The sequence below is a fragment of the Hippopotamus amphibius genome, chromosome 5, assembly GCF_030028045.1.
Source record: "Hippopotamus amphibius kiboko isolate mHipAmp2 chromosome 5, mHipAmp2.hap2, whole genome shotgun sequence".
In the NCBI taxonomy this organism is placed as follows: Eukaryota; Metazoa; Chordata; class Mammalia; order Artiodactyla; family Hippopotamidae; genus Hippopotamus; species Hippopotamus amphibius.
In genome coordinates this window covers 122,712,228-122,856,406 of record NC_080190.1, presented here as the reverse complement: position 1 = coordinate 122,856,406, position 144,179 = coordinate 122,712,228, and the positions used below count along the sequence as shown (strand labels likewise).

The 144,179-nt window shown below is 40.2% G+C and overlaps 1 protein-coding gene and 1 pseudogene across 2 annotated transcripts; one reads left to right on the top strand and one right to left on the bottom strand.

The window, feature by feature from the left end:
- Positions 1–24,935: 24,935 nt before the first annotated feature.
- Positions 24,936–26,454, bottom strand: LOC130854020 (BTB/POZ domain-containing protein 10-like; annotated as a pseudogene).
- Positions 26,455–60,244: 33,790 nt separating this feature from the next.
- On the top strand, positions 60,245–142,723 carry RAB2A (RAB2A, member RAS oncogene family). 2 transcript variants are annotated; one of them, XM_057734494.1, is made up of 9 exons: positions 60,245–60,580; positions 87,957–88,028; positions 93,242–93,298; positions 98,089–98,156; positions 106,951–107,033; positions 107,466–107,558; positions 113,321–113,432; positions 136,025–136,093; positions 138,228–142,723. In XM_057734494.1, exons 4-9 carry the CDS (start codon positions 98,109–98,111, stop codon positions 138,321–138,323), a joined length of 501 nt encoding a protein of 166 aa, XP_057590477.1. In that variant the 5' UTR covers positions 60,245–60,580; positions 87,957–88,028; positions 93,242–93,298; positions 98,089–98,108; the 3' UTR covers positions 138,324–142,723. The 2 variants fall into 2 exon arrangements, with proteins under 2 accessions (XP_057590477.1, XP_057590476.1); XM_057734493.1 differs by lacking the exon at positions 93,242–93,298 and having other exon boundaries at positions 60,246–60,580.
- Positions 142,724–144,179: the final 1,456 nt, after the last annotated feature.

Below are 144,179 nucleotides of genomic sequence, written 5' to 3'. Positions count from 1 at the left end.
ACGGCGAGGGGGCATAAGTGAGTATCTCTCCCTCCTGACTTTATCTTGGCTGATTCTGCCTAATTAGATGCTGCTTGGCTGTAAGTACCCACAGAGCCAGTCAAAACCAAGGGCTCTGCCTCCCCCAACCTCGCAAGATCACTTCTCTTGTTTGTAACTCCGGGCCTTTGCATGTACCTGAAATGCAATCTTTCCTCTCATTTACACAGCGAACTCCTACACGTATTGCAAGATCCTAACTAAATGTTCCTACTCCATGTAAATTTCCTGACTTAGTCCTTCGTCTATACCCCGACAACATCCCATCAATGACCCCTTTATGGTTCCTACCACACCACACTGTAATTACTCTTTGCAGTGCCTGCCCCACCGAATGGACTGAGGTTTTCCTTTTTCTACCACTGCATCCCTGGGGCCTAGGTTGGAAGTGGGGACGTGCTGAATAAATAGATAACGAAGGGATGGGTGCAGGGATGCATGGGTACTGAAAGTGCTTTGTAATGTGCAAACTGTTCTATTTCCATTTGTTCCATAACTAGCACACAGATGGCTCTTTGGGACTCACACTTCCCTTTTTATATAGACTCCCATCCTTTCTTTCCACCTTTTAAGTAAACAGCCAATGCTTTCCCATTTCAACAACCGCTAGAAACCCTACACCTTCCCTGTGTCGTTAGCAAAGTGTAATCTTTCTCTTTAGCATCACTATTCTGACTCACCTCCAAAGTCTAACGTTCTGATGGGCCTTTTACCTCTTTCTTTTACCCCAAAAGGAGCAAGTAGAGCCCTTGGAACTAACATGTAGAAAGTGTGCCTGAGAACCACCACCCAGGAAACAACGGCATTGCGGCCACTCCTTGTCTACACTGCCATTCAGCCGGTGGTTCCGCTCCTGCCAGGTTTGTGTACACAGCAAGTGATTTCTTGGGAAGAATAAACCACCGGCAGCCCAGCAGCAGTGGTAAGCTGAGAGCCCTGGGGTGGTGCTTTTCCACAGGAGCTGGTCGTTTCCTGGACGGAGGAAATGTTTGGGAATTACAGTCCTAGCAACTGACACATTTCCACATTCCAAGAGCAGTCACATTGCAGAAGCATGCTCAAAGTAAGGCATTTGAGGATGTGAAGAAAATGGAATGAAAACTGTAAGGGTTAGAGGAAGAGAGAATTGAATGGGTGGAGATAAGTGATGTTAATTAGAATATTCCTTTCTGGGGGGGGACGTCAGCGTGTGAACATGTAAAGAAAGCATGTAAATAGCACCATGAACAGTGCATCACAATTTCAAAGTATGAGAAGAATTCCACAGCCAGACGGAATACTAGAGGCCGTAGAAATCAAACCCATAATCTTATGGATGAAGCAACTGATTTATTAAGACCAAAAGTGAACAACTTTTTTTTTTTTTTTTTTTAATTTTATTTTATTTTTTTGGGGGGTACACCAGGTTCAATCATCTGTTTTTATACACATATCCCCATATTCCCTCCTTTCCTTGACGCCCCCACCTCGATTCCCCCCCACCCTCCCTGCCCCAGTCCTCTAAGGCATCTTCCATCCTCGAGTTGGACTCCCTTTGTTATACAACAACTTCCCACTGACTATTTTACAGTTGGTAGTATATATATGTCTGTACTACTCTCCCGCTTCTTCTCAGTTTCCCCTTCACCCCCCGCCCCCTCCCATACCTCGAGTTCTCCAGTCCATTCCCTGTATCTGCTTCCCTGTTCTTGTCACTGAGTTCATCAGTACCATTTTTAGATTCCGTATATGTGAGTTAGCATGCAATATTTGTCTTTCTCTTTCTGACTTACTTCACTCTGTATGACAGATTGTAGTTCTATCCACCTCATTACATATAGCTCCATCTCATCCCTTTTTATAGCTGAGTAATATTCCATTGTATATATATGCCACATCTTCTGTATCCATTCATTTGTTGATGGGCATTTAGGTTGCTTCCACGTCCTGGCTATTGTAAAGAGTGCTGCAATAAACATTATGGTACAAGTTTCTTTTGGGATTATGGTTTTCTTTGGGTATATGCCCAGGAGTGGGATTACTGGATCATATGGTAGTTCTATTTGTAGTTTTTGAAGGAACCTCCAAATTGTTTTCCATAGTGGCTGTACCAACTTACAGTCCCACCAACAGTGCAGGAGAGTTCCCTTTTCTCCACACCCTCTCCAACATTTGTTGTTTCCAGACTAGTGAACAACTTTTGTACCAGGGTCAGCCATGATATCCACCAATGTATTTTGATGTAAGGGTTATCAGAAGATCCACCCACCTCAAAATATTCCCACCTGGTGTCTGTTACAATATCTCATATATTTCCACTATTTTTTCATTTCTTTAGGTAAATTTTCTGTGTTTCCAGAAAGTGTACATTAAAAATAAATCTATTTTCAAATTGAGGGGTCATCTTCAAAATAAAGGAGCCTGTGCACTGAAAGTGTCAAGGTCATGAAAGGCAAAAAATGAATTTTTTTTAAAAGCTGAGGAATCGATCCAGATGAAAAAAGACTAAAGAGACACAACAACTAAATAAAACGTAGGTGGGACCCTGGTTTGGATCCTGGAACAGAAAAGAATGACTTAATTTTCCTATAAAGTACATAAGTAAAACACTTGGGAAATTTTGAATAAGGTCTAGAGATAAAATGTTATTAATCAAATACACACTGACGTATTTAGGGGAAAAGGAGCACATATTAAGATCACCCTTGTGTGTATCCCAGCAGGAATAAGGTCACAAGGATAGTGCCTGCAAAGGATAGTGCCACCAAATGGGAGGCACTGGAGACCCGGAGCAATGTGCCTACCTGGACTTGCCCTTCACAGTGGTACCCGAGGTGCTGAGCAAAGCACTTCACATCTCTACTGTCCTTTGTTTCCTCATCTGGGGACCTTAAGACAAACACCAGGGCTTCCCTGGTGGTGCAGTGGTTAAGAATCCGCCTGCCAATGCAGGGGACACGGGTTCAATCCCTGGTCCGGGAAGATCCCACATGCCAAGGAGCAACTAAGTCTGCACGCCACAACTACTGAGCCCACGCACCACAACTACTGAAGCCTGTGTGCCTGGAGCCCGTACGTTGCAACAAGAGAAGCCACTACAATGAGCAGCCCGCATGCAGCAACAAAGACCCAGTGCAGCCAATAAAAGTAAATAAATACAAAACTATTTTTTTAAAAAATTTTTTGCAAAGAAAGAAAAACACCAGCAGCCTACACGTACTGAAACCTTTCTCTGTGCCAGAGGCTACCGCAGGCACTTTGTGCATTAACAACAACCTTTTGAAATGAGAAGCCTGAGTCACAGAGAGTAAAGTAATTTGCTCAGGATCACGAGGCTGAGCAGTAGCAGGGACCAGGCTTGAACAGCTACCTTACACCATGTCTTATCCACTCGAGTTTCTGTGAAACCTAAGAGACCTGTTTCAAGCGCTTGCTTTAGTGCCTTTGCCATGAGAAACACTCCGTAGAAACTATCTCATCACCAATGTCAAGCTTGTGGCCACAGTAGTGAAACCAGGCAGAACACCTGTGTTCACTGGAATCCAAGTCTTGGGTGATTAGGTTCCTTTTTTTTTATTTTTTTAAACTAAATATTTTGTAGAGTTTCATCGAATAATGTAACCTATAAGCTAAACACCAGATATCTCAGAGGAGCTTAAAGAAAAATTAGGGGTCGTGTAGGTGAATATTTCTTTTCTCATATTAATTGATAACTTTGTAGCTTGGTTCCGTAAAACTCAGCCGTACGATTCACTTAGACCTGAGGGCATTTCTTGTACTATTTAGATTCCTTCCACAGGACACCATAGATCCAGGAGAAAAAAGATTTATATTCAATCATGACTGTGGTGTACATACTTGGGGCATGTATTTGGGCTTTTCTCCAGAAATCATGCGAATATATCTTGTCTAATAAAAGATGCCATTCAAACCAGATGTTATTTCACAAGTCACTTTCCTGTTTTTCGAGATGTTTCGGTTCCTTCCAGGGTGGCTTTGATGGTTTTCACTTGGTTGGGGTTGCTGCTGACTGGGTGGGCCGTCCCATCACGCTCCCTAAACTCAGAAGGAGCCTGTTTCAACTGCTTGTGCTGCCGCAACAGAGTACCATGGACCGGCTGGCTTAGACAGCTTTCATTTACTTCCTCACAGTTGCGGATGCCGGAGGTCTGAAATCAGGGTGTCAGCAGGGTAGGTTTCTCCAGAAGTCTTTCTCCTTGGCTTGTAGGTGACTGTCTTCTCCCTGTGTCCTCACGTGGTCTTCCCTCGGTGCGTGTCCGTGTCCTAATTTCCTCTTCTTCTAAGGACAGCAGTCACACTGGATGAGGGCCACCCTAATGACCTCGTTTTAACTTAGTTACCTCTTTAAAGGCCCTTTCTCCATAGAAGGTCACATTCTCAGATACCGGGGTTAGGACTTCAACATAGGAATTTTGGAGGAACACAACTCAGCCCATAACTGACACTTAGAGAAGAGAAGGGAGAATCCCATATAGAGGTGACTTCGATTCCAGGAACGAACATTCCTTGGAGCCCAGTGCCTGTAAAACGCTGTAAGTCTAGCTGCTGACGCTGCCCGTCTCTTGTGTGTCAGTCTCCGGGAAATAGTCCCAGGCAGGTGGCATCCCAGCAACGTTTCCAGAACCTTCTCTTGCATCTTGAACCCTGCTGACCACACCTGGATACCCTGCCCAGCAGCATCTGCACCACCACCGTCAGCAGGTGACCAGGAACACACACTTCTGATGTGTAGTGTGTTGGCACCAGTGCCGAATCCAACACTCAGCCAGTGTGGCCAAGCAACCTGGAAAGAACCCATCCTCTCAATAGCTGGTATAATTTTAGTGCTTATTTGCTACAGACATTGCATTTTGCATTCAGGCTTCATAGAGAACAGCCCTGACAACTTCCAGAAACATATTTCAAATGCCTAACATAGCATACACAGAGGACTAGAAACACTCCCAGTGCGAGTGACAGGAATGAGCAGAAGTGGAGGGGGTGAGGCCACGAATCCAAAAGGAAAGTTCTCTAGGTCTGCCCTGATCACCCCGCCCCACCTCTGACCTTTGGTTTTTCTTTAATACTTATTTATTTATTTATTTATTTATTTATTTATTTACTTACTTACTTACTTACTTACTTATCTGGCTGTGCCAGGTCTTAGTGGCGGCATGCGGGATCTTTGTTGTAGTTGTAGCATGCATGAGGGATCTAGTTACCTGACCAGGGATTGATCTGGGACCCCAGGCATTGGGCGTGAGGAGTCTTAACCACTGGACCACCAGGGAAATCCCCACTTCTGATTTGGGACCCTGAGACCTGTAACCCTGACTCTGCAGAGACTTTAGGCCCCTGTCTCTGCTTCCATGTCAGTGAAACAGGGATTAAAACTATATTGTTCTCTTCCCCCCAAACTATTGTAAAACTGTAAAAATGAGATGGAACTCGAAAACACACTTGGTAAAAGTCAAAATAGACTAAATAATATAATTTTTATTTTTAACCATCAAAACCAGTTTAAGTCCATTAAATGTGTCAGGTTTTTTTATTGGAATATAATTGCTTTACACTCTTGTACCAGTTTTTGAGGTACACCAAAGTCAATCAGCTGTATTTATACACATATCCCCATATTTCCTCCCTCCCTCAACTCCCCCCCACCCTCCCCGCCCCAGCCCTCTAAGGCATCATCCATCATCGAGTTGATCTCCCTTTGTTCTACAGCAACTTCCCACTGGCTATCTATTTTACAGTTGGTAGTATATATATGTCTATGCTACTCTCTCACTTTGTCCCCTTCACCCCCACCCCCCCAACCTCCAGTCCTCCAGTCCATTCTCTGCATCTGCATCCTTATTCTTGTCTTGTCACTGGGTTCATCAGTACCATTTTTTTTTTAGATTCCATATATATGAGTTAGCATACAATATTTGTTTTTCTCTTTCTGACTTACTTCACTCTGTATGACAGACTCTAGGTCTATCCACCTCATTACATAAAGCTCCATCTCATTCCTTTTTATAGCTGAGTAATATTCCATTGTACATATATGCCACAACTTCTTTATGCATTTATTTGTTGATGGGCATTTAGGTTGCTTCCATGTCCTGGCTATTGTAAATAGTGCTGCAATAAACATTATGGTACATTTTTCTTTTTAAAATAAATTTACTTATTTAAAATTGGGTCTTCGTTGGGTCTTTGTTGCTGCGCACGGGCTTTCTCTAGTTGCAAGGAGGGCTACTCTTCATTGCAGTGCACAGGCTTCTCATTACAGTGGCTTCTCTTATTGAGGAGCACGGGCTCAAGGGCAGGCTCAGCAGTCGTGGCCCACGGGCTTAGTTAGTTGCTTAGCTGCTCTTTGGCATGTGGGATCTTCCCAGACCAGGGATTGAACCCATGTCCCCTGCATTGGCAGGCGGATTCTTAACCACTGTGCCACCAGGGAAGTCCCAAATGTGTCATTTTTATTCTGGACTTGTTTACTAGTTTATACACGTTACCAGGTAAAGACTAAATGGCTCTTACAGTAAAAGTTCTGTCCTCAGTCCCATGAGAAGGTTTAGATCTATGTTTTCATTGCCCTTAGGCTATCTTGACTGACTCCTCACGGCTCTAGGCTTCCATACTGCAGGATAGAAGACAGAAGAGTAATTGTAATTTTACAGCGACTCTGTGAACTGCCTGTAGTACAACATAAGACCACCAGGGGGCAGCATAGACCTGATGCTGCTTTAGACTTCACTAGGTTTTTGCCATTTGCTTTCTCTAGTGTCAAAGTGCCCTCCCTTCCCCCAGGAAAAGCTCTCTGTGCTGCAGGATCTGGAAGTGCCCCGGGCGCAGCGGCCCACAACCCCAGGGAGCAGGCCCTTGCCCAGAGCAGGACCTTGCCCGGAGCAGGAGTGACCCCTCCTCCTGCCCTATGCAGGGCGGGGGACTCCCCTGCTGGGCAAGGTGGCATTGAGAGATGTTGAGAGGTGGTCCCAAAGAACAAGCGTGGGTAAAGATGTCAGGCACCCGCAATCAATGCACCCGCATCAGAACCGACCAGACTTAGGTTGGCACTGAACTCACAGCTTGTCAGGCCCCGGCTCTTTCCGAAGCGTCAGGAAGCAGGAAACAGCTTTCGGGGGAAGAGGCCTCCTGAGCCACTTGCATCATCAAGACCTCAGACCCCCGGTAGAGGATATTAGTAAGGAGCAAACGAGGATGTCATACTTAAGGTTATCTTATATTTTCAAAATGTTTGGACCTCGCTCTTACTCATTATTAGCTAATAATTCTGAACCATCACCTTCATATTACAGATGAAAGAATGAAACATGACAAATCAGGGCTTTAAGCAGAAAACAGCAAGGACAAAAGTAAAAGCCCAGTCTCCCTCGTAGCATTTGTTGTTAAAGATGTCTATTCCCTTCCTCCTCCCCCTCCCCCGACGCACCCCGGCAAGCACAGAACCACTAACGGTACCAAGAAAACCCCAACCGGGACGCAAGACGCATTTGGAACCAGGTAGAGAGGTCATGATACAGCAGAAACAGAAACTTCACCTGTCCCCGTCCTATGGTGTATTCTGCACCTCTGAGTCTGTGTGGAAAAGAGCACGACCTGTCTGTCAAGCACAGACGTGGCCAGAGGGGAAGCGAGGAAGCATCAGAGCATCGCGCGGGCACATCTGCGGCGACTGGGTCGCAGGGACCACTGCTCGCTCTGCGCCCGGCTCCTCCCGCGGTTCCCACGCACCGACCTCCCATTCATCCCTGTGATTGATGCTCCCGGACCCCGCCTGGAAATTCTGTCTGTGAGCTAATTATGGGGAATGACCTGCGTCCGCTGGGCAGGAGTGAGTAAGCGGATCGGTAGGTGAGAGCTGGCTATTCAGGACACGGCAGCCTTTGATGCGAGCGGAGCAGAAAGTTTGGCCGAAACTCAACACCTCTTAGAAGTAGAGATTAGTCAAGAGGAAGAAAGGAGAACGCATTGTGGAAGTTTTCAAGAAGGAGACAAAGATGCCTGTGTTTTGTATCGCTCAGCTGCCTCAAGAAAATGTCCATTTGTTTTCTTTACACTCCTTTTACATTTTAAGTGGAATCTAGTGAATGTGTCTTTTCAGGGTTCCCAATTTCACCGTTTTCTCTACACCTCATGTTGCCATTTTAATGAAGCATCATTTTTCCAGAGGGTGTGGGAACAAAACTTATTTAATGACCTCTCAAAGCAAACACTGAGTTCTTCAAATATCTCCCTGAATGAAAACCCCCGCCCCACAATTCACTTCCTTTTTAAAATGCCAACTACTGCAAACCCATAAACAGGGCTTTCCTTTACTCTCAAGCCACAGGGTTCCTGTCGGATTTCACAGCCTGGGGGATCCATGAGAAATCCCGGACCCCCAGCCCTCAGCTGTGCCCTTGGAGGGCTCGGTGACACAGCAGCGCTCCCCTTGGAAGCATGACACTACATGCCTTTACTCCTACAGCACACAGGTTTAGGGGACTCAGCAGAGACCTGGGCTGACCTTGGAGATTATTCGGTCCAACCTTTCACTTTACAAATGAGGAAACCGAGGCTGGTGGGGAGAGGCACACAGAGGCTACCTAGGTGCCACAAATGGGTGGGGGGAGGCAGGGAGGATAACCAGGGTTGGCCCCATGCAATTCTCACACCCCCTGCCTCAGCATCCCTTAAGGCAGATGTGCAAATTGCCTACTCCTGAGCCCCTTCCCAAACCTACTGAACTGTAATGCCTGGGGGTGGTGACTAGGAATTTGTATTTCAACCATACTGTACCACCGCAGTTCTGATACACACTAACTTTTGGGAAGCACTTGTAGTAGTAGAAAGAACAAGGTTGGAGTCAGAAAAGATCTGGTTTGAATCCCATCTCTGCTACTTACCAGCTTTGCACCTTTGGTGAGCTAATGTCTCCGAACTCTGTGTCCTCATCTGTAACTGGGAAGATGCTGTGAGTGCTACACAGGATGGTGTGTATAGGCACACTCAGGTCCCAAGACCTGACACTGGAATGCACTCAATCAGTGTCACCTGTCATCTGGAGGTCGCTGGGTTTGAGCCCCAGGGCTCCCGTTTATGGACTATATGAGGCTGGACACATCATTTGTCTCTTTCAAGCCTCAATTTCTTTAACTGCAATGGAGATGATAGTATTCCCTCCTCCCTGGAATGTTGTAAAAGTTAGATGTAATATCATGTTGTAGCTGCATGGACTGGTCATGAAACAAAACTACCCCAGGTCTTTCAAGTAGATGGAATTCAAGGCAGGGATTTGGTTCCACAGAGGATGGAAAAGCTAAGAGGAGCCAAACAGAATAAAGAGGTCATACTGAGATTGGCTGCTGGCAGGTCAAAGGAAGGTGGTGGTTGCACAGAGCCCAGGACCTCAGGACCATGGTGGGGCAGGAGAGCTAATCCACAGAGAAGAGCTAGCTGTAGCTGGAGACAGAGAGCACACGCAAGGCAGGTGGGAACAGGGAGAAAGGCCTCTGCCACCCTGTAGTCTCCTTGCTTGGAGGAGGGAGAGGTCAGAAGACAGAGTAGCCTGGGAAGGGTAGTTCCTGGAGATTCAGAGCAGAGAAAAAAGGTGACACTGGATCTGAGAGCAAACAAGCAATGCCCAGCACACACACGTAAAAACACTGACATGGTCTCAGACATAGAGGAGGTGTTCTATTAGTGCTTGTCATTGTAATTGTTAACCATGAAATGTGACAGCCTGATGAAAAGGCTCTTGGCAGGAAAAACACATGTTTGTGAGAAGTCTGCCTTTCATTAGTCACATACGGGCATCATTTCTCCAGAGCTGGTCACAATGTGGAGGAAAAGTCCTGAAATTAGAATCCTAGATGGGATTCTAATAAAAATAAATTGAGGCTAAATTGCTTTATGTATGAAAATATAAATAACACACTATTTCATAAGGTATCATAAGGATGTAATGAGATCATAGATATGAAAGTACTTTATACAGTTAAAGTCCTACGCAAATTCAGGATTTGTTTGTATTTTCAAAAAGGGGACATTTTCAAACAACAGCTGTCAGATTCACCATGACCTACATTCAATCTAATTACTTTTTTTTTCCTACTTATTTTCCAAGTTCATCATTTTCTTTTCAGGAATTCGGAGAGAACACAATTGGAACAAATACTATGAAATATATAGTTCAGTACACCAAAGTGGTGTCCCAGCCAAAAGCTTTCACAAGAACCACCAAGCTAATGTGATGACAGCCTGTTCTATAAAAAGAGAGTTCTTACACTTCATCCAGTTTTGCTCTCTCCACTGATTAGGTTGATGCCACAGTGACTACGTGATGTAATGCATATATATGTAATAAAAGCTATTATTTGACTAATCTCCTTGTATGCTTTATGTGCATTATTACCATTTAATTTATTACATGGTAATAATTCTCATTATTTATCATTCTTTTTTTTATTGCTGAAAGGTTTTTTTTAATTAATTTATTTATTTATTGGCTGCATAGGGTCTTCCTTGCTGTGTGGGCTTTCTGTAGCCGTGGACAATGGGAGCTACTTTTGGTTACAGTGTGCGGGCTGTTGATTGCGGTGGCTTCTCTTGCTGCAGAGCACGGGCTCTAGGCACGTGGGCTTCAGTAGTTATGGCACATGGGCTCAATAGTTGAGGCTCACAGACTCTAGAGGGCAGGCTCAGTAGTTGTGGTGCGTGAGCTTAGTTGCTCTGCAGCACGTGGGATCTTCCCAGACCAGGGCTCAAACCCGCGTCCCCTGCATTGGCAGGCAGATTCTTAACCACTGCGCCACCAGGGACACCCCTATTTGTTATTAATCTTATTTCAACTTCTCAGCTGGAAAATCATTGATACTCAGAGAGGTGAATTAACTTACTCAAGGTCCCTCAGCTTGGCACCAGCGGAGCCAGGATTGGATCCGATGCCAGGCTGAGTCCTCAGCCAACGGCTCCCCTCTGCCTCCCTGCACATTTGCCTTTGGGTGCTGGTCACTGAAGGAAATGATTCTGTCATCAACTGTAATGGAAAGAGCCTTAAACTCAGAACAAGAAGATCTGAATTCTGAAAAACTGGCTCCAGCCAGTGCTGTGTTCTCGCCCACAAAATGATAGAGTCAGTTTGAAGATGAACTTTATAGCTACAACATTTGATAAGTTTTACAAATTCCTGATTAATTAACAGAGTTCTGATAACAAAAATGCTATTATTTTGGCATGGTGTTTATGCACTGTTAACTACATTTGATATATCTTTACAATGAAAAACATTTCACATCTGCTCTTTTGTTTCTTTCTTTGTTTTATTAGCCCAAGCCATTGTACTGGGCATTGTGAAATGTTGTGCGATTTACTATTCTTAACATACCTTTAAATATCTTAAAATTTTTCCCCAAAGTAGTACATTATCTATTCAGGCACATTTTATTTTATGAGTTTGAGCAAAGACTGTCCTGGGATGTGGCCAAACTGCCAGCATGTCCTCGAGTGTCATCCATCACAGAGCAGCTGGTGGAGCTTGTCTGGTGTTGGTGAGTCAGGCATGAGGCCAGGAACCAGGACCAGGTGAGAGAACAGGCAGGGTGGCCCGGGAGAGGCGAGCAGCGGAGGGCGGGTGTGACGACCGTCAGGAAACCCAGCTGCGATGGAGCCGTTGGAGGCCCCGCAGATCAGTCTGGGCCTTACGTGTTAGCTCAGGAGGGCTCACAAGTAACTTCTGAAGAAAGAAAACCAAGCCCCAGATTTACATGGCCTGACATTTGCCAAGAAAAGTGAAGGCCAAATGTCTGGATGAGGAAAATTCCCAAAAGGGGCGAAAAGATGCCAGGGATTGAAGTCCAAAGGGAGCAAAACCCCTCTTTCCCTGGACCACAATGTAGAGAGCCAAAGCGGGTAACGTGGAAGGACCACCCCCAAGAACTTGGAAAAAAAATGTCCCCAAAGAGGTAAGCTGAGTCTAAGTTTCATGTAAAAGGTTAGTCATCCGATTAATCCAAGAGACTGTTGAAATGCAATCAGAAACAACCCAAACGCCAACCCAAGCAGACTCAAGAACTTCCACAGGAAGGCCAACTTGCAGTGTGATGGTACAATAATCAGGTGATCAGGAGAATTAGTCAAGTATATTGAACCCTATCAGGAGAAAGAGTGAGCTTGAAAGCATAGCTGGCCTCACACACAGAATAAGGAAATGTGATGATCCACCAGGGGGTGGTGCCCACACAAGTTCTGATGAGGGGAGCAGGTAGGGTGACCCACAGACCCCAGCACTACAATTGGTGGACTTGAAACCCAATGTGATTAATGATCTAAATCAGACAACTCCTTCTCTTTGCTCTGATTCTATATTCACCAGGGAATCTCCTGAGTATAATTTTCCTCCCCAAAGACAGCTGCCAGGAGAAGAGAATATGTTGGTCATACTGGCCTAAATATCTCAGTCAAAGGGATTCTCAGGGTTCCCATTGCAAAATAATATCGACGCTTTGAGGTATACATCAGTCTTTTGTCACCTGAGCTAATGGGAGTCTGCCCCTGATGGCTGGATTCATACCCAGTGTGCTTAAAATTTTAAATGTTTGAAGCTTTAAAGCTGAGAACCTGTTCTGTGAGAGTGTGGAATCTACAGATGGTAAATGCCAGTTTAGGAGACACGTGGGCATTGATACAACCACCTTCCTTAATAATGTCCCAACACTGTCACCTGCCATTGTATAAATCTAGACAAATTAACAGTATTAGATGCACATGTGCCAGTTCACCTCAAATGCTCCACCAAACAGCTTTGTAAAATAGCTTTGTAGCCTGTACAACTGGAGGAATTACTGTCTTGGACCTTATCTGTGTTGCAGGAAAGGATTCCAAGTCTTTGAACTGTAAATAACTTCAGTAGCAGTGGGCATTAAATTGTGAACTGCTACAGCATGGTTCAGATGTGGTGAGGAAGAGACCTATCTGCACAGTTTTCTATGTCACTTCAACTATCCTTCAGAGCCCTGCTTAGACACTTCCAGGACTTTTACTCATTCTTAGCAATTTAATCGAGGTGTACCAAAAATCAAATAGCCCCCGGCCATAAACAAATAACCCACAACATTTGTATTAGAATGCTGACATTCTAAAAGTCAGGAAACAGAAGATAGTATAACTGAAGAGACAAACCATTTTGACTCATATAAAGTTATCTTTCTGTGAAGATAGCTATCAAAATTAAATCGTAAAGAAACAATAGATTAGAAAGATATTTGCAGCCAATACAGCAGTTAAAAAGGGAAAGAAATATTTTATTCAAAAGTATCCAAACTTCATAATAAATAAGTGAAAATGAAAAAAGAAATTCTACTATATACATTTTCTTTCTTTTTTTTTTTACTTTTTATGGCCTTACCTTGTGACTTGTGGGGTCTCAGTTCCCCAACCAGGGATTGAACCTGGGCCATGGCCGTGAAAGCCCAGAATCCTAACACTAGGCCACCATGGAACTCATACTATATACCTATTTAAAAGTGAGCAACAATACCTAGCAAAAATTAAGTACAGTGGGAAGAAAACAAGATTCTCATTCTATAACAGTACATATTTACACAGCTTTTCTTGATTTCATTACACATCAAAAGTGGTGGAATCATTTCCGTTTTTTTACAACTAGTCTGATATTAAGGTTTTTATCCTAAGGAAAAAAATTTAAAGAAAGAATAGCCTACACACATTAACACGATCATTCCAGTATTACATGTGACAGAAAAACTTGAAAACAACCTAAATATCCAAAGAGAGACACTCATAATGATTGTGATGTGAGTTATGACTCAGTAGAATGTGATACGGTCACTTAAAATTGTAACATTTAGGTCTGTGTAATATTTGGGGGAAAATGTTTAGAATATGCTAATAAACAAAAGCCTGAGTATCTGATTTTAAGCATATTACAACCACAGTTATGGAAATATGTGAGCATGTGAACAAAGTCTGGGAGAGAACAGCAAACAAGAAAGTTCTTGTAATGTATTTGAATCCATCACTTAAACCACCTGCAAGACCCTGGGCATGTTATTTACTTAATCTTTCTGTGCCTCAGTTTCCCAGTCTGTAAAATGGGAAGAAGAATAATACCTACCTAGTAAGGTTACTATACAGATTAAATGAATTATTGTATGTAAAAATGCTTTAAAAACTGTGTACTTTGGGACTTCCATGTTGGCCCAGTGATTAAGACTCCATGGTCCCAATGCAGGGGGCACAGGTTTGATTCCTGGTCAGGAAACTAAGATCCTTCATGCCACAGGGTGTGGCCAAAAACAAAAACAAAAAAAAAACAACTTGTGTATTTTGTGTATAGCACAAAATAATTGCTAAACGTATTGCTTTATTTATCAGTACTTCACAATGTGATACCAACAACAGTAACAGAAAAGGACTTTTTAAAACATAAACCACAATATCATTATCTCAAATAATAAAATCAATGCTAAAGTCTCAATATCATTTAATACTCAAACTGTGTTGTTTTTCCCTAAACACCTCCAAACTTTTTTCACACACTTGCTTTGTTCAAATCAGGATCCAATAAAAGGTGCACACGTTACATTCAATTGATGTCTTTTATGTTTCTTCATACCATCAAAATTTTCTTACTCTTTTTGTTGTGCTATTTTTATCGCCATTTATTTGTTGGAGAAACCTACAGAATTTCTTATTTTCTGGATTCTGCTAATTGCATCCATATAGTATCACTTAACATATTCCTCTAACTCTTGAATTTCCTGTAAACTATAGTTGGACCTAAAGATTTTATCAGATTTAGATTAAATGTTTTCTTTTTTTTTTTTTTTTTTGCAACAATTGTTCATAGGTCATCCTGTATAGTTCCCATTTTATCTCATCAAAAGCACATAATATATGATTTCCTATTTTTAAAGAAGTGAAGATGGATCAATTAGGAGCTACTATAAATTGGATATGGTACCCATGGACTGTGAGAAAGAAAGAGGCATTGAGGATGTTTGAGTGATGATGTAGAGCCAAAGTAAGGGAAGAAAGTGACAGGACGGGAGAAGGAGGGGGTGAAAGGTGGAAAGGAGGGAAAAAGAGGGGAAAGGGGGGAAGGAGGTGGTAGACACCAGAAGAAGAATGCTTTGAGACTCCAGTAAGCAAATAATTAATTCAATCTTCAAAGGGTCCAATTTGAAGTACTATATAGGATGCCCAGAGGGAGAAGAAATAGTTGGAAAGATAAATTTATCGACAGAGTTAAGCAGAAGACTCATACTCTTCTGTTTACAAAAAGAAAGAGGGAGTATTTTCATACTGTATGTTTGCTTCTTAGACAATGTTTTAAGAAGACAGTGATCCTGAACAGGCATCTCAGGTAAAAGAAGAAGCCCCAGACAAGAAGGAAGGCTGCCCAATGACAAGACTCCGGAGGGAAGGGACCCAAACACACAATCTCAAGTGCGGACTGAGAGAACAAATGTGGACTAACAAGAACTGGAAAAGGATGATTGGAAGGGAAGCGCCTTTCTGTGCAAGCCCAGAAGAGGAGGACTCAGACAAGGACCACAGGGAAGACTTCGCTGGACACTGTCCTTGGCTGTGTACCGAAGACAAACTTGATCAAAGAAGAACCAGGAAACAGGATTTCAAAACAAAGTTCGGCTGCATGGTCTTCCTTCTCTCAGTACCAAGTTGTCTGGAGGCTCTTCACCACTGATCCTGCCTGTTAATGGATCCATGCATGTCTGGACCTCCCTAGCCTTTGTCTCTTGGTCAGTAAGTAAAGGATAACATTATTTACCATAGAGGAGTGTCGTGGGGATTAAATGTGATTACAGATGTGAAGGACTTAATAGGAGGGTTTCATTTTTTTTTTTTTTTAATTTTTATTTGAGTGTAGTTGATTTTGAATGTTGTATATTCAGGGGGTGTTTCTGATATGTGGTATTCAGGAAATGCTTGTTCTTTCCCCAGACTTCTGTATTTCTTTTCTTTAATACAGATACATTATATTTTTACAAAGAATTTTTGTGGTTATGAAACTCTCCAGATGTCTAACCCACCAAAATGGATGCCATAATAGTCTTTCTTTTTTCTATATATATTTTTAAATTTTGTAATGTAATTTTTATTGGATACAATTGACATAAAACATTATATTAGTTTCAAGCGTACAACATGATACAATATTTGTATCTGTTGCTAAATGATCACCACAACAAGTCTAGTTAACATCCATCATCACTCATAGTTACAAATGTTTTTTTCTTGTGATGAGAATTTTTAAGATCTTCTCTCATCAATTTCTAAATATAAATATAATATCATTAACTATTATCACCAAGCTGTACATCTCCTGGATTTATTTAGTTTATAACTGAAAGTTTGTACCTTTGGATCACTTTCACCAATTTCACCCACTCCCTATCCTCTGCTTCTAGCAACTCCCGTTTCCCTAGACATTTATATTTTTTAATACTGATTTATTTATTTATTTATTTATTTATTTGGCTGCTCCAGGTCTTAGTTGTGGCATGTGGGATCTCTAGTTGCTGCCTGTGGGCTGTTGGTTGCACCATGAGGGATCTTGTTCCCTGACAAGGGATCTAACCCAGGCCCCCTGCATTGGGAGCACGGAGTCTTAACCACTGGACCACCAGGGAAGTCCCTAGACTTCCATATTTTTAATTAACCCCATCCGACAGAAAAGGAATTTGATGCTGCTAAGTCACTGGTAGATGTTGGAGCCAAAATGCAAACACCAGTTTTCTGATTATAAATCTCACTAAACTGTGAAAATCTTGCATTTCAATCCCATAAACACTTAAAAGCAGAGAGCTATGGGAATGTGTGAAGCATTCTGCATCACAGTTCACATATAACATTTTGGAAAAGTTTAATTGGAGTGGTTCTGAGTTATCCATTTGGAGGTAGGAAGGGAGAGAGATACTAATGCAGAAATTTGTACATGTGGTCTCCAAATATATTACATTTGTCCAGATTTTGGTTGTTTTACTGAGGAGCAAGGAATAAGTAAAAACAGCAATTCTTCACATTCACAGACGAACACTCAAGCAATATGCAATTAATCACAGCTTTTTCTTATGCAAATATTATTTCAATGCGAAATCATTTCCATAAGTGCAACTGTGAAATCCTTTAGGAAACTGAAACAGAACACAGTTCAACTGTTGCAAATGTGCCTTATTCTCTAGCTGTAGTTGTGTATATTGCTAAACGATCTCTGAAAAGAGAACTGAGTTTTCAAATATCTTTTCTCAATGAGTTTCATTACAGATTTGACATATTTTCAGTCACAGTCTGTGTTACAGTATGAATGGCACTATTAACCACTATACACAAAGGCACCCACCTGACCCCTTTTGTAATGAAAGCCAAGAAACATGGAAAGGGGCTTTGTAACAGTGACCATGCTATTATAATGTTCAATGTATGGCTTCAAGACCGGCTGTCATCACCCTTTGCTAGCTGAATGACTTTAAGTTACTTAAACTCTCTAAGCCTTAATTTCCTTAAGTGTAAAATGGCGATAAAACCTACTTAATGGCATTGTTGTGATTATGAGATGAAATGACATGTAAGGTGCTTCATCCAATAAGTACTCGAGGGACTTCCCTTGCGGAGCAGTGATTGAGAATTCGCCTACCAATGCAGGGGACACAGGTTCGATCCCTGCTCCAGGAAGATCCCACATGCCGCGCAGCAACTAAGCCTGTGTGCCACAACTATTGAGCCTGTGCTTTAGAGCCCGTGCGCCACAGCTATCAAGCCCATGTGCTGCAACTACTGAAGCTTGAGCATCTAGAGCCCGTGCTCCGCAACAAGAGAAGCCACGGCAATGAGGAGCCTGCACACCACAATGAAGAGTAGCCCCCACTCACCGCAACTAAAAAGAAAGCCTGCGCACAGCAAAAAAGACCCAACACAGCCAATAAAATAAATTAAAAAAAAAAAGTACTCGATAAGGAACAGTAGAAACAGGAGGAGGAAGAGTTGTAGTTGTGGTAATTGTAGTAGTGATATAGCGGTAGTAGCAGTAACAGAAGTAATGTATGTAAATTGGTAGCTTATATTACAATCATAACTATGCTTGAGAATATCTATGGAATGGTTCCGGGAGAACAAAAAAATTCATGACTTAGTGTTTCTTCTCTGTAGTCAGTCTTTGTGCTTGGATTTCCCACCATCAGAGTCAAGGGGTTTTGTTTTCAGGAAACCACTGGTAAAAGGTAACACCCTGAGCACAGGAACAATGAGGGGAGGTGGTAAGGAGAAATGAAAGCGGAAAGAAAAGAGGAGAATAAGAACAGGGTGCAGGATTGGGGCATTCAAGGGTGAAAAAGAAGTGAGGACGTCCCTGAGGTCCTGTAAGTAAAGGACATTTCAAAACAAAATTTCTAATTTCTTTTTCTGCTTAACTTGGAAAAGTAGTGTGACCCCGAAATGCTGAGGAAAGCTAAGTTCACGACTAACTTCTTTGTGTGTGTAGATTTTCGTAGCAATTAAGGAAAGGGCAGAGTTTGACAGGGATAAGAGGCGCAGATCCAGCCTCAGAGACCTTGAGGCCGACTTTGAACTTCAGTAGAATTCCAGGTGGGCACTGGAGTCCACCCTAACCGATCTTAGCGAGGGAAGACGAGACTGACATCTGTTACATGTTTGCGGCATATACCCTTGTTACTTTCCGTTCATCACCATCACCACCAAACTTAAATTTCCCCAATAACTCCTATTCACTGTTCAGATCTCAATTTTAAAGTTACTGAAGCTGGGGCTTCCCTGGTGGTGCAGTGGTTAAGAATCCGCCTGCCAACGCAGGGGACACAGTTTCCATCTCTGGTCTGGGAAGATCCCACATGCCGCAGAGCAGCTAGGCCTGTGCTCCACAACTGCTGAGCCTGCCCTCTAGAGCCTGCAAGCCACAGCTACTGAGCCCACATGCTGCAACTACTGAAGCCCACGTGCCTAGAGCTCATGACCCACAATAAGAGAAGCCACCGCAATGAGAAGCCTATGCACTGCAACGAAGAATAGCGCCTGCTCTCTGCAACTAGAGAAAGCCCGTGCAACAATGAAGACCAAACACAACCACAAAATAAATTAAAAAAAAAAATAAATTAAAAAAATAATAACTAAAGTGACTGAAGGGCTTCCCTGACCCTCCCATGTCAAGATTAGGCATCCCTGCTCCACTCTACGATAGCGCCCTACACACCTCCCCATCACAGCCCTTTTCACAATGATAAGACATGATGTGTTGACTCTCCCCACACTGGACTGAACAGTGACTGTCTGTGTTCACCATTCTATTCCCAGCACAGACCTCTGCACTCAGCACATGATACATCTTTAAAAGAGAAAGCAAGTTGAAGACGGAAGGCGGGAGGAATAAGGAAGGAGAAAGACAGTGACCAATGCATGACACACCCGCCCTTTGTCAAAAGGACAGCCCAGTTAGGTTGGTGTGGTAGGGAGGACCCGAGAGCCAAGTCCTGACCCGAAACGAAGTTTGTTCATGCCGCTCTCATCCCCTGCCCAGGACTCATCTTCCAGAGCCCTGGCTGTTGGGAGGAATAGTTTCAGGGGGCTGTGCGCTGTTCCCACAGAATGTGCTTTTTTCTCACCTTTCTCTTCAGACTATTTAGTTGTTCCAGGAACAAAGACACTAGAAAATGTAGAGACAAAGAAGGCAAAGACAATTTCCCCCACTGTGTGTTTTCCCTCCGAGCCTGGGGATGATCAGGATCTCTGGGGTTACAGGGCTAGAGTGAGATCAGAGGTCATGGGGAAGGGACCAAGATTGGAGCAACAGACAAACATGAAAACCCTAGAAGTGCCGCAGTTCAAACTGCCAAGAAGGGAGCCCAGGGTTCCAGGGGGACAAAGGATGAATTCTAACTCTAGGGCTAAGAGTTCAGCAGAGAAGACTAGAGAGTGCGTGAGCAGACTTTTGGGAGGAGGAAAGGAGCACATGATTTAAATACTATTAAACAATATTTAATGGTAGATACAGTTTAGAATGTGCAACTACTTCCACCAGTACCATGCGTGGCTTGATTTTGAAAGCCAGCCCACATGTAGTGTGTGGGGAGTCTGTCCAGTTTCAAGGGCTAGGGAATGGGGTGAATGAATAATCACTGCTCTCTGCTCAACTCTTCATTCCCAAGATCTGGATAGACTCTCCCAAGACAGCCTTTGAGCAGGAGGGATTAGACCAAAGTCTCTCCTGGCAGACACAGGTGATGGTGCTCGCAGTGGAGGCCGGGGGAACATTCCAGGGCAGATTAAGAAGAAAACATCTCTCCAGTTGAAAGCCAGGGGCAAGGGAGAGCGTGCCCTGCCCCCATGCTAAGAAACAGACGCACAGGATTTCTGGCAGTGGTTATGAGCAAATGGAGTCCCCGGAATTTAAAATAATGATTTAAAGGAGTTGCATTACCAGAAACAGGAAAAAAAAAAAAAAAAAAGCCCAAAAAACTCAGACCTAGTGAAGGAGGGCCCACAATTTCTTGGTTTCTAAAGCAATCCCAAAGCCCAAGTATTTGCACCAACAGAAAGTGAGCTACTTTGAACACACCCCACATCATCCCATGTGCCGCTCTCCAATGGCCCTGAAAGGCACAGGGCAAGAGCACGCAGCAGTCAGAACCTGAGACCACCAGATCTGCTAGCCAGAGAACTCACGCCACTGCCAGCAGTGAGGTGACACGGATATCCTGGGACTCTGGGATCAGCAATAGAAGGCATGTGCTCTGGGGTTATCACAAACAATGGCTCTTCTTTTTCTATGTTCTAAGCCAGAGGTTTTTATTGAGGTTATTCCAATCTTCCCTCCACCATTTTGTACCAGATACGTGCACGCTTTGGCGAGGCTCCCTCCTGAACGGAGAAAACAAAACACCAGGATTTGACTGTGGCCATGCTTTCCAATACGGAGAATGAGAAGCAGCAGAAACCGGTCGACAGAGTGAGGAATGAGCAAACATGCAAAGACCAGCGAGGGCCAGCACAGACTGACCTGCGACAGACTCCATTCCCTGGCCCCATCCAAGCCATAGGCTGCATCCCTGCTCTAGGACTTCCCTCACCTTTAAAGCAAACTCCCAAGCTAGCTCAAATCAGTTTTTGTTATTTGTAAGTAAGCAGTGGAGTCGTAGGTAATAAAGAGATTCATTCCAGGATTTGAGATGTTCCTTTTCCTGCAGAGACAATCTCCATTTGGAGACTCTCTTGTCTGCAAGAATGATTGGAAACACAGACTCACTGAAGAATGGACGGAGCACGTGGATCATGAATTAGGTCATGATGTCATTCCGGCCATCTTTATCCCAATCTATTTCTGTTGCGGAATCATAATTTCCTCACTTCGTCACACTGTAAAAGCAGCTGTCAATTTTCCCCACAACTACCTTCCTCAGTGCTGACATAAGGAAAAGGTGGGATTGTGGTGGCCAAGAATAGACAGCATGGGTCCCACACAGCCATGAGCTTCGTGCAGCTCTCCATCGACGTCCTGAGCAAGTCTGCCTGCTTCAGAATTGGATTTCAGGGGCTCCACTTCTCACGGGAGGAAGCAGTGAGGGAAATTCATCCTGGGAAGACTGAAAATGTCCTCTGTGAGGCAGCATGGAACGCAGGGACCCACCGTGGCTGTGAGACGACACAGGGAGAAGGAAAAACCAGATGCCTCTGAAGAGAGGCAGAGAGATGCTCTGATTAGAAGGTGTTCCATTTACCGTTTACCAGGCTCGGAAGCAAAAGGAGACATTTGAACAGGTAAATTATGGGGAGTTAGGAGGAGGAAGGGTAGGATTGCACGGGACCAGGGAAGCAGCCCAAGGAAAACTGGGAGGACTCCTGACTATAGGAAGGATTCAGTCTCTCAGTGTATCCCAAGGAGCACCCAGAGAGGGATTCATTCTCGTGCATAACGTGTCATTCTTTTCGCATCCTTAGAGCTCAGAGACCAATTCAAACAAGAAAAATGTGCGGAATTCCTGTGCCCCATCTGATAAGGTCAGCATCTGTGTACTGCCTAACTTGGCAGAAAACCTGCTTGATCTTTATTAAGTGATGGGATAAACATTAGGATAGATTGCATATGTTTCCTTTTAAATAATTTAAATTTAGTAATTGTGTACTTAAGGAACTAGTGAAGTTGAATTATTGAAGTAGAGAGGGCTCCCCGCCCCCAATAATCTTAATTAGTTTATCATGCATTTGAGGAATTGATGGAGTGTAGATGCTGAGGTGTCAAGTGATAACCCTTCTTTGGTTCAAAGTAAAAGTGAATTAAATCAATAGGAGTCACAATTCATCTAGAGAATTAAAATTAGCTCTGTTTTTAAACATCGCCTATACATATTACAATACTGAAATTTAAATACAAGTGTAAATGAACCTTCAAACTTATTTCCATCTATTTACCTGATAAATACCAACTCAAGATATTGCTGTGCTGAATTCAATCAATTCTCTTCAGGTCATCCAGTGACAGTTTAATTATCCTTGTGTAGCTTTGGCTTTTAAGTGCAAACACTCTACTCATTTTCCCCCACACAGTATATTACTAGCATATGGTACAGAATGTGACTTATTAGAAAGCTGCTTGCAAAGGAGGTCTGTAGAGTGAAAATTTCTCAGACGTCTGTGAGGATTCTTCTGCTCCTGCTGTTAAAACATATTTTGTAGATTTCAAATATATTCATAGAACCAAGACTTCTGAGTTTTCATCTTCTATGACTGGATTTCTCAGGATGCCAAGTATTTTTTCATGTTGCTCATTTTAGTAAACCTCTTTGTCACCCCTGTGTTCCCTGAGGAATGACACCTGCCCATCTGTTCTTCTGTCTATCTCCTCCATAAGTCCCCTGCTATGTTGCCAAGGCAACACTACCTGCGATGACATCACAAGGAATGGTTATCCCTTCGCTGGACTTCTGATATCAAATGCAACACTTGGCTTTCAAAACCATGGCTTTTCATCCTTACAGTTAAGATTTCTTCCATAGGAGGTGAGGCAGCAGGCTTTCTCAGGGGTCACCTCCCCACTGTTTCCTTAGCCAAGATCTCCTTCCACATTCAGGAAGCCAAGAGCTCTAAGCCCATACCATCCCATCTTCCACCCGACCAGGCTCTGTGTCTCACAAAAGCACCTAGAAGTGCTGAGCATAGGATACCTCTGGCAGGAAGACAAACACCAGTGGTTTTCAAAATTCAGAATGATTCAGAATATACCCCAGGCCTGCACATTAACAACACAGCGTCTGGGAACTTCCCTAGTGGTCCAGCGGTTAAGACTCTGTGCTCCCAATGCTGGGTGTCTGGGTTCCTGGTCAGGGAACTAGATCCGGCATGCATGCCACAACTAAGAGCCTGTATGCTACAACTAAAGATCCCACATGCTGCAACTAAGACCGGGTGCAGCCAAATAAACAAATAAATATTAAAAAACCAAAAATACAGTGTCCGGACTCAACCCTTCCTTGCTTCTGACTCAGTAGCTATGGAGTGGAATCCAGGCCTCTTCTCAACAAACTCCTGGGGAGATGTACAACAGAGTTTGAGGAACAGTGACCTAGATTTTCTAATTCGGGGACCAAGTTAGACAGTGTTTTCGTACACGTGGGACTTGGACTACCTGCATCAGCTCTGCTGGGATATTTGATTGAAAAGGCAGATTCCTGGGCCCCACCTCCTAACTGAGAATCTAAGCCTGGGATCCTGATGTCTGCAGTTTAACCAGCATGCGGGGGCGGCTGTGACGACACTACAGACCAAACAGACCTGACTCCAGACCCAGCTCTGCCGCCTCAGCGACGTGAGCACATTTAAAAACAGCTTCTCTGTATCTGTCTCATCTGTGAAGATGAGGCAGACGCTACCTGCCTCATGAAGGGACTCGGGATCCACGCACTGGGGCTGTTTCTGACTTAGCCAGGGTGCCTGAAGCTGGAGGCAATCGCCAACAGCATTCGGTGAAGAACACCATCCAGTCTGGCCGTCATTTCTGAGTCACGATGGAGTCTTTTAAGAACAGATAAGCAGAGGGTAACTTCTTCCAACCAAAAGTCCAACACACTTTTTTTTTTTAAAAAAAACAATGGAATTTTATTTTGATGAAAAACGAGTTTACAATCATTTAGTAAATGAAGAGCAGACACTTCATTTTCCTATCCCATAACTCCAAAAAAATCATTAGTAAATAAATATCTGTGAACAGATCAAGGGTAAGGCAGACTGGATAATACACCACCTGATGTTTACACTCCCCGCATGTGACTCACTTGAGAAGGATGGAAACGGCACTGGAGATAACTGTTGAGGATGGGCACTGAATCCCATCCTAATCACTCAAATAAGCCCAGTGACACTCATTTTCTGCTCATTGTGGGCAGCAAACTACACACATTTACGGAAGGAATACTTTGACAGAGGCACTTATTTAAATTATATTGTGCATCACAACTATAAAAATGGCTTGAACAGTTCCACTTAACCACCATATATAAAGTGCAACTAGATAATATTCTACCTTTTATCTGGGGTATGATTAATATCCATCTAGACTGAAAGTACCCCAGCTGCCAATTTCCACCACCTCTGAAAAGATCTAGATGTATGAAAAAGGGCTGTCCCCCATACAAAGAACCCATTTCACAAACCTACTGGTAAACAAATACATTTATATAACTGGAACCTCAAGATGCTAGAGTAGTATTCATTTAAAAAACCATTCAGCTACCTTTGGTCTTTGAAAAAGCCTACACTGCAATATCCTAAGCGTTGTTCTGCGCGTCTCACAATGAAGAGTGTGGCCTTGCAGTGCAGGATGAGGAGAGTGCAGCGTCGCTGTGGAGAGTAGCATGCTATGGCTTCAAGAGACGTCACGATCACAGCATCGGATTCTGTGCGTCAGGGTGGAGGTCATTGCTGCCGGAAGGGGGGTGGATGGGGAGAATATCCAGCTCATCCACTTGCGGAGTTGGGTGCGTGCCTCCCAGCTGGTCCTGGGGAATGTCTGCGGCGGCTGCTGCAAGGTTGGTGATAGGTTTACTCTTTACACACTGAAAGTCTACATGCCGACTCTTTCCTTCTTCCTTCTCCCAAGACATTCGAATAAAGGGCCTTTGGACATAGTTGTAAATCACTTCTGGGCGGCCCCCAGGCCTTTTCTTTACTTTTTCTTTGTTGGTAGGATAACCTTCTATTCCCAGTCTAATCTTCTTAAGACCCCCGCTCCTTCAAAACTGATTTGGCCACATCTCTGTTTTCAGTGTACTTGAAAAATGTATATAATTCTGTGCTATAGATAATTTGTGAATATTCTTCTCCCATCTGTGGTGGATACTCTTCATCCCAATCAACCACATCATCGTCTGTAAGCACCAGTATGTGGCATTCATGCTCCCCACTCTGGGCACCAGCTACCCTGAGAGGCAGGATCATTTCTTCCAGGTAAAATTCAAACTGTCTATGAGCACCATCATTTGATAACTCATGCATTAGGGCACTGAGATCTCTACATTTAATAGTACTATATTCAAAAGAGATACAAAGATAGTCGCATGGTTCTCTCAGTTCAGGAATAGATATGCCATCAGGACAACGGATTATTCCTGTTTTAGAGTAATCCAGAATAGCTCGAAACACAGTAGAGCCAGTCCCCTCTGCCACCTCATACTCTCCCTTCTCATTGGGACTTGTAAAGTTATGTTCTCTGCCAGATCCCAACATCCTGCCCAACATTGTATTCGGCTGTGCAGTAAAAATGGATGGATCTACAACAAATCTAGTGTTATCCACTATTAGTGTCACTCGTTCTGAAGTTCTTACATTCCGAGCTCCTTCTTTTGCATTTTCATACACAAACACCATTTCCCCAGATGTCTTACAGCTACCATCTGTACTTGACTGACTACTGTTTCTGCTGCTGTTTCCAGCACTGCTACTGGAACCATTTGGAGATGCTTTTGAGGACGAGGACTGCTAGGACGAGAGGAACTGTGATCTTTTTCACGTTCAACATGGTGCTGTCGTGTTGGAGAAGTAACATTTCCAGTACAAGGAGTGAGCTGAGATTCTGTTCTTTCGTGAGATGAATCTCGTGATCTGTCACTTGACCTTGGTCTATCTCTTGATCTCTCGTGACCCCCACTAGCACCATGTAGACTCATTTTGGTGTGGCCGACAACTCCTTTAACAACACGTGAGGGAGTACTTGAATGTTTATAAAGTTTACAAGGTCTACTATGCAATTTCCGATCCCAATTCTCTGGATCACTGGAGTTACTGTCATAAGGATGAGGCCGTCCTACCATCCCACTTCAAGCTTCCTCACACTACTGCTCTGAAAGCACACATGTAGCACCCATAACCTGTAGTCCCCCTCAAGTGTCCAGGCACAGGCCGGGGCCAGCTACCTCCACTTCCTTCCCAACTGGATCCCTCCAGAGGCTTCTGTGGCGGCGGCCGCTCTGGCGGCTGTGGCTACAAGAGCCGCCCCAGCAGGTTGCAGCTCCAACACACTTTTGAGAGACAGAGCAGAAAGCCCCAGAAGTGAAGATATGATTTCAATCATTTCAAAAATCGATTGATCCACAAAATATTTCTGTATTCCATAAAAAATCTGGATACTAGGGAATGGGTTGCATGCATATAATTCCAGAAGGGAGAAAGGTGAGGAACTACTGCCTTAGAGAATGGTGCTTAGACACCCGAGTTATTCCACACGCAGGATATTTCCTGGACGTGAGAGGGACAACACTTCTCTCTACCGGCCTCTTGTTTCTTGAGCTTAGTCAAGTTAAAAATCTGTCTCCAGCTCTTATGGACCTTCCAGGCTTTCAAGACACTTCCAAAATGCTGTTCTAGTGATGCATCCCTCATCAAGAGTGAAATTACTCCCTGGAGATTTGCACTGACCATCTCACAGATTTGGGGTGAAAGTCAAGGCGATGGTCCAGTGTATCTGGAGTTAGGGTGGAAGTAAAGCACAACAGTCTGATTCCTCTGTTTCCAATTTCAGCGTGGCAGTTGAGGGCTGCTGTTCATTTCTGAGTGGCCCTCTGAAAACAAACAACTCGCAGAAAAAAAGACTCCTCAAAAGTGGCAGCCGTAACCTTCAGCACTCATAACCCTTCACACTGATCAGCCCCTCCACTTGAGGTATATGGAGAACAAAAAGCCTGATGTTGCAAGTAACACTAGGAAGACAAATAATTGGAAAGTAAAACCTTTGGGGAAGGGCTAAGGGAAATAAGATATTTAGCCTGGAGAAGAGAAGGCTGAGGAATGACCTAATTATAGGCTTCAAGTACATGAAGAATTAATCTACAGCAGATGGTGACCAGCTGTTTTCAATTCCCATTGAATACAGTACAACAGAAAATTGGCTTAGAGGGTAATATAAAGGATTTGGGATAGATAAAAGAAGGAATTTACTGGTTTTTGAGGGTCACAAAGGTTAAGAGGAGATAGGCTCTATTACTTAGGGAGATGACAGCCACTCTGTCCCTGAGTTTGGATCGGTTTGTCAAAGTGCATCGAGGGGGAAAGAGAGCTTTGTTCTGTTGTGAAGGCCGGCCCCGCTCTGCGGCTGTTCATCACACCTGTGCCTTTGATTCACACAGCTTCTCATGGTTGTATTTTTGTTTTCCATAAGTCACCACGATCACACCCAGTGATTTATCAAGTGCCAAGTGTGTGCCGAATGTGGTGAAAGAAAACTACGTAGATTCCACCTTTTAACCTTTGAAGCTTTGCCATTTGACAGTTATAAGCATTTATTGGGTACCCCCGAGTGCCAGGGACTGTTTCAGGAATAGGGGGCTTTCCAGATGGATAAGATATGGTTTTTCTCAACAACAGAGGGGTTAGAGAGAGAGAGAGAGAGAGAGAGAGTGTGTGCTGGGGAAGTAGCAAGGAAAGTGTGTTATAATCAGGAACTTTAAAAACACATATGCCAAACAACAAGGTCCTACTGTACAGGACAAAGAACTACATTCAATATCCTGTGATAAAGCATAATGGAAAAGACTATAAAAAAGAATGTATATATTTGTATACCTGAATCACTTTGCTGTACAGCAGAAATTAACACAACATTGTAAATCAACTATACTAAATAAAATGAAATAACATAAAATAATAAAAACACACACACCTACCCCACTCCTTCCAGAGACTGATATGCCCTTAATGTTCTGATACGTTTTACCAAATCAAAATCATCACCTGCAAGTTGAGAACCCCTATTTTATTTTACTATAAAATGTAATAAGAAATACAATTTGAACTGTGATGCAGGATACACTCACACACACATATTCATACACACAGACACATACACAACTGAAAAAAAAAGACTTCACAGAACAGAGCTTCACGACCACTTTTATACTTTAAATTTTATTCTAGTTTATTCATTTTTAAAAATGCTAGCCAACTGTAATAAGTTGACTTTACAACTGTCAAATTGGTCATGACCCAGAGTTTAAAAAACACTGCTGTGCGGAAAGGGGGCCACTTTGTTCAGGCCTGAAGGACAAGAGCTCATGTTTTTGCGCCTCAGTTCAAGGGCAAAAAGAAGGGCGTGGGTCTAGACTAAGAAAAGTGGCCAAGGGTCTCCCAAGCCTCTCCAAACTTTAAACTCAAAGGATTTGTATATGTTCCAGCCCCAGTCACCAAGGTAAAAGATTATGGGGACAAAAGCCCTAAAGCCCTCGTAACAGAGCACACGGGACTGTCTCTGTGCTCCATGCAGCCATCAGGATGCCTGGGGCCAGAGGAGTTGACAATTGAAGGTGATGGAGATTCAGGGTCATAACAGACAAGGCACATTTGAAGCCAAGAAGACAGCAAGCACACAGGGAGCCTGGTGAGATGAAGAAGTGAATATGAATTCCAGCCCCAGCTGCAACACTCAGGTCAGTGGATCCAAGCAGGTCACTTCACGTCTCATGAGACCAAGCAGCAGAATCAGCTGCAAGTGACTGCCAGCTGCAGCGGCTACTCCAACTCGAAGGTCACTCCCAAGGTCACTCAGCAGAAGCTGAGGGCACAACTGCAGGTCTATCAGCCTGAAATAATGACACTACCATCAGCATCTTCTCTTCTGACCTAGGCAGCCTTCTCTATAAAATCATGACTTAAGGCTGAGGAGGAGATTTTCAGAATGGAGGCAAGAGCAGAGTTTGGGCTACAAGGACCAATTGGTTATCAATCAATGAGTTGCAGGTAAAGAAGATGAGCCTCAATTTCCTCACCTGTAAAATGGAGATGATCATACCCACACTGACAAGAGCCAATTTGGGCTCACGGCTGGGCCAAGCGGTCCCACAAGGGCCAGTGTGTGTCGTGTCAGAGTCCCTACTGTATCTTACTCTATCTGCCGAGTGATGCCTGGTGGTCAGAGGCTGGGGAAAAGAACTGGGTTGTGGAGGCTGGGCACCCCAACAGGGAAAAGATATAAATACAAATATATGCGTGCACACACACACACGTACATATACATTCGTGTATTCAAATGGGGCAATACACTCAGACAAATCATGATTCTGCCCTCAGGGAGCTCACAGATTAGTAGAGGGAGACCGAGGTGGAAATGAATGAACTGTGATGGAAACATGAGCAATAAAAAAACAAGAGTGGGACTTCCCTGGTGGCACAGTGGTAAAGAATCCGCCTGCCAATGCAGGGCACACGGGTTCGAGCCCTGGCCCAGGAAGATCCCACATGCCGTGGAGCAAATAAGCTCGTGTGCCACAACTACTGAGCCTGTGCTCTAGAGGCCGTGAGTCACAACTACTGAGCCCACGTGCCACAGCTACTGAAGCCTGCATGCCTAGAGCCCGTTTTCTGCAACAAGAGAAGCCACCTCAGTGAGAAACTGGCGCACCGCAAGGAAGAGAAGCCCCTGCTCACAGCAAGGGGAGAAAGCCCGTGCACAGCGAGAAAGACCCAACACAGCCAAAAATAAATAAATAAATAAATTTATGAAAACAAAACAAAGCAAGAGCATCTAACTCTCTGATCACAGCCTCCTGTGCCTCTGGTCACTTCCTCTACCACTGGTACTCAGTCAGGGGCTGCCCTGCACCTTCCCTCCAAGGGGAAATCTAGACATGTGTTACATAATTTTGGTTGTGGATGTCTTAGTCCATTCGGGCTGCCGTGACAAAACACCACAGACCTGGTAGCTTACAAACAACAAACATTCGTTTCTCACAGTTCTGGAAGCTGGGAGTCCAAGGTGACAGCATGGCCGAGTGGGGGCTCTCTCCTTGTTGCAGACTTTTTGCTGTGTCCTCATGTGGCCAGAGGGGCCAGGGAGCTCTGTGGGGTCTCTTTTGTAAAGGCACTAATCCTACACATGAGGACTCCACCTTCACGACATAATCACCTCCCGAAGGCCCCAGCTTCTAACACAATCAGGAACTCAACTCAATACTCTGTAATGGCCTATGTGGGAAAAGAATCTAAAAAAAGAGTAGATATATGTATACGTATAACTGATTCACTTTGCTGTAGACCTGAAACTAACACAACATTGTAAATCAACTATACTCCAAACGAATTTTTTAAGAAGTTGGGTGTTTGGATTCCAACATGTGAATTTAGAAAGGATGGATATTCAGACCATAGCATCAGGTGACACGGTCTGCTGCTGGCATGTCACGGCTAAGGGCACAGAATGCTGAATGTCCTGCCACATGTGGAGCAGTGCCACTCAAAATGCCAACAGCTTCCTTGTGAGAAAGTCTCTTAAAATCCACTGCAGCAATTCCGTGAGCCCACTGAGACTTCCAAGCGCTTGACTGTACTTTGTTTTCAGTCAACAAATACTTACCTACCATATACTAGGCTAGATACAGATATGCTGTATCCTGGCCATCAGGGTGTTTGCATTCTGATGGGAAAGGTACAAAATAGACCAGTAAACAAATATGTAAACGATATAACATCAGATGGTGGGAGGTGCTTTGAAGAAAAATAAAGTAGGGTAAGGTCTCAGAGATGGACTTGGGAAGCGAGTATTTTAGACAGGAGGCATCGTAGAAAACCTCTCTGTAAGCATTTGAATAAAAACCTGCTTTAAGAGCGTGAGCCACGGGGACTTCCCTAGTGGTCCAGTGGGTAAGACTCTGAGCTCCCACTGCAGAGGGCCTGAGTTCGATCCCTGGCCGGGGAACTAGATCCCACACGCCACAACTAAGAGTTCACATGCCACAATTAAAAGGCCCGGCACAGCCAAATAAATGAATATTTTTAAAAAAGAGAGAGTGAACCATGTAAAAATCAGTGAGAAGGGCCTTTGAGCCAGAGGGACAGCCAGTACCAAGTGTGTGCTCAAGTTGTAGGAAACAGCAAGAATGCTGGAGCAGACGGGCCCGGGGGAGAGTTAATAGGACGTGAACACGGAGAATCAGCCAGTAGTCGATTGTGGAGGACCTCGGCAGTCGCAATAAAGACTTTGAATTTGGTATCACACATGATGGAAAGGCATTAGACGATTTTGAGCAAGGAGTGACATGATCTGACATATTTCTAAATAATTCGTCTACAGAAAAGAAATTGAAGGGCCAAGAGTGGAATAGGAAACCAAATTGAAATGCCAAAAAAAAAAAAAAATGCCAAAGAAAGCATCCAATTAGCCAACTGCCTGTCATGTGCCTGCACCAGAGCTGCCAGGCATGGAAAGAGAGAGAGCCTGGCTTCCAAAGCAGAGGGCAGAGTCCTGACTCCACCAAATCCCACACGATGCAGAATTCCCCCAAACGGAAATGGAAGTCAGAGCCTGAACCATCAAGAAAATGACGAATGTGGGGAAGGGGATTAAGAGGTCCAAACTACTATGTATAAAATAAATAAGCTGCAAGGATATATTGTACAGTACTGGGAATATAGCCAATGTTTTATAATAACTTTAAATGGAGTATAACTTTTTAAAACTGTGACTCTCTATGTTGTACACCTGAAATTTACCTAGTATTGTACATCAATCGTGCCACGTGCAGCAACATGGATAGACCTAAAGCTCATCATACTAAGTGAAGTAAGCCAGACAGAGACGAACATCATACGATACCGCTTACATGTGGAATCTAAAAAAAAAATGATATGAATGAACTTATACACCAAACAGAAATAGACCCACAGACATAGACAACGAACTTACGGTTACCAAAGGGACAGCGGGGAGGAGGGATAAATTAGCAGTTTGGGGTTAACAGATACACGGTACTATGCATAAGTTATATATATACCAACAAGGACCTACTCCGTAGCACAGGGAACTATACTCAATGTTTCATAATAAGCTTTAAGGGAAAAGAATCTGAAAAAGAATATAAGTGTATGTATAACTGAATCACTTTGCTGTACACCTGAAACTAACACATCATTGTAAATCACCTACACTCCAATAAAATAAACAGGATGATAACATGAAATATGACATAATAGATAGGAGATAATGAAGTGTCTAATTCAATGTCTAGCAGGTAACAAAAGCCCAATAAACTGTACTCCGAGTGGGGTTTACCATGCAGCTAATAAAATATATGTTTCTGGTCACTTCATTTACATGGGATATCTCCTAAGATTCTGGAAGAATCTCTAGCAAAGTATAACTTTGTGGTGTACGTCAACTTTTAATATATAAAAACAAAATTTTAAAGATTAAAAAATATACTATACATCCATTATACCTCAATTTTAAAAAAGAATCAAATTTTCTTCATATAAAAAATTTTTTAAAAACGTTTTAAAATGGCAAGTGTCCACGATACAGTCACTCAAAAGGATGCAGTGACTGGATGAGGCAGTAAAGAGAGGGGATACATATGGTGACGGCCAGGGCTCTGTCGTCTGGGCCGGATGGATGGTGATGCTATTTATTCATCAAGGGAAGAAAGACAGGAGGTAGAGCAGTTTTGAGGGGAGGGGTGTGAGGTTCCAGAGCTGTGAGCTCTAGCTGCCCTTCAGAGCAGAAACCAGGAGGGGTGGGGGAATCTGTCTTCACACCCGCCATCCTTCAGTCACTAGACGCCTGCCACGATGGGTAGGGCAGCTCTCCTCAGCTGAGGTGATTCCTGAAGACAGCATGGACACTCATGAAACTCTTCTTCCTGCAGGGGGACTGGGGCAGCGTTCAGAGTCCACTACGGGGACACACAAGCAATGGCAGGGTGGCAAAGCTTGGTCCCAGGCCCCCTAAATGTAGAGGGGACCCTACTTAAACGATGATTTTATAAATGTTAGCACCTAATCAGTAAGAATGACCGTGTAGAATTACAAAGCTGACCTGTGGAACGTTTTGTCCTCTTGGCCCCAAGTGCCTAGACTGCGAGCTAGGACTCTGCCTGGGGCAATTTTGATGGTTGTGTCCTGTGGGGATGCCGGGTCCATCGTGTAGGGCAGCAGTATGGAGCCTGGCAACTGACTTTCAAGGGGAAAGTGATGAGTGAAGAGTGTATGCAGCCTGGAGGTGCTGATGATCCCCAAGGCTGGGGAGGAACAGCCTTGGGGCTGGCGGATGTAGTCAGGTCTTTCTGGCTGAATCATCTGTATCTGGATTGATGCAGTGTTTAGACAGGGAATGAGTTTAATCTTTCCCTGTAACTCATGGATCTTACAATTTCAACAGCAAACAATCAGGTATCCTCAGAGCATGGGGGTGTAGGTGGGAGGGATGACCCGGAAGGCAGTGTTGGAATAGCCACACGAAGGTAAAAATAAGAATGTCTTTCCTTCACCTTCCAGGCTTGTCCTCACCATGAATCATAGCAGTTAGCAGTGAAAGACTATTAATCACAAGAACAATTTTTTAAAGATGCACTCGGTGGGAGACAGAGCTCAGAAGAAATGGACTTGCATGAGGAGGGAATGGACAACACGATCACTGGAAATAGAACATATTTGAAGCAGTGATTGGTCAGAACTATAGGTGGGGAAAATATTCAGCTGACGAGTAAGTAAGATGTATAGTAAATAATTCTCAAGACTTTCAGAGTTCATGCATTAATCTCTCACTGATAAAGTGTTTGGGAAGGGATTGCACTTTAGAGGTGAAAAATGATTCACGAGGTGACACACAAATCCATGAATCTGTGGCTTTGTCAGTATTTAGAATGCCATTTTATTTTAGGGCAAAGTCTCTAACATAAGAGGTTTTTGTTGGTTGATGGGTTTTGGAGGGTTTTTTGTTGGTTGGTTGCTTGGTTGGTTTTTGGTTTTTTGGTTTTTTTAATCAGAAAAATCCAAGGACCGGGAATTCGCTGGTGGTGCAGTGGTTAAGAATCCACCTGCCAATGCAGGGGACATGGGTTCAAGCCCTGGTCTGGGAAGATCCCACATGCCTTGGAGCAACAAAGCTCATGTGCCACAACTACTAAGCCTGAGCTCTAGAGCCCACGAGCCACAACTAATGAGTCCACGTGTTGCAACTACTGAAGCCCACGCATCTGGAGCCCGTGCTCCGCAACAAGAGAAGCCACTGCAATGAGAAGCCTACGCACTTGCAACGAAGAGTGGCCTCCACTCGCCGCAACTAGAGAAAGCCTGTATGCAGCAACGAAGACACAATGCAGCCTAAATAATAATAATAAACATAATAATAATAATAATTAATTAATTAATTAAAAAAGAAAAATCCAAGGACCTAGATTTTCAAGTTGTCATAAGTTTTCTTATACGTCATGTACATGTCTGTACATATAACTGCTCAATCAATTCAAAGACTTGAATTCAAGGAATGCAGAATCATCAATATCAATTTTTGAGTGTATGCTATAGAATTAGGATAGTTTAGGAGAAGGCTCTGTAGTTAGGAGGAATTTGAAATCAGACAGACCTGGGTTGTTTCTTGGCTCTGCGTCTTAATTAGCTGTGTGGCTTTAGGCAGTTTTCCTTAACCTGTCTGAGCCTATTTATTCACCTGTAAAGGGAGATGACAGGTGTCCGCATCACATAAGGCTGGCACAGAGGTTAAATGAGGCAGTGTGTGCCAAATGGTTAGCACAGAGCCTGGAAAAATGTATCTGTCTCCCAAACAGTAGCTGCTACTGCTATTTTGTTGTGTTGTTGTGTTGTTGTTATGGTAACATCTAAGCCTAAACCGTAAGACCTTCCTCCAACCCCCGCCCCTCCAAAGAAAGGGGGACATTCTTACCCATGCTTCAAGAAGAAAGTGTTTTTTAACCTTTCAGAGGGATTGTGCCCTCAAGGAAAAGGAATCAAAACAAAGATTAGTTGAAAATCCTACCTGTTCTTATTTGCTTTCGCCCAGTGGTTGAGTGAAAGGAAGCTTGAGCACAGGGTTCTCCTCAAACAACAGAGCTACGAGAAACCTAGGATAGAATCGGAAAACCCAATTGCCATCCAGGGTTTCTGATTCATTATCAGTGATGGGGTGGCCTCGCGGTCCTGTGTGCTGTGTAGGAGGAAAGGGAAGCCCCCTCCCAGTGGTACACCAGTTGCACATTGTGTGGTACAGAGGACTTTCAGCTCACCCGCTGGCTGGACGCCCCCCTGACTTCTGGACATGCTGGGGACTCTGCTTTCATACCCTCCGGATTGACAGGAAGGAGATCTGCATTACTTCTACACCATGAGTTACTCTTTGCCCCAATTCTTTCAGGACTTCAAACTTTATGACATCAACACAACATGGATTATTGGTTCGTAAACTGAGTACTGATAATTTTTAGAGGGCATGAGACCGTCAGAGGAGGATCTGTATGACAATTCTGTCATCGTTTGCTGTTTTTACCACTTCCTTTCCAGAGAATCCCAAAGCTACCTGTACTGCGTGAGGGTTAATGATGTGTCCCAGTTACGTTCATTAGTGGTTAAGCCGGGAGTAGACTCATGTAATTGAACTTCTAGAACAATGTTCTTTCTTTTTTTCCTCCAGTTTTATTGAGGTATAATTGACAAAGAAGACTGTAAGACAAAGTGTACATCGTGATGATTTGATACACCTATACATTGTGAAAAGATTCACATCCATCACCTCACATACATATTTACATATTTTTTCTTTTGGGGGTGGGGGATGAGAACATTTAAAGTCTACTCTCTTAGCAAGTTTCAGTTATACAATATGGTGTTATCAACCATAGTCACGATGTTATGTAAGATCCTCAGACTTTATCCAGAACAATGTTCTTTCCACTATAATTAATTCATGTACTTATTCAACAGGCAGACACACATATTTATACTATATGTCACACTCTCTGCTAAGTACTTAGGATATAACAGTGAACAATGAATTCCTAATCTAGTAGGGAATTATTCGCCGTTTAGTTACTGCTACACATGTAAATAAGTAAGTACAATAAAGTATTCCAGATGCTATGATCAAAGTAAGACTGGGGAAATTTGATTTTACCTAGAAACATCGGAAAAGGCTTGACAGCAAAGATGATTCTTGAGTCTTGAAGGATGAGCAAAAGGATATTTTGCGTGAAGGTGGCAGAGGGCACATTCTCGGGAGACAGGTCATGCATATACCAGAAACAGACTTGTGTGTCTGTGTAGCTACAAATAGCTGGTCGTAGCACAAGCCTATCTGGGAAGGGAGGCATTACGCTAAAGTAGAGCAGCGCTAGATATGGAGGAGGGCTTTTACGTCATCCTGGGAATTGAGACTTTGTCCTGTGGGCAGCAGAAGCAATTAAAGGGTTTAACTATGATCAAATGTGATTTTAGAAAATGGATCTAGCAAAGCAGAGGAGATGGAGATTAGATTGGAAGGGCAGGGGACAAGAGATGGCGGGGGTGGAGGGAGGGAATTAACTATGACCGCAGAGGCTCCAGATGGTGGGGGGTTCAGACCATGGCAATGGCAGTGGGGTGGAAAGGTAGAGAAGATACGAAAGATACTGAGGACATGGAGAAGTGCGAGGAAGGGGTTCAGTAGGACTCCCAGCTTCCTCCTTTGGGTGAATGGGTACAAGTTGGTATCATTCACTGAAATGGGGAATAAAAACTGTTATAGGGGAAATAGTGAGATTAGTTGCTTAAGGAACAAGTAGTTGAGATGTTTAACAGACAGTCATAAGGCTCTAGAGATCAGCAGAGTTCTGGCCGAGAGCTATAGATTTGGGAATAATCTTCTTATAGACCAGAGTTGGAGCCAGAGAACTGAGAAGATTATCAGAAAGTGTATGCAGACCAGTGTTTCTCAATGTGTAAATCTCTCACCACTGCATGAGACTGTGAAAATGCAAATTCTCAGGCCCAGTTCCAGACTTACTAAAGCCAAACTATAAGAAAAGGATTCATTGCGCCTTCTGCGTTATGAGCAAGGCAAGTGATTCGAATGCAACTGGAGTTTGAGACCCCATGGTGTATTTGTTCAGGTTGTCCAGAGAAAATGGAACCAGTAGCATTTGTACGCGCGTGTGTGTGTGTGTAGATAGATAGATAGATAGATAGATAGATAGATAGATGATAGATAGATAGATAGATAGATAGATAGATAGATAGATAGATATAGATAGATTATCTACAGATATATAGAGACAGTAATATATAGATGTATCAGAAGTGAGGGATTCAGACACAGAGATTCCAGCCTGTTCTGATGGGCTTGGCCATTTAGGGAGAAAGTTATTAGAAAGAGATTCAGTTCAAGGACAGGGTTTTTTGGTTTATTTATTTTGCTTTTTATTTTAAAATGAGTCTTTTCCACCAGGGAAGAGTGAGAACAAGACGCCCATGCAATTGAGCGCTGATGTGAGACTCCATGGGAGAGAGTCACATAACAGGGCTGGGAGGGAGCCCCAGTTATGTGCAAAAGCCCTGATGACTCAGCTCTCTCTGAAGGGGGCTTTCCACGATGCCACCCCAGTTTTGTTCAGTCGTTTTCCTTGGTACCCACCCCCATACGCTCTGTGCTCTAGCCAAGGCTTTCATCATCCCAAGCACAGCCTGAACTCCTGCTCCCCTCCCTCTCCCATGGAAGGAGGGCACATCACCCTCCTGACACAGCAATGTGCTCACTAGCCAGTAAGATCCTCCAAGTGTCCATGTCCAGAGGTTTTATTGGGGTTTCATTACTTAGGCGTGAATGAGTAAATCTTTGACCATGTCATTGAACTCAATCCCAGGTCCCCTCCCTAGAGGCAGCTGAATAGCTTAACCCCCTAATCCTGCGGTTACTCTTTCTGGTAATGAGACTCCATCCTGAAGCTATCTGTGGAGCCCATTATTAGTTATTTCATTAGCATAAGAAACACATTCCTAACCCACAGGAAATTCCAAGGATTGTGAAGCTCTATGTTAGGAACGTGGAGTAAAAACCAGACAAATTCTTTTTTTTTTAATATTTATTTTATTATGTATTTATTTGGTTGAGCTGGGTCTTAGTTTCTGCAGGCAGGCTCCTTAGTTGCAGTACGCTAACTCTTAGTTGCTGCATGCAGGTGAGATCTAGCTACCTGACCAGGGATCGAACTCGGGCCCCCTGCCTTGGGAGCAAGTAGTCTTAACCACTGCGCCACCAGGGAAGTCCCAAAAAGACAGACAAATTCTTTATTGTACCATACATAGCAATAGATAACTAGAACTGAGGTCAAGTAAATTGAGAACTGAACCATATTCACTGAATTTGCAATGGTTACATTAAACAGAACTATAGGTTAAGGGGGGTAGAGACAATAGAGAGGCTAGACTTATTTTTTTGTTACTTAACACAATGCAATGATGAACCACGTGTATATTATGCAATCATACACATGCATATATATATATAAATCAAGAATACTTAGAAGCTACGTAGTAAGAAAACACAAGGATATAGCAAACAAAATTGCCAAGAGAGTCAAATAATATTTACATTTTGCCTTGAAGGGGAGCAGTAATATTTCATTAGGCAGAGAAGTCAGGGAAGCATAATGCAGACAATCTAGGACGCGCGAAGAGTAAGTAGATAAAGAAGGTGGAATATTTGGGCCTAGGTGAAAAAAAGAGTATCGCTGAAGCGTTGTCCAGAAGCAGGGGCAGTCAGGGATGCGAGGCTCAGAATGGACCAGGACTGATCGGTAGTAGAAGCTTATAAATATAGTTTAAGATCTGACTCTCATAGGTTTCATGGACCACGATAAGGAATTTAGACTCTCACATAGGTAACGTGTAGGAGTCATAGATTTTTTTATTGTTGTAAACTATACATAACATGAAATTTCCCATTTTAACCAGCAGTCAGATTTTACATATAGGAGTCACATGCTCAAACCTGAAAAGCCATTAAATGAATCTCAAGAGAAGAATATTATGAAAACATAAATAATAACATAGTATAATTTTTAAGTCAAAAAATAAATACCAAAAGAAAAATGAAAATGAATTGCTCAGAGGCGCAGCAGACGTGGGGCTGTGCTGTGAAGAGCAGAAGGACGTGCTGCCCGGCTGCGGGGCGTGCAGTTAGCAGGGAACCCCCAGCTGTCAGCCACTTTGGGGCTGGTCTCAGCTGCAGAGAGCCTCCCTGCCTGAGGACAGGGGCTTCCTGGGGGTATTAGTGAGAATTCCCCAGAGAAACAGAATCAATTGGAGGTAGATAGACAGAGACAGACATAGTACAAAGAAAGAGAGATTGACTTATTACAAGACGTTGGCTCACATGGTTATGGAGGCTGAAAAACCCTGTGATCTGCCATCTGCAAGCTGGGGGGCCCAGGAAAAACAGTGGTGTCTATTACAGTCCAAATCACAAGGCCTGGGAACCAGAGGAGCTAATGATGTAAGTCCCAGTCCAAGTGCACGAGACCAACATCCAGCTCAACAGTCAGGCAGAGAGAGTGAGTTCTCCCTTCCCACACACTTTTGTTCTATTCAGGTCCTCAACTGATGGGCTGATGGCCACTCACATTGGGAAGGCAATCTGCTCCACTTACTCTACCAGTTCAAACACTAATGTCATCCAGAAACACCCCCACAGACACATCCAGAAATAATGTTTAGCCGAGTATCCGAGCACCCCATGTCCCAGTCAAGCTGACACAAAATTAACACGGGGGCAACGTGTATCTCCTGCCTGAGCGAGGCAGGGGTGGAAGGTCCAGCCTTCCACTTGAAGGGGTTCCACGCGAATGGACACAGTGTGTTCCAGAGCTTCTGCAGGGTCGCCGAAGCCTGCATCGCAACTTCTCCATCTGCCCAACGCTGCTTCCACCCCCTTCCTTTTATAGGCGTTGACCCCTATCAAATATCTTATACCCCAAACTTGGTCTCCATGTGTGCCTCTGAAGACACGTGTCTTCTTCATGTCTGCCTGAGCTGTGACAGTGGGGCGCTAGTGGAAGGACACAAATTTTGAAGACAGACAGACCTATGATCAAAACACGGCTCTGTTACTTGTTAGCTACGTGATAAGCAATTCAACCTCACTTGGTTTTCTCATCGGTAAAATGTGACTGAAAGCTACATACCTTGCAGGGTTGTCATACAAATTAGAAAAAATATATATGACATCCCTGGTATATGAGAGAAACTCAGCAAATGCAGCTCACGTTGTTTGGTAGAAAACATCCTTGGGTATCTGTCCAGGACATGTACAGATGCCTTCATTCAGAGGGACTGCCTGGCAGGACATTCCTGAGACAATCCCCTTGCAGGGTCTGATGCCCACAAATAACCCTGGTGCCTACAAACAAAGGGAGGTCAGCAGGGAGGGTGCATTAAAATTCAAGGATCCCATGTTACATTCTCCAAATGATTTTTGAAAGTCCTCTCTCACGGCTTGAGATGAGAGGGAACACCTACAACTCTCCTCAAAACAGGTGGAGGTAGGTGATCAACTAACAGTGGGCAGGCCATTTGGGGACCAATCTCTTTTGCAAGACCTGCCTGATGGCACCTGGTGTTAGTTTCTAAGTCCCTTGGGCTTCTTCAAAAATCTTAAATTGCATTTAAGCTTCTCTTCCACAAAAATTAGCAAAAAAAAAAACCCCAAAAGATTCCTGTTTTCGTATATTTTAGAGTCTGCTGAGAGAGAAAAATAATAACACACAAATATATAATTGCAGACAATGATAAGGCCTGTGAAGGAAAGGTTCACTGGATGTGGTAGATTTCGGTCCCCAGGGAACCAGGCCTCCTGGCCGTGTGCCCTAGTGCAATCCCCTTCCATGCTAACACTGATTTGGCCACATAATTAATTTGGACTCTTGGGACATTATATACACGGTGCCCGCAGAGGTTTGATGAGCACTTGCCCGATGGGATTACACCTGTTGGAATGCACTTTCTTAGCATCCAGTTGCCATTCTGTGAAGAAGTGCCTGGTCCACAAGGAAGATCACCAAGAGCCTTGATCAACAACTCCAGCTGAGCTCCCAGCTGGTGTCCAGCATGTCATGTTGTCTTTGGGACCTTCCAGCTACTTCAGCACCTCAGTCAAGGTCACATGAAGCAGGAGAACCACCTGATCAACCAAAAGAATCATGGGAAAAACACCCAGTTACTGTTTAAACCACTGAATTTGGGAGTGGTTTGTAACACATGAATGGATAACAAAAACAGAATGTCCTACCTAGTCTGGAAAATCGAAAGGCATTTCCAGAGGAACGGGTCATTTACATGGACTCTGAAAGAAAAACAAGAGTTATCTTCCAATAAGGACCTACAGGATAGCACAGGGAACTCTACTCAATACTCTGTAATGACCTATATGGGAACAGAATCTAAAAAAGAGTGGATATATGTACGGGTATAACTGATTCGCTTTGCTGTACACCGGAAACGAACACAACTTTGTAAATCAACTCTACTCCAATAAAAATTAAATAAAAAGAAAAAAGTTATCTTCCAGACAGAGAGGGCAGAACGCACAAAGGCCTGTGTTTGAAGGGAAGATGAAGCGTTCAAAACCGGAATGAAGGTCATTTTCTTACGCATCTTCACCTGATTATGAAACATATAGAGGGAATCCCTGGAGGTCCGATGGTTAGGAATCAGCGCTTTCACTGCTATGGCCCGGGTTCAATCCTTGGTTGGGGAAATAAGATCCTGCAAGCCTTGTGGTGAGGCCAAATAATAATAATAATAATAATAATAATAATAATAACAAAGAAACATATAGAAAGGCTAACATACGTGTGCATACGTATTTTATTTCTTTCATACAGCAATCGTATATTTAAGAAGGAGCTGAAAGCCCAGAGCTAAAATTGATATGTCTCTTCTTGCTTATCACTACTGACTTGCTATTACGAGCCATCTGTGACATGAACACACTGTGCTGGGACCATCTGTAATGTTCCTAATCTAATGATTTAAACGAGGGCTCATGCTCTCATTAGACGCTATTAGCACCTCAAAAACATTTGCTGGAAATAGCGAGGTACTGATCCCTTCAGATCCTATCAAATAGCTATCCTGGAAACTGATGCCTGTAAGAGCAGGAAGAAAGGAAACGAACACTCACTGAGTCCCTTCTAGGGACCAGGACATTCGACAGACTGCTTGCGTACATTCTCCCATTAATCCTCACAGAAGTCTCAGAGGTAGGTTTTATTACTGCGTTTTTGCTTATGAAAGAAAATAAGGCTTTTAAACATGCATTAACTTGCTCAAGATCACACAGCTCCAAAGTGGCAGAGCCAGGATTGAAACCCCAGGCTCTCTGCTTCTGAGATCTACAGTATCTGTAGCAGCTATTGTTAGTTGCCTCCCCTGAATCCATTTCCCCTTCCTTCCACACTTTTGTTCAGGTATCTACATCCTCGTGGAGTATTTTCCACTACCTCCAAACAATACTCCAAGGGTCAGTGAACATCAACTGGGTGTCCTACAAATTGAACTCAATTCTGATCCTATCTACTTGGAGATGGCACAGATCCCAGAGGTTAAGGGCTCAGTCCCACCAGATTTGCCCACTTGAGATGCCAATCTCAAGTCCAGGGGCCCCCTGCTGACTGACCACCTATAAATTGGAGTTCCCAGAAACCGGAGGGGTCCTTAGGTCTGATAATTTGCTCTAATGACTCACAAAGTCCAGGGAAACATTTACTTAACATTTATCTGGTTTTTATAAAAAGATGCTGCTCAGAACAGCGAGATGAAAGAGATGCATTTTCTGGGTACACCACCCCTCCCAGCACCTCCACGTGTTCTCCAACCCAGAAGCCCATCAAATGTCTCATTGTTCAAAAGTTTATATAGAGCTTAATCTGCAGCACTCCCTCCCTTTCCTTGAGGTTGATGGGTGGGCCTGAAAGTCTCAACCTTCTAATCACTCAGTCATAGGGTGACCAGCCCCATCCTGAGGCTACGCGGGGACACAGCCTTAAGTCAATGTCATTAGCATAAACTCCTGTGTGATCAAAAAAGGGACTCCTTATGAATAACAAAGGACTCTCTGATCACTCAGGAAATTCCAAGGGTTTTAGGAGCTGTGTGCCAGAAATGGAGGCAAACCAAATATACTTCTGAGTATACTGCACCTCCTCATGAAGCCAGTGAGATTCAAGGGTGGGCTTCTCTGTCTACAGCACCATTTCTTAGCAGCAGGCACAATGGCATTTGGGGCTGGTCAGCTCTTTGCTCTGCAGAACTGTCCCATTCATCTTGGGTTGTTTTGCATCCCTAACTTCCTCTTGCAAACATTCTAACAACCGCAAAAGCCCAACACAAGCCTGAATACCAAGGCTCTGCTTGAACAGCCAGTCCATAGGGAGCACAGTGTTTCCTGCCAATGACGGTTCCAGAATTTACCCAGGGGTTGGTAAGCCAACCATGGGATGGGATTTCTCTGCCACAGAGGATTGTTCAGGAATAAGAATGCAGTTTGGGTCAATGAGGTGTAAAGGGAGGTTTGCTAGGGAGCTCTCTGGAGAGAAAACATCTGGAAGAAACAGATTTTTTTTTCCCCTGGAATATTCATGTAAAATTTTCATGTAAAACTTTTCATGTAAAACTTTTCACTCATCTCTGGGGTTTTTCTGTCGAATGAGGCAATAAATCACCTTTATTTCTTAAGTCAATGAAGTTAAATAATAAATCCCAAATGTTGGGCTTTCTGTTGTTTACCACGCCAAGTAACCTACCTGATACTTCGATATCTTTCTGAGGCTTTTAGGTCCTGTTGTCTCTACGTAAAGAAGATGCCCATTTGGGCTAGTGGCAGCAAAGGGCAGAAAAGTCACCGATTTCCTTTTCGAAACTTTCCCAACTTTCTGTTCTCTACTTCAACTTTTTTCTGCATCTGTCTTTGGTATAGCTCCCTCCTCTCAGTAGAAGAGATGTTCCTTTCTCGGTGCAGGGTGAACTTCCTTCAATTGCTCTCTTGGTCCAAACTCCTCCTGCCTCCTCAGAAGTACTACCTCTCTCTCCATCATGCATTTTTCTTCCCATCTTGACTCTCCCTTTCTATGGCTCTTTACCCAAAACACATACTATGCCCAGACCCTCTCTTGTTAACCAAATCCTCCCACTTATCTCTGGCATGTCCCCTTCACAGCCAAGCTCCTTAAAAGTGTCATCTTTAGGACTTCCTTGGCAATCCAGTGGTTAAGACTCTGTGCTTCTTTTGCAGGGGGCACAGTTCAATCCCTGGTTGGGGAACTAAAATCCTGCAAGCTGTGTGGCGTGGCCAAAAAAAAAAAAAAAAAAAGTGCCATCTTCACCTCCTTCTCTACTTCCTCATGTTTGTACTCCCTTTCCCCAACTAATCCTTAAACAACTATTAACTAATTTATGCCCTCAACTGCTCCAATGAAACTTCAATGGCAATGTTCACTGATGAACTCCTAAATGATAAACCCGGTAAGCATTTTCAACTTTATAATTTCTTTTTCTTTTTTTCATTTTATTTTTTTAAGAACTTTTATTGAGATACAGTTAACAGACAATAAACTGCATATATTTAGTGTACAATTTGGTTTTTTTTTTTTTCTTATTAGTAATGTATATATGGCAATCCCAATCTCCCAATTCATTCCCCCCCAACCCTCCCCACTTTCCCCACTTGGTGTCCATATATTTGTTCTCTACATCTGTGTCTCTATTTCTGCCTTGCAAACTGGTTGATTTGTACCATTTTTCTATATTCTGCATATATGTGTTAATATATGATATTTGTTTTTCTCTTTCTGACTCACTTCACTCTATATGACAGTCTCTAGGTCCATCCATGTCTCTATAAATGTCCCAGTTTCATTGCTTTTTACAGCTGAGTAATATTCCATTGTATATATGTACCACATCTTTTTCATCCATTAATCTGTTGATGGGCATTTAGGTTGCTTCCATGTCCTGGCTATTGTAAATAGGCTGCAGTGAACACTGGAGTGCATGTGTCTTTTTGAATTATGGTGTTCTCTGGGTATATGCCCAGCAGTGGGATTGCTGGGTCATATGGTAACTCCATTTTTAGTTTTTCAAGGAACCTCCATACTGTTCTCCATAGTGGCTGTATCAATTTACATTCCCACGAGCAGTGCAAGAGTGTTCCCTTCTCTCCACACCCTCTCCAGCATTTACTGTTTGTAGATTTTCTGATGATGCTCATTCTAACCAGTGTGAGGTGATAGCTCATTGTCGTTTTGATTTGCGTTTCTCTAATAATGAGTGATGTTGAGCAGCTTTTCATGTGCCTCTTGGCCATCTGTATGTCTTCTTTGGAGAAATGCCTATTTAGGTCTTCTGCCCATTTTTGGATTTGGTTGTTTGTTTTTTTTTGATATTGAGCTGCATGAACCATTTATATATTTTGGAGATTAATCCTTTGTCTGTTGATTCATTTGCAAATATTTTCTCCCATTCTGAGAGTTGTCTTTTCTCTTGCTTATAGTTTCCTTTTCTGTGCAGAAGCTTTGAAGTTTCATTAGGTCCCACTTTTTATTTTTGTTTTTATTTCCATCACTCTAAGGGATGGATCAAAAAAGATCTTGCCGTGACTTATGTCGAAGAGTGTTCTTCCTATGTTTTTCTCTAGGAGTTTTATAGTGTCTGGCCTTACATTTAGGTCTTTAATCCATTTGGAGTTTATTTTTATGTATGGTGTTAGGGAGTGTTCACATTTCATTCTTTTACATGTAGCTGTGCAGTTTTCCCAATAACACTTATTGAAGAGGCTGCCTTTTCTCCATTGTATATCCTTGCCTCCTTTGTCATACATTAGTTGACCATAGTTTATCTCTGGGCTTTCTATCCTGTTCCATTGATCTATATTTCTGTTTTTGTGCCAGTACCATACTGTCTTGATCACTGTAGCCTAGTAGTATAGCCTGAAGTCAGGAAGCCTGATTCCACCAACTCCTTCTTTCCTTCTCAAGATTACTTTGGCTATTTGGGGTCTTTTGCGTTTCCATACAAATCGTAAAATTTCTTGTTCTAGTTCTGTGAAAAATGCCATTGGTAATTTGATAGGGATTGTATTGAAACTGTAAATTGCTTTGGGGTAATACAGTCATTTTCACAATGTTGCTTCTTCCAATCCAAGAACATGGTATATCTCTCCAACTGCTTATGTCGTCTTTGATTTCTTTCATGAGTGTCTTATAGTTTTCTGAGTACAGGTCTTTTACCTCCTTAGTTAGGTTTATTCTTAGGTATTTTCTTCTTTTTGTTGCAGTGGTGAATGGGATTGTTTCCTTAATTTCTCTTTCTGATCTTTCATTGTTAGTGTATAGAAATGCAAGAGATTTCTGTGTGTTAATTTTATATCCTGCAACTTTACCAAATTCATTGATTAGCTCAAGTAGTTTTCTGATGGCATCTTTAGGATTTTCTATGTATAGTATCATGTCATCTGCAAACAGTGACAGTTTTACTTCTTGTTTTCCAATTTGGATTCCTTTTATTTCTTTTTCTTCTCTGATTGCTGTGGCAAGGACTTCCAAAACTATGTTGAATAGTGGTGGAGAGAGTGGACATCCTTGTCTTGTTCCTGATCTTAGAGGGAATGCTTTCAGTTCTTCACCATTGAGAATGATGTTTGCTATGGGTTTGTCGTATATGGCTTCTATTATATTGTGGTAGGTTCCCTCTATGCCCATTTTCTGAAGAGTTTTTATCATAAGTGGATGTTGAATTTTGTCAAAAGCTTTTTCTGCAGCTATTGAGATCATCATATGGTTTTTATCCTTCAACTTGTTGATATGATGTATCACATTGATTGATTTGCATATATTGAAGAATCCTTGCATTCTAGGGATAAACCCCACTTGATTATGGTGTATGAACCTTTAATGTGTTGTTGGATTCCGTTGGCTAGTATTTTGTTGAGGATTTTTGTGATGCATATGTTCTTAAACTGGAGTCTGTGGGTGGGGGAAATCTGCATCTTTATTTGTATTAACTCTGACTGAAATTTAACATTGTATTCAGTTATGATTGTTGCCGACACCATGGTGTATTAGCAGTATCCATGGCTTTGTCACTAACAGAAACACTGATGTTGCCATCTTACAATACAATTGATACAAATATTGTCATATCATTTACACTCATCCCAACTGCTAAACTGTGGCCATTATCAGACCTCTTGTTAGATCTTTGTTTTTAATATATTAATAAAGAAATGCATATATTATTTTAACACAAATTTGTTTTGGAAATATTTTAATAACAATTCTAATATAATTTAATTTTTTTCTGTAATCCTTTGTTTGTTTTTGCACCTGTACCATTATTCTGAGCAGGCATCCGTTAGCTTTACTTGAATGCTAAAGGGATCTATTGCTAAAAGAAAATACCACGTTTCCTGCCGAATTTTTAAAAAATCTCTCTGCTGCTTTTTTTTAAATTAATTAATTAATTGGCTATTTGTTGCTGTGCGTGGGCTTTCTCTAGCTGCAGTGAGCAGGCGCTGCTCTTTGTTGCAGTGCGTGGGTTTCTCATTGTGGTGGCTTTTCTTGTTCTGGAGCACAGGCTCTAGGCATGCAGGCTTCAGTAGTTGTGGCACATGGGCTTAATAGTTGTGGCTTGTGGGCTCTAGAGCACATGCCCTGTAGTTGTGGCACAAGGGCTTAGTTACTTCTTGGCATAAGGAATCTTCTCGGACCAGGGATCCAACCCCTGTCCCCTGCATTGGCAGGCGGATTCTTAACCACTGCGTGACCAGGGAAACTCCTCTGATTATTGCTTCTCAGTTCAGTTTTGAAGCTCATGTTACAGGGCCCCCTGTCACATTTTTTCCTTAGCATCAGAACCACATGTGACTGAGATTATAGTCATTGGGTTTTATACCAAGGGCTCACCTAAGAACTTGAAAGTAAGGTTGTGCCCTGAGTTAAGGCTAACGTTCAACATGTGATGATGACAGGCATGCAGTGAAAATAGCAGATAACACACTGAGAGTTTCGCACACCCTCAGCATTGCACAGTCATCCTATGATTTTGATATTATTTTCCCCACTCTACAGATTAAGAAACTGAAGTGCAGACAGAATCAATGTCTTCATTAGGTCACATGGTAGGCAATTAATGAGACAGGGGGCTTAATATACTGCAAAATAGAGTTCACCAGCAGTGACCTAAAGGTCCAGGTTGAATCCCGGGGCCAGAACTTGATGGTAATTTAATTGAATCGGGTAAGTCCATCAGAAGGATGATTGGTCAGTCTTAGAGGCTCATAAAAAGAAGGTCTTGGAGATAAAAGTTGTTATCCTCTATTGAAATATTACTCAGAGGAGTTTTTGACTCATCAAAGTAGTTAGTACTTGGTTAAGGCCATTAGGCCAGGGTTACAGACGCTTTCGGAGGCCAAACAGATACAGTCTGCAGGTTAAAGTGAGACAACAGGGTATGGTCAGGCTGATGAAATGAATGAGAGAATGAAATTCACAGATTTTCCTCCCAGGAAAGACCATCCCAAATGTGAGATGGATGCTTCGTATTCTCTCTGCTTAAAGTCATTAAATATTTCCATACGCTTTACTCTTTGTCCAGGATAAGAAAAAGCTAGTGGCATGAATTATACATATTCCTGTCTCTGGGACAGTGATTTCTTATTGCAATTTGACATCTACTTTAAAAAATCAGACTCATAAACTAGGTTAATGTGAGCCCATTTCTGAAAGATGGATTCACTTTTGATGTGCAGAGAAATCAGGTTTCTAAGCCTGATTTACTATATATACCATCCTGTAAGTTCCCTTGGGAGACTCAGTCTAACCCTTCTTCATGAACGTAAAGCGTTCATCACTTCCTTGTGGAGGACAAATAAGTTTTCTTATGTGTTATATGCTGATGACTTCTAAATGTGTATGTGGAGGTCAGAACTCTCGTTAAACCCATATATCAAGCTTCCAGCACTGTCACTTACTAGCCGTCATGACATGAGAAATTACTCAATCTCTTTAAGCCTCAGTCTTTTTTTCTATAAAAAAGATTTTTTCTTTGTATATTTATTTTTATTTTTTAGCTGTATTATCAGAATTTGGAAATTTAGGTTCAAGAGTTTGCATATATTAAAGGATTATGATACCCATTTCACTGTCTTTTAAAAAATTGATTCTATTTGCCCTTTTAAGTTTTACAAAAGAATTCTCACTTCCTCACTTTTTTTCATTTCTATTATTTTTTTCTTTAAAAAATATTTTATTTTTTAAAAAATTTTGTGTTTTTATCATTTTTAAATTTATTTTTATTTATTTACTTATTTTTGGCTGCACTGCTCGACATCCAGGATCTTAGTTTCCTGACCAGTGATCGAATCTGCAACCCCTGCAGTGGAAGGGCAGAGTCTTAACCACTGGACCACCAAGGAAATCCTTAAATAATTACTTTAAATTTAAAAAAAGTATCAGTGGGATTAACATATATACACTGCTGTATATAAAATAGATAACCGACAAGGACCTACTGTATAACACAGGGAACTATACTCATATTTTGTCATAACTTAGAAGGCAAAAGAATCTGAAAAAGAATATATGTATAACTGAATCACTTTGCTGTACACCTAAAACTAACACAACATTGTAAGTCAATTGTACTTCAACTAAAAAAAAACCCTCAGGGCAAAATGCAAAAAAAAAAAATTTAAAAACTATCAGATTCATTGTGAAGATCAGATGATTTGGGTGGTTTGTTACACATTTTCAATTATATTAAATGTATGTGAATTTTAACAATAATCATCAGAGACTTAATAGATACATAGGTAGAGGACACAAATAGATAATGTGCAAGAAAAGAACCACAAGTGTCTGACACTTGAAAAAGAACCATCCCGGCTACACGGCATTTCTATCTGGAGCTCAGACCACTCCCCCAAGCCCCAGACCCAGATGTCCAATTGCTCATTTGACCTCTTCACTTGGGTGACATCTCAATTCAACGTGTCCAAAACAGAATCTTTGATTTCCTCCCCTCTTTCCCACCCACCTCTTCTTCTCCTACTGCAATGAATGCATTACCCTGTTCATTAGGCAAAATATCTAAGAATCGTGCTTGTTTGTTCTCTTTCCCAGTCCATCTGTATGCACTACATCAGCGAGCTGCATGGGGCTAGGCCCTGGAATCTTGGCTGCTGCCTGGACCCAGCTGGAAGCCAGAGGGGAGGGACATGGTTAAGCTCCTCAGGAAGTAAGGGTGGGCATATACCCTCCCTCTTGTCTTGCAAAAAATCCCATCCTTCTGGAAGTTCACCTCTCAAAACTATACCAGCAGAGCAGAAGAGAGGAAAAGGCAAGTGTCTAGGGACCCTGACACCCACCTGGATGGTATGGAGGGATCAGCTCGAAGCAGCTCCTCAGTTGCTGGTCTCCACGGGCCGGGGTGCCACACACTCTCTTCAGCCTTGGTCTCCTCCGGCCTCAGGGCCAGCCCTCCTCGCCTGTCCCCCTCCTATAACTCCCAGTCTTCTGTGGTTGCTAAACTTTCAGGAACCTCTCCCATAAGGTCAAAAAGCAAGCTAACGCTCCCTGTGCTTCAGTATGTGTGATGAGCAAGGTGCTATGAAGTGCTGGGGTCAGGGCAGGGCCACCTTTTCTGTCCAGGGTCCAAGACAGGCACTGAGCCTACTTATTACTTCTTTTCAAAATTTATTTCTTCTTTGTAACAAACTACAGCTCTTTTTATGTCCTGTAAAGATTTTTGTTACAATTTAATTCTCTATAACAGGATGATTTTCATTAATTTTATCATTCATTTTTATTGCATCTTCTGTTAACTTTTTATGAACTCCTTAATTTTGATAAATAATAATCTCTAGGGTTTTAATAAATAAAACAGGAGCCTGTAATTTCTTATTAGTTTTAATAGAAACATTACAGGTAAAATGGCTTACTAGAGCTGTGTCAAAGCTAGAACAAATTTTCATTTATTTATGTTTGAATTTTTCTTCTGAGTCTCTGAAGATATCTATTCTGAGTTGGAAAGCTTTGTAATAGGCATATCTTCTACTAAACTATGTATATATGCCCAGTGCTTATAGTCCAGAATGGTCCCTAAGATCTCCATTCCCTCTGGTACACACACCTTCTCGCAGGTGTTCAACCAAATACTGACTAAGATGCTGCTGTGAAGTGATTTTGCAGAAGCAATTAATGTCCCAAAGCAATGGACTTCAAGATAGGGAGATAGTCCTGGATGGGCCAGACCTAATCAGCTGAGTCTTTAAAAGTGTTGGGGCCCTTCCTAACATAGAGATTCAAAGCAGGAGGGATTAAAAATGAGGGAGATTCTCTATTGTTGGCTTTGAAGATGGAGTCAGCCACATGGCAAGGAATGTGGGAGCCTCTAGTTGCTGATAGAAGCTCCTGGCTAATAGCCAGAAAACAAATAGGGACCTCAGTCCCGCAATTGCAGGAAGCTGAATCCTGCCATGGGCTTGCAAAAGGGCCCCAAGCTCCAGATGAGAATGCAGCTGAGTGGACACCTTGATTTTAGCCTTGTGAGCTCCTGAGAAGAGAACTCAAGCCCAGAATTCTGCCCTACAGAATTGCAAGCTAATAAATGGGTACTGTTTTTTTACCACTAAGTTTGTGGTATTTTGTTACTCAGCAATAGAAAACTGATCCAGTAGGACATGCTTATATTAAGATATGACCTCTACACTATATGATGTGGTCTGAGTTAGCACAGTAGGGATTGCAGTATTCCTAGAATCCTTTTCTATACTGGATAACTTGGAATGATTAAACTATACATGAGAGATTGAATAAATATATCCTAGGACCTAAATGTCTCCCTCACTCAACTCTCAACTCTTCCTTAACCAGTACCAGAAACAAAACACACAAACAAACAAAAAACCCTGTGGCCACTCCAGCACCTCCCAGCACAAGGGGAAGTGTGAGTGGAGAGAAAGAGCAGAATTCACAAATTAAAGTTTAAATATCTCATTTTTGCAAATTTTACCAAAAAAGAAAATTGGCCATGTGAATACATTTGCCGTGGAAGGAGTCATGCAAGTGAAGGACCCTGAGTCTAAGCTTCTTTAGCTTCTCTCTACATATATGTCTCCTTAGTACCTGACATATGAACAGCAGGTCTCGATTCTTTCTTTTACGTCTACGTTAAATTAATCACTGAATAGTTGTTTTGTGACCTCAAAGTTTTCTTAAGTGAATTCATGATAACGGAGGGAGGCCTGTGTACTGAGTCCGCCTTCCATTTCCTGTATCCTGGGTCACTTATAGTCAGACATACTACACAGAGGGTCCCTGACTTATGATGGTTCGACTTACGATTTTTCCACTTTACAAAAAGGATATTCGTTCAGTAGAACACATACTTCGAATGTTCAATTCTGATCTTTTCCAGGGCTAGTGATAGGCAGTGCCATACTCTCTCTCGTGATGCCGGGCAACGCAGTGAGCCACGGCCACCAGTCAGCCACGCAATCATGAGGGTAAATAACGATACACTCACAACCATCCTGTACCCAGACAACCGTCCTGTTTTTCACTTTCACTACAGTTTCCAAGAAGTTACATGACATATTCAACACTACTACAAAATAAGCTTTGTGTTAGAGGATTTTGCGCAACTGTAGGCTAATGTGCTCTGAGCATGCTTCAGGTATACAGGCTAAGCTATATTCAGTATGTGTATTAAATACATTTTCAACTTGGTATTTTCAGCGTACAGGGGGTTTATCTGAATGTAACCCCGTAGTAAGTCAAGGGAGATCTGTATACTTACTTCCTCATCACTGCTTGTTTCTGAGAAAGAAAAGGTAAATAATTCACTTTTTGCATTTCAATTAGTAATTCAAGAACCTCAGTTTGTTCTTTTACAAATAATCAAAATAGCTTATCTCAGGGTTCAGATGAGACAATCTCACATTTGGCATTTGGATTTAGTGTTTTTTGGAGTGAAGTGAAAGGGAGAACCTTCCAGAAATGCATTCAGTTGATTCAAAGAGAGAAAGCAGGATCTAATTCTAAAGAGGTTTCTGTCTATAATTTATTTTTCTAGGGAAAAAATTAACAAAAAGTAGAGTATGTCAATGATGAATAGTCTGCTCTAAGAGATGCTTTTGTATTATAATTTGTATCAAATGCAGTATGAAGAAAATTAAAACAGCCATTTATTAAGAATAAAAAATCATCTACATTAAGTCTAGTAAAGTCAAGATAGGACCCCAAAGTGACATAAGCCTGCAGTTCTTCTCATAAATATTATAGCACCAGAAAATACTACATTTAGGGAATAAGATGATAGTCAAACTCTACTTGTCTGTACCTTAAACTTTTTAAACTAAAGGCAGCTTGGTGTACCCCCCCAAAAATAATAAATAAATAAAATTAATAAAAATAAATAAATAAATAAACTAAAGGCAGTTTCCCCACCTCCATTTAATGTAGATTTTTTAAAATTAATTTTTTAATTGGCGTATCGTTGATTTACAATGTTGTGTTAGTTTCTGCCATACAGCAAATGATTCAGCCACACGTATACACATATCCACTCTCTTCAAGACTCCATCCTGATATAGGTCATTACAGAGCACTGAACAGAGTTCCCTGTGCTGTACAGTAGATTCTTATCAGTTACCTATTTTACATACAATAGTGTGTATATATCAATCCCAAACTTCCAATTTAGCCCTCCCCCCGCCCCCGTAACTATGTTTGTTTTCTACATCTGTAACTCAATTTCTGTTTTGTAAATACATTCATTTGTACCATTTTTTTAGATTCCACATATAAGCGGTATCATATGACATTTGTCTTTCTCTGTCTGACTTACTTTACTCAGTGTGACAATCTCTAGGTCCATCCATGTTGTAACGTATATTTTTTTTAACCTGAGACATAAAATGCATGATCAACTGCTATAATATTTTAACATAACAGGGCAGGTAGGAAATATTTGCAGGCAGGAAAATATTGATTCCCATAAAATTGTTCAAATAAGTTAATGAAAAGTTGGAAATAAGTTGTTTACTCTGTTGAACCACATGAATCCTTAAGGACTTGAGATGAAAGCAAACAGCAACTCTTTTTTTTTAAAGATTTATTTATTGATTTATTTTTTGCTGCCTTGGGTCTTTGTTGCTACTTGCGGGCTTTCTCTAGTTGTGGCAGCTGGGGTCTACTCTTCATTGCAGTGCGTGAGCTTCTCATTTCGGTGGCTTCTCCTGTTTTGGAGCACGGGCTTCAGTAGTTGCAGCACGCAGGCTCAGTAGTTGTGGTTCATGGGCTTAGCTGCTCCATGGCATGTGGGATCTTCCCAGACCAGGGATTGAACATGTGTCTCCTGCATTGGCAGGCGGATTCTTAAGCACTGTGCCACCAGGGAAATCCAAACAGCAGCTCTTTTTTAAAAGTCCTTTTTAGGAGCTATGCTGTCATTGTATTCAATCCTCAAAAAATTGCTTTGACACAATTTTTAAAACCTGAAAAACATGTTTTCTCTTCCTTTTCCAACTGTAAAATAATTCTTTTTCAGATTTTTTATTGAAAATATCTTTAGAAATGCACAAAACCAAAACCACAATAAACTTCTTTATAGACTAATCTACTAATCTATTGATAGTAAAATTTTATTGTAGACAGGTTAAATGAAACTTATTTGACCTAAAATGTATCTGATTTCAGATGGTTAGACATTTATCGGATCCTTGTTTTCACTTGATCTCTTTAGGTTGTAGAAGCCAGCTTGTAAGACAGCAGTGATCCTCACCTCTGGTTATTAATGCCCTGTGTAGTCCCTTCCGACATTTTATCACAGTGGGTCTATGGGACCAGAAGGATACAGCAGAAGTGATGGGATGTGACTCCAAGTTTAAGTCATAAAAGACACTGAAGGTTTGGCCTTATGCTCACTCGCTCATATCTCTCACACTGGGAGACATCAGCTTCCTCGTCATGAAGATACTAAGCCGTCCTCTGGGAAGTCCATGTGGTAAAGAACTAAGGCCTCAGGCATGTGAATGAGCCACCTGGGGAATAAATCATCAGCCCCAGTCAAGCCTTTGGATGACTGCAGACTGCAGCCCTGGCTGAAAGATCAACTGCAACCCCATGAGAGACCTCCAAGCTAGAGCCACCCAGCTAAGCTGCTCCTAGATTTCTGATGCACAAAAACTGTGTGAGAATAAATGTGTATTGCTCTTGTAAGGTTATACTGTACTTTTTCATAATCTGTTTATTTGAAGAAATTGTTGAGAATTGATCCCCAGATTCCTTAAATTAAGAAATTTAAAAGAGCAGCAGAAGTGCAGCAATGATTCTTGGACAAATCTAAATTAGCCTTGCAGATTTTTATATGTGAGCCTTTATATGTAATTTCAGTTTCTGAAAAACAGATTTATTCTCTTAATAACTTTTTTTAAATAAAAAAGTTTGGAAAAATAGACTCCTATTCTCTCCATATTCAAAGCAAAATGTGATTCTTTGGTAGTGATTTTCCTCTTTCTCACTCCATATGTAGAAAATTCTGATAATGAGACTGTTAGAAGAAGAGAGAAAGATTATTTAGGAGGGAGGGGTGATGGAAGAAGGTTGAAATGTGATCTCATCATTCCTGGCACCCATCTCACACAAAAGATGACAGTGACAGAAGGTTTTCTGAGTCCACACCTCCCACTGGGACAGAGCTAGCTTATCGTGTCTTCAAAAATGGAGAGAAAATGGATTTCCCTTTATCAAAATTTAAAGACCTTTAAGGGTAAAGATTAAAATAGATGGAAGCACTCACGGCAGTAGTAAATGGTTCTCTCTTCGGCACAATGTGAGGTGTACCCCTCGTGTACCCTCATTCTCATTCTGACCTCACTTTTCAAAAATAAGGACAGCTGCCAATGAACACAGTATGTAGAACATATTCAGGATAAATGGAGAGTAGGGTTTGAAGTAATTGTATGGTCTAGTCTGCTGACAAAAACCCAACAATGCAGGTAGTAAAATATAACTGATGTTACACGATTCTATAGGGGTCAGTCTCTCTCTCTTTCTTTCTTTCTTTCTTTCTTCCTTCCTTCCTTCCTTCCTTCCTTCCCTCCCTCCTTTCTTTCTTTCCTTTTTTTGTATAAAGCAAAGTACAAGTAATTTTTAAAATTTATTTATTTTTGACTGTGTTGGGTCTTTGTTGCTGCGCATGGGCTTTCTCTAGTTGCGGTATGCGGGTCTACTCTTCCTTGAGGTGCGTGGGCTTCTCAGTGCGGTGGCTTCTCTTGTTGCAGAGTATGGGCTCTAGGCGCACGGGCTTCAGTAGTTGTGGCACGTGGGCTCAGTAGTTGTGGCTCGGGGCCTTAGTTGCTCCTCAGCATCCTCCTGGACCAGGGATTGAACCCGTGTCCCCTGTATTGGCAGGCGGGTTCTTAACCCTGCGCCACCAGGGAAGTTCCAGGGGTCAGTCTTCTAACAGATACACCCACAGAGAATCATTCGCCTGCGATTTGGTATATATGCTCTCTACTAGTAATAGCATTCTTTTCAAGTGCTCTCACATCTACCTCCCAGAGATTCTATTAGCAACTGGAATTATTATCTCTGTTGAGTATATGACAAAAATTCTCAAGGACAGCTTGTGGTGGCAAGAAAGACTATAAATTCAGGCCTCCTGGAATCCAATATTGGGGCTTTCCCCAGACCTCTCTCTGTGGAAAGCACTAAGCACCTGGTAAGGACTTAGAAAAGTGGGTAATTTAAGAACACTATTTTGGTTTTTAACTCACTTTAAAATTTTTTATTATTAATTCAAAATATTTTATGTAGTTATATTTTTTAATCCATGATTTTATAGAATGAGCTTATTATTACTCCACTATTCACTGTTTCTCTCATTCATGCACTTACGTAGGTCCCTTCTATTATTAATAAGTCCATTGATAAAAAAAAAATCTGATGTATGTACAAAAGAAAGTTTCTTGACTTACCTGCACACACATTGACTAAGGATGTGAATTTGCAATCATTCCATTTTGGCTCTTCCAAATAAACTTTTTTTTTTCCAATTTTTGTTTATTTATTTATTTATTGGCTGCATTGGGTCTTTGTTGCTGCTCATGGGCTTTCTCTAGCTGTGGTGAGCAGGGGCTACACTTTCTTGCGGAGCACAGGCTTTAGGCACGTGCGCTTCAGTAGTTGTGGTACTCAGGTTCAGTAGTTGTGGCTCATGGGCTTAGTTGTTCCATGACATGTAGGATCTTCCTGGCCCAGGGATCAAACACGTGTCCCCTGCATTGGCATGCAGATTCTTAACCACTGCACCACCAGGGAAGTCCCTCTTCAAGTCAACTTTTGAAGGATGAGCAGAATGGACTGGAAGAGAGAAAACAGTCATTTCCAGCTTTGACAATCAGTCAGAAAGAGGTCAAGAGTAGAAAAGTCAGAGAGGGAATACTAAGTGTGTTACCCAGCAAGAATATAAATGGCAGATGAGGTGAAGAAGGTGAGCAAAGTACAGTGGAGAGGGCTGTTGAAGCTTCTGGAAGGACTAGGCTAAAGCAATAACTGTGAAAGATAATGCCCTTTAAGGCTCAGCTTAGATGGCTCTCCTTCTGTAAAATCTACCCTCATTTCCCAGAACAAACTTCTGTCCTCTAAGATAACACTGTACCTCTCTGGTAGCCTTCATCAGGCCAAATCTACCCATGACTTAGCACAGAGAGACTCTAATCTCCTTTAAGGCAGGATCTTTGTTGGGCTCATTTAACTCCTACAGTGCTTAGTGACAGGCTGGAGGCAGAAGACAGGGAGAGGGTGAAGCAAAGGGGGAAAAGACTTCAGTGTTTACTTAGTGTCTCCTATGAACTTGACACTTGGCTAGACGCTTTACTTGTGTCATCTCATGAGGAATCTAAGGCTTAGAGAGTTTAGTAATTTCTCCAAGACCACTCAACTGATAGGGGGTAAATTCAGGATTTGAACCTAGTTCTTTCTTCCTCCAAAACTGGTCCTGAGCTTACCAGTATATGCAGGAAAATTAACTTTGTCATGGTGTTTAGAAATGGCTGAAAGAAAGTATTTCGCAGTGGTTCTTAATTATTTCTGGGTCATAAACTTGTGCAAGGATCTTTCCCATAAAACTACATATATGCAAATACAACACTGAGCACATCATTTCTGGAGGATCACAGGGCTCATAGAGTGCATTCAAGAGCTGGCTAAGGTCACCATGGAAACCAAGGTAAGGACCAACGGATTACAGTATTCCCAGCCACTCCTCTCCCATCCCCTTCCCCGCTACCTCTCTTCCCACAGTTTGAGAGCAATCAAAACCAGAGAAAATTTAAAGGCATGAAAAGTTTGGTTGCGAAGAGTAAATTCAAAAGTCTAATATAATGCTCTACTTTAAAATGTTATGGAGAACTTGAATAAGGAAACCTGGGAAAATGTAGTCTTACAATCTTTAAATTTCACAGTTATGACCTTCAGACCACATATGATGTAAGACTGAGATGAGATTATCAGAAATCATCCCCAAGGGAGTGAAATAGCTGAAAATCAAACTGAATGGAAAAATCCCAGGAAGTATCCTATGATTTAAGGGAAGAGAGGTTTATTTTTGCCTAAGGAGTTTTTCTTGAAAGATGTCTTTGGATTTTGGGGGCTAAATGTTTAAAATGAGGTTTGTGTGGTTTTTATTTATACCTTGTATTGTTTCAAAGAGAATTTAAGATAGCATATAGGCTTAGAGAAAATTATAACAAAATATGATGAATTACACATAGAAAAAAATACACGTAGACACATAAAATAGAGACAGGAATGCAGCTGATTTTAAAACATGAATTTGTATAGTTATTAGGCCTTTACTCCCTCGAGGTAATTTTTAAAAATTATGCAGCACTAAGGGTTTCACGTATTAAGTATATATTTTTCATAATATACAAAATATCTTCATATATATTATCTCATTTGATCCTAAATTGACTTTGTGAGGCAGTTATTCTTTACATTTTCCAGACACGGAAACCGAGGCTCAGGGAGGGACTTGAAAATCTAGTCCTTGCTCTTTTCAAAGCCACTGATTGTTACAATTTCTGCACACCAAAAACTAACTCCTCTCAGTTCTGAGCAAGAACAATATACACTTGACTTCCGTGGCCCTGACATTTTCATGAGAGAAAGATTACCACCTGCTTTACAGGTGCTTTAGATCTGGAGGTGGATAGACATAAAATTAAAGGACTTCAGGCTTGGAATAGACCTTTCAGATAACACTTAACTCCACTGCTTCACTGATGAGTGTATCAGAGCTCTAGGAGGCCAAAAGATTTGTCACAATCATCCAATCAGTTTGTGGCAGGACCAAGATCAAAAGCAGGTTTCCTAAGCTCTTCTCTTCACACTGCATTGCCTCTAAAGCTCTATACGTATTCATTTCTATGATTTTTTACATTCAACTCTGATCTTTCTCTTCCCAGTTTTCCTTGCGTCCACTGGGGAAAGTGCCGCCCGAGAGGCTCCATCATTTTCAAACACCTTATCACGAGGCCAGGGCAGGCCCCGCGCCGAACGCGACCTCCACCTTCCCACCACGTGCCCCGCGTCCCCACCTCAGGGCGGAAGGACGCGGCGCCGCGCCTCGCGGCGACGGAACCTCCCGGCCCCTCCCCTCCCCCAGCGTCTCCCGGGCGCGGGCATCGCCCGCTCAAAGATGCCGGAACGACCGGAGCCCGGCCTCGCCCGGCTCCGGGCAGACGGCGCGGACGGGCGAGGCGCTAGGCGGGGCTCTGGCTGGGGCGGGGCTCCGGCTGGGGCGGGGCTCCGGTGGGGCGGGGCTCCGGCTGGCGGGGCGCGGCCGGCGTGCGGGGCTCCTCCCCTTTCCTCCGGCGGCGCCGGCGGCCGCAGCACTTCCGGGTCGGCGCGGAGGCGGGGCGGAGGCGCCGCGGTGGCTGTTATTGTTCGACTGGGGTCGGCCGGGCGCTGTCTCTCTGGGCTCCGTCGGTGTCGGTTTGTCCCGCTTCCTCTCGGGCCCTCACTCCCGGCGGCAGACGGCGGCGGCGGCGGCTGCGGCGGCGGCGGGCGGGGCCTGGCGTTTCGAGGCCGCGCGGCGCCGGGGTGAGGGACGCGGAGGAGGAGGAGCAGTAGCAGGAGGAGGAGCCGTGTGCCCTGGCACCGAGCGGCCGCGGCCATGGCGTACGCCTATCTCTTCAAGTACATCATCATCGGCGACACAGGTGAGGCCCGGGGCGCGGCGGGCGGGGGTCGGCGGCCTCCGGGCCGGGGCTGAGGGGCAAACGGCGTCGGGCCTCGGCGCGGGCGCCGCCGAGGCCGGGCGCCTCCCCGCCGGCCGTGCCGCTCCATTTCCGCAGTGCTGGAGCTGGTGACGTGGGCACTGCGAGCCGCCGCGGCCTGGCCGGCCCGGCCCGGCCCGGCCCGCCGTCCCCGCCCCGGCCGACCCTGCAGCTGGGGGCCGCGGCAGCCGTTTCGACGCGAGATCTGGGGAGTGGGTGGCAGGAGGGTTGGCCCACCCTGGGGCCGTCAGGGCCTGGCTCTGAGGGTTGCACGCCCGGCCCAGGGCCCCTCAGCGCGGGCCTCCTCTCCGCCCCCGAGAAGGGGAAAGGGGGCCGAGGAGGGCCTTGGGTTTCCTGACCCACACGCATCTGCCAAGGCCTGGGCAAAGCGCTCCCGGCCGTGGGACAGCCAGCTGAGAAGGAGAGACAGAAACCTTAAAAAAAAGAAAAGAGAAGAAAAATAATATATGCGTACGTGTGTGTATATGTGTGTATGTATTTTTGTTATTCTCAACTCCCAAGTCAGAATAAGTCACATCCCATTACTTGACGCCTGGGGAATCCCTTTGGAGGTCATTGAAGCGTGAAAGAGTTCTGCCACGTGTAAACTGGGGTTATTTGATAGCAATATAAGGCCGCTCAGTGCTCTTGGATGTGTGCTGGCGTGTGTGTCGATGTGTGTGTGTTGGTGACACTTGTTTTTTGTTTTGTTTTGTTTTGTTTTTTCGGATATATCAAAGCCAGGCTCACAGCTACCAATTATCAGGTGACCTGATGTCCATTTGAAGCAGAAAGGAATGCAATTATTTTCACTTAAAATGACATCCCAGTGTATTTTGCAGATAAAGTAGTCAAACTCATTGAAAATATTTTTTAATATCTGTGGATTTTGAGCATTCCTTTGAATCTAATAATAAAACTGACTTGTTCAAGTGTTACGACTATTAATATACCAGAGTCTGATTTCAGCGATGACTCTTGCACAACTTTGGGGCCTTTGCACAACTTTGGAAATGTAAGCAGCACCTTGTGGTTGCACTAGTGATACGGCAGATTGAATAAGTAACAGAAGAATCATGTTGATTGCTGCTTAAAAGAAAAACTTTCTGCTGTAAGTATAGTTTTTTAGCAAGGTCTTTTGGTGTGCTTGTGGAAATGGGATGGTTTTCTACCTAAAATCCTAGATAAAGCATTGCTTTGCACGTGTTCAGTAACACGTTTATATACTTTTTTTAAGTGCTGCGGCATACTTGAAGGATTGGTTCTAAAGCCTACTGGCAAATTTTGCTTTGGGCTGTAACACTGAGATTGGAAGAGGGAATTCACGTTAACTATAGTATGAGTGGGTTTGAGAAGTAGCGGAGTGACAGTGGACATTAAGCAGTAGTGACAATTCAGGTTGTCTTCTTTACACTTAGTGTTGTGGGTAAGTATTGTGCTGGAGAAGTGGAGCTACAAATATTAACGAGTTGGTGCTGGTTCTTTTGGAATTTGCCCTCATGCAAAAACAATCCCCTGGTAGTTCAAAGGGAAGACATTCTTTCTTGCCATTGCTACTGTTACCACCTAGTTCAGGCACTGAGCACTTGACACTAGACTATCCACAGCATTACTCCTCCCCACTCCAGCTCAGCTGGTGTAGTTGACTGTCAGATTAATCTTCCCCAAACAGGGCTGTTCCAATGCTGTTCACATTCTTTAGTGTGACCTTCAAGGAACTCCATATTTTAGCCCATGTTTAACTTCTCTAGTCTTCTTTCCCAGTATTCACTAGTTCCCACCTTCTTGCAGCGTATGAGGCCCTCTGCTTTTTCCTGGTCCCTGCCACTCCCTCTGCTTGGAGTGCCTCTCTGTCGGAATTCTTCCTCCAAGTCTAACTCGGGTCTGTTTGTTAAGTTCTTTAGATGTGTTGGCTTTCCTGGTATCCTGGCTGGAAGTGACTACTCCTCTTTATCTGGGTGTATCCTACTTTGTATCGTTTTTCTGATATTAATTCCTCACTGTTTGTAGCTGCTTGTTGTAGGCATTTATATTTGATTATATACCTCTTGAGGGCAGAAAAGGTGTTTTGTATGGTTTTGTATTCCAGGAAGAGCCTAGTAGAAGGTAGGCCCCATACATTTAATTAAATTAATGAAAGAGTAGCCAAACAAGCCATGATGATCTTATTAATGTACATTAATAACTTGACAGAAGAATTTTTTAGCCCAATTCTGCCACTTTTTTTTAACTATTAATATTAACTGCGGCCAAAATCCTTTACCATATTTTCTTAATTCAAAGTATACCCATAGTTGTAAGGTCCCCTTAATGTGGCCCTCCTCCCACACACAAACATGATATGAAATCAGTAGTGGGAGATGGATCCTGATTTTTTAAAAAGTCATAGTGTGGAAAATACGCATTTTAGAACAAAGGAAATCACTATTTTTCCTGATTCTCACTTTTCTTAGCCTCTGAAACAATCATTATTAGCCTTCTCTTCTTTCAGTAGTGAGATAAAATGAGAGCAAATGTGAAAGTACTGCACCCATTTTCCTTTCCAGAGTTCCCTCTTTCATAGAAGAGATTTTTAAAACATTTTACATGATCATGATACTGTTGAAATGTTTGTTTTCTTACTGTGTGACCAAATGCAGTTAAAATACAGCTTTAAAAATACTCAGGGACTTCCCTGGTGGCTCATTGGTTAAGAATCCACACTGCCAATGCAGGGGGGCCCAGGTTCTATCCCTGGTCAGGGAACTAGATCCCACATGCCACAACTAAGAGTTCTCATGCTACAACTAAGGAGCCCATAGGCTGCAACTAAAGAGCCTGCTTGCCATAACTAAGACCCAGTGCAACCAAATAAATAATAAAATAAATCAAATTTAAAAAAAATTTCATTGGTAGTATCTTGTTCCTGAAAAATCACTTAGGAAAATGTGTCATTTAAACCTAGGTATAAAGTGGAAATTGGTTTTTAACAAACCTGGACTAATACCATAAACAGATAATTATCAAGTATAGAGGGAGAGAAAAATTGTAGTAAATCTATAATTGTTGCTCTTAAAATTCTGGCATTTGCCTTCCATTTTAATCTCATCAGTAACCCATCCTCCCCTTGCCTGCCTCTCAACTAGGCACACAAAAGCACAAACCTGGTTGTGTTCTATCTGAAATACCCTTTCTCAGTGTGCTCCCCACCGCTTCCCTCCCTCCCTCCCCCCCCCCAAAAAGCCCCACTCCCAGCCAAAGTGAAAAGTTAGGTCCGAACTTTGTCACCTGAGCAATTCCTATTCATTCTTTTAAGATGATAATAAACCCCACCCCTCCCTTTTGCCTTGTACTGGTTCTCTCCACTCTTCTTCTCTGCCCATCTCCACGGTTTGGTTTGCTCGTTTTTGTTTTTGCTTAAACCTTTTTTAAGGACAAGTGCTATATAAGAAAATAGACAAGACTAGCCTGATGACACATTATCATATCATCTGAATGTATTTTTTTGTTTAGATATAGTTGTATTGTATTAGTTGTGTTAGTTTCAGGTACGCAACCTAATGATTTGATAAATGTATATATTGCAAAATGATTACCATAATAAGTTTAGTTAACATCCATCATCACACATAGTTTGAAAGGTTTTTTTCCTTGTGATGAGACCTTTTAAGATATACTCTCTTAACTTTCAGCTCTTCAGTCAGTGTTGTTAACTATACTCATTGTGCTGTACCTTACATCTCCAGGACTTATTTATCTCATAACTAGAAGTTTGTACTTTTCGACCACCTTTACTGTGTGCATCTTAAATAATCTTTTTGTTTGTTTAGAAAGCTTTTGACTTTGTCTTAAAAGTAAGGGTAGGCATTCAGTATCAGAAATGTTTAATTGATAAGTGTATGGGCCCTTGGGGGAGGTGCTGCAGGGCTTTACCTGGAAAGTGATATTTGAGCTGAAATTAGATGGGCAAAAGGGAATGTCCAGTAAATTGGAAGTATGTGTTTGCAGCTCAATCAATGATGGTTTTAAAAAGATAGTGATATTGGGAAGTTAAAAACGGAGCCATACTGTGGGCCATTTTATTGAAGACTTTGTGAAAGAGGAGAGAATGAGAAGTTTAGAGTTGGTTGCAAGATCAAGTTGGCTGGAGAAGTGTGTGTATTAGGATAGGGTATATTTGAGGTTGAACGTTTGAAAATACTAGAGAGATGGCAGGAGCAAAATCCCAGAGGACTTGGGGAAGGAATGGCATTTGATTCTCCAAAGCTTTAGAGCTGGAACAGAAGGAAGACGGCTTCCTGTGGGAGACTCAAACTTGAGTTTCTTTAGATTCTTGTGAGTCTAAAGGTGTTGGTTTCCTTCTTTTTTTTTTTTTTTTTTTTTTAAGTATTCAGTGGCGCAGCCGCCACTGATTTTGATTCACTAGGCCTGAGGTGCAGCTTATAACAATAAGCTGTTACAAAACCTGAGGCCAGAAACACTAATCATTTTATATAATTACGTGAGCAAGTTTGTTAGACTGTTTTGGAAAACAAATAGTAGGAAAACAAACTGGCAAATTGAGAGGTAGAAAGATTCCATTGAAGTATTTTTTAAATTATGAAATATCATGCATATAAAAACATCTGCATAATATATGATTAGACAGTTTAAAGAGAAGTATTGAATCAAGCACCCATGCCAAAGAAATGCAGAGCATCATCATATACCTCTCCGCCAGCCTTCCACTAGCCTGGATTCTGTATTAATCCTTCCCTAGCTTTTCTTCACCTTTGTATCACTTACACATCCCTAAACTATTTTCTGGATTTGCCTGTGTTTAGATGTGTTTAGTTGTTTTATTGAATGAGAGAGCTAAAACGTGCCTGAAACATACCTTTTAACATCATCTAGAATTAACTTGGGTTTCGCTTTAAGCGTGTTGTTTGTGGTTTTTCAGGATTTTGACTATGCTTTCCCCCTCTCTCTCCTAGCCAGTTTATTTGCTGCTTGCTTCCCTCATATTTACATTGCTTCTGAGACTTTCCATTGAACCATGGCGGCCGTGGCCTTATTGTTCTCATTCCTTTTTCTCCTCTCCCGTGAGCCTACCTCCTCCTCATCTCCAGTCATGCCCAGCTCTTCTGTCTGCTGCTCTTGTCCTTTATGCCCCACTCCATTCCTGCTCCTGCGCCAACATGAAATTAATTTTTTCCTTTATCTGCCCCACTGCTCCCCTTTCCCCATGTTATCTCGACAGCTCTCCTCCTCTCGCGGTAGCCAGTAATTTTGCTGTTTGACTTGAGCAGATCCTAATTTTGCTAGCTCAGCTGTTTTCACCTCTCTCTCTGGCCCAGCTGTGCTTGCTCCATTTTGTTATTCTCTGCTTATCCTCAGTCTTTGTGTCCTTTGCCACAAAAGGTGCAGCCACATGCTGACCGCCCTTGTCCCTCTTTCTGACTTCTCGGTTTCTGTGAAACTTTCCCGTTGATTTCATCAGCCTTGTTTATTTGCACATTTTAAAATACTCCACATTCTAGCTGTTATTCTTCACTTGTAAGTAAAGGCCACGTAGCAGAAAGATGCTAGATTCCCTCTGTTATCATACACCTGCAGTCACCCCTCTTTAATTCCTGCGGTGTTTCTCAACTCAAACAACTTGGGTCTCATCCTTGGAGATGCTGTTGTAGCAGATCTGCAGTGAGTCTTGAACATCCGTGTTTTTTTTAAAGCATTGTTTGTAGTGGTACTGCCACGTTCCTCTCCTTGTCAGTTATGAGCCTTTTTTGCCTGACTTTTTCTAAAATTGATTCTTTTCTACTGTCAGATTTTCTGCTTTCTGGGATTTTAAGTCATCCGTAAGGCATATCCAGGGTGACGTTTATATGGAATTCTCCATTACGTTAGTTTTTGACATTCTTCCTACCTAGTAGATTCTTATGAAGGATTCTCCACACTTTTTATAATTCATACACAATATCAAAAGCTTTTTATTTTTTAATCCTTCAGCTGGTATGTGTGAAGTTACCATTTCAGAGATGAGGAAACAGAGCTATGTCCTTTGGGGCAAACTATTTCTTTCCTCCCCATCCTCTTCTACTTTTCATAGCTATGATGTAGCTCTAAGTTTCTCCAGTTCTCTCTCGAAAATGTTGCCATTTTCAGAAATAGCTGGCAGTTATTGCGTTTCTGGTAAAACCTGAGGGAGACAGGAAGAAAATGAATATTGGTGGGTGATGCCGAGTGAAGTTCTTGAAGGCAAGGCTGTGCCTGGCACAGAGTTAGTGCCTTAGAAAACGATGAATGTGTGCTAGGTAGCCTCTGCTGTTTAGGCTACATGCATTGACCGGTTTGTTTCTCCTTGTTTCAAGAAGGATTTAAGGGCACTTACAGGAAAAATTTTTAGTTTTTTTTTAATGCAAGTAAGAGAGTGTATTAGTTTCATTCTGCTAATGTAACAAACCACCATATTCTTAGCTCAAATAATGCACATTTATGATCTTAGAGTTCTGAACTTCTACATAAGATCCTGTACATGTCAGTTCATGTCAGAAGTCTGATGTGTGTCTCACTGAGCTAACATCAAGGTTTCTGCAGGGCTGGGTTCCTCTGGAGGGTCCCTGCTCCTTCAGCGTGTTGGTGGAGTAGGGCTCCATGCTGAGGGCTGGTTTCTTGCTGGCTGTCAGCTGCTCCTGGCTTCCGGAGTCTGCCCACATAGTCACATGATTTGGCCCATGGCCCTGTGCCTTCATCGTCAAAGCAAGCAACAGTGGATCAAGTCCTTCTATCTATGTCCATCTTTCTGAAGCTTCTTGAGTTGTCCCATCTCTGATGGAAGCTGGGAAAGGTTTTCTGCTGTTGAAGACTCATATAATTAGATTGGGTTTACCTGGATAATCCTGGATAATCTCCTCATCTCGAGGTCTGTGATTTTAATCACATCTGCAAGGTCCTCTTTGCCATGTAAGGTAGCATATTCACAGGTTCTGGGGATTAGGGTGTGTATGTCTTTGTGTGGGGAGAGGGCATTTTTCTGCCTACCACAGCAGGCTAAGGAGAAGCAGTGGGTAGAAACAGTGAATTAAAGTCGAAGCAACATTAATATCCATGTTGTGTACACCTTTTTGAAGTGGCCACTGTATTTAGCACCAAGCAGTGCAGAGAACCCTGTTTCCATTTACCTTAGCTATAGTATCCATTCATTTTTTAAAGTATGTGCATTCGTATACTTACTCCTTAACTGAGTCTTGAAAGGCATTTTCTTCTGATTCCTCTTAAAGAGAATGCAGTGTAGTGAAAACTGTGAATATACAAGTAGTATATTTATACATAGAAAGCCTTTTCTAGTGGTATAACTCATTGAATCTGAACAGTAATATCCATGAGGAAGGCTCCATCTTACAGGTGAGGAAAGGGAGACTGGTTGTTGCCTCACACAGCTCGTAACTGACCAAGCTGGAATTTGAACCCAGGTCTTTCCGACTCCAGAGTCCATGCTCTCTCCCACATCATATGCATTCCTTGATTCCTACAAATTCCATATCACACCTCTTGTGTTGGCTTACCACTTGATCTGTTGATTTGATGTGGGAATACACCGTCCCTCAATTCCTTTTAGTAAAACAGAAGCTACCTCCATCTACTCTGCAAAACAGGGCAGAACTGTTCTGTGTAAAACAAGGATGAAGTCTCTTCTCTGCTCCTCACCAGGTCTGTGAGCTTGGGCAGCCTCTTCAGTCGCTGAGTCTAGGTGTCCTCATCTATAAAATGGAATGAATAAGTGAGATAATGTGTGTAACACTGACTTAAGAAATGGTTAATATTTCATCCTCATTTTTTATCTTTCTTCTTTGAATGTTTCAATAATTTCCCCATATGCATTTGAAAAACGAACCCAAACTTGACCAGTGCTATACAGTGTTTGAGTAATGCTGTTCAGAACAAAAATAATTTCTTTCGCCCTCCATGTGTCCTAATATGTTCATTTTTGTTTTTTCACTTCCCTGTGTAGGTTGCTCATTTGTGGCCAGCTGATACTTTAAAGAGTCTGCCATCCTTGACTCTAATTGTTGCTTTCCTAGCCTGTGTTGGTATTTTTCTGTATTTAACATCTTTGTTTGCAACTAAATGTTTTATGGAAGGTTCCTTTCTTCAACATTGTTTTAACAAGATTCAGAATTGTTCAGCAAGATCCATTTTATTCCAGGTATCTATTTTCATCAGCTTCACTTAATATAGTCTTTATGACCATCCAAGTCCGCTAATGATGTAGAATGACCATGATTTTGTCCTAGGAAGGACCCATTTGATTAAGAAGAGCAGAAGCCTACTCCAATTAGCTGAAGAAGAGAGGTTTTGGTAACTTAAAGAGAGCTCAGGAATCCAAGAAAAACTGTAGACACGTCTTGGGGAACTGGGCACTGAAATCTTTGTTTTCGTCTCATGCCTTCGCTTTTGACCCTTAAGATAATTAGGAATGTGTTTTTCTTTTGTTTTAAACATATATTTCCTTTTTCGCTCTCTCTCTTTTTTTTTTAAAAAAAAAACAGTTTTCATTATTAGTTTCTGACTTTATTTCTCTACATTCAGTAATACAGACAGTGTATATTGATTCTTCCGTATTTGAGACTAATTTTGTAGTGAAGTATTTGGTCACTGTGTATGTCGCATGTGTGCTTGAAAAGTATATTCTTGTGTGCGTGTGGTGGGTTCAATGTTCCATACGTGTCCACTAGATCAGTCTTGCTATCTGTGGGTCATATTTTCTATGTTCTTTATAGTCTTTTGAGTTTGAGGTGAGATGTAAATATCTCCTATGATGACAGTTGGGTGGGTTTAGGGGATTTTTTGTTTTGTAGTTTTGTCAGATTGATTCTACCCCACCCCCCACCCTCAGTAAACTTGAGGGCTAATCTGTAAGGTGTGTATGAGCTTTACATCTTGCTGAAAAGTTAATTATTCCTTTGTTATTTAAGTTCCCCTGTACTTTTTACATGTTGTGTATTTGGTAGTGTAGTTTTGGTATTCAACTATTTGATACTAATTTTAAATATCAACTTTTTGTTCATATTTGCCTAGTGTACTTTTTTATCCTATCTCCTTTTTCTTTTGGAATCAGAGTTTTTGTTTGTTTTATTTTGTTTAGGAAACAGACATTACAAATACAGTTGAAGCCCATTATATACACTTCACCTCTTTGTCTCTAGAGGTAACCAGTCTCCTGAACTTGGTGTTTATTATTCCTAGGAGAGTTTCCAGATGATCACTGCTTGTGTGTGTATGCATGTATCTGTAAAGGATGCACAGTATGTATCTGTAAAGGATGCACAGTATTTTTTTTTATCTTTTCAACTTCATAGTAAAGGAATTTTCCTGTACTTGCACTGAAACTGTTTTGTTCAACATTATTTTCAGGGCTTTATATTAATATATTTTGCTCTATTTTGTTGATATTTATTGCTTAGTCAATTTAATTTTCATTATATTCTGTTGAATTGTGAAAGACAGCATTGCATGGATTATTCTCGTGCCTGCTCCCTGAGCACGCATGCTGGAGTTCTGGAGATGCTCCTTCAAGTGTAACTGTGGGTGGAAGGGCTGCCCCTCCTGTGCTCTACCAGCTAACCTGGATCACTCTCCAGAGTAGTTATCAGTCAGCTCTCATTTCTGTTTCAGCCCTGTATGCCACTTATTTATTTATTTATTTATTTATTTATTATTTTTTGGGGGGTACACCAAGTTCAATCATCTGTTTTTTATGCCACTTTTTTAAAGCCTGTTTTTTTTATGTAGCCCAGTGGTATATATGTGTGTGTGTATATATCTATGTTTTTAAGAACTTTTATTGAGATACAACTGACATACAATAAACTGCATATATTTAAAGTGTACAGTTTGATAATTTTTCTTATTAGTAATGTATATATGACAACCCCAATCTCCCAATTCATCTCCTCCCTGCCGTCCCCCACCCTGCTTTCCCCACTTGGTGTCCGTATGTTTGTTCTCTACATCTGTGTCTCTATTTCTGCTTTGCAAACCGGTTGATTTGTACCATTTTTCTATATTCTGCATATATGTGTTAATATACAATATTCGTTTTTCTCTTTCTGACTCACTTCACTCTGTATGACAGTCTCTAGGTCCATCCATGTCTCTACAAATGTCCCAATTTCATTGCTTTTTACAGCTGAGTAGTATTCCATTGTATATATGTACCACATCTTCTTTATCTGTTTATCTGTTGATGGACATTTAGGTTGCTTCCATGTCCTGGCTATTGTAAATAGGCTGCAGTGAACATTGGAGTGCATGTGTCTTTTTGAATTATGGTGCTCTCTGGGTATATGCCCAGTGGTGGGATTGCTGTAGCCCAATGGTATATTTTTAAAAAATTCAATCTGAGAGGCTGTCTTTTACTAGGAGAATTTAATCATTGCTGCGTTTGAATTTTTTTCTACTCATGCATGAGCCGGGTCCAAGTCTTGAGCAGGGATCAAGGCACAGGTCCCAGGTGTGCCCCTTTGCCATGGGCTTCTGGGTGAGGCGGCACTTGTCCCACACAGGAAGCAGTATGGTGGTTGGATTTCCCGAGCATGTATAGTGTCACCTACTCCTTGTAGGACAATGTGGAAAGAGGATACCTGCCAGTAACTCTCATTTGTGCAAATGAACAGTTAAATTCCTGAGTTTTCTACTTGTAAAATCAGTATAGTACCAGCCTAGTGCACTCTATAGGGTTGTTCACCAGTGCTCTGGGTTTTTGGTTTTTTTCTCTAATGTCGTAGCTGGCTTTGAAACATGAGTGTCAGTAATTGTTTCCCTTCATTTACTTACAGTTGATAAATCAGTGTAAGCCGTGCATTTCTGCTTGCTCTGCGGCCCCCAGCATTGCTAACACTGGTGGCTGACCCCTTTAACATTTGTCCACTTTTAGCAATTACTGTGCATCTAGAAGGCAGATAATATAGTATCCTAAGTCCTCTCTGGATATTTTAGCTTAGACAGCACTCTTGAAAATTGTCTAAGAGCCTGGTATTTGTAATCAGAGTATCTTGATTAACGTGGTGGCTCCTCTGCTTACTTGTTCCCTTGGTAAAGTTCAAACGTCTTCAGCTTCAGTTTTCTCATCTAGAAGAAGTTGGTAGTAATATCTGGCTTATCTACCTCACAGGATTTTTGTGAGTGTGAAATAAACATTGTGTACAGATAGATGCCTTTTAGCTGCAAAGTGCTTTATTAATAGCAATATTTTAGAGATAATTTTTCTCATCTGTTGAGTATCCTAAAATTAAGTTAGTGGGGGAGGTCTTGCCTATAGCAAAAGCTATTCACCATGCTGACTTCAAACTGTAGTTACTTGAGTTGAAGGAAACAAGAGTACATGTTAACCTGCAAAGTGGCAGTTCTTTGATCCTGAAATTCTCTCTGGACTGCATAAAAGAAAAAGTCTTTTCCAGACTCAGATGTCTTCATGGGCCACTTGAGATTGAGAAGAGGATCAGGTAGGAGGTGCTCTTTTTCACTGGTCTTCAGGAAGAATGTGGTAAGGCTGGTAGTTGTTTCCTGCACTCACTCTGGGTACCTTGACATACCTCTTGAATGGTTTCTCTCAAGTTTGAACCCTTTGGAAGGAGGCAGTTCTGTCCATGTACAGAAGTCTTCAGTATAAATGAATCTATTGATCAAGGTTATCTTCTTATCTCTTTGGACAAGGTATTGTTTCAGTTTTAACCATTTCAGAGGGCAAAGTAGAAGTACATGTGTCCAAAATCACTTATGCTCAAAGCTTTATTGATATAAAAATTAATAAATAGGAAAATTAGTTATTAGTTACAAATTAAAGCAGTAATAGTTGTGCGCCTGGGGAGTTGATTCACCAATCCTTTAAGGAAGGTATTTGGTACACTTTTTCAGGATAACCTTTGGTATGGGATGAAGAAATTCTTCTGGTTTCGCAGCTAGTGGATTTTTAACCGGTTGAATAACTGTTAGGACTAAAGGACTGCCCACATAGGCAAGCTGGAGGGGGCATGCTGCTGTATTCTGTCCCAGATTTTTATATTTCATACCTGCAACAACTGGGATAAAGTCCACTTTGGTTGAAAGAGCTAATGTGTGGATTACACCAGGCAGAATCCAAAATCACCTTGACAGGCAGAATGATTGGCTAAATTTAGCAAAATGGAATTTAATAAAAATGAAGCAAACGTCCTATATTTACTTTTAAAACAACCATACAATACAAGATGATGGTCAGCTGGTTAAATAGCATCACGTCTAAAAATTTTAAAGTTTTACATGGCTCGGTTCAGTATGAGCCAGATGAGTAATAAAGTGAACAAAGGAATAAATGTGACTCTGGGTTAGTAAAAATGTAATGTACAAATGAGGCAGGTAATAGTTGTGCTCTGACAGGACTCAAATGCAATTCAGTTATGGAAACTCTTTGTTTCAGAGGGACATCTGCGCATTGGAGTCTGGGCTCAGAGACCAATCAGGGTGGTATGAAGGCTGTGTCAACCATGACGTTTTAGGAATGGTTGAAATAACTGAAACATTTTAACAAAAAAGAAAAGAGACTTAAAGGAGAATATAATAATGATCTTCAAATACTTAGGTGACTGTCATATAAAAAGGGGCTTAAACTTACCCTTTGTGGCATTTTGCAGACAGAACCAGGACCACGAGTAGAAGACTGTCTCTGTGAAAATGGAAAGAGTGTGTTAAGTGGTGAGTTGGTCTATTTCTAGGGCTGTTCAAGCAGTGGTTTGATTGACACATTCATTAGGGCTTAGAAAGAATTTATGCAAACAGTAGGGTGATTGGATTCCAATTTTTTTTTTTTTAAGAAATTTAAGGTACTGTGTGGGCATTCCCTGTGCTGGAGTTAGAAAAATGAACAAGACTACCCCACCCTCAAGGGGGAGACCAATTTGCCACAACGATTACAAAATGATGTAATAGAGATTTGTATGTTCAGAGTACTAAAGGAACATGGAGAAGATTCATTCTAACTAGAGTGAATAGCTCATGACAGATTCAGATTTTCAGTAAACACTTATTGAGCACCTGCAGTGCTATGGCTTTCGTATGTTTCTCACAGTAATCTTAGATAGCTCTTGAGCGCATTTTACGAATGATAGGTCAGACATGGTCTCGTTTGTTTGAGAAATTCCCCACCTAATAATCCTGTAGAAACAATTTGTGTTTTTGCCCCTATTTTTGCATTTGTTATGTGTGGAGAACAGAGAATTGAGCTGAGCACCTCAGTCTTTTATTTTGCCAGGAAGGGTGGATGTCTTTATACCAGGAATGTTATATAGTGTGGCCGTATGGTGTTTTTGTCAGGATTTGTGAGGGCTTAAGACTAAAGGAATCATGGAACCATACTGTGAAGAGCATCCTATGGTATGGTTTAAAGAGTTGGTTTTATATCCTCTGGGTAGCTTCACAGAAGAAGCCTTATTCCCCATCTAAATGGGGTAAATTTCAACCCTTCACTCAGATTTCTGACAAGTCACTGAGGGCTTTCCACCATTTAACCTTTTTTTCTTTCTTGGTCTTTTCTCCCCCTGCCCTTTCTGGCTTAGAGTATCCTTTCTTGGAGAATTAACCTGACAAATGGAAAAATTGTATTGGATTTGAGTGTGAATATGTGAATTTTGAGCCTTAGCCTTGTTATTCTTTAGTGGCTTTTAGGAGTTAAAAAAGGAAATCAACATCTTCTATTTCACAACGCATTATTTTACTTGCAGGCTTCTAATTTTCTTAGCAGACAGTATTTAATGTTGGTCTGGTCATACTATTTCTGGTCACACGAGAAGTTTTACTGGTTATTTAAATGCCACATCGCTATGGAGGTCGTTTGATGAGGCCAGTAAAAGTATTGGTTATATAGTGTTTGATCTAAAATAGATCCTTTGAAGAACTTACATCTTTTTTTTTTTTTTATGGTAAAAATGATGAATTCTTATGGTAAAAAATGAAAATTTAAATACTCTAGACCACTTTACATAGTATAGTAATGGTTTGTGTATCCTTCTAGAAATTTCCTGTATATATTTAAGCCTGCGTGTGTGTGTGTGTCCCAATCCCACCAGTATGATTATACAAATTGTGCTGTTCTACATCTTTATTTTTTTCATTTAAGGGTACATCTTGGGTGTCTTAACATATCATGACATATAAATCTATCTCATTCTTTTTAAAAACCTGCGTAAATGAACCATTATTAATTCAGTCAGTTCCTGATTCTGTTAGTCCTGGTCTGGCAGTATAATCAAGCTTGAAAATGACAAGACCAAGAAAGGCAAGGCACAGCCAGACTCCTGCTGTCAATACAGCCTGCTGAAACAGATGCTGGCGCATGCCAGTCGTCTGTCACCTCCTCTGTAGCCACCGTGGATTCTCTCTTGTTGATCCCTGATATTGAAGCATTCCTTCAAGATTCCAAATTCTGAACAGGAGCATCTGATTGGCTCAGCCTAGATCACATGTGACCACAATGGAAGGTCATAAATCACCTTCCATTAAAAATAAGAATTTAGAAAGAATGTTTACTTTTGAGTTCGGTATGTATTTCACGTACTTAAATTCAACAGGCAAGTCTCAACATTGTCTGTGTCGACTGATACCAGGTCTGTGTTTGGGGATTTAGCAGCTTGATTGAGTTACTGTTGTCGTGTACTGCTTATTAGTTTAATCTGGCAACTGCATGAGGTAGGTCTTTCTGCTTACAGCCTTTAACTTTGATACCCATTTATATCGTAACATACTACTTAGAGATCATATACAGTAAACTTACTCTACAGTAATTATATTGTACATTTATATCCAAACACCTTCTTCCTTCCATAGCATCATGAAAAAATGTCCTCTTCAAGCTACTTCATGGAAATATGTTTCTGAGGTGCTGTAGTTCTTATTTGGAATCTTTGCTTATGAAAGGATTAGGAAAATGGTCACATTAAAGTATGTTAACGTACCTGATATATTCACTGGAACATTGTTGTTTGTGATAAAGTAAGCATCGAGGAAGTTGTATATTCATTTTTTTAAAAAAACCTTCTTCCGTCATTAAATTTCTGCTCTATCAGAGTCGTTTAGCTTATAGGATATTTCCCTTCTTCCTCTGCTAGTACATGGTATTTGAGACATCTTTTTAGTTAGGAGAGGTATTGGTTGCAAGTAGTAATATGTATCTGAGAAGAACAAACTTGGGAGATTGGATGGTATAATGAAAAGATATGACTTGGAATTTAAAAAAGTGATTTTGATTTCCAATTCTGCCTCTTACTGTGTTAACTTGAGGCATGTCACTTAAGCCTCAGTTTCTTTATCTTTAAAATGAGATTATCAGGAATTCTCCAGCTGTCCAGTGATTAGCACTCGGCTCTTTCACTGCCGTGGCCTGGGTTCAATCCCTGGTCAGGGAACTAAGATCCTGCAAGCTGCACAGCGTTGCCAAAAAAAAAAAAAGTTATCATTCCTGCTTTACTGAGGCTATAGACTTAGTGTTATGGTCAGATAAGATTGTGTGTGAAGAGGAGCTTATTTTCACCTTCAAAATGTCAAAAGTCATGCACATATTTCACAGAAGACGAGAGTATGTTACCATAAACTCATAAAATTATAGGACTCCATAGCTGCAATAAAAACTACGTGTCTATATTGAAGTGTGTCCTCTGGGTATTTGGCAGGTATCATGTAGTCTCCCTGTTCTAAGCTGGGTAGTTGCCAAAGATACTAAGTGGAAAACCAGGATAACCCTGTTTTGAACTTAACCTGTACCGAGGTGAAACATATCTTCACTATTTTCTGTTATTTGTCTGTTATACCAAGCATGTAAAGGCATCACACTTGTTGTAGCTGGAAAATGAAAGAGGATTGGACACTGAAACCAGCATTTTAGTTGGTTATATCTAGGCCAGTTGTTCTCAAACTTCAGGGCACATCAAAATCACCTGGAGAGTTTGATAAAATACTGATTTCAGGGCTCCACCCCAGAGTTTCTGACTCATTAAGTTTGGGGCAGGGCTGATGATTTGCATTCTAACAAGTTTCCAGAGAATGCTGACATTGCTGTTCTGGGGGCCACACTTTTGAGAATCAGCACTTCAGGGAAACCACATAATTCATCACCCAAGCTGATCCCTGATTTGTCAGGACACCAGGAATAACTAAGTCTGTCCCTGGCAAACCAGGATATAGGGTCATCCTAATTTTACCTATTTGAAAAATCTTTTTACAAAGAGGTTTATGTAATAGCATTGTCACCTAGTAGATGACTCATGGTACCCAAGGTATATTTGTTTATTTATGTTAAATTGCACACTGGTGATTCAGTCATATTTTCCCCTTAATTCCTCTCCTTGTACATGTTCATTTAAAAGAGAATAGAAGTATTCTAGATTCTTCCGCTAATTTTTTTTTGCCGTGAATACTAGCATAAATATTGTGGATGAGTTCTTTCATTGGATATGTGCTTGGATGAAATACTGGAGAATAATTTCCAAGTTAGTTTCTTACAAGCCACAATAACAGGTATATTATTACATTGCAACCCAGGGTTCAGATATGTGTGTAAATGCACATATATATCTAAAACAATTGTTTCCAAACAGCATTTATCCTAACCTTATTTAGTACATACAGTCTAATATTTGCTATTTTGTCCTAGTTCGTTTTTTTTTAATGCTAACTGTAATCCAGTAAATTGTTTTCATGACCTAACCGATTACAGCCTACTGTTTAGAAAGCACTGCACAGAAGACCTCTTTGGTTCCAACATACTGTGACATTCTGAGAGGTATTTCTACTTCAGTTTTCTTCGTTCTGATTCTTCTCACTCTAAGCCATTTTCCACCATTAAAACAAACTAGTTCAGGGAATTCCTAAGAGTGGGAGGAAAAAAGGAAAGGGATGCTATTTTTAACCACATTCTGCTGTCTTACTTGCTATTAAATTGAATATTCTGTCATTTATTCCCTGTGTAAGTTAGCAAGTGCTCCATTTTATTTTTCAGTTTTTAAAAAATGCTAATTGCACCTAGCTTTGTTTTCGTGAAAATATTGCAAAAACTAGGTCTTTCCTAAGAATATCTAAACTCAGCTTGTTAAAAATCCTCAACTTCACCAAATTGAATTTGTTTTATTTTAATGAAGGATGTATTAATCATATTAGTTCTATCAGTCAGAGTCCAACTAGGAGACAGAAACCACCCAGGAATTTGAACAGGGAAAGTCTGGTGTAAAGAACCACGGACTGTAATGTGGGATTAGAGCAATGGGGTGTTGGCTAAGAGAACTAAAGAATACAGTCACAGCAGGTAGAGGGCACAGCTACTACCCATAAGACTGAGGCAGAGCATGGAAGGAAGGAACAAATCTGGCATCCAGACCTCTTTGGAGGCACGAAGCTCAGGCCCATCTGGTGGCTGAGAATTGACCTTGAGGGGCCCTGATGGGTTGGGAAGCTATGGGAAGCCTTCCATGGGGCAAGAGGGCCTTGGAGCCCCTTAGAAGCAGCCTGAAGGGACGCTGGGGGCAGTGGCCACAGGGAGCTGGAGTGCTGCTTTCTGCTGGTGACACTTCCTCTTGTGCCAGCTGTCAGGGAAGAAATGTCTCTCCAGCAGGGCAGAGAGGGTCTGGAGCAGGAGGCACCTGACTGGTAACTGGCACACCAGTGCACTCACTAGGGAGCCAGCATTTTCAAAGGGAAATTACACTTAAAGTAGGGGCAGATACTATCAAGGATGCAATTCTTAATTTCATGCAGTCACATTTTCATTCTCTAGCATTATTTTTCTATCTGAAAAAGCCACTGTTGCGAATAAAAAATTTTTTTTGAGAAACCAACTTTTTAAAGTGTAGACTAAGTTTGTCATTATGTAGAAAAGATGAGTATTGTCACTTTGTGATCTTTTCAGCAAGCATTCGATACCCAAATTCTGCATTCACTGAGCATCTGCTTTCTGAGCCAGGCCACAGAGCAAAGTGATCTTCTAAATACAGAATGTTACAGCTCCTAAGGGAGGCAGGTAGATGTGTGGACTGATAATAAAAGTATAATGTGAGTGGTGCCTAATAAAGTATGTATAGAGTACTGTGGCCATGGCATTGTTGAAATGTTGGTCTGCCTCTGTGCACTGGGGAAGGAAGAAGCAGCAGAGGCATGTTAGCTTTTTTCTCTGCATGCTGTTTCTTTTGTTCCTCATAGTAGCCTTCTGAATAAGGTGAGCGGTATGATTACCATTATACACATAGGCAAACAAGGCCTAGAGACCTGAAATAACATTTTCTAGCAGCATCACACACAGGATGTAGTCCGGTATTTGTCTCTTAAAGTGGTGGTGTACCTTGAAATGCAGGAGGCTGCAATAGTAAAAGTTTACCAAATGTAAAACACAGTTCTAAGAAGAATTTAGAAAGTGAATTAGGTGTGTCCCTGCCCTTAAGGGGTTTATAGTCTAGCAGTGCTGATAGAATGTTGTAAGGGCTCTGATTGAGGTGCTGGAGAAAGCTTGGAATTTCATAGGGTCCAGAGTGCCTTCCTCCTTCTCAGAAGACTTAGGGTAAGATGGTATTTGAGCTGGTTCTTGAAAAATGAGTAGGGTTTAGACAGTAGAAATGTGAAGTAATCAAAATATAAAGATAGGAAAAAAACAGAAAGGTAATTGTCATTTATTACGCATCTAAGTGCCATACCTTGTACCTTCCTCAATGTAAACCATCCAACTTAACGTGGTATAGACTCTGCGTCAGACAGTTAGTGAAAATAAGGAAAGATAAGTTCATTAGACATGTTGGACCTAGGTAGGTACTAGGTTGTGACAGATTAAGGTAGAGTTTGAACTTTATTCTGTAGACAGCAGAAAATATTGAAGTTTTTAAAGGAAAGAGTACAGGACTAGAGTTATGACTTAAGGTAGAAATTAAGTATATATACACACACACATATATACATGTATATGTATTTATGTTGTAATACAGTGGCAGAGACATACTAGATGTTAAATGTAATCCTTTCCTTCTGTCTTTTCTCATCCATCTCTGGTCAGTCATATGTAGGACAGATTAGAAAGACAGGATGTAGTTGGATGGTTATTATACTGGTCCAGGTAGGAAGTAATAAAGGCCTTATCTAAGGCAATGGTAGTGAAAATGAAGAGGAAGATACTGATGACAGTTGGAATTAACAGGGTTTGGGGCAGGTGTTGCAGAGATTGAAAAAATTAAAAAATTTTCAGGTAGTTTTCAGGCACTTTTCCATACAGAGGAGTACATAATTCCAAATATGGGATCTTTTTCATATTTTTTTAATATAAAAGTAATGAAAACACATGATACTGTTAAAACATTATGGAAGGGCAGAAGATTGGATATGGGGGCAGGTGAAATATGACATCATACAGAGAGAAACAGGTCAGGGGAAATACAGAGGTTAAAACTTTGGTAAGCCTAAAGGATCGGGCTACACAGTGACTTCCTTTTAGGGGTCTAGTATGCAAAGGGAAGGGGAAAAGGGTTACTTTACAGCAGGGACACTTGGCAAACTACCTTAGCCAGGTGACCAAAGTTAACATCAGCAATAATCAGTCGTGTTGATAGTATATACCCTTGTGATGAAAATCGTACTTTCTCTCTGCGTCTTCCTCCCCAAGACTTGTAACTCTAGTCAATCTCAGGGAAAAAAATCAGACAAATCCCGACTGAGGCACATTCTACAGTATACCTGACCAGGACTCCTCAAGACTTTTGTCAAGGTCATCAAAAGCAAGGAAAGTGTGAGAAACTATCACAGCCAAGAGGAGGCTGAGGAGAAATGACAGCAAGAGTAGTGTGGTGTCCTGGATGGGATCCTAGGACAGAAAATGGACATTAGGTAGAAACTAAGAGGGGAAAAATCAGCCTTGGGGGGGAGATAAAAGCAAAGAGGTTTCATAAAGAATGCAGCGTAAGAAACTACCAAGTTAAGGCTTCTCCACTCACCATTGTGTGTCTGTCAGAGGTGCTCAGCAAGTAGTGGCTGAATAAAGAGTGGCTGGAACTCTTCCTAAGCCTTCATTGAGGCCGGTCTTCATCTGCTGGTCTGAGCTCCGGTCTGAAGGCCGTTTCCTGGAGCCCATGCCACACCCAGGGTGAGGGAGATCATCACAGAAGCCTGTCAGTGTTCCTTCCTCTTGCATTTACACAGAGGATGTTGTTATTTTCCCTGAAATCAGACAATTATATTGATTTTTATATACACACACAGCCAGGAAGTCTCCATATTTAAGAGTCAGAAGAATACCTAACTCACTTTGTGAAGGTAGGTGTGCATTATGGAAGCTTCCTAGAGGTTATGGCATTTGAGTTAAGTTTTAAAAATAAGTAGCTGTTAGCTAAATAGACAAAAAGTCACTAAGTATTGGAGAAAGAACTCAAAGTATGCTAGATAAATATGTGCACAGGCCTGAGGTATGAGAAGTACTAGCCTAGCCTAAGGAGTCAGAGACTTTCAGCTGAGGTTTCCTGCTTTACTTGTTTTCATGGTTTTGGTCTCATCTCAGAAAAAGTGTTCTAGTACTTGGGGTACTTTAATGTTGTAAAAGAAAGAAAAGCAGTAGATGATGTGCATCAAGAGAAGGAGGGCTAGTTCTCTACATTTTCCTATTTCCTTTTCATTTTATTGATTTTTTTAAGCAAGTCTTTCAGCCTTGTCAGTGTTTTTGTTTCTATACCTTTAGTTTCAAGGAAAAGATGACTTAGTTCTTAAAGCTACATGCTCTTGAGAACTTTGTTTAATTTCTTTATTACTAAGCTCAGTGCCTGGAATATAGTAAGTACTTAATAAATATTTTTTGAGTGACTCTCTCTTCCCTGCCCTCCTAGCCTTCACTGAGAGATTTCTCAAATAAATGCTCTATAGTCCCTGTTTCCTTTTCCCTTACTACTCACTCTTAAAATTTCTGGTGTTCAAGTCTCTTTATTAAGTACAGTAGGAATTATTAGAGACGGAGTCAACAAGACTGGGAGACCAGCAACGTAAAAGTCTAAGGAAAAGGAGGATGAAAGATTACTCTTGATAAGTGCATTGGTTTTCTAGGGCTGCATAACAAATTATCAGAAACTTGTTTCAGGGGTTAAAACAATTAAAACCTGTCCTCTCACAGTTCTGGAGGCCAGAAAAGTCCAAAATCCAGGAATGGGCAGGGCCATGCTCCCTCTGAAGGCTCTGGGGAAAATCCTTGCTTGTGAGAGCGTAACTCAAGTCTCTGCCTCTGTCTTCATACAGTCTTCTCCCCTGCATATTCATTTGTCATTGGAATTAGACCCAACCTGAATCCAGGCTGTCTCATCTCAGAATCCTTAATTGTATCTCCAAAGATCCTTTTTCAAATAAGGTCACATTCGCAGGTTCCAGAGGTTGGGACTTGGACATATCTCTTTGGGAGCCACTCTTTAACTCACTACAGTAGGCCACCAGAACAGTATCTAGTTGCGGTAATTGAGAGGATTGCTATCTTAGATGTGAGGGGATGGTGTGTGCAAAACCAACAGCATGAAGACAACTCTGAAGTCATTTTATTTAAAAGAAAATCATAGATTGTATTTTCTTCAATTAATTGTAGAAAATATGTATTTAAAAATTTGGACTCGAGTCAGATTGGTTTGGTCAGAGATTTTGCTCCTCAACTGTATCCATCTTAAAGAATCCTCTAACATTTTTATTAAAAGTTTTGTTTGCAGAACTCAGTTTTTGCATTTGAGCCTGATGATATTCCTTTGAAGCAGGAATGTCATGTTTTCCTTTTCCGAATTTACAGATGTTGAAATGGAGCTTGGTTTCTGTAACTAATTTGTCTGAGGTCACAAGTTATGAAATAATACAGATGGATTTGAACACTGGTGTTACAACTGTAAAGCTTGTGTTCTTTCTAATGTACCATGCTGAGTTTATTAATTTTCTGTTTAAAAAGAGCAGACCTTATTGTTTTTTCATGTTTCACGGGTTTCTTGATTTGGAATGTTAGCACGAAGAATAAAATTTTCTGTGTTTGCAGAATAAGCTACAGACATTTAAACCAACTCGCCACGTCTCTTGCATGATCTGTGTTTGAGGTTTGTCAGTTCTTTGGTATGACTTTAAAACATGTAACTCTTCAGTGGATTACTTTCAGTCATGAGGATAGGTCATTCATTTGTGGAACTTTTGTTACATTTTGTTTTTGAGGACCCAGTAGATGATGTATGCAGCCATGATTTCAGAATGACGGTTGGATAAGACTTTGGTAGTTAGGAATTGGCCCTGGAACATTTTATATTTTTGCTTTTTCCACCTGTTTTAAATTAAAGCTGTCTGTCGTAACAATTTTAAGAATAGAACCATCATCAATTTTTAAAAATTATTTTGAAATTGATGGAAGTTGGTTTAGGACTAGGAAAATAAACTTCAGTAGAATACTTTGCACTTATACCAGTATTCCTTGTGGAGAAGGCCCCATTGCCTAAAAAAAAAATCAGTGGGAAGTTTATTAGATTCTTGGGCCTAACCAAAGACTTACTGAATCAGAATCTCTGGGGTGGGGTTTTAGGAATCGGCATTTTTAATGAATGTTACTCGTAATCGTTTGGCATTGATGTGGTGCTGACATAGTCAGTTCTCACCACAACACTTAGTCCTGCTAAGGACAGTGTATTGGACCCTGAGTAAAGGAAGAAGGTAAGGTGACTTCATGGTAGGAACTCTAACAGTAGCATCATTAAGTGCAGTAATTTTTAATTAAAGAGTGGTCGCGTAGCTAAAGCAGTCTTGAGAAAGAAGAACAAAGCTGGAAGTACCATGCTCCCTGATTTCAAACTATATTAGAAACTACTGTAATCAAAACAGTATGGTATTAGTATAGAGACACACATAGATCAATGGAACAGAATAGAGAACCCAGAAATAAACCCACACATATACGGTCAATTAATTTATGACAAAGGAGCCAAGAATATACAATGGGGAAAGGACAGTCTCATCATTAAATGATGTTGGGAAGACTGGACAGCCACATGCAAAGGAATGCAACTGGACCACTGTCTTAAACCATACACAGCTGATTATGGACTTTAATCCTATCTACCAAGTTGCTTTCACAGCAACACCCAGGTTAGTGTCTGATTGAATAACTGAGGAGGCCTCGCCACATTGGTGCATCAGAAAGACCATCACCTTGTTTTTATTTTTATTGAAGTATATGATGCATATAGAAAAAGGCATATATCCTAAATGAACAGCTCAAAGAATGTTGATAAACTGGACACAGGTAGCTAGCACTGTGCAGGGGCCCTTTTACATTTATTTCATTTGATAATACAACAGTTCACCAAAGTGTAGGAGTTTCCCCCCCATTTTATAGATATGATTTTGAAGCTCAGAAAGGTCAAGTACCTTGCCCCATGTTATAGCTGGTAAGTGACAGAGCTCGGATTCTAATCAGGGTTTTAAGGCATAAACGAAATATGGAAACCCAAGGTACCATTAGCTCTGCATGGGGACTGGTAGACTCTTTGAAACAGGGATGCTTTAGTAAAGAAAGCATAGGAATCCCTAGCTGGAGTCGCTAAGCATGAGTTTGAAGTTGCCAAGGAGTGAAATGTTCCTTTGTAAGAGGAAGGGAGGAAGCCAGGGGAAGAATATGGTGTCATTTCAGAGGACAGGAGATGGTGTGTTGTGCTTAACTATAGGGTCTCTAGACTGATGTGATAATAGGATCTATTGGAATAACAATTTTTCAGCCTAAATGCAAAGAACCTTGTTTACTATTTTGGAGGGCTTGCATTTTATATTTTTAGCAATATTCCATGAGAGTGAGTTAATCATGTGCATTTTAGCAAACATTTTCAGAGGTTTATGCTGACAGGTTGGAGAAAGGGCAAAGGCTGAAGGCAGAAAGATCATGTCTTATTGAGAACCAGAACTAGAGCACTGAGGATTCAGAGGAGGGGAGAGCATGGAGTTCAAAATGTTTCTGAGAGAACTGATGAGATTGGTGAGCCATTAGCTGTCGATGATAAAGAAGTAAGAGGAATTAAGGATGACTCAGATTTTCTTGTTGCTGTGACCCATTGGGACCCAACTTCAGAGGTAAGGAAGTACTGAAGTTTATTCTGAATTGTTGGAAAGATGGTCGGCAGGAAAATGAAAAAAGAATGGATTAGGTTTTGAACGTTGGGAGTTTCAGTCCTGAAGGAATTAAAGTGGACATGTTCAGTAAGCAGTTGGATATAATAAGAGGGAAATTAATTAAGGTGGTGGCTGGAGAGCTGGATTTGGTAATCACTGACTAATTTATAGGTATAGATTGGGGCCATAGAACCGGATTAGTTCTCTCAGCTGAAGAGAAAAGATAATCAAAGATAAGGTGGTGATGAAACCTCCAGTATTTAAGGCTTGCATGGAAGAAGAGGAGCAGTTGTCACAGAATTAAGGGACCAAGGAGGTGATTATAGCCTGATAAAGCCGGAAGCAATAGTTTTCTAGGAGGTTGTAGGCAGATAAACTACATAGAAATATTGTATGGGTACAAATAGGTCATGTTTCTGGACTAAATAAATTGAGGACTGAGAAAAAGACTAGCTAATTCAATTTGGCAATTTGGAAAAGTGTTGGTGATTGTGAGCCCGAAACCCCAAGTAGTAGAGGTCACCGTATATTGAATAAGATGAGCTATCTGTAAGTTTAACTGATCCTGACAAATGATCTATAGATAGGTGATTAAGGAGACTTGGGAAACACCGCAGTGGCAGTTGGATATATTCTCCACACTGAAAGATACTTTGATTACCTGAGGAAAGAATATGGTGTCATGAAAGTGGTCAGTACTTGTTCAGAATAACTAGTATTGTTATTACTAGAGCAATACATACTGTGTTGTGAGGTAGGAAGAGGGTTTCAGGCTGTTGTATCACTTAAATGATTACCCGACTGTGAGATGATTCTTGAGGTGCTTCAGTAATAAAATCTGTGATTTCTAATTATAATTTTTTCCTGTACCATATGGGAAATTTTTGAATGTTAAAAATCGAAATGAAGAAAAGAGAGGAATCTTAAATGCATATTGCTAAATGAAGGAAGCCAATCTGAAAGAGCTACATACCGTGTGATTCCAGCTATATGACAGTCAGAAAAAGGCAGGAATATGGAGACGGAAAAAGGTTAGGGGCTGGGGTGAGGAAGGGACTGATAGGCAGAGCATTGGGGATTTTTAGGGCAGTGAAACTATTCTGTATGAAACTGTAATAGTGGGTACATTATGCATTTGTCAAAACCCATAGAATGGATGACACCAAGGGTGAACCCAGATGTAAACTGTGGACTTTGAGTGATGATGTGTAGGTTAATCAGTTGTAACAAGTGTTACTGCTCTGGTGCAGGATGTTGATAGAGAAGGAGGCTGTGCGCTTGTGGGGCAGGGAATGTGTGAGAACTTGCTGTACTTTCTACTCAATTTTGCTATGAACCTAAAACTGCTCTTAAAAATAAAGTCTCCTTTTCAAAACAGAAGATTCATATCTCAGTTGTTCACCTATTTTGTACTTTAACACTTAAAAAATAAAAAATTTCCTTTCTCTCCTAGACCTGAAAGGCTGTTCAGGGGTATTAGAAATCTAATGAGTTTGTGCCTTTTGTAATGTAAGAGAGAAATTGTGGATAAAAGAAAGAGAAAACCAGGGTCAAATGTTTTGAAATTCCAATTTATTTTCAGTTAACTAGCATCTTAAAACATTCCAAAAACTTTGAACAAATAAAATATTTCCTAAAACACAATCCACCCCCCCCCAACATGTCTTTGATTTGTTACTCATGGCATTTTGACAATCATTATAACATTTGACACTGGAGCCAATCATTCAGCAAAATTATTAAGTGACTTATCTCTGCCTTAAGACAGGCAACGAGTGACAAGGTGTTTGTTGTCCTTTTCTTTTTGAGTGGATTATCTAGAAGACATTGAACAGTTTAGTTTGTGTCACTTAAGAAAGGCCTTCTGGGGGCTTCCTGGGTGGCACAGTGGTTGAGAATCTACCTGCCAATGCAGGGGACACAGGTTCCATCCCTGCTCCAGGAAGATGCCACATGCTGCGGAACAACTAAGCCCGTGTGCCACAACTATTGAGCCTGCGCTTTAGAGCCCGTGAGCCACAACTATTGAGCCCATGTGCTGCAACTACTGAAGCTCACGCGCCTAGAGCCCTTGCTTCTCAATAAGAGAAGCCACGATAGTGCGGAGCCCGCGCACCACAACAAAGAGTAGCCCCCACTCACCGCAACTAAAAAGAAAGCCCGTGCACAGCAAAAAAAGACCCAGCACAGCCAAATAAATAAATAAAATGTATGCAAATGTAATTAATTTAAAAAAAAAAAGGGCCTTCTGCAGCCCTTCAGTCTAAATGAAGTCTCTTTTTGACTCTTCTTCATAGCACTTTATTTTCTTCTTTCAGATGGCAGTTATAATTATTTCAAATTACGGTTCATATAGAGTATTTGCACATTCATTCTGTTTAATTTCCCTCCCTGTGCTAGACTATAAGGAAGGAAGCATATCAGTTTTCCATGTGCATATGTAGCATTTGATAAAGACTTCTTGAGTAAGTGAATGAATGAATAAATGATGACTGCCTTTGTGATTTGTGAGGGCAGGATGCTACCAAATAACCAGATTTGGTCTAGTGTGAGGTTATGTGCCTGAAAATGAGTAGGATGCGGTGTGCTATTCAGTATGCAGTTCTCCTTAGAGGGCAAGTAGGATGTGTATAGAAAATTTGCCTTTGATTCGGGAATCTGGAAGTTATTGAAGACCTCAATAATAGAGTGAAGGAGTTCAGTCCTGATTAATTGATCCTGAAATGGACCAGCCAGAAGATAGAGCACACAGCTTTTCCCAGGAAAGTAGATCCCTGGCACTCACTGCTTGTTTGTTTGTTTGTAGGAAACTAAGATAAACTATAAAAAGAGGAAAGTACTGTGTTTTCAAAATATTTTCACAGAAAAAACAAAAGTGCGTGAATGCTTCGCTGTGTGAGTCCTGTGGTAGAGGCTGCTGGGAGGACCTGGTGGGTTGTCTTCTGGGAGTTACTGCCGCTCCCATCTTTCAGATTGAAATGTTGAATGAATACAAAAGGACGAAAAGCATGTTTTGGATTGGTCAGCACCTTTCACCCAAGTCATCAATTCTCTAATTCCCCAAGAAACTAGAGCACTGAGAAATCATGGCTGATTGTTCCCAGAGCACCAGACACCCTAGCTGCCTCTTTTCCAAGTGCTTTTATGAAGTATTTCTTAATTTCTGTGAATTTTGTCTCTTACATTTTCTTTTCCTTTTAACTTTCAGGTGTTGGTAAATCATGCTTATTGCTACAGTTTACAGACAAGAGGTTTCAGCCAGTGCATGACCTTACTATTGGTAAGTTTTATAAAGAGGTGAGAAACATTTGGACATTTTGGGTAGTGGAAATGAAATATACTAGAGGGCTCATTCCATTAGCGATGAGTCGGAAATCAGTGAAACTGGATTTGTGGCTATACAGAGTTTAGTCTCCATCACTTTTTAAAAATATAAGTATGCATAGTAAAAATAATATTAGCTAACTCTGTAAAAGTAGTTGGAATGCAGCAAGACTTTAATGTTTGATTTTGATTATATTTAATGATGAAACAGATGATTGAGAGATAGTATATCATAGGGAGGAGTGAGAGCAGAGACCCTGGACCAGCTTGTCAGAGTGCAGATCAGGGCTTTGCCACTAACTAGCTGGGCAAGCCACTTTCCCACTCCATGCCTCAGTTTCTTTAACTGTAAAATGAGAGAAATAGTAGTTCCATCTCACAAAATTATTATGACCAGTAAATGAGTTAATAAATATCGTGCACTGAAACAGTGCCTGGCAGCATGGTAATAATCCTATCATTAATTGAGAAAAAGTACCATCAGGCATTTTTTAGTTTCCTCAATTGTGAAGAATAAATGAGACAGTTACTGGTAAGGAATGGTCAAGAAGTATCAGCAGTTATTACTGTTAGCGATACTAGCTATTACTATTAATGATATTGTTCATTAATATGCAAAATATAAAATTAAGTGAAAAACTAAAAACTACGTAAGCATACTGTTTCAGGGTTCTTATCTGTTTTTAAAAAATTATATTTATACCATGAAAACTGAAGGATCTAGATTATTCTTCTGTGGCTGTAGCCCAGTAATAACTAGAGATTAGTCAACCATGAAAAAATAAGGTAATTGAAAATCTAGTTAAACTTTACAACTGATAGCTTAGTGTATCTTTTCAGCCAGTGACTGCTTATTTTCTGTAGATATCATTAACTCACTGTTCATTAAAAGTTGATTCTTATGTCCTGTGTATTTTTAAAATACCAAATCAAAGATAGAGTTTATGAATCAAATTATTACATCAGTTAATAGTATTCAGGCAAGCCACATGTGCTTTGTGGATATATTACAGTCTTTCCTTACTGGCTGCTATCAGTAAGAACATGCAGATTCCATTTTCATTTTGATAGTTTCAGTTATATCCAGTAATGATGAGTAAAGCAGGTGCTGCTCTTTCATGCTGGCCTCGTGACGCGTTTCACTTTGGCAAGCTCATTTTTGTGTAGGATTTGCTCTTTGCTCAGTAGGTCTGAACGTTAAGGCCATCTCTTAGGCATGACTCGGTCCCAAGACAACTAGCCAGTTGTTTTTCGTATAGGGTACTAGATGAAAGTGTCTTCCTTCTCGTCGGAGCTTTTGTGTAAGTTTCTAGTTGTTGGGGCACACCCGATGGGGAGGATGGGCCTCGCTGCTGTCCGAGGTTGGTATAGGCTCTACTTGCAGAGAGATAAGGGGGAGTAGACCAGAGGTAGTTTTTAGAAGACTGTAACTCATCAGTTAGCTTCCCTCTGGGTTTATTGATGCAAGGCACTGAGAGTTAGGAGGCTAAAAGCAAAGAGAAGCTGAGGGAGAGCCTTCACCTCTCTCTGTGCCGGGGTTAGCTGTGTGTCCTCCGTGGCTTCAGCCACAGCCCCTGCCTGATAGGCCCACTCCTGGGCTCTGGGAACCCTGGTTTCTCTCTTTGCCCCCCAGCCTAGGGACGGCAGCAGCTTCTGGCTGTTGCTGATCTCTGGGTTTCGTTACTATCTGCTCCTTGGGCTTCTCAGCCCTTCCTTTAATGTAACCAGTAACCTACATTAAATACCCTCTGTTTTAAATGCTTAAGTGTAGTGTCTGTTTTTCTGGTTGGACCCTGACTACTGTACCTTATGACACTCATCACAAGAATTTATTTTTCTGACATTAAAAATAATTTAGAAGGTCATTAGCATACATTTTTTAAAGGAGTGTTGGAATGATTGCTAAAATAGGCATAAGGTAGTATCTTGGTTCTGCTGCATACCTGCCTTTGCTTGATGAATAGAGAAGGTAAAAAGGTTAAGGTTGGGTCATGACTAAGAATTATTAAATGATAGAAAAGAGGAAATAAAAGGCAAGGAAAGACTATAAAATGTTCCTTACTCTTTGACTACTGTCTCAGTGAGAATTATTATGTTGTGAATCAAAGAAGCAGTTTATAAATAGCTTCCTGGATACAGTTGCATTGACGATCTAGGCTAGAGCCTTGCCGCTCAGGGGATGGTTCAAGGGCTATTGCGCTGGACCAGCAGCATCAGTATCGTGTGGGAGCTTGTTAAAGAATGTACTGAATCAGATTCTGCATTTGAACAGGGTCTCCAGGTGATTCATAAGAACATAAAGTTGGAGAAGCATTAGAGCAGCGGCTTTTACATATGGATTCCCCATCTGGAAATTTGTCTCATATTGTTGATCTTGTGCACATACGTGAGCACGGCCCCAAAGCATCCTGGCCTCTCAGTTCCTTTACTTCCACTCCTCCTGTGATCCTGCTTCCGCTCTACCTCAGCTCTCACTCCCATAGTCACACTCAGGACCTTGTCGTCACCAATATCTGGAACCACTCCAGAATCTCAGATTCATGCGTCTGGCTGTGACTGTCCCTCCCATCCTTTCAACTCACACCCTCTGGTTCCTAATGCCAGAAGTTTATTTACGCCATAATCCATTGATTCTACCATCTTTGTACTCTCACCCCTCTTGCTTTCTTACTTCCCTCCTTACCTGGTTTTAATTCTAACCCTTGTAATTGTGTCACTATAATCACTCCTGTGTACACCCTCAGCCTCCTTGTTCCCCCTCGTGCTTCATCGTACTCTTGTGGCTCACCCAGCTATCAGCTCCATGCCGACAGAGCCACGCTAACTAGTCCCAGGTTAATTTCTTGAATGCTAACTTCTAACTGCCAGACAATGACCCTTTATTTCCAGTTCATTCACTCTCCACTTTCCTGCATAACTATGTGTATTATACCTTCTTGCTCTTTAAGTGTGCAGCACCTTTCCTATCTTCACCCTCAGATGGTAACCTTGGTTTCCGTGTCACTCAGAAAGTAGAGGCGAGTATTGTGGAAGAGTATGTTCATAGGTTTCCACCACCCAGTAGAGCCACCCACCTGCACTGTTTGCATACACTCAACCTTTTCCTGCTGCTGTGGATGGACTGTCAGCCGCTAGCCACGGCCCCCTCAGGAACACTGCTTCAGTGGCTCTCTTTGCTTCCAGGAGTCATTCATTTTTCCCTCTTTGGTGGTTATTTTGCATGACTCTCATTCTTTTCCATCAACCGTTTTCTCTCCTTTTATCAGAAGTCCTCAGAATGTTCATATTTTCTGCCTCTGATTTTTCTCCACTCTTTCGTTCTTGAACCCATTCCAGCCAGGGCTCTCTCCTCCCCATATAATACATGCCCAGCTCCTCACTCAGCAGCTCCTTTCTTGGATGTCTGATAGGCATCCCAAGCTTAACATGTCCCCAAAAGCTCCTGAGTTTCTTTTCCTCCTGGATCTTCACAAGTGTACATGTAGCACACACCCCTCCATACCTATCCTGTCATCTAGATTTTTTTTCTCCTTAACTTTTCATACAAGTAAGTACATTGTCTCCCACCCAAAATAAATCAAGTTCGTGACAGCAGAGTTCTCTGTTCAGTGCTGTATGTCCAGCGCCTGGTACATGTAAGAACTCTGTCAATATTTGCTAAATTAATATACTGTCTGTCTGGCAGAAAGCTTCATAAAGTAACATTTAACATTACAGTGCTTAACGTTACATGCATTCCTTTAATGCTATTCAGTTAAGTTGTTTACAAATAATTGTAGTTACAGCCCACTAATTCCCACTACGTTTATTTTACTACCTATTAATGGACAGTTTGACAAATGCTGATCTAGAGGCTAGGCCATTTATATGTTCATTTCACCTTTTTGGGGGCGGTGGGGGGCTATGTTGTGGCATGTGGGGTCTTAGTTCCCCGACCAGGGATCGAGTCTAAGCCCCTGCAGTGGAAGTGCTGAGTCCTAACCACTGGACAACCAGGGAATTCCCTGTTCATTCCACCTTCTTACCTCTCTCCCCCACTCCTTTAAACCAGTCAGCCTATAAGAAGTGACTGCTGGGAGTGAAAGTATACTTTGGGGGAAAAGGTGATAGAATTGAAGCATCATTTCCCCATCAGGCTCCCCACAGGAGGTCAGTTAAAAATACACCTCATTTATCTTGGGTTCAGTTTTCTGATAACTTATCTAGAATATCATTACCAAGAACTAGGAAGATAGCTTAAAAGACCTCTTGTGAACATCTGATTGAGATTTCACAAAAACTGTTTTTCTGATTTTGAAATGCAAATATACTTTCCTGAAAGTTTGTGATTATTAGGAAAACGTAAAAATCCAGAGAAAGTTGAATTCCCCATGTAACGTGTCGTTGGCCTTCCAGCAACCTCTGTGAAGACTTTGGTGTGTGTATCACCTTCTAGAGTTTTTAAATATGTCATAAACACACATACAAAGCTCCTCTCATTTGCACTTCCTTCACTGATGTACTAAAGTATAATACCTGCTTCTCCTCACTTTTGCCTCTACCGCAGCTTATGAACGGTTTTAATATTTGTGACTTGGAGGGGGGAGGTGGCTATTTTACTTTTCAGAGCCTTAGTTTTTAGTGAGGCTGAGCATTTTTTATATGTTTAAGAAACAATTCTTTGTCTTCTCTTTGGATTACGTGTTTATTATGTCTTTCCCCTGTCTACTACTAGTTTTCTTTAGTCAAATTCATTGATGCTTTTCTGTATGGCTTTTAAGTCTTCATAAGGAAGACACCCCATAGTATATATGAGCTACATACATATTCTTTTAAATATTCTTCTAATACTGTAAATTTGTACTCCATCTGGTATATGGTCATGTATGTGATTTTCTTTAATCTCTATATAACTTGTGGCCCCATGCCATTAATTAAATAAGCCAGTCTTTCTTTCCTATTTGATCTAGCCTTTGTCATATGCGAAATCTCTGTATGTACAAGTGAGCCTGTTTGGGGACTCTCAAATCTATTCCTTTTTGGGGCGGGGGGGGGTTGTTTTTGTTTTTCTATTTCATGAGGCAGTGTCACACTGTGGTATTTATAGTAACTTTGTAGTATACTTAATATGTGATAACATTTTTCCTTCTCTAAATTTTCTTGATTATTATTGTATATTTGTTTTTTCAGATGAACTTTAGTCTGTTTGCCAAACTGCAAAACTTTTAGTGAGACACTTAAAATTTGGTAAGAATTATATTAAATTTATGGACTAGTTTGGAGACAGTTTGTTTTTACTGTATTAAGATTACCTATTTATACACATAATATATGTTCTCATTTATGCCAACTTTTTTTAATTAATTTTATTTATTTATTTATTTTTTTGGGGGGGGTACACCAAGTTCAATCATCTTTTTATACACATGTCCCCGTATTTCCTCCCTCCCTCGACTCCCCCCCGCCACCCTCCCTTGAGTACCCCCCCCCAACCTCCCCCTCCCAGTCCTCTAAGGCATCTCCCATCCTCTAGTTGAACTCCCTTTGTTATACAACAACTTCCCACTGGCTATCTATTTTACAGTTGGTAGTATATATATGTCTGTGCTACTCTCTCACTTCGTCTCAGCTTCCCCTTCACCCCCCACCCCCTCCCAAACCTCGAGTTCTCCAGTCCATTCTCTGCATCTGCATTTATACACATAATATATGTTCTCATTTATTCCAACTTTTAAAATTTCTCTTCAGTAAAGTTTTACAATTTTCTTCATATGGGCCTGTGCTTTTAAATTTGTTTTTGTATTTTATAGATTTTGTTGCTATTGTGAATAGGTTTTTTCCACCATTATTATTGTTAAATTAATTACTTCGCATGTTCTAGGTAGACAGTTTGGTCTTATCTGTAAGTCATAATTTTTTCTTAGCTAATATCTGTACCTTTTAGTTTTGTTTTTGTAATTTATAACCAAAATCTCTGGAATAATTTACAAGTTGAGGGCAATGTAATCTTTGTCAATGTGATTTTAATTCCTGTGGTGTTTTCTTTAAGCACGGTGCTTCCTGTTTATTTTTCATTGAAAATTAAGGGAATTTTTTATATAAGGTTTTCCGTTTGTTTCTAGAATTAGGAAAATCAGGCCTTCTAACCACACGTTTTGAACCTCTGCAGTGTCTAAGTTCCAGGAGCAGGTCCTTTTATTCTCAAGCTGGTCTAAGGAAGGCTCAGCCTGACTGCTTTGATACCCATCTCTGCTGTCTGCTCTGGCAACCCCATCTCGGGGGAGGAGTCTCATTCTGCCTCTGCACCTCCACAGTCCCCTGGCTTTGACAGGTGGCCCTTTCTCGTTGGGGCTCTCATCATTAGTTATATGTTATCATTAGTTAGGCATAGAAATTTTGGTGTGCAATATAAAATAATAATAATAATAATGATGATGGACCCATACCAATGCTTACTGTGTGTCAGGCACTTATTTTGTGTGTAGTAACTTTTTTTTTTAATTGAAGTATAGTTAATTTACAAATGTGTGTTTCATGTGTATGGCAAAGTGATTCAGTTATACATACATATATACATGTTCTTTTTCAGATTCTTTTCCATTATAGATTATTACAAGACATTGAGTATAGTTCCCTGCACTATATAGTATGTCCTTGTTGTTTACCTGTTTTATATATAGTAGTATGTCTGTGTTAATCCCAAACTCCTAATTTATCCCAGCCCCTCATCCCCTTTGGTAACCATAAGTTTGTTTTCTGTCTGTGAGTCTATTTCTATTTTATAAATAAGTTCATTTGTGTCATTTTTCAGATTCCACATATATAATAATTTTTAATCTTGAAAAAAATCTTACGAGATGGGTATCATTAATACCATTTACAAATAAAACTGAAACACAGAAGAGGTTTAATAACTTGCTCAGGGTGACACAATTAGTAGGTATCAATTATTGAATGCTTGATAAATGGTTACTGTGCAAGGATGCAACTACTTACTCTACAAGGATGGTAATGACCTAAAGGTAATTTAGAAAGTATTTACCTTCAGAGTATTTTGTCCTGAAAGGTTGGAAGTGAATAGCATCTGAAAAAATAAGCATCACTCCCTGACAATGTCAGGTAAATGAGGCCTGGCCTTTGGCTCCACAGATAATTTCTCTGGCAGCCAAATTGGCTGTTATTGAAAATGTGTCTGAGAAGAGAGCCTCAAGGTTATAGGGGATGATGGTTTATCCCATTTAAAAGAAAAAAGAAAGAAAGATAAGTAAAATTTTCTAAATGAGATTCTCAAGCATATATATAATTAAGGAAAAAGATTTAAAATTTTTTACGGTCCAAAAAAGTGTAAGGTTTTGGGTTTTTTGATTGTTTCTGAGACATCGGGACACTTCACTTTCAGTATTTTCTTTTGCTACATAAAATACAAAGGTAAAACCTGCATTGAACCCAGTTATGAGAAGGCAAATGGAAAGAGTTATGTTTTTGAGGCTGCAATTGAACTGTTTGTTTCTGTTTCACTTGTTAGGAAGACAGAAATCATAGTTTTTCAGTAATCAACAGTGCTTGTCAGTTTGTTTCTTTTGAGATGTATGTCAATTGTTTATTTTCCTGTCATCATTCTTTATCTTGTTCCTGGATAATATAGTAGTCTTTTAACTAGTTTCTTGGCCTCTTGTTTTTTTCTTCTCTAGCCTAACTCTATTAACAAGTGAAGTTAAAATAGCAATCTTATTATATTTTCCTGCTTTAGAACCAATCCTGATTTTCATATAACATGTCTTTAAAATTGGGTATATTTTTAGAGGCAAAATCTTTATTTAAAGACTTTTTAAGCCTCGGTAATCTGTGTATTTACCTTGAATAAAGAGATAAACATACCAAAACTCAATTATGGCTTGAGTTAAGCAAAGAGAATATATTAGAATATCTGGAGTTTTATATAGAACCCATCGGAGGGTGGGGACGTGGACTTGTGAATGGGCAGGAATGAAGCATCTGAAGAGGCCAGGAAGCAGAAACTGTAAGTCATCCTATAGCGGAGGATGGAGTGGTTGTCAGTCAGTTGTAGTATCTTTATCCCTCTACTCAGGATGTCATTTCCAGAGAAGGAGCATCTGCTTGCCTCACTTGCCCACCCTTGGTATCAGCCAAGGGTCTGTTTCTCATTTGCAGTTGTTTTTCATCAAATTTGGTATCATGCATTGGATTTAAGAAATCTTGAATCCCATTGAGCAATGCAGATGGTTTTGGATTGTGGTTAAAAGCCCTTCCATGGCAATGGAAGGAAAAACAGGATTTCTTTCTGTGGCTATAAACAATACTTTCATGAAGAGGCTTCCATTTTGTCAACTATCTTGCTGATACGTAGAATTTTGAACTTTAGTACATTCTTTTTAAATACTGGATATTTCAAAGAACATTTGTACCACACTTAGTCACTGGTTTCTTTCCTCAGCTACTCATTTTCACGTCACTGATGGTAAGCTGGTGGATGGTGGTTTTGGGTGGCCCCCCCACCCCCACCCCCACCCCATGGCACAGAATGTATATGACTGTATGCATGTAGATAGATATGTAAACGCTGTAATGGTTTTGTGTGACATAATTTTACAATTTTGCATTTTTCATTCTAGTACTACATCCTGACTCTTAGATCTCTTTTCTTTGGCTTTCCTGTATTTATGAATCTGAGAAACATACCATTAGTTTCTTTGTATTGACTACACCCCTAGGATGGAATAAGTAATAAAATATAGAGTAAAAACTCCATCAGGTTACATATCCTGGGAAGATAAATTACCTTTCTCCTCTCCTAATCAGAGTTGGGGGAATTATAGGAGATACTGAAATGAAATTCTGGCACTGGGCAGTATGCCCTTCCCTGGGCAACTAAAAATTGTTTTTCTGCCAGGGTGACATCTGGTTTTTGGGGACCATGTGTGTCTTCCCTTTACCCTGACTCTGATCTAAATACTGATATAGCACACTCCTAGCAGTAATGATTTGGTATAATGTAAGTGATAGACTTCTTGCAGTCTCCTTCACAGCTGTTTGCTGTTCTGAAATTATCCCCTCTTTTTCTCCTCCTGTTTTGATGATTGAATGAGTACTTTCAAAAGAGATGATAAATGCAAGGAAAAAAGCCAGAGTAGTAAACTGATAAATGTAAAGTTTGTATTCCCTTTGACCTGCAGTCCTATTTCCTGTAATTTTCCAAAAATCATAATCATAAGTTGAAAAATTCATTTCAGCATTAACTACTTAGAGAAAATTTGGGAACAACCAATATTTGTAGCAATAGAGTACCAACTTAATAAAATCTGTATATAGAGAGAGATGATGATCCCCCCACACACACAGAGAGAGGAATATTACACAGCCATCAAAAATAATGGTATAATTTTATATATTTCTTGATTTGTAAAGATGCTTTGTGGTATGGAATAATGCCTATGACAGTGACAGAAAGGCAAATTGCAGAACAGCATTTAGGTGTTCCCATTTACATAAAATTATATACTTCTGTGTGTATTTATTCATGGAACAATGTCTGAAAATATCCTTAAACAGTGGTCATCTCTAGTGAGTGGATTTGGAGATTTCTTTCCTGGTTGATAACCCATGCAGGAACCGACACTTTGATGGTGACGTTCATCTGTCCATTTTAGTGATTTTTATATCACATTAGTCGTTTTTAAGAAATTTTAATACTTGTGATTAATAATTATGGTTGTTGAATCTCATTTCTAGTTTTTTTTTTTTAAGTATTGCAGAGCCTGCAGAACATGGGGACCACAGTTGTTTTCTTGACTACACTAGACTCACATATCTTAGTGTTTTAATTACATCCTTAGCCTATGTCTTATTAGCACCTCTGCCTTAGCTTATACATTTCTAAGGACAGGAGCTGTAATTGTCAAGCTGTATATCACTTGGCATAGCATGTCCTAGAAATAGATAGCCTTTTAAAAAAAATCCTTATATGTGAAATATATTCCCACAAGTTTGTATAACAAAACATTTTCTGTTCTATTCAGGTGTAGAGTTTGGTGCTCGAATGATAACTATTGATGGAAAACAGATAAAACTTCAGATATGGGATACGGTAAGTATAGCAAAAATAAAGTTGTTTTATAAAATTACATTGTATGTTTGTTCTGTTTTAATGTTATTTTATGCCTGTTATGGTTTGTTAGACAGCAGTGCCCCTGCAACCATGATGTAAAATTTGGTACCAGAAAAGATACATTTTTATTATGCAGTGTTTTTTGGTTTTAGGTTTTTGTTTGTTTTGTTTTGGTTTGTTTTTGTTTTGTTTTGTGTTTTTTGGCTGTGTTGGGTCTCCATTGCTACACGCAGGCTTTTCTTGCAGGGACTGCTCTTCGTTTGGGTGTGCGGGCTTCTCAGTGAGGTGGCTTTTCCTGTTGCTGAGCACGGGCTCTAGGTGTGAGGGCTTCAGTAGTTGCAGGATGTGGGCTCAGTAGTTGTGGCACACAGGCCCTAGAGCATGTGGGCTCTAGTAGTTGAGGTGTGTGGGCTCAGTAGTTGAGGTGTGTGGGCTCAGTAGTTGTGGCACACGGGCTTAGTTGCTCCGCAGCATGTGGGATCTTCCCAGACCAGGGAGTGAACCCATGTCCCCTGCACTGGCAAGCAGACACTTAACCTGGCACCACCAAGCAAGTCCCTATGTAGTGTTTTCAACAGTGGTACCCCAGGTGTTGGGTGTTGGTGAACATATTTGAGCAAATGCTCAGGCAATGGGATCTAAACAGAAATGCTCTAGAAAGTATGTTTTTAAGAACAAGCAGTATGTCTAACATACACATATGAAGTAAAATATATGAATGTCAATACCATAGAGTCACTTGATCTGACAGTTTATTAATTTATTTTAAAAGTATGATTTAGTTCCAACTGCTGGAAGCTACCTTGCTCCCAATCCTGATTCTGTCGTTTATATTTATTGACTGCCTATTGCATGTCATGTTATCTAGTGTTTTAATGGCAGTTTCTCATCTGAACCACAGAAGATGATTTGAGTGACTATTTTCTTTATTTTCCCATCTTATGTATAAAAGAGAAGTTACTCTATTATATATAATGCCTTGAGGTAGAGGTTCCCAAACTTTTTTGTCTCAGAATCCCTTTATACTTTAAAAAATTAGCAAAGACCTCAAAGAGCCTTTGCTTATGTGGCTTATAGCTATCAGTATTTACTATATTAGAAATTAAGCTGAGAAACTTATTAAATAGTTAATACATTGTAGAATTCTGCACAGAACCCCGGTTGAGGAAAACCAGAAGGTCTTTTATGACAGAGCATCTCTCTAAACTAGAAAATGACATATAAAATATGGGGAATTTTACCATCATATACCCCTGGTCTTTTTTCCCTTAATCATGCAGTCTTAGTGTGTCACCTGTCACCTTTACTAGCCATTATTGAAGAAAGGCACCTTGAAGACTGTTGACAGACTGGATTCCCAAGAAGATGAGGCAGATTTCTGAAGGCTGTTGTGAGACCTAGATTTGCTGATCCTACCCATGTATCACACAGTCTTTCCTGAAATGGAAAAAATCTTGCTCTGTCCCAGAGGTATATATTGGACTCTGTGTTTTTATGCTTTCTTATTTCCTCTTTTTGCAGTAAAGATTTATGCTTTTACCATTTCTTAGTGTTTCCCATCACTCCCCCACCCCCAGCCTGTAGCATCTCATAACTTTTTGGATTTATATTCTCTTAGGCAGCATGACTACAAAACTGCATTTCTGTGCAAGAGAAAAGTAAAATATGCATAGTCCCTTCTTTCCTAGAGATTTAAAATTAATGATCTCTAACCAAAAGGAAGTATTTTCTACTTCTGTATTAAGTTTCTCTTCTTTTTCAGGAGTGATTGTTTTACATAAACCAGCTTGCTTCCTAGCTAGTAAACTTGTGCCACACACATCCTTCAGTGAGGTGTGGACCAAACTACTTGCTATTCTTTAATAAATATATTCTCATACCTTGTACTTGCATAAATACCTGCTTTGCTTGAAGTACTTTCCCCCCCTTTTCTGTTTCAGACCAGCTCATCTGTCAACACTTGTGGAGCCTTTCTGACCCCCATGGGATAGCTGATTCTCCCCATAAGATTTTATGCATATTTCTTTATAGCTCTTATCCTGTTGTTATCAGAGGTTTTTGTTCCCATGTTTACCCTCCTCAGAATAAGCATCATGAGGGAAAGGACCATCTGTGTCTTACTCAACTTTTTACCTTGTTTGTATTCTTGGTTCATACTGGTTGATGCAATGTTTGGTAATTTTTTTTTAATGAATGAGTAAAGTATCTCATTCTGTCTCAGCAACTTGTAGGATCATTGGAAGTGCTCAAGAGATACCATCTACTAAAGTACATGGTTTCAAAAGGAAAGATTAATATCATATGAAAATTATGTGATATTTCAGGCACAGACCACCTCATTGTAGTTTATTTTGTTTATTCAGTTGTTCTAGCCTTAAGATATTCTCTTAAATAGTCCCTCCCCCATTTTTGAAACTTGAACAAATTCTTCATTCTCCACTTGTGTCCTAGGTTAACTAGTCATGCCTTCTTTTGATAAGAACCTTTTTTCACCTTAGCTTATGAGTTAATTGCTTTACATGCAATGATCTTTCAAAAGAAATCTATAATAATTATTTATGCTGGACAGTGTGAAAGGGAAATAGGAAAAACAAACAAACACATACCAACCTTCTTGTTCACACTTCCTCTATAAGGGCAGAGGAGAGAGGCTGGTGCCTTTGAAGACATCACAACCCCCCCAAAAAAGAATTCGAGGGCTTCCATGTGGAGGGTGCTAGAAACTATGGCCTGTTCCAGAATTTAAGGACTATTCAAAAAACTTTGTTAACTTATTACTTTTGAAAGTAGTTTCTTGAGTCTTTGCCCTACAGGTTTTTCTCTTGGTGGTGGTTTTCTTCTTTCGTACCTAACTTGCAAAACTCTTTAATAGATGTTATCGGACACACATTACTTAGTTTGTATCTGGGTGAAACACAAGTTCACATATTGTTAATATTTTGCAATGTGTCTATGCATTTGTAGAGCAGGCTGTGCTTTTAGTAGCAAGGGTCATGGCTGTTCCTGGCCCAGGATAGTTACAAAACCATCCCAGAGTCCTTCAGGGAACAATTTGCCAAATGTTGTGGTTTGTTTCCTCAGCCTTTAGAAAGTGAATTTTTGTTCACAGTGACTGAGTCTCAGTATCTTAGGATGTTTGTCATCCATTGTATATGTTTCCAATCTCATTAAAAATAAAAACAAGGGGTTTTCCTTGCAAAATTTCCACATCCAGTATCTTTGCTTTCTTTTGAAAATAGAAAGTATAGCTGCCAACAGATACTCCATGGAGGCCTTGGTAATAGTTACCAGTGTATCCCTTAGAGCACGTTCCCCTGCCCCTGTGTAAGCACGTTCCTCTGTCCCTGTGTAACCTTTTATCTTTTACGGGAAGTCAAGTGTTTGATATTCTTGGAATCTGTCAAGGTAAGTCACAGGAGAAACATGACTTGCGTCCAATTCCATTCTTACTCTTAGACTGTCATCCAGTCTTTACCCACCTTTTTCTATTCTTGCCTGTCTTTTGCTTTTTGTCACTTTTTCGGTTGCCTTCCCAGCATATCCAGATTTTATTCTCCCCCAGAATTTGTGGTATGGGTGTTTTAAGTCCATGTATCTGTTCAGCTTCCCTGAAAATATTTTTGTATTAGATTGACAAGTATTTTTCCCATCATATAAGACTTAGTGAAACTATGTAAAAAATCATGTGAAACCTATTTGCTAAAAGTACCTTTTCAGCAAATCACAGGTATTTTTTTGATGCTTTGTAAAACGTGTCCGTTTATATCCAACTTCTTACCCCCAAAATGAGAATTTTTGTTGTCTCGGTGGAGCGGTGAGGATGGATGACCAGAGTTCAGGGGGGCTAGAGAAAGAGCCTGGAGCTGAGCCCTGCCAAGCAGTCCTGCCTCTGCCACTCCTCTTGCTCCCATCCCCCCGGCCCCAGGAGTTGAGAGGCTTTGGGAGGTCCAGCTGTTTCACTGCCTTTGGCAGCTGTTGATCAACATTTTCTTGAACAGCCCCAGGGACAGGAAACTATCTTAGACATGTCATTCTCCTTCCCACCTGTGGTCTCCAGTTCTCTTATATGGCAGTGTTAAAAGAATCTGAAGGCAGCAATTGTATCCTCTGAGTCTTTTTTCAAAGTAACTATTCTGAAATTTGTTAAAGCCTTCAACATCTCTTCTTTCCTAGATGTTCACAACCTTTATTTCTCGTCTCAGAATCTAATTTCTGTATGAAACTCCCTTAAAAGACCTAGAATTGAATAGTCCCGCTTGACTTTTTCTCCATCCTTGCTGTAGACACTGAGGCAGCCTAAAAATTACTGTGATTGTTACTAATCTTGCTGTAGTCCCATCAGAAGTCTTGCTCTTGCATGTAGGTTTCAAAATCTTTTTCCTCGATGATAACAGGTCTAGATTTTTTTTTTAAATAAATTTATTTGTTGGCTGCATTGGGTCTTCGTTGCTGTGCACAGGCTTTCTCTAGTTGCAGAGAGCAGGGGCTGCTCTTCGTTGCGGTGCGCAGGCTTCTTATTGCGGTAGCTTCTCTTGTTGCAGAGCATAGGCTCTAGGCATGCGGGCTTCAGTAGTTGTGGCATGTGGGCTCAATAGTTGTGGCTCACAAGCTCTAGAGCACAGGCTCAGTAGTTGTGTCGCGTGGGTTTAGTTGCTCCGCGGCATGTGGGAGCTTCCTGGACCAGGGCTTGAACTTGTGTCCCCTGCATTGGCAGGCAGATTCTTAACCACTGTGCCACCAGGGAAGCCCATGTCTAGATTTTTAAGTTGAGTCTGTTTATTAAAGTACCTGAGATTCCATGGTTGGGCACTGAACAACTTATTTGGCTACTTAGAAATCCTTTTTTTCTTTTTGGCTCTTGGCTGTGTTCTGTGTACCTGGAGTTGTTAGATAAATGACTAACAATGAAAGTAAAAGGTATTACTGTAATATTGATTCTCACAAATCTTAATTTTCTAACTTTATTGGCTGTTTGGGATCAATCAAGATGACATACTGGAGTGTCCACTATAAATATACTTCAGTGTTCTGAGTTAGGCTGTCCCTCAAGGAGAACTAAGGAGGGAAAAAGATGAGCATTTGAACATTGTGTTCATTTTATCTAATCAATAGTATTAGAACCAAATGATGACATGAAATTGCTTTTAGATTTGTGAGAAAAGAGGATAAGTATAGGCAGTGGTAGACAAGCTTTCTAACTTTGTGAGAGGATTAGGGGGCTTGAACTGGACCTCAAGGGGAATAGAAATTGGATAAGTAGAGGGAGAAGAAAAATTTTCAGGCAAAGAGTTAAACAGAGGCACAAAAGCAGGAGTATTCAGAATATGGGCAGAATACCAATAGGAAAAAAATGGCTGTAGAAACAAGACTTTTACTGAATAATATTATAAAATTGTAGAGAAACAAATAGAGATCAGATTCCCAAGAGCTTAGGACTTTCATTCAGGGTAAAGATTTTTGAACAGTAGCTTGATGCGTGTGAAGTTGTATGTCATGGAGGTAACAGAAGAGGAGGAGGAGTTAAGTTGCCAGACTGGTTACTCCAAAAATTGTTATCAACAGATAGACTTAGGCACATGGAGAAGCCAATTTGGGGGAATCTCTATCTGGCAGTTAGAGGTAAATTTTAAACGTATTCTGGCAAAAAGTCAAGTTTATTTAATTTAACAATCCTCACATGGAAAATGAAGGACTGTAAGGCGGCTTTTTCACACATGTTCTGTGGCTCTAATTTTAGTAGTAAGCATCCCAGAATGAGCATGCCTGTCATCTCTCGAGGCAGACTTTTCTGTTCTGCTTTTTTGCATATCTGGTATCTTGCTGATTTTTTTTTTTTTTAAGTGCAGAAATCAAAGAGCTATATTGTGAGTTGACAGTTCATGGTCCACTCTGGCCGCCCCAACCAGGCTTTTCTGGTGCTGTTCACTTAGCTAGTTCTTGTTTCATTAAATGCATTTTTCTTTACACCCTTAGCTGCTGTTAGGAGTCCCTTTCTAAATACAAAGAATTCTATATCCTATTCAATTTAAAGCTTCTAAATTTCTTTAGGCCACCATCTTACTGTGAAGATGATCAAAAACATCTATGTCCTAAGTTGACATTCTTTTTCATTTAAAACAATATCAGTTGATCACAGTTTGGACAGGTTTGTATTAAAGTGCTTTTTAAAAACTAGATTACTTTGCTTTAATATGATTAAGATAATCCCCATTGGGCTAGCTTTCTGAAGTTAGTTGTTTAACAGTTTGTTTATAGTTGGAGAAGCCATAGTAAAACACTTTATTGGGCAAGATTTATTTCAAGGCTACCAGAACCATTAACAAAGAGACTAGGCCAGAGTGTGGGATGTTGTTCCTACAAGTCAGGTCTCAAGATTTTGGAAACTGTTCTGAATACTGATCTTTGTTTATTACAGATTAATCATAGATATTAAGATGCATAGCTACCTTCACAATTCTCACTTGTAGTGTGTCGTTTTTTATTTGCTTGAGTTTTTGTTTGGTTTTGTAATGCTGGGCAAAATCCAGATTCAGTGGATTCAGTATACGTGATGTGTTATATACACATTATTTCCATATTATAACATGTTCTTTGTAAAATAATTCAGGAGGAATGGAAATGGTATATAGATATGTGCTTTTCCTAATTTTTTTCCCTTTTACTGTTTCTTATCTGGACTGTAAACACTGAAGTCTTAGATCTTACAGTTCTTCTATGAGGTCTATAGCAATGTACAGTTACCCCTTGAACAATGCAGGTGGGGTTGCCAATCCCCACACAGTCAAAAATATGGGTATAATTTATAGTCGGCCCTTCCTATCCATGATTCTTCCTATCCGTAGTTCTTCCAAGCCCGTGGATTCAAACAGCCTTAGATTGTGTAGTACTGTATCATTTACCGTTGAAAAAGCTCTACATATAAGTGGACCCCACACAGTTCAAACCGTGTTGTTCAAGGGTCAACTATGTTCATTTTAACATCCCACCAAGATTGATTTAAAGAACTTTTACCTTTACTCATTGTTTAGGCTTGGGAGATGCAAGAGCTTTAAACTTGATTTTCATTTTGAACTAATAAAATATTTGCCTTTTTTTGTATTGTTTACCACATGATCCTTCCTCGGTATATGTAATTCACAGTGAAATGAATCTCTTAAAAATCTAGTCCTTAGTTTTCCCATGCTAAGCAGTTAAAGAAGAAATTCCCATAATGCTTGCATTTTGGAGTTGGATTTGAAAGGATTTGGGGGGAAAGATGTGTCTCAAGTAAATTATTTCATGCTTCCAGCTAGTGTCATCTAGTGTTTTAACCTCAAACTCCGTGAAATGAATTGGCTATTTTTACAGCCCTTTTATGTGATGGCTTTCTCAGTTTCTAATTTATCATAAGACATTATTCTAAGTGCCAGAATTGCTTTGGGGTTACTACAAGAAGGCCTAATCTTTAGTTTCCACTTGAGAGAAGTTATTTTTACTGAATCTTAGTATGTCAGGACTTCCTGATGTCCACTCATTTAGGTGCGATGGAGTAATGACCATTTTGTGCATTTGACTGAGACATTAGAATTCATTCTTTCACTCAGCAGGCTTTCTCTGCATGCCTGCCGTGTGCAGACACAGTGCTGGGCACCAGGGCTGGGGGGCGGCAGGAGTGTAGTGAGAGGGCAACAAGAACAAGAATTGCAGCCTTGAGGATTAGTGTTAGAACAGGGCAGAACCTGAGCTGTCCGTGCGCATTCTGAGGGTGGAAAGAGCTTAATGTTTACACTGGAAGATCAGAACTCAGAATATGGAAACATGAGTATTGTTCAAGGAATTAGTAGGTTTTGAATACAAAAATTGTGGAAACTGGCTTTGTTTATTTAATTTACATGCTTAAAGGTAGAAATTAAGTGATAAAAATGAAAAGGGATTTTTGATAAGAATAGTGTCAATTTTAAACTCAGAAGCAAAAGGCACATCCCACACCAGCCTTTCTTAAAAGGCAGAATGTTAATGCCTCTGGTAGAAGAGAGAAATTAACTAATTTTGCATAATCTCTGAAGTCTGTTTTCACAAGTGGATATAAAGATGACTTTTATGTCCTGTTGCCTTTTGACAAGCATTATATATCAAGTATAGAGAAAATTGATTAAGTGTAGAGAAAAAAATTACATAAATTAAATTCAGAACCATTTTCTGTTTTTCATAATAAAATGATTGCTCAAAGAATTCCATCTGATGACTGTTGAAAGCTCACTGCAGTTTATGATATAACTGATAAAATCTGCATCCTTGGCCTTCCAACAACCTTTACACCAGCAGATGGTGGGCGTAAAGATGTCATTCATCATTTATTTACAATGGACTTTATTTATTCTAGTGTCAACAGCTGCCCCAGGGAGTGGGTTATTGAATTCAAATGTGAGGCTCTGGGTTATTTGCTTCCTTTCAAATTTGTCTTCAGAGCTTAGTTGCTAGGAGTCCTTTCTGTGCTCTAATAATGATTCATGTATTGTGAAGCCATTCAGTAAATTGGGTTGTCAGGGATTGCCAAAAAAGGTTTAGAGGTCTTGTTTTGGTGGGGGAGGGGGGTATGGATTGCATGTATGTCTGATTGACTTGAGCAGTAGTGGTATTATGTGACTTTCTCCTAACTCTGGTGAAGTTAGGATTTCTTCTTTTCCTTTATGCGCTGGTTCCCTACCTATCCATATTCTACGTATGAACAATAAGAAAATGTAGAGGACAGTTTATTAAAGGAAACTCTCAACCTTTTCTTCTCTCCTCACAGGCAGGGCAAGAGTCCTTTCGTTCCATCACAAGGTCATATTACAGAGGTGCAGCAGGGGCTTTACTAGTGTATGATATTACAAGGTGAGAACTTGGACGTTTTTCGGTTCAGTGGTCAATGCAGAGAATTTTTCTAAATAAATATTATCATTAATAAAAGTATAGCTTTGCTTTTGTGTCCTGGCTGTCTGCCTTTAAAACTTGTGTATCTTGAATTACATTTAAATTTACTACGGAAATCTGTAACTAAATTATTCTCTTATATGAATAAGCACCCCAAGTTGATCAGTTTGGTAATGATATTTAAACATTGGAATTTCCTGAAGTGAGGTTACATTTAATTTCTAAACTGAACTGTAGTCAGCTCTAACTCCAGATACTATACTTAAAATCTGTTTCTTGTTCGTAGTTGGATATGGCTAAAAATAATTATCTTTAATGGAATATATACTGTTCATTGTACACCACTAGGGGAAATACTTTGAAAACAGTAATCAAATTATCATTTATGTTTAGGAGAGACACATTCAACCACTTGACAACCTGGTTAGAAGATGCCCGCCAGCATTCCAATTCCAACATGGTCATTATGCTTATTGGAAATAAAAGGTAAAAAGACTCTTTTAAAGCTTGTTTGCATAATGATGAAGACTGGATAGCTATTTACGTAGTAACTGTTAAAGTGCCTGTCTTGTATATTGTCCAAAATGTAAGTTATTGAATTCTTAAATTATAAAATTTTTAAAATACTAAGATGCTTCTTTTGGTTTTTAAAATGCAAATAAGCTTTATTGGAAATTATAATTTGAAATAGTTTTTGTTGGACGCTATACTTTAAAGAATACTCTTAAGTAGTCTTATCAGATTAGTAATTTAAAATAAAACCCACTGATTTGTTTGGTGGCTAGTTCACTGTTCAGTATTATCAAAAATACTTGGCAGTAGAAATAAGGATCTATACAGAACTCAGAAAGATATTTTTTCCCTTTTTCATAACTTAATGTGTATTATATGAGTTAATAGAATACATAGATTAATCAGGTGTATTTCTCCGTAAAGGCCTGAAACACTTTTAATATTGTTTAGTAGATATCACATTAGTACTTAAAAGCTTACCTCTAAGACTTACATATTAGTGTCATCCTAATATTGTTTTTTCAATCTTACTTTACGTTATATCTCTAAGGATCATTATTTGCAGTGAATTCTTGTGCTCTACGTTTAAAATGATAGTACATGGGAAAACAGTTTCTTGACCATAGTTTCTATAAACTTTCAAGAGTGTAGGAAAGTTTTCACTAATTTAGTAGAAAATTACAGTGGTAACAAAACTAGTATTTTTAAATAGCTAGACACAGAATTCATTCATTCTTCTGGTTTATAAAATGGTGTTAAAAGATAATGTTTTTAGAAAAGTAAAAGCATGACTTATGATAATGAGCACGTTAGAACTTTTCTCTATTTCATTCATTAATGAGGGAACCAGTAAGGTATTGCAGTTGGTTCAAAAGAGAGCTCAAAATTCCACACATTTATAATCCAATAAGGAATGCTGAAATGAATTTACAGATGGATACAAAACTGAACAAAATCCACTGGATGATAACTTATTACACCAGGGCTCAGTCTGCATTTCCCTGGACAAGAATTACTTGCATTATTACCTGTTTTTCACAAGTTAATTTCTCTTTAATATCTGTACACTCCTTGAAAACTGGTGGGGTGCAGTTAGAGCAGCGCTTAGAGGGAGATTATAATACTAAACACTTTTATTAGGGAAAAGTTTCAAATCAGTAACCTCAGCTTTCACCTTAAGATTAAAACAGAAAGGTAAGAGCAGATTAAACCCAAGCTAAGCAAAAATGGAGGTTAATAGAAAACAAGTAAAATTGAAGCTAGTCCTTGAGAATGTCATGAAAAAAGACACACATTACCAATATTGGAAATAAAAGAGTGACGTTGCTACAGATCCTTCAGATATTAAAGGGATAATAAGAGAATGTTGTAAACAAAATTAGTAAATGGATTGGGGAGACGTTGGTCAGAGGAGTACAGACTTGCAGATAGAAAGTGAATAAGTTCTGGAGACCTAATATACAGCATTTTGATTATAGTTAACAATACTGTACTATATACAGGTTGCTGAGAAACTAGATCTTAACTGTTCTCACCACAAAATGAAGTGATAAGTGATGTGGTAGAAGTATTAACTAATGATACAGTGGTAATCATATGGTGTTATATAAATGTTTCAGATCAACACATTGTATCCCTTAAACTTACACAGTGTTATATGTAAGTTATATCTCAATAAAAAAATAATCCCTAAACAATAAAAAAGAATATTTTCTTTACAGCTATTTGATTCCCCAATTCTAAGCTGTAGTTACCATGTTCTTTGTAAACTTCCTATATTAGATGATTACTTTCTTATCTGTAGACTCTTTAAGTCCAAAAAGAAACCTGAATAAATGGAGAGATATACCATGTTCATGGATTGGAAAATAAATATGTTTCATATGTCAATTCTTCCCAAATTGATCTGAAGATTCACTGTAATCCCAATCAGAATTCTTCAGGCTTTTTTTAAGTAGGTGGAAGTTGACAAGCTGATTTTATTTTATTTTTTATAAATTTATTTATTTATTTATTGGCTGCATTGGTCTTCATTGCTGCACACAGCCTTTCTGTAGTTGCAGCAAGCGCGGGCTACTCTTCATTATGACGTGTGGGCTCCTCATTGCAGTGGCTTCTCTTGTTGCGGAGCATGGGCTGTAGGCATGTGGGTTTCGGTAGTTGTGGCACATGGGCTCAATAGTTGTGGCTCACGGCCTCTAGAGTGCAGGCTCAATAGTTGTGGTGCACGGGGTTAGTTGCTCCATGGCATGTGGGATCTTCCCATACCAGGGCTCGAACCCGTGTCCCCTGCACTGGCAGGCGGATTCTTAACCACTGCGCCACCTAGGAAGTCCCTACATGCTGATTTTAAAATTTATATGAAAATGCAAAGGTCATAGAATAGCCAAAATTGGAGGATTTACTGGTTTCAATTATAGTTATTTCAAGATTTATTATAAAGCAACTATAATCAGTCTAATATTGGAGTAGATAGACATAGATCTGTGAAACAAAGTGAGAAATGAGAAGTAGATCCATTCATATGTAGTTAATCTTTTGACAAAGATGCCAAGGTTCATTGGGGAAAGGGGTAATCTTTTCATCAGATGATGCTGGAACAATTGAATTGCCATGTGCAAAAAAATATACCTTGATCCTTACCTCACGTTGTATACAAAAATTAACTGGAAATGAATTATAGACTTAAATATAAGAGCTAAAAGTATAAAAACAATTCTAGAAGAAAGCATATAAAATCTTAGGGATTCTGGTTTTGTCAGACATTACTCAGATAGAGAAAGATTAACTTACCAAGCATTGGCAAGGATCTAGAAGAACTGAAATTCTTGTACTACTGGTGGAAATGTAAAAAAATACAACCCCTTTGCAGAACAATTTGGTGGTTTCTTTAGAAAATCATTGTACATTTATTTGCCATACTACCTAGCCATTTCACTTCTAAGTATTTACGCAAGAAAAATATGCTTTACACAAAAAATTATACACGAGCTTTCATAGTGGCTTTATTTGCAATAACCCCAAACTGGAAACAGTCCAAAATTCAGTTAACACGTAAATGGATAAATTGTGATACAGTTGTACAATGGAATACACTGAGCGATAAAGAGGAATGAGCTATTGATATACACAGCAAAGTGGATGAATCTTAAAATAATTATGCTGAGTGGAAAAAAAAACCTGACAAAAAAAAAAAGACATACTGTATGATTCCATTTATATAAAACCCTAGAAAATGCAGACTATTCTTTAGTGGCAGAAAGCAGATCATTAGTTGCCTAGGGTACTGGGGAAGGATTACAGTAGGAAATGAGGAAACTTTTGGGAGACTGATGGCTTCACCACGTATGCATATGTCAAACTCATCAAATTTTATATTAAATGTGCAGTTTTTTATGTCATTTATATTACAGTAAAGCAAAAAGTAATATAACAAATAAATATTGTACTGCATAGATTAGATTTTTTTTAAGTGTTATTTTATTGAGGTTTGCTATTAAGAGAACATACAGTTGTCCTTCCACATCCATGGGGGATTGGTTCCAGGATTCCCCACAGATATCAAATCCTTTTAAGAATTAAGGCTGTTGGAGGGGAGCTTTAGTCTTTGTAATACGGAAGTATTCATTCCACCATTCAGTGATGATGTATGAAATAATAAGAGGAGAATATTTGAAGAATAAAGAGAATTGTCATAGTTGTATCTCACCGATGTTTTCCTTGTGTCTGAAACAAGGTGGCTGGCAGTTTACTGGTGGCTTAAATTTGGTTGTTGCCCATAGTTCAGCTGTGAAAAGAAAGAGCCAAGCATAGTATGTACAAAATATGTTTCCAATAATCCTAGACAGGTAGCTCTTATCATTAGGATACAGTAGGAAAGACATGTTAAGGAGGAAACTAGGAGAAAGGAAAAAAGAATGTATGACATGCAAAGAGTGACTGGAAATGAACAGAGATAAATGAAGGGATTATTATTAGATGAGGTGTATTGGGGTAGATGTGAAAAGAGGGAATAAGCAATTTTTGAGTTAAGTGAATTAAGCAGTAGGGAGCCAGTGGAGGGATTTGAGAAAGACAGTGACCTAGTCAGAGTGACAGGTGGTACGGATTTTTCTTAACTGTGGCATTTGAGATTTGTTAATACAAGAAATAGCAGAATCTACAAAGATGAAAGTTTTTAATAGTCAAAGGATTAGAATACCCTAAACAAAAAAGCAAAAATTAAGAGAATGGTTTAGGAAAGAAAGATATTTAAGCAGTGAAAGCAATTTAAATGGATTAATGGGGTGAAAAGTCAAAGACAACAATATGATTTTATGCCTGGAAAGTGAGGAAACGAAGAGTAATAAAACAAATACTGAATACTAAAGTGCCACTTTCTTTTTTTCAAACAATCCCTTAAATGTACACATCTTTAACCCTCTTTGCCAAGATAACATTTGCAAATGCGAGCATCATCAGACATACTGATAGGGGAAAACTGGGAATAACTTTAAATATCTTCAGATAAGGGATTGTTTAAATAAAATATGGCATATGCATAAAATGGGATAAAGGGCAGTTAAGGGAAAGTATTTTCTTGAAGATTTTGTGTAACTCAAAGCTAATTTTCCTTTAAGAATGATTGTCAGATAAGGGGACTGAATTTCAGGAGCACGTTACCATATCACTGTTGCTAGTGTCCCCCCACCATTTTTTATTCCTACCAGAATATAAACTCCATAAGGTGGGGGGGTGGGGGTTGGTGGTATTACGTCTGTTTTTTTGAGTGGTCTTTCCCCATATCCAGGAAAGGGCTTGGCACACAGGAGGCCCCCAGATTACAATTGGGTAAATTAGCCTCGTCCAGTTATGCTATAATATTTGCAAACTGAGTTTGCCTGCTTTTTATGTCCTCGTTTTACCACTAGTATATCATAGCACAGTCAACTTATAACTACTGATTTTATTTCTCAGTGGAAAACAAATCTGATACAAATCTGTCAAAATAATATGTGTCAAGTCTAGACGGAAGTACGTGGATATTATATTATTCTCCATCCTTTTCTGTGCATGTAAATTTATAATAGTAAAGTTTAAAATTTTTTTACAATAAAACACACTTGAAGAGGAGACTTCTACTTTTTACCCCTACCTTAACTAATTCCAGTACGGTAAAAATGAATTCCATACTTTTGTCCAAAATTTCTAGCTTAGACTTTTGTTTCTCTGTTCCTCCATTAACAGTTCTGTTGGGAATTAAACCAACTGGGATTAATAATTATTAATGTTTCTATAGTACTTTGAATTTTATTAAGCAATTTCCTATAGTTTCTGAGAATTGTGTAACTTATTTTTAATTACATTCATAGAAACTCAGTCAGTCTGGCTGAAGGATGAGGAGACTGGTGTAATTTTGCTCTCTCAGGTTACATTGAGTAAGATGGTTCCCTTTGGGAACCCACTGTACTCAGAGGTAGGGTTTGGGCTGGATGTTCCTTTTAGGTTTCTTTAGTTTTAGCATTCTAGGACTTTGACTTAGAATCTTTCTTCAGTTGGATTGTGAGTTCTTTGAAACTAAGCAAGTGTGCACTTTGACTCTCAAAATACACAGAATAATGCAGTTGGTTATTATGTCTCAAAAATTTTTTGAAAGAATGGTCAGCACATCTTTAAATCTTACGGTACACTTTCCACAGATGTCTCTAATTGTACTATGTTGGTTGATAACTTGGCCCTTTCTTTCCCATGTTTAGTGATTTAGAATCTAGAAGAGAAGTAAAAAAAGAAGAAGGTGAAGCTTTTGCAAGAGAACATGGACTTATCTTCATGGAGACTTCTGCTAAGACTGCTTCTAATGTAGAAGAGGTAAGTAAGAGGCCTATTTAAAATGTTTACCTTTTTACTTAATATAAATTTTTATATATCTTAATATTCATTTGTTGATTATCCCCCGTAAGCTTTTTAGTCACAGATAGTCTTTGAAGATTAGAAAGAAAATTTCTTTCCTTTGAAATGCCTTGTAACATTCATCTTATATCAGACTCTTAAATTGTATTCTGAGCCTTCTCTTGAAGCCAAAATGCTTTAACAGATCTTTGTATATACTTTCCTCAAAATCTTAGATTTGTAGTATCAGTTATTTCCATTGATCAATTTGAACTGTGGAAATTTTCTGAACACACAATGTTCTTCTGTACTTTGTGTATGTGGATATGATATTTGATTTATTATACATACAGGTGTAGACAGTTAATCCTCTCTTAGGTAAATGTATTACTAATTCTATTTCATAAAAACCAGAAATGAGACTAAGAAAATATGTAGTTTGCCCAGAGTAATGCTGGAGTTTCCACCTCTGGGTAAGAATCTTAAGAGCAGCTGCAGAAAGGGATTCTGGAAAACAAATAATTGGAGACACACTTGTCCTAAGGATAGTAGAGGACGGGGTCCTAGGCCACATCTAGCACTGTGCCTTCAACATAGTAAATGATGAGTAAATATTTATTAAGAATAATACTCGGAGCATGTCTAATTAACCATTGAACCCAGAAATTGACTACAATAGTTCAACAGCATTGGTCTTTTCACTGAGGAGTTCTTAGGTAAGATATTAGACTCATCTATACTTGATGAGGTGCTCTGTGATTGTCCATAATACTTTTCTTACAGGCTCCAATTAATACTTTACCTGTGTTGCAAATTAATTACAACTTGATACATACAAGAATAATGTTTTACTTCACACAGCAAACCCAGAGAGAAATCTATTCTGTCTTGTTTAACTTAAAATAGGCACATAGAGCTGCCTGTTGGAGTGAAGCACTCTTTTATTAGAGGTGTTGGATTTGAAACCATAGGGGCCAGCGTGCTATGGGGCTTTCAAGACATCTGGAATGTATCCTTATTGATTATTAACAATGTATTTTCTTGTTGATTTTGAGAACCTTAAAGCCAGAATTGTTTATATTTTATGAAAAAACCATACCATGAAGTCAGATGACAAGATAGCCACTACTGGAAAGTGATTCTGAATTTCTAATTTTGACCCTAATGCTTTTGTGCTCATTTTTCTTATTTTTAACAAGTAACAGTAGGTGTTTATTTATAAGCAGCAAATTACTGTTGTCAATTTGGCTGAATATTTAAGTGAAATATATTTCGTTAATGTTTTGGCAGCATTTATTGCAAAAACTCTGTATCTTTGGTTAATAATAAAAATAATTGTTTAAATCTGATCAGGGCAATTTCCCATACTCATGAGAGGAACAGCACTTTACTTAGTCAATTAAACTAATTTGCCTCTCAGAAGCCAAGGATATTAAGAAATAATTTTTTTAAATTCCATTTTTAAAGAATTCTTAGGTAAGCATTATATAATATAATCTGTGAGATTTTACCTAAAAGCTAAAAATATTTCATAATAAATATTTTAAGAAGCTGGAAGACCATTCTGTGATCCAAAAAGGGTGACATCAAACCTGAATCTCTTTACGCAACTTAGAAACTGTTGAACATGAAAATAATAATCAAAGGACTCTTGCATCTGGGAAGATGGAGTAGACTTACTTTTCACCTATTCCTCCTGCTGAATACAACTAAAACTCTGAACGTTATATGTAAAACAATTACAAGAAGACCAAAAGGTGGAGAGGAGGCCAGCCAACTATAGACTTTGGGATCTGAGGGATGATGCAGCAGTGATTTCCCTTGGTTTTCTTTTTGCCACATATACCTCAGATTGGGTGCTGGCCTAAGTGGCCAGGTGCAGTACCAAAATAAGCCTACTCGCTAACCAAAGGACCAGGAAAGGTGCAGCCTAGCAATACAGAAAGCTTTTAGAAAGAAAAAATACTCTACTACAGCCAAACATCACAAAAGAAATTATGGTGCTACTTCTACCATCAACTTGGCTGTAGTGAGGTTTTTCTGTACTCCTCATTTCCCTGTGGGAATGAATGGTGTCAGAGGAAGCCAGCTAAAGCATAGGTTTAAATACAATCCAAAGTCTCATAACACAGTACCCAAAATGTTCAAGATCCAACAGAAAATCACCATACCTAGAAGTAGGAAGATCTCAAACTGAATGAAAAAAAAAAAAAAAAAAAAAAAATTCAGTAGATGCCAACAGCAAGATGATGGAGATGTTAGAATTTTCTGACAAAGACTTTTTAGGCAACCATCATAAAAATGCCTTAACAATTTTAGCAGCATGCTTGAAACAAATGAAAAATAGTCTCAGCAAAATAACTGCAAGATAAAAAGAACAGGATAGAAATTTTAGAACTGAAAAAATATAACAACAAGTGTTAAAACTCAGTGGATGAAATTAACAACAGAATCATGGGTACAGAGGAGAGAAGTAGTGAACTGGATCATAGAAAAATAGAAACTACTTGGTTTAAACTACAGAGAGAAAATAGAGTAAAAAATAGAGAAAAAAATATGAACCGTGCCTCAGGAATCTGTGGGGCTGTAACAAAAGCTCTAACATTGTATTATCAGACTCCTAGCAGGAGAGAAGAAAGAAAGATGGCTCTGAAAAATAGTCAAGGGAGTAATGACTGAAAACTCCCCAAATGTGACAGAAGATGTAAACCTACAGGTGCAAGAAGCTGAGCCAACTCCAAGCAGGATAAACCTTAAAAATCCACACCAAGACAAACTGCTGTCTATAATCAAATCTCTGAAAGGTAAAGACAAAGAAAAAAATCTTGAAGCAGTGAAAAACAACTCCTTACCAATTGAAATGACAGCAGAATTCTCATCAGAAACCGTGGAGGCCAGAAGGAAATAGCACATCTTTCAAGAGCTGAAAAAAAAAGTCCACAATACTAGAACCAACAGAAGTATCTCAGGAATGAAGGGAAATCAAGACATTCTCAGATGAAAGAAAAGCAAGAATTTATCAATAACAGATCTACCATAAAAGAATGGCTAAAGAAATTATCTAACAAACAAAATGATAATCTTTTAAAAGGGAACACCAGTAACCAAAAGTATGAATAATCATGATAGACTTTTTTCTTAAAACTTTTAAGTCTTGTAAATTACATTTGACAATGTAAGCAAAACTATTAACATCTGATGTGGTTCTCAGTACACACATAGGAAATAAAACCACAGTGGAAAAAGGGACATCAAGGGAGGAACGGTTTTTATACTTCACCTGAATTTGGTAAAATGACAACACTAGCAGACTGTGATGTTTTGTGTGTGTGTGTGTGTATGGCGCAATACTCAGAGCAGCTACTAAAAAATATACAAGGAGACATACTAAAAAACAGTAGGTAAATCAGTATGGACTTAAAAATGTTCAGTTAACCCTCAGAAAGGCAGGGAAAGAAAACAAAAAACAGCAAACAAAAATAAAGTAGCAGACTTAAACCCTCACATAGCAGTAATTACCTGGAATATAAATGATCTAAATACACCAATCAAAAGCCAGAATTTGGCACAGAGGCAAAACATGACCCATCTATATGATATCTACAAGAAATTGACTTCAAATATAGTGATATAAGCAGTTTGAAAATAAAATGATGGGAAAATACTTATGACACAAACATTAATCAAAAGAAAACAGGAGTGGCTCTCAATACCAGATAAAGTAGACAGAGGGGGACATTATATAATAATAATAAGAGTCCAAGGAGATAATAGCAATCCTAAATTTATGTGCACTGAACTAGAGCTGCAAGATGTATGAAGCAAAAACCAGTAGAACCAGTGGAATTAAACTAGAAATCAATAATAGTCTCCATCTATAATCATGCATTTGTCTATTTCTCCTCTCAGTTCTGTTGGTTCTGATTATCAATAACAGATAACTGGGAAATTCTTCAGAGGCTTGGAAACTAAACAGTACGCTTCTAAATAATGTATGTGTCAAAGGGGAAGTCTTAAAGGAAATTTTAAAAATGCGTCGGACTGAATGAAAGTAAAATACCACATATCAGAATTTGTGGGAAACACGTAATGCAGTGCAGAGGAGAAATTTATAGCATTAAACACATTCGTTAGAAAAGGGAAGTCTCAGATCAAGAATCTTAGCTCACACCTCAGGAACCCAAAGCAAATAGAAGGAAGAAAATAATAAAAATAAGAGCAGGAATTTAAGTCAATAAATTTGATAAACCTCTAGCAAGACTGAAGAAGCAAAAAGAGAGATGGTACCGATTACCAGTATCAGGAACAAAACAAGATATAACTACATATCCTATAGACATCAAAGGAATAATACATAAATATGATAAATTAGATGAAATGGACAAAGAAAAAAAGACAAACAGCACAAACTACTAGCTCTCATAGTGTGAAATAGAATATTTGAATAGCCCTATAACTATTTAAGGAGATTGAATTCGTAATTTTAAAATTTTCCAAAAAGAAATATCTAGATTCAGATGGTTTCACTGGAGAATTCTACCAAACATTTACAGAAAGAATGAACACCAATTCTACATCATCTTTTCCAGAAAATAGAAGAGAGAGAACATTTCCTTATTTATTTTATGAGGCTAATATTGCCCTGATACCAAAACCAAAGAAAATAGAAAAAAAAAAAAAATTACATGGCCAAAAGGAATTTATTCAAGGGATGCAGAGCTGGTTCAGTATAATCTACCATTTTAATAGGATAAAGAAGGAAAGTCACATCATAGCAGTCAGTGCAGAAAAAGCATTTGACAAAATCCAACACAGAACATGTTTAAAAGCCCTCAAAAGGGCTTCCTAGGTGGCGCAGTGGTTAAGAATCCGCCTGCAAATGCAGAGGTCACGGGTTCGATCCCAGCTCCAGGAAGATCCCACATGCCGCGGAGCAACTAAGCCCGTGTGCCAAAAAAAAAGCCCTCAAAAAAAAAAAAAGGAATTGAGGAGGACTTCCTCAACTTGCTAAAGAACATCTATTAAAAAAAACCCTACAAACTAATGTTATACTTAGTGGTGAAAGGCTGAATGCTTTACCCCTTAGATCAGGAACAACACAAGGATGTCTATTCTCGTGACATAAAGTCATGAAATAAAGGCATACGTCTCGAAAAGGAAGACAGACATAAAACTGTTTATATTTGTGGATGACATGATTGTCTCTGTAGGAGTCCCAAGGAATGTACAAAATAAATAAACTAGAGCTAATAAGTGAATTCAGCAAGTTTACAGGATATGACATATGTAAAAAATCTACTGTAATCCTGTATACCCACATTGAACACCAAAATTTAAAATACAGTACTGTCTATAATCACACAAAAAGAAAATGAAATACCTAGGTATAAATCTAAAAATTACATGTATAGGACTTGTATGCTGAAAACTACAAAATGGTGATGAAAGAAATTAAAGAAGATCTAAATAAATGGAGAGACATACTATGTTCATTGTTTGAAATTCTCAACCTAGTAAAGATGTCACTTCATAAATTTATATACAGGTTTAACTCAACTCCTATCAAACAAAATTCCAGTAAAGTTTTTTGTAGATACCTGAGAATATTATTATAAAATACATATTGAAAGGCAAAGGAACTAGAATAGCTAAAATAACTTTGAAAAAGAAGAGTAAAGTAGGAGGAATCACTCTATTTGATTTCAAGTCTTATGTGGCTATAGTTGTTAAGATTGTATGATATTTGTAAAGGGAGAAATACATCAGTGGAACCAAATAGAGAACCCACAAATATGCCCAACTGCGTTTTAACAAAAGTGCAAAAACAGTTCACAGGGGAAGACAGCCGTTTCAACAAAGATGCTGTAGCAATTGGATATCCATAAGCAAAAAAAAAAAAAAGACCTAAGCCTCACACCTTATACAAAAACTAACTCAAAACTGATCATGGAGTTAAATGTAAAATGTGGGACTTCCCTAGTGGTGCAGTGGTTAAATATCCGCCTGCCAATGCAGGGCACACGGGTTCAAGCCCTGGTCCAGGAAGATCCCACACGCAGTGGAGCAACTAAGCCTGTGCACCACAACTACTGAACCTGTGCTCTAGAGTCCTTGAGCCACAACTATTGAGCCTGCTTGCCACAAACCTAGAGCCCATGCTCCACAATGAGAAGCCCATGCACCACAAGAAAGAGTAGCCCCCACTCACTGTAACGAAGACCCAACTCAGCCAATAAGTAAGTAAATAATAAATAAATATATGCCGAGACCAGCTCGGCGACTCGAGGTGAGTGACGGGTGCCGCAAGCTTGAAGAAGACACAGACACAGACTGAAGAGAAAAGTGGGACCGGGGGCTCAAGATCTCGCGGATCAAGAGCCCTGCTGACTCATCCCAGGTTGCTTTTATTGAGTTCATGGGCTAACATTCTCAGGTTACACTCATAAACAATCAAAGGCCTCACATGACTGAGGCAATTATCTTTGTTTACTTCCTGGGTCCGAGTTGAGCAGGTGTGGATCTGAGCTGGGCCTGGAGAGCAAAACAGCCCTGGGGGCAGGAGACCTCTCTCAGATATTGGGGGTCTGTGCCCCACCCCTGTTGGCTCCTCTGCGACTGTGCCTGTCTTAGGTTGTTCCTCCCTTGAGGAATCTTACCCGTCTCTGGCTAACCAGTCATCCTCCAGGGCCAAACAGGGTGATATAAGGAAGGCTCTATGCACCACCCCTGTTGGCCCCTCTGCGGCTGTGCCTGTCTTAGGTTGTTCCTCCTCTGAGGAATCTTACCCGTCTTTGGCTAACCAGCCATCCTTCAGGACCAAACAGGGTGATATTAGTCTCCACGCCCCGCACCCTCAGCTCCTCCACTGCTCAAGCAGGACATTCTGAATCCCATCGCTCGGCCCACATACTTCAACATTTTCAAGGTTTCAGAAAGGTTCCCGAATGTCTTCCCACAAATATATATATATATTTTAATGTAAAATGTTTAGCTATTTATCTTTCATGGAAAAAAGGAGAAAATCTTCAGGTGCTGGCAGTAGGCGTGCTTGTCACTAAGAGCATGATCCATAAAAAGAAAAGTTGATACCTTAGTCTTTAGAAACTTTTGCTATATGAGTAAGCCTGGTAAGAGGCTGAAACGACAATCTACAGACTGGGAGAAAATATTTGCAAACCAGATATCCAACAAAGACCACTAGTATCTAGAATAAAGAACTCTTGAAACTCAATAGTAAAAAAACCAAACAGTCCAATTAGAAAATGAGCAAAAGACATAAGCAGACGTTTCATCAAAGAGGATATATAAATGCAAAGAAGCACTTGAAAAGATATTCGGCATCACTACCCATTAGAGAAATGCAAATTAAGACTTCCAGGAGATATTACTACACACTAAAATGAAAAATAGTGACAACACGAAATGCTGGCAAGCATGTGGAGAAACTCAGTCATTCATACATTGCTGGTGGGAATGTTTAAAGTGATAGCCACTCTGGAAAACAGTTTGGCACTTCCTTTAAAAACTGGATATGCAGCTATCATATGACCTAGCAATTGCAGTCTGGGCATTTATCCAAGAGAAGTGAAGACATGTTCACACAAAAACCCATACACAGATATTCATAGCAGCTTTATTCATAATAACCAAACACGGGAAACAACCCAGATGTCCTTCAAAGGGTGAATGGAATACTACTCAGCAGTAAAAAAAAAAAAAAAAAAAAAAAAAAGAACAAACTATTGTTACATGCAGCAAGCTGGGTGAATCTCCAAAAAATTATGCTTAATGAGTAAAGTCAGTCCCGAAAGGTTGCATGCTGTGTGATTCTATTTATATGACTTGGTTGAAATGACAAAATTAGAGAAATGGAGAACAGATTAGTCACTGCCAGTGTTAAGTCAGGGTGGAAGAGGAAGTGGTATGGTTATAAAAAGATTACATGAAGGATCCTTGAAAATGGTAAAGTTCTGTATCCCTTTTCATTATTTTGGTTGTAACAATGTAGTACATGTTTCCAAGCTACCACCATCCAGGGAAACTAGTAAAAGTCACACAGGATCTCTCTGTATTATCTTACATCTGCATGTGAGTCTGTAATTATCTCAGAAAGTTTGATCAGAACACAATAATAATAACCACATACAAGCAACTTAAAATAATTAAATTTAACCTGTTCTTTAAGGTTACAAAGGCAATTTAAAAAATAAAAATTAAGGATTAAGAAACCTCACGATTGTAATGAAATACTAACGTGGGAATATGGAATATAATTATGAAGGGTTAAGTGTTTTTTTTTAATTCATGAAGAACACAGGATTTCCTTTTCAAATTATTGTCATTATTTGTTAAGTATGGCTCTTTTGTGAGTCACATTTTTGCACAGAGCAAATTTTTATACAAAAACCAGTTCCCTCCAAACTAAATGTGTTAGGTTTAGCATTTGCCTAACAAATAATAGTTACTCTTGATATTTTTATTATGCGTGGACATCCTTCATACAATTTCTCAGAAGTAGCAGAAGATGACACTAATATTCATTTAAAAAAGAAGACAGCTGGGCTGTATGGAATAGAAGATACCTGGTTGGAAGATAATGATGAGTTGTACATTTAGCAAAGTAACTGAAGGAAAAACTCTAAAAAATGGGCTAGATATTAGATATTTTGCACTTTGATATATAAACTAGTATTAAAAAAAAAGTTCATTCATGACCTCTCTGTGTGTCAGACTATAAAACAATTAAGTACATCATTAAGTAAAGAGCCTTTGTATGACACTACACATTTATCCATTAGTTCATTTTTTTACATCCCCTGTATTAAAGCATTTTGGTAGCCTCACAGTAAGATTGATGGAGCTTCTATTTTAAATCAATCTAAACAGTGTCACCATTTTTTAAAGTAAACCCATATATGTGTCATCTGGCTTTAGAAGTTATCACCATTTTGACATTTTGATGATTGTATTTCATTATGTGCCCTGTTTTTTAAGAAAATTCCAAAAATATTTTACCTATAAATATTTCAGTAGCAGTAATTTTAAGAAGTATATCCACCATACTATTATTATACTTAACAAAGTTAGTAATTCCTTAATAATATCTGATATCAAGTCTGAATAGCATCCTTTTTTTTTTTTTTTTAATTTCATTCAGCAATTGATGTTAGCAAACAAGTACTTAGTTTCTCTCTTTGGGGTCAGGGGAGACTAACAAAATGTGTTCTTTCTGCTTTGAGAAGGGGAGGAAGGAGGACTGAGCCAGCATCTGTCAGATACCCGCCTTGTTACAGCACTCAGCACCAGCCCCTGCGGCAGGAGAGCCGAGGCCTCAGTGGGAAACTATTCAGCTCATAAAATTACAGTGTACACTCTCTGGGGTTTAAGCAAGACTTAGCCTGCTAGAATTAGGTCCAAAGAGGAATCATCGTGAAAACAAGTGATAAAAACATTAGTTTTACAGGGTCTGTAGATTCTTGATCAGTCAGTGACTTAGACTTGAGGTTGGAGGAAATAGTAATTCATTTTAGAGAAGTTTGTTCTAAGTGCTGTATTTTTTTTTTTTTTTCCTTCCTAAGGACTTGGAGTTCCCTAATTATGCCATCCTCCATGGCAGAGGTAGTTTAGCACAGTGGGTAGAATCTCTGGCTTATGGGCTCAGACAGGAATTTATCCTCAGCTTACTGCTTGAACTTGAGGACCCTCTGGGAGAGCTTATCATGTGAGGAGTTAAAAAAAGTCAGGCAGGTGTCCTGATGGTGCGTCCTGGTCAGCTAGTGAGAACAGTGGTTGGTATTTGGGCAACTCACAGAAGGTCAGTGTCCTCTTCTGTATAATCTTATCAGAATTACTGGATTCCTAGCCAGTTCTCGGCTCTCATGTGTAGGGAAGAAGCTAGGGAACTCCAGTATTAAAGAAAAAAACTTTCTTAAAAGCTATTTTTAGTATAAGTTATTTAAAGATAATTATGTTTAAAGATAGAATGATTTATACAAATGCCAGTGTCCTGATTATGCACCATCTGATGAGTTCTTTTTAGAAATTTAAAACTATATGATCATTCGTTAAGATTAAGTACATTGATGATTCCTTTCAGTTTAGAACTAGACCTGTTTCCTTTTCCTGTTGTGCTGTGGTCTACTTTTATATTTTAACTAAGGTCCAGTTACTTTAATGGAAGTCGAGACCATGAAGTTTAACTCTTGTATTTCCCTGTAAGCGATTGGACAATTTGCAGCATAAGATAATACCATTTTTCCAGCATTTGTTGTGTTGTTGCTGGAAATAGGTTTACTGTTAATCTGTGGATGTACTGATTTACTCAGCATGATGATTTCATCCATGAAGGATCTGTTGAGGGGAAGGGTCAGAGTGGTGTTAGAGTAAAATGCACAGGATTGCTCTCCACAAAAAAGAATGACCGCATCCAAAATGTCAGTAACATTGAGCTAAAATAATAGGCTGTAATTAAAATCAATGACGTGAAGCACCAACAACTTAGCGTAATACATGAATCCTCTGTATTCACACATTTTTAAATGTGATAGAAGAGTACACCCCAGAATTCATTTAGCAGTAGGTAGGATGGTGTATATTTTGACCTAAAAAAGCTTCTTTTCAATGACAACCTGGGGGAGAGAGTGAAAACTGGAAAGACCTGTTATGAAGGGCCCCATTTCTGTTTTTATGGACTGGCTCTACGGTGAGAATCCTCAGCTGTTTCAGCATCTTCCTGATGATGTTGACGCCTGGATCCAAGTTCATTATGTTTCTAAACCACACTGATGTGCTTCTCCTTTCCACTTCAGGCCTGCCCTGGCACCATCATGAAGCACTGTTCTACTTGTAATAAGTTCTACTTATACTGTCTCGGACTTCATAGTTTCCTTTAACTATAGCCTCTCACGTGCCAAATGTTTTGCTCTTACCTGAAGTTATGCTGCTGCTCTCCAACTGGGATCTTAAATAGAAAATGGCACCCAAGACTATACTTTCAATTTTTTTTTCAAATTATTTTCTAAAGAGCATAAAAATAAAATGATACCCTAGTCTGCCTAAATTAGGTACTTCCAGAGGTAAGAATTTCTCAGATAGGATCTACTGTTTAATAGATGAGTATCATTGTATATTTATAAAATCATGTATAAGATTAGAAAGCTCTCTCCACGTAAAACTTCTCTGTATTAGCCAACTATACTGTGGTACACATGTATTATATTTATTTGCTTCCAAACTAAATTATAATTTCCAAGTTCCAAGTTATAATAAGGGAATTCATCCCTTCTATGAAGTGGATTTAGTCAGTTTTATACAACTTGAGGTGGCTCCAAATATGCTGTTATCATTCATCCTTTTTGTTATTCACTGAGGAAACACACTTTTAAATGTCATAGAAGAGGTACACCCCAGAATTCATCTCCTGAATGTCAACAAAATTAAAAAGCCGAGTGCAACCAATATACTCTTGTCTATATGGTATTCTCATAGAAATAGGAGACCAGAGCTCATTCTTTACATTTTCAATTCCCATTACGGATTTTTAAACTTAATATTTGGATGCTATACACATATATTTGAGTGTATAGCATATGAGGGGAACCCATATATTCAGTTGTTTACCATTTATTCAAGTGACGTTCACACTGAATGTATAGAGCATTTATAGTGTCATCACATCTTATGTTAGGAAAATGAGGTTTAGGCTGTTTTACCTCTGGTTGACAAAAAAGAAAAAAGATTACTTTGAGCTCCACTTTACTAAAGATTTTGCTGATAAAGAAATAAGAATCCGCCACATGACCAGCAGTAAGTATTTTTAATATTAGTTTGACTTCCATTTTCAACTGAGACGTAAGGGTTATTGAGGACATCAAGACGTCATGCCTGCCTGGTAACTGCCCTGGCTTCCCATTGGCTACACGCCTCCTCGGCTGCCACCTCTGGCAGTTCATTCCAGAGCCACAGCTTTGTTTAGTGTCCTAGGCTGCAGGGTTCCAGGAAGATCTGACCTCTGCGGTCTGTCCTGTGACAAACTGAGGAGTTGGTGTGAAGATTATGAGATGCCCCTTCAGTCACTGGAATCTGGCTATCTTGTTTGCACACGTGTGCCGTCGGCATTTAGAAGAGTGTCCCGTAAGTGGAAGGTTTCTTTCACAAGTATTTTCAATGATTAAAACGTGTCAAGTCCCTGAAATAGTAATGTGGTTGCATATTCATGTGGCATGTCGTCAAAGTTCTTTCACATGTGTAGCCCCAGTTTCCACAGTGGACTCAAACCCAGGTGTCCCGGGTTCCCCATCCGTCCCCCTTCTGTCTGCCACGCAGTGGAGAAGAGCAGTACTGAAGGTCAGCCTACCCTGCTTTGAGGAGCGTGAATTAAAATGATCACTTCTTCATAGGGTTCCATGGTCAGACGAGCTTAGGAGGAGCTGGAGTCTACCCCCTTTCAGGAAACCAGAATTCACAGTAGTATATTAGTTTCTGAAAACCCACTGCTAAGAAACTTGCTGGCTTTTATTTAACCCAGAGGTTTCCAATTGAGATTAGCCACCCCACCCACCCCCACCCCTCGCAGTGGGATTGGGGTGGGGGGTGTGTCATATCCAAAGGATTGATGTCCTTGAGATTTGCCGATTCTCTTCATGGTGACGTAGAGGTTGCAGGGGGGTAAGCAGTAGAGACTACTTTTTTCTTAAGCTCAGAATATCTTGTAAAAATATTATTTTCCAAATCAGTTGTGTTTAGAACATTGCTTCTCAGACATTACTGTGCAATCACACCATCTAGGAATTCTGTTCAAATGCAGCTTCTGATTCAGTAGGTCTGGGGTGTGGCCTGAGAGTCTGCATTTGCACCTGGCTCTCAGGTTATGTCAGTGCCATGGTCTGGGCTCCCTCTGGTGCATGGAGAGGCTGGAAAGTCAGCTGGCTGTGAGCAAACGAGAGGGTCTGGCCAAGTGCTGTCCTTTCCCTGCTCCGCAGACATGATTTCTTAAGACCTTCTCGTCATCTTCATCTTCTTCTCTAACGATTCTTGGCTCTCAGCATATAATTACGTAAAAGCAAGTTTCAGCCATCTTAAAAATAAAAATCTATCAGTCCCTGTTCTCCCAGATGTGTTCTCTTCTAGCTTCTAGTATGATCTACCTCTATTTCCTCATTGTTTTTCACTCCTCAGTTGACAGTCTGACTTCCTCCATCATGGCCAAGGTCACCCTGGACTTCCTAGTTGCCTCACCTAACTTGCTTTTCTTACCTTGACCAGTCCCTGGGGAGGTATGTGATGCTTTTGACCACTGTTTGGTAAGCTTGCTTTTTTCTTACCTCCATGATATCGTATTCTTCTCTTTATTTGTGCTCTCTAGCCTTCCAGACTCCTTTACCATCTCTTTTTTCCATGTTGAAGTGTCACCTAAATCCGTGAATACCCTTCTTAGGCTGTGTGTCCAGCTGCACTTTGACCGCTGCTGCCTGGACAGCTCTGCATGAGTGGGTCTCAGACCCTCCTGTTTTATCACATTCGGGCTGAACCGATAGCTCATCTCTGCTGTAATCTGCAGATATTCACTCTCCCGTAGCCTAGAGGGACCCCTTTCTCTACCCCTTTACACTCATTTCTTCAGTTATTATGTGTTGCTTTCCACGTGGGCATTATTATTTCTGCCTATTAAATGTCTCTCCAAGTTGTCCTCTTCTGTGATGACTTCCTGTTTGGACTCCCTGTCTTCATTTTCCAGTTGTCTACACTGTTGCCTATAAGATCTTGCTAAAAATGAAAATTGCATGTCACTCTCCAGCTTTATTAAAACCCTACGGTGGTTCCTCACAGCTTCAGAGTTGAACTCCTTAGCTTGGAAGACAGGTCCCTTTATTTGCTTCTGATCCGCTTCCACAGAAATGTTCTCCACACTTGGAAAGCCCTCCTTCTGACCTGATCCTTCAAGGATATAGTCGAGTCTAATTCCTCCTCTTGGAATTCTGTGACACATGACACACCCTTCCTGCCCCTCCACCACCCTCCACCCCCCACCCAGTTAGCCCTTTTGTGCTCCTTCCTCTGCGTTTAGTCATTCCTGTGTCATCCTGGGCATGGGTGCATCTTTGCACTCTCACGACTCTGCCATGACTCTGTCATGACCCTTGTTTTTCACATTGGCTCAGCATAAGGACAGAATTCCTTGAAAACCTAGACTATCTTTTCATCTTGGTGTCCCCAACGCCTAGCACAGTGTCTCCCCCCCACGGTAGGTAGATGTTTGGATGGTTAAGTATTTACTTAATTACTTTAACCTTGCTCCTCTCCCTGCGTCGGATGCAGCTTATGCTTTGGTCCCACTTGTTAACTTGTAGGTGGAATTCTGTCCAAAACCTTCTTTGCCCTATGCGTTCTGAAACCTGTGAGATTTTTGAAAATGCAAGTGAATAGATTGGCTTCTCCTTTGATTGGGAGCTCCTTCCAGTAGCTGCCTGGGGTCTTTGTGGTTTGAAAGGGTTTTTTTTAGACCCAGGAATAACTGCAGCAAAGATTATGCCAGGCTAGGGAAAGTACCCCTTCCCAAAAGCTGCAGGTCAACTTTTTAAATGTGTCAAAATACTCCAGAAGTGATATATTTACTTCTATGATTCCTTCCTCGTTTTTCTCTGTGTATTTTCTCTCTAAATTAAAATTTCATTTTTTCAGAGTTGTACATTACCAAAACTTAAACGGTATTACATTCCCTCTAGGACCCAAAGGTGATTGTGGTGTGAATTAAACGTATTATTTGTCAATCGTCACTTTGTCAAATATTCTTCTCAATTTCTTAGCCATTTGATAGGTGATTTCTTCCCTGTATTCATCAATTTTACTAAAAATTAAGATTGGAAATTTATGTGAAATCAGAAAACTACACAGGCATCAAAAAATTTTGAGGCAAAAGTTTAGTGAATAAGAATATCTTAAGCTGTTGAAAAATCAGGGCTGGAAATTCCTGGCTTAGCTGCTAAAGTACTAAAGATATAACCAAGGTGATAGCTGAAAATAACAGCCAACTAACCTGAAGACAGATTGTAGCAACCTGCCAAGGGATCTAACCTGACGGGATCAGTGGATTTCTGAGTCGGTGGTAACACATGACGATAAGGCTTTAGTAACTAAGACCAGTTTCAAGGCACCTCGTTAGTACTTGTGTCCTGTCCTGGTACTTGGAGATCTACAGACAGAATTTGGGTTGAGGGGACATCTTCCTTGCCTTGGGCTGTGTGGTAAGTGGTGGAACAGGTGTTTTTGTAGAGCTGGAATGTGGCTGTAAACTGAAAGCTTTGTTACCCCTTAACCCTGTTCTCAGTGTCGTGGGTACCACAGGGCTTTTCCCTGGGAATCTGACCTGACCGTATCAGGCTTCCGGCATCCCTTGAGGGGAGCTTAGTGTAATAAATATTTACTCCTCCCTTCCAGGTTGGAAGGCTCCTCCGCCCTGCGATTGGCCATCACCCTGGGGAACTTGAGGGATGATCCAAACCAAACTAACTTTGAAAGTTACATCCAGTTTCTCTACTTCTTAAACCAGGGTAGCTAAACATTTCTGAAGAAAATCATGCTGTTACATGCGTGTCACACACATATTCACACAGCTATATAGATGGCCACCTACCAAGGCTTTCCCATCAGCATTAGAGTTCCATGTGTCTAAAATACCCATCAGCATTAGAGTTCCATGTGTCTAAAATAATCTCTTCATTCCCTCCTTGAAACCTGATTTTCTTCTTTTTAATTTATCTCAATTCACAGCATACCCTTCCTTCCATCTCAGTCACTTAAGCCAAAAGTGGAGTCACCCTTAAACACCTTACCATCCTTACCCTATTCTTTATACCAAGTCCTATCAATTTCCCCAAAGGAGATACTAAGTTTGATCTTTGCTTTCCATTCTGGTTACCACTGGTTTAATTTGTCAGGCCTTCATTTCTTACCTTGATTATTGTTCTAAACTCTTCACTGGCCTTCCTGTTGCCAACCTTGCCTCCCTATAATTCCTCCTCTAAACTACCGTCTGATTTTGTCCCCGGCCTGCTCCCTTTCTTTCAGGGTTCCTTGATGTCTGATGGGCCGCTTCTTTATCCTCCTCTCACATGGCTGCCTGTCCCCAGCTGCCAGTGTAACTGAGCTTAAAATCTGCCTCTCTGTCCAGAGTGGTCTTTCCTCCCCTTAATTTTCCAGATAAATGCATGGGAGCTTATTTACTCTGCAGGCCTTCATTCACAGGGCTTTCTCTCTTGACAGTTGGTTTTCCCAGCAGAAGCGGCCATGCCACGTTACCCTTCTAAACAACTGTTGTGGCAGTTTTCGTGCTGTGTGCCAGTTTTGGATTTCCATCTGTCCTGTACTGCCACATCCTTGAGGTCAAAGACATTCATGTACCTGAGTACGTATCTGAGTATGCTAGGTGCCTGGTACAGATCGGGTACTCAGTAAATGCTCGTTGAATGGAGGAACTAAATTACTAAGGAATTAAACATATCTGTGTGTTATAAGTAACACAGATATCTTGTACTTCCGAAAATAATTTTAGCAATCCAAAATAATTTTTAGCTAGCTAGGAGGTTTTTAAAGGATGTGTGAAGTGTGCTTTTTATGTTCAATTTGAATGGCAACATAAGCAAAATAAGTGAAAATTCCTTCGAGGTGTATAAAAGGTAAGTGATCCTAATAAAAAGAGGATAAATGTGGGCAGAATATTAATCCTGCTGATCCTGCTTCTGCTGCAGTTGTGCCTGCAAGTCATTTCTCCTTTGCAGCTCAGTGCTGTGTACAAAATGAGAGTTTGAAGACGCTGCGTGTGTAAACTGCCTCATCTTGAATTCTAGTCTGATGCTGTTTTCACAAGACTTTCCTATCTCTGCATAATATCTAAGTTTTATCTCAATACATTTTCTTCTTTAGGGCCTAGTATACCCATTATATATATATATAGGTTGCTGATTTACCTTTTGACACTTAGTTTTATTTACTCGGGATATTTTAATTCACTGAGGAGCTTGTTCACGTGTACCCGCCTCTCCTCTTGTCCCCATGGTGTTGCGCCCAGACGTACTCGTGGTGAGAGCTGATGTGTGCCGAGTTCTGCCTACGAGCTGAGCACTGTTCTCAGTGCTTTGCCTAAAGTCTGTGGAGTAGGAACCATTGTTGCCCTCATTTTCGAGAGGTTAAGCAGCAGGTCCAGAGCAACACACATGGTGAGAGGTGGCACTGGGCTTTGACCCTGACACCCTGGTTCAGAGACTCACCTTCGCCATTCTGCTGACAATCTTATAGGCACAGCATCAACCCCCAAAATTAATTTCCTCATTTTTATACATATTTTGAATTTCTTTTCAGAAATAACGAGAACCTGTGTAAATCACTTAGCATAGTGACTGACCCATAGTAAATAATACTTGGTAAATATTGGTTAGTATAAGCTTTGGCAAATGGACACATGTAATGTCCATAGCCTTGATTAGCAATGGAGAAGAAAATTAAACGGCATTCTAGTTCAGTGTTTCCCAGTTTTCAGAGAGAACCAAAGAGTCAATTATATAACAGGGTACCTTGCTGTTTAGATCTATTCAAGATGTTTAAATAAATAAGGTACTTCAGTTTATTTTGAATTCTTACCTGACAGATGCTGTAACTTTTATCTTGCCACCAGGTGGCAGCATGTTACACAAGGAAATTTAATTGTTATTCTGTTGTAGACTTTGTGTTTTGCCTTAAAAACTGTTAAACGATAATAAAAACAAAATATTATTCCGTGTTCCCCTTTGTCTGTTTTCCTTCTTGCTGGCTGTGAAGGCCCTGAGAGCACACTGTCCACAGCCTGCAGCTAGATCTGCCTCAGCCCTTCCCTGCACACGCTCTCCCTCTGTTAGTCAGTGCAGAGAGTTTACTTTTCCTGCATCTGCAACAGAAATGTAAGCCCTCATGCTTAGATTCTCCCAAGTAAATTGTCTTAGTTCAGCAGCAGTAGCAACTACATCGTCCTCTTCCCTGGACCTTCCATGGTACCCAGGGAAGTACCAGATCTGTGGGAACAATTAAATAGTAGGTGCCCTTGGGTAACGGCCAGGTGATAGGTAAGGTACACCTTTTTAGTTCTTTGTGGTTATGTTTAAACATATGCTGTAGAAGTCCCTGAAAACTTACTTAAGTTTAGGTATTATCAGAGTCATTCAGATAACTACTGCCAAGGGTTGAAAGATTAGTGTCTGAGGTGGAAGGCAATTAATGGCTAATGAAGGTAAGGGACTGGACATGGCAATTAATCAGAGTAGGGCAGAGCGGGGAGCTAATGGGAAAACGGAGAGAGAGAGAGGCTTCAGATACTGGCATGGGGCGCTGCATGGGAAGGCCAAAGGCTTGCCAAGTTAAGTTGGCTGCAAGGAAATCTGTTTATACTTTTTAATCATGGATCTGCCTAGATTGTTTCACAGGGCTAATGAAATCCTTTCACATCAGTTTCTCAGAAAATATTTTTTTCTGTTCTATAACCTGTTTACTAATATTCAGATTTGACCATATTTGAAACATGGAGTACACAGGAATACATTTGTAATTCTGACTTATGTGTCACAAAACCTGTAGTGATCTTTAGGATTTCTTGTTTTTAAAGTATTATGTTAATTAACCAGTGCTAAAAATTTTCTAGAGTTATGCCATCGTCTTGCTTCATCTTTCTGATAGTAGGGAAATGACTATTCCAGATAAGTTAATTGTTACAAAATCTTTCCTTGGTAAACATCAAAACTTGTAAGAGTAATGAAGGTATTTCAAAACTCACTTTGTATTACATTAAACAGCACACCCTGAGCTTCTCTCTCCTTGATGACTTGGGCCGTCTTGTCCAACATGTGCCCTTTTAGGTGAGAAGCTGTGAGCCGTGTGCAGGTTCCCCAAAACTGCACACGCACATCCCCGCTGGCCACTCATAGACATACACTCTCTGTCTTTGCCTTTCTCCTTCCCCCTTCTTTTCATAATTTGCTTCTGTAGCCTGGGGAATAGAAAAAGTAAAACTAGTTAAAATTATGTCTAAAATTGGAAGGAATTTCAATTTAAGACTGTCCTATTAAAGCATGAGGTTTAGGGAATTCCCTGGTGGTCCAGTGGTTAGGGCTCAGTGCTCACTGCCGGGACCCCAGGTTCAATCCCTGGTCAGGGAACTAAGATCCTGCAAGCTGCGAGGCATGACCAAAAACAAACAAGAAAAAGAAAGGCATGAGCTTTAGTATAAAGGCTTTGTGATATCTATGAGGGTGAGTCAAAAATTATCTGTACTCTGGCTGTAGAATTTACAGAAGTTTTAATATAACCGGAGTGTGGATGATTTTTGACTCACCCTCGTATTTAGTTAACTTATTGTTGCTAATTTTTTCTTTTTTTTTTTCTGTGTTCTAGAGGTGTTTCAGATTGTTACATCTCTTCCTTGAAAAATATATGTGGAGATTGATTTTTAGTGACTGGAGTGAAATGAGCAATGAAAGAACATTCTAGCCAGTTATTGTAACAGATGTGTATCTCTTGTCTTTTTGGGTTTTTGAAATACTTTGCAGCTTTAGTGGACAGTTATTGTCTGTGACACCCCAGGCTCTCATCTCAGACATTTTATTTGATCTCTACTAAGCCTTAACAGTAATTGGTTACTGTTCATTATGTTTGGGAACTCAGCAGTTTCAGTCCACAGCCACATACTTTTAAAAGAGGTGTACTGATGTCTGCATTTGTCACATTGGTTTTAAACTCTAAGGCCTCATTAAAATTGATCATTAGTTTAATATATATTAAATATTAATTTTTTGCTATGATGTAAATATAACAGTCCATTTATATAGTATCCTCTCTAAAATGTGCTCAGAGAAGTGGAAAATATCTTATTTCAGTGTCTTTATATAATCAGAGAGTTGGATGACAAGTAAATGTAGCATTGTCCAAAGGGTATTTCATTGAGATGATAGGAACTAGAAAAGAAAAGATAACCATTTGTTATATTTAATTATAGTGGAGTTAATTGCATGTTTTTCAAATATGAAATGCATCTTACGTCCATTGGGTACAACTATTCTTAAAGGTGCCTAATAAAGTATTGTTTAGGTAATGAAATTAGTGACGTGGAAATTTTAGCATAAATAAAAATATAGCTTTCTTAGGCCGGTTTTTAAAGTGATTCATCAACAGATTAGCAAAAAGTCAATTTATTTACATCTATCAGCACATGTAACAATGACTTTTATAATATAAATGCTTGTTTATATGGAGTTATGACTCATTTATGGGACCCTGTAGTTCTGTCCAATGTTCTAGTGAAATGTACACATGTGGGTGCCCCTAGAAGGAATTCCAACCCTGTGAATTTATAAATTGGTTGACTTCAGTATTTAATTAGCTTGGCCATCACTGTAATTGACATGTTATTGGAAATAGAGTTAAGTTTTTCCTTACTTATAAGGATAACCTCAATTTTAAGGAATGTGAATCAATTCATAGTTGGCTGAAAGCCAATTTCTCCTTCAGTTTAACTTGAGCACATGCATGAAAAGCGCACTGGCTTCCTAAGTGCCTTGTGAATCTGCAGTGATTAATTCTTCTCATTATTTTGCTGCAAGTTCTCGTGACCCTCTCTGATGATTCGATCAGCCACTTAAGAGTCGATGCATATTCATACCTCTGTGCCCCTGCCGCGGTTGCTCACGTCCCCTGCGCTGACTGGTGTGTTCTTGGTGCAGTAATTGAGCTGCAGTAGATTGATTACTCGCGGGAGCTGTAAGGCCTTTAAAGGTGAAAACATATCAGTCCTGTTAATTAGGAAACAAAAGCTCTGGTGGCAAGTTCAGCAGTCACATGTTTCCAGTGTAGAAAAGATGAAAGATATGCTCTATTCCTCTCCATGAACCTGTTTACTTTTTAAATTTTAAGTTAAGTCTGTATCAGTAGTAGTGGAGAACAGCCTTCTTTTACAAATTTTCATAGAATGCTAAGTGAATGTAATATTAATACCATTATCTCTCATAAATGATAGTTTAGAACCTGAGTTTGTATACACCTTCTGTAGCTTTGGCAATAATGTGTAAAATATCTTAATATCTTACATAAACATAGACTGCTTATGGATTAATGTTGGTATTTAGAGGTTTAATTTGGCTACAGTGTTCTAATGCTCATTTTTTGTCATTTAGTAGTAGTACGCTACATGGGAAAAGGGTGAAACTTTATTCAGTATGGCAGAGGAGTTGAGCCGCCTTGATCTCTGTAGCATAAGCATCCTTTGGTTCTTTCCCCCCTAAACTGTGTGTTTAAGTAATACATTGTCTGGGGAAGGGAATCCTGTGTGGAACAATGGCCTCTAGAAATAAGCTAGTTTCAACATGGATGTCTGTGCAGCTTATCTAGTTGATTTTTTTTTTTTCATGTGTGCTCTTCTTATGTTCCCGCCTTCCCCTTCCCCAGTCATGAATTTTTTCTTTTGAGATATAATTCACATACCATAAAATTCACCCTTTTTTAAAGGGTACAATTCCGTGGGTTTATAGTATATTCACAAATTTGTGTGACCATCTCCACTGTCTTCCAGAACATTTTCATCATTTTCCATTCCTCCCTTCCCCTAACCCCTGGCAACCAGTAATTATTTTCGCTCTGTGGATTGACCTCTTCCGGACATTTCATATACATGGAATTGTACTGCATGTGGTCTTTCATATCTAGTTTAGTTCACTAAAGGGTTCATCCACATTGTTGCATGAATCAGTACTTCATTTTTTTATGGCTGAATAATACCCCATTGTATGGTCATACCTCATTTTGGTTTTCATCCTTCAGTTGGTGGACATTTGTGTTGTTTCCACTTTTGAGCTGTCACTGCTAATAGTGTTAGTTCCTTCACATCCTTGTCTTGTTCTTGATCTTAGGGGGACGTCTCTGAGACTTCACTGCTGGGTATAATATTGGCTGTGGGTTTTCTTAGATGCTGTTTATCAGGTTGAGGAAGTTCTGTTTCTTTTCTTTTTCTTTTTTTAATAAATTTATGTGTTGGCTGCGTTAGGTCTTTGTTGCTGCACACGGGCTTCCTCTAGTTGCTGTGAGCGGGGCTACTCTGTGGTGCGAGGGCTCATTGTAGTGGCTTCTCTCGTTGTGGAGCACAGGCTCTAGGCACGTGGGCTTCAGTAGTTGTGGCTCATGGGCTCTAGGGCACAGGCTCAAGAGTTGTGGCGCACGGGCTTAGTTGCTGTGCGGCATGTGGAATCTTCCCAGAGCAGGGCTCAAACCCATGTCCCCTGCATTGGCCGGTGGATTCTTAACCACTGCGCCACCTAGGAAGTCCCTCTATTTCTAGTTTGTTGAATGCTTTTATTGTGAAAAAGTGTTTTTTGGCACAGACTATTTTTGTATCTATTAAAATGATCATGTGGTTTTTGTCCTTTATTCTGTTAATATGGTGTGTTCCATTGGTTGCTTTTCTTACGCTGAGCATTGTGATATTTTATACAGCTTTTTACATAATGTTCTTTTACTGTGTGGTTTTAAATAATTTGAACCAACTTCTCTACCTTATATTTCAGGCATTTATTAATACAGCAAAAGAAATTTATGAAAAAATCCAAGAAGGCGTCTTTGACATTAATAACGAGGTATATACCTAGAAATATTATCGGCTAATAACTAATTTAGAATTAAATTTTAATTACTTGGATTCAAGATTTTATATTTTTAAAAATTCCTAAAATGGATCTATGATGTTAGTTAACACATTATAGTCATCTAATTGAAAACTTGTTGTATGTTATATAATAGCTAAATGTTTATGTTCTAGTAAAGCATCACTTTATCTATGAAAACAGATTAAAGTAAGTGACCCTATGCATTTATTGCAAGCAATGCAAAGTAATATAAATCCTCTAAAGAGAGAAGAAAATCCACTTTTCATCGATACATCCATATGGTGTCATCTGCTTTGGGGAATAATTTTCTGGTGTGTAAATGCATGTGCGACGTTACTAGTGCAAGATGCTCTCTCTGTTGTCTGGTGCGGAGGAGAGACATGCCCAATTTGGAAGTTACTCCCAGTTCAGCATAGCATGTTTTCAGGAGACCCAGTTAATATATATAATTGGCAGTTGGCACTAGTTCTGTTTGTTTTTGTGGGTTTCTTTTCTTTTTTTTTTTTTTTTGTTAAATTATTTTGAGCCAGTTTTGATCAACATGATTAGGATAAAATGTAACTTTGAAGCACATAATTCAGAGTGTTTACCAAAGGCCATCATTTTGACCTGAATCCCCACTAGGCATTTATCCTTATTTATTTCAGAATTTTTATGTGGATAGAGCATACTTTTACATAAATGTTCTTGCCATTCTATATTAAGACTTCTTGCTTCCAAGAGAAAAACCCTATTCCTCCCCCAGGCACAGTGAGGAAGGCACTGTGTTAGGGCGACATTGTGTGTCTCTTGGCCTGTGCAAGAGAGCCTTTTTATTATCTGCCTCAAAATTCTTTGCTAAAACAAATAACAGTTTGCCTCAGCTTCCCCAAAAGTACTTGATTTCCCAGTTTCTTTTCATCTGTAGTGATAAAGTTTCCAGCCTCTATCTTCCAGGCTTATATGGCAGTAGATCTTGAGTTAATTTAAAGGCGACACCATTCAGAGACTAATGCCATATAAATTGAACAGTAATTGGGCCTCTATGTAAAAGGGCACGTTCATTGTCTCTGTCTGGTCTCATATAGTAGCTGACTGCTTTACTGTGCCTGGTGCGGCTGTGATTGTAATGTGCTGTCAGGAGCCAACAGGCCGTGCGATTTATTTGGCCTAATGCCAAGTCTGACTCCTTGATTCCTCAAGAAGTTGCTACCAGCCCAGAGGGGGCAAAACCAATGAGCCATAGGGCATGCTTTTTATTAAAGAGGAGTCAAAAGAGCGAAAAGAAACCACATCAGCCACTGTCAATACTGAGCTAGTGCCAGAAACCCCAAGGCGACTACTGCTGTGGAACAACTGCCAAGCACTATAAATCCGAGATTTACTGTGACGTAAAGTTTCCTTAAGAGCTTAATTTCTGAAGCTACTGTATTACTTTTCTCAGAGTGTTGTATTTTTAGGTAAAATCCACTTGAGGGAGTGAGGGTTAAGACATAAGTGTGAGTTTGATGAATGAAAGAACCACTCTGTGTGTGGGTTCTTGGCAAGCTGCCATGTCTTTGGGGATCATAGAAATTATTGATGACACAGAACACTCGTATGCCCGTAGCCTGTACAGCTGATTCAACATGGAGCAGACGCGGTCTAGAGGAAAGCTGGTGCGCTGTGTGAGAGCAGCACAGGCTTTTCGTGTTTTCCTCCTTTAAAGATTACTTTTTAAACAGTCTCTCCATTGTGAGAATTCCCTTCACAGCACCACTCCAGTTTCTGTTCACCTAGTACCTGGTGTGAAAAGGAATTGTTTTCAGGAATATTCCATAGTATTATTTTAGAAGGAAGGAACATCCCCTAAGAGATATTGTTTTAATTGTTGTAAAAATCTGCTTAACATATATATAGACACATATATGCATGTATATTTTTACATATATATCTGTATATATACACACATGTACATATATATATCTGTGTGTGTGTATATATATATATACAGATATATGTGGTTTTTTTTTTTTAGTTGTTTGGTAAAATTGCTCCATTAAGAAACCAAAGGATTTCTGAAATTTAAACTATATGTCTGGTTTGGATCCAGTTACATTTATTATCCTTTTCTCTTTCATTTCAGGCAAATGGCATTAAAATTGGTCCTCAGCATGCTGCTACTAATGCCACACACGCAGGCAGTCAGGGAGGACAGCAGGCCGGGGGAGGCTGCTGTTGAGTCTGTTTTTACTGTCTCGCTGCCCAGAAGGGGCGACTCACCTATTCTTTCACCCTCTCCTCCTGCTCAGCTGAGACATGAAACTATTCGAAATGGCTTTATGTCACAGAAGACTTTAATCCTTCAAATTCTTGTATAACTTTGAATAAATGGTTAATGTTCACTTAAAAAGACAGATTTTGGAGATTGTATTCATATCTATTTGCATTTGATTTCTAGGTCAATTGATGTGATTATTTTTGTTAAATGTTGTCTTGTGCCCTTACCTACAAACTGAATTGTATTAAACACTACAAAGTCATCTTGAGTATTTTAAATCAGTTTGTGTAGTTAGGTTTCCCCACACCTGTGGTTACCTAATGTTTAATATTATAGAACTGTCCTCAAAAGTTTGTCAATTTTCAAGGCTATAAGGAAAACAGAAGGACTCTTTTAATTCTGTATTTATCATTTACTTTCTGTATATATAGTTTAATAACCTGCTTGGGTGTAATTTGCCAAGCTTGAATTCTTTAATGCATTTGCATAAATTCTATACTGTTTAGAGCTTAAAGCTACAGAAGCATCATTAGGAATTGCTTGGACACTGAATTTTAAACTTTTTGACATTGTTAACAAGCATGTTCATCTTTTCTCGTCACTAGTCCAAGAGAAATATGCTTAATGTACATTACTAAAGGCTATGTACGTGTTAACCTGTTTTCATGCCAAAAGTTTGCTGTTTGTCCACAGTTTCTTTAAGACCTCTTCAGAAAAGGATTTGTTTGCCTTAATGCATACTGCTGGATAAAAACACAGTATAATGCGTGAGGTGGGCGGAAGCAAGAACTCCCGCCACCTGAGCGACTCCAGGAGGAGTGAATGTCCGTGTAGGTGGCATATTATGAGGACTTTAATCTTTCCTGAAACACAATAATGTTTTCTTTTTTCTTTTATTCACATGATTTCTAAGTATATTTTTCATGCAGGACAGTTTTTCAACCTTGATGTACAGTGACTGTGTAAAATTTTTCTTTCGGTGGCAACCTATAATCTTTAAAATATGGTAAGCATCTTGTCTGTTCTGAAAGGATGTGACAATAAACCTACCAGATGGAAAATCCTGTTAAAAGTAGAAAAGCTTTAGTAATTTGCTCAGTGTGGTGGTTTTATCCTTCTTTTTCTTTTTCTCCCTTGGTCTATAATGAAATTGTTATAGCAGTGCAAAATAAAATGCTACGTATAAAAGTGTTCTTTTTTTTATTATGACATCATTTTTTTTTTAAGAATGTAATTTTTTAGTCCATCCACAGCTTTTACATATATTAAAGCATATTTTTTAAAAGGGTCAGAATGTTTAATAATACCCTTTTTAAAAATTTTGCTAGGATGTGATAAAAATCTTTTTATAGTATTGAAACTGTTTTTGTTATTGGTGGTACAAGCAAGTATTTTAAGTCTGAAACTAACTGCTTTCAATCCACTCACCGACTTTAGCTTTCTGCTGGTCTTTCCTGAAGACTCAGCAGTGCTCTGTCAAAGCTTTGACGTTACTCTTGTGGGACATCACCCAGTGCTTAGTTTTTTGTTTTAACTGGTTCCTAGAGTGCAGAGGGAAAGGTGAGGAGAAGTCGAGTTTCTTGATTATTTTTATTATAAACTTTTTTTTCCTTAAAGTGGTCTTATCAAATTCACTAATCTTACCATTACTCTCCTTAGTGGTGAGTAGGACAAGTTGGGACTTGTTCTGCTTTGTACCGGGAGGAAGATGATTATGTGGCAACTGTTGATTTTAAACGGCTGTTAATTTTTCCAAAAACTTAATGTGTTTCTTTTCCATGTTGTCTCCTCTAATTTTTCTGTAAATCGAGTATAAGAAGAGAAAGTAATGGTAAAAAACAAACAACAAAGCACATGTATTTTAATACCCTAAGGAGAGCTGCAGCCCTCAGACACACCCATGCACAGCAGCCTGAACCTGCCCCCGGCCTGGGCAGCAGGGCCAGAAGAGGGCTGCTCCATAGTTATCACCACTTTCTCTACAAATCCCACCTGCCGTTAAGGAACATATGTGATGAATCCTTTACGGCAGTCAAAGCAGTGTCACTGTCTGGTTTCTACTCTGTGCTGTCTTATTATCCTTAATCACAAATAATGAAATAGTGGCATCTGGAACCGAACCTTTAATATTGGAATTAAGTCTTTAAATGATTTTTGATCAATTTTGGTAGCACCTATGGACATGTTTTAAGAGCTAGAAAATTAGTCACTAAAAAAAAATAAATACAACTTTTAATGTCTCAATGTAACATTCCAAAGTTGTAATTTTCATACAGACAATGTTATAATTTGCCTCTGGTGTAACAAAACTGGATTAAGACCAAATTTTTGAAAGAGTAGTGTATAATTAGGTATACAAGTCAAACAATATATGAGAGCAAGACTGTATCTTCATACACAATTTGTTTTTAATTTTTTATTGAAGTACAGTTGATTTATAGTCTTGTGTTAGTTTCAGATGTACAGCAAAGTGTTTTGGTTATACATATATATGTATACATCTATATTCTTTTTAAATTCTTTTCCATTATAGGCTATGTGTTTAACTTTAAAATAGCCTGCTAACAGGAAAACAGTCCCTATTTATTTTCTAATCGAGAGTAGGAATGTATATGATACCAGAATGTGTCTGATTACTCAAAAAATTATGTATGTTTGGCTTTGGAATACATTAAACACTTATCCCCTCATAGGTAGTGAAGCCCCGTCTAAGCTCAGTACTGAGGTTGGCAGCACAGGGTTTGACTGTGAGCTAAAAATTAATACAAAAAGAAAACCATAATGCAAAAAGATAGCCCTGTTTGAGCATAAGTAATTGATATTACAAATAAATGAACATATCTACCTGTGTTTCTTAAAGAGTTCATATGTGCTTCAGTGTTGAAATGAGAATAGAACCTAACCCTGTAAGTAGAGTGTCTCGTGTTGTATTGGTATATACTGGACAACAGTACTTAGTTGGTTGAAGTCATGATGGGGAAACTTTAAGGTGCCAGTGTATAGATTCAGTATTCATTAGCTTTAGAAAATCATCAGGCCAGCTCTTAAAAACTGAAGGACAAAGGACCAGAAACCTGATAGGAAACATGGAAAAAGACAGTTCACAAAATAAAAGATATAAAAGTGTTCCTAAAAATATGTTTTTAAACTCAAACAGAAATGCAAATTAAAACTGAGATACCATTTGTCACCTGTGAGAGTGGAAGAAGTTTAATACAAGTATGACAACACATTCTGTTGGTGAAATGTCTCATACGTTGCTGGTGGAAGTGCAGACTAATACTCCCTTTCTGGAGAGGAACTTGGCAATACCTAACAGAACCAGGAGATACTTACCTGTTGACCCAGCCTTCCCACTTCCAGGAAAATACTCTGGTGATACCCTCCAACAATGCAAAAGCACAGATGCACAAGGTTGCGCATTGCAGCATTGGCTGTAATTGCAAAATAATTGAAAACAGCCTGTACATAGGAGAGTGATTGAGTAAACTGGTACATCACATGATATAGTCCTACACAAGTGTAAAAAGTATGTGGAAGAGCTCTGCGTACTGATGTCATGATTTCCAGGATATATTGTTAAATGAGAAAAGCAAAATGTAAGCGCAAGAAGAATAAACTGGAAACTGATGATACTGGTTCCCTACAGAGAGTGGGTGAGTACGGAGTGGAAAGTAAGGAGGATATTTGGGCCGAGTAGCACCTTTCAATATACATTTTCGTTTAACTCTGATTCAAAACTGTAGTGAGTAATGTTTCACACACTCTGAAAATAATTAAAATCAACCATGATGTGACAGGAACTCAAAGTGAAGTAAAAACTAATGATTGAACCTACCTGTATTAAAGAGTGACATTCCACATTGCACAGTTCTGTGGAATTCTTGCCCAAAATGTATAACTTCAGCCTAGTCACTGGGAAAGCTCAGACCAACCCAAACTGAGGAAAGTCCTACAGAGTAAGTGGCCAGTACTCTTCAAAAATATCAAAGTTGTGAAAGATAAAGAATCAGGAACAGTCACAGATTGGAAGAGACAGATGTGACAACTGAATAAAGTGTGCGTGCTGGATGGGTCCTGGAGGGGGTTTTGATGAGGGAGGGGCACACGGGGGGCTTCTCTGGTGTATGTTCTGTTTCTTGGCTGTAGTGGGGGTTATATGGATACTTGCTTTATAATTCTTTAAACTGTGCCTGTGTGTTGTATTCACTTTCTTGTAAATAAGATTTTGTCTCCATCAAACAAAAATGCTGCCTTATGAATTGCCCTCAAAACTATGTGAAGTTTGCCCTGTCCCCTTTTTAGGGGTTGACTTGTGCTACACGCCCCCCCCACCCCAAATACATATGCTGAAGTCCTAACCCCTGGTACCTCAAAATTTGTCTTTATTTAGAAATAGGATGCTGCAGATGTAATGAGTTAAGATGAAGTCATACTGGAGCAGGGCTGGTGTCCTTATCAGAAGACGGACGCGTGAGAACACACAGGGAGAAGGCTGTGTGGACAAGCCAGCCTCAAACCCAGGAGCCCCCAATGGCCAGCAAACCAGCAGCAGCTAGGCTGAGTCCCCCACGGGTTTCAGAGGGATTACACCCATGCGGACCTCAGAACTGTGAAAGAATAAACTGCGCCTGTTTCAAGTCACCCAGTCAGTGGCCTGGGTGTTACGGCCACCCTAGGAAATTAATACATCCCTTATATATCCTATGAATGAGGACATTTTTGATAGGTTGTGTCCCTTCAGTGAAAGGTTGTGTTGAAGCCGTGGGTTTATGGGAGGATAACAGCTGCTTCACTGTGTGGCACATGTAAAAATCATCCTGAGAGAAGGCAAGTTAATCTCTAAGAGTATTATTTTTACATCTTCCTGCTTCAGAATAATTTTACACATCCAGATGCTATTTCAGAGTATGAAACATTTGTACAAAAATCATTAACACAACACAGGACTTTCCTTATATGACGTTCAAGATACCATTTTTAATATTATTTAAATCCAGAATTCAGCTTAAAATTGAAGCCGGTGTCAAGTGTGTACAAGCGGGACCTCATGATGACTACGATGCTGATAGTGGAAGTGGAGGGAGATAAAACACAAGCTCAGCAATGACATCCTTCCTGTCGTGAAAGCAAGCAAGGAAGAACCAATTAAAAAGTGGGTGCAAGCTGACCAAGAGAGGTTGTGTTTTGAGTTTGAGATCCTGAAATCACTTTTTATCATTTGAATATTGCTAACAAGGTACAGAGCATCAAGAACAAGAGTGAGGGCAACTAGCTGGAGGGAGAGAGAGTCCCCAGGGAGAAGGCCACTGCGCCTACATTTGACAGTTAATTTTGCATTAAGATTGCCACATTCCAGTCCCCAAGAGCCACTGCACAGAATTCACGTTTACAAGAACGTGGGCTGGCCACAGTCGGCCCCCGGCTGTGTCTTTTCACGCGCGCCTGTGCGTGAGTTGGGAGCGGCCAGGACGAGTACCCATGCTTCGTTTCGTACCTTTCCCTCAAGCAGGTGCTGATTTATGTTAAAGCACTGAAGTTCAGCATCCTCTCTGCGATTAGAGTTATGAAAGCATTTGCTAAGGACTGTAGTTGTAGGTGGTGCTGTCAGGGGCTGTGGCCACAAAGCTATCTGTTCCTGGGACCTGTCCGATGGAAATTTACCATCTCCAAAGACCGTGATTTATTCCATGGGATCAGCCATTACATGATGGGTGAAGCATTTATGCAACTCATGGGCCTTTTAAGGGTGAAAAGCAAAGATTATTATACAATGTTGTGTTAGTTTGCTAGGGCTGCCATAACAAAGTGTTGTAC

Excerpts from the sequence above, each read along its gene's own strand:
- RAB2A (XM_057734493.1), top strand. The coding sequence starts at position 60,535 with ATGGCGTACGCCTATCTCTTCAAGTACATCATCATCGGCGACACAG. Across the intron at positions 107,034-107,465 it reads CTAGTGTATGATATTACAAG|GAGAGACACATTCAACCACT; the intron begins GTGAGAACTTGG and ends ATTTATGTTTAG. Across the intron at positions 107,559-113,320 it reads ATGCTTATTGGAAATAAAAG|TGATTTAGAATCTAGAAGAG; the intron begins GTAAAAAGACTC and ends TCCCATGTTTAG.